At 47.7% G+C, this 121,067-nt stretch overlaps 7 protein-coding genes across 29 annotated transcripts; 1 reads left to right on the forward strand and 6 right to left on the reverse strand.

Annotated features, from left to right (window-relative positions):
• Window positions 1-2,568: 2,568 nt before the first annotated feature.
• On the reverse strand, window positions 2,569-15,253 carry LPAR5 (lysophosphatidic acid receptor 5). Of its 4 annotated transcripts, XM_041735496.1 has the most exons (3): window positions 12,268-12,374; window positions 7,376-7,471; window positions 2,569-6,158 (listed from the first exon to the last, which is right to left on the reverse strand). In XM_041735496.1, the coding sequence occupies exon 3, from the start codon at window positions 5,940-5,942 to the stop codon at window positions 4,842-4,844; it is 1,101 nt and encodes a 366-aa protein (XP_041591430.1). In that variant the 5' UTR covers window positions 5,943-6,158; window positions 7,376-7,471; window positions 12,268-12,374; the 3' UTR covers window positions 2,569-4,841. The 4 variants fall into 4 exon arrangements, with proteins under 4 accessions (XP_041591430.1, XP_041591429.1, XP_041591428.1 ...); XM_041735495.1 differs by lacking the exons at window positions 7,376-7,471; window positions 12,268-12,374 and adding an exon at window positions 15,034-15,253; XM_041735494.1 differs by lacking the exon at window positions 7,376-7,471 and having other exon boundaries at window positions 12,268-12,376.
• A 1,483-nt stretch (window positions 15,254-16,736) lies between these two features.
• On the reverse strand, window positions 16,737-24,897 carry LOC121480232 (acrosin binding protein). 2 transcript variants are annotated; one of them, XM_041736611.1, is made up of 10 exons: window positions 24,809-24,897; window positions 24,288-24,506; window positions 24,014-24,108; window positions 23,255-23,372; window positions 22,165-22,630; window positions 21,539-21,671; window positions 19,039-19,218; window positions 18,750-18,917; window positions 17,566-17,649; window positions 16,737-17,041 (listed from the first exon to the last, which is right to left on the reverse strand). In XM_041736611.1, exons 1-10 carry the CDS (start codon window positions 24,849-24,851, stop codon window positions 16,919-16,921), a joined length of 1,629 nt encoding a protein of 542 aa, XP_041592545.1. In that variant the 5' UTR covers window positions 24,852-24,897; the 3' UTR covers window positions 16,737-16,918. The 2 variants fall into 2 exon arrangements, with proteins under 2 accessions (XP_041592545.1, XP_041592544.1); XM_041736610.1 differs by lacking the exon at window positions 17,566-17,649.
• A 916-nt stretch (window positions 24,898-25,813) lies between these two features.
• On the reverse strand, window positions 25,814-33,132 carry ING4 (inhibitor of growth family member 4). Of its 3 annotated transcripts, none has more exons than XM_041736909.1 (8): window positions 33,010-33,132; window positions 29,805-29,876; window positions 27,884-28,050; window positions 27,600-27,705; window positions 27,315-27,420; window positions 26,899-27,046; window positions 26,579-26,640; window positions 25,814-26,468 (listed from the first exon to the last, which is right to left on the reverse strand). In XM_041736909.1, exons 1-8 carry the CDS (start codon window positions 33,044-33,046, stop codon window positions 26,429-26,431), a joined length of 738 nt encoding a protein of 245 aa, XP_041592843.1. In that variant the 5' UTR covers window positions 33,047-33,132; the 3' UTR covers window positions 25,814-26,428. The 3 variants fall into 3 exon arrangements, with proteins under 3 accessions (XP_041592843.1, XP_041592842.1, XP_041592840.1); XM_041736908.1 differs by having other exon boundaries at window positions 27,591-27,705; XM_041736906.1 differs by having other exon boundaries at window positions 27,315-27,423; window positions 27,591-27,705.
• Window positions 33,133-35,447: 2,315 nt separating this feature from the next.
• ZNF384 (zinc finger protein 384) lies at window positions 35,448-54,708 on the reverse strand. 12 transcript variants are annotated; one of them, XM_041736349.1, is made up of 13 exons: window positions 54,492-54,708; window positions 54,226-54,287; window positions 53,289-53,348; window positions 47,451-47,521; window positions 46,925-47,162; window positions 46,642-46,689; window positions 46,111-46,444; window positions 45,152-45,244; window positions 41,253-41,477; window positions 40,363-40,545; window positions 38,757-38,835; window positions 37,641-37,799; window positions 35,448-37,078 (listed from the first exon to the last, which is right to left on the reverse strand). In XM_041736349.1, exons 4-13 carry the CDS (start codon window positions 47,514-47,516, stop codon window positions 36,665-36,667), a joined length of 1,839 nt encoding a protein of 612 aa, XP_041592283.1. In that variant the 5' UTR covers window positions 47,517-47,521; window positions 53,289-53,348; window positions 54,226-54,287; window positions 54,492-54,708; the 3' UTR covers window positions 35,448-36,664. The 12 variants fall into 12 exon arrangements, with proteins under 12 accessions (XP_041592283.1, XP_041592286.1, XP_041592284.1 ...); XM_041736352.1 differs by having other exon boundaries at window positions 53,289-53,446; XM_041736350.1 differs by lacking the exon at window positions 54,226-54,287.
• Window positions 54,709-58,895: 4,187 nt separating this feature from the next.
• On the reverse strand, window positions 58,896-65,472 carry LOC121479745 (PILR alpha associated neural protein). Of its 3 annotated transcripts, none has more exons than XM_041735535.1 (6): window positions 65,405-65,472; window positions 63,160-63,219; window positions 62,386-62,897; window positions 61,553-61,634; window positions 60,507-60,728; window positions 58,896-60,179 (listed from the first exon to the last, which is right to left on the reverse strand). In XM_041735535.1, exons 2-6 carry the CDS (start codon window positions 63,174-63,176, stop codon window positions 60,158-60,160), a joined length of 855 nt encoding a protein of 284 aa, XP_041591469.1. In that variant the 5' UTR covers window positions 63,177-63,219; window positions 65,405-65,472; the 3' UTR covers window positions 58,896-60,157. The 3 variants fall into 3 exon arrangements, with proteins under 3 accessions (XP_041591469.1, XP_041591470.1, XP_041591471.1); XM_041735536.1 differs by lacking the exon at window positions 65,405-65,472 and adding an exon at window positions 64,920-65,120; XM_041735537.1 differs by lacking the exon at window positions 65,405-65,472 and adding an exon at window positions 64,709-64,783.
• A 24,542-nt stretch (window positions 65,473-90,014) lies between these two features.
• On the forward strand, window positions 90,015-103,427 carry COPS7A (COP9 signalosome subunit 7A). Of its 4 annotated transcripts, XR_005984922.1 has the most exons (9): window positions 90,018-90,174; window positions 90,631-90,835; window positions 92,501-92,576; window positions 92,799-92,887; window positions 94,488-94,690; window positions 95,323-95,428; window positions 95,610-95,761; window positions 100,581-100,700; window positions 102,456-103,427. XR_005984922.1 is itself a non-coding variant. In XM_041736713.1 (8 exons), the coding sequence occupies exons 2-8, from the start codon at window positions 90,674-90,676 to the stop codon at window positions 100,621-100,623; spliced, it is 831 nt and encodes a 276-aa protein (XP_041592647.1). In that variant the 5' UTR covers window positions 90,015-90,147; window positions 90,631-90,673; the 3' UTR covers window positions 100,624-102,285. The 4 variants fall into 4 exon arrangements, 3 of the variants coding, with proteins under 3 accessions (XP_041592647.1, XP_041592646.1, XP_041592648.1); XM_041736713.1 differs by lacking the exon at window positions 102,456-103,427 and having other exon boundaries at window positions 90,015-90,147; window positions 100,581-102,285; XM_041736712.1 differs by lacking the exon at window positions 102,456-103,427 and having other exon boundaries at window positions 100,581-102,285.
• A 10,556-nt stretch (window positions 103,428-113,983) lies between these two features.
• Window positions 113,984-118,605, reverse strand: MLF2 (myeloid leukemia factor 2). Its single transcript, XM_041736885.1, has 9 exons — window positions 118,465-118,605; window positions 117,829-117,906; window positions 117,450-117,576; window positions 117,150-117,185; window positions 116,458-116,511; window positions 115,940-116,068; window positions 115,613-115,772; window positions 114,807-115,019; window positions 113,984-114,585 (listed from the first exon to the last, which is right to left on the reverse strand). Exons 2-8 carry the CDS (start codon window positions 117,876-117,878, stop codon window positions 114,832-114,834), a joined length of 744 nt encoding a protein of 247 aa, XP_041592819.1. The 5' UTR covers window positions 117,879-117,906; window positions 118,465-118,605; the 3' UTR covers window positions 113,984-114,585; window positions 114,807-114,831.
• Between the last annotated feature and the right edge of the window lie 2,462 nt (window positions 118,606-121,067).

The following is a 121,067-nucleotide window of genomic DNA, read 5'->3' on the forward strand; positions in this document are numbered from 1 at the left end:
ACTGCCAGACGCCTGACCTGTGGGCCAAACCCCAGCCCGTTCCGCACATCGAGGCTGTGTCAGCGCCGCTGGTCTCCCTCCCTTCCCTCCCTCCTCCCTCCTCGGCGCTTTCCCTCCCAGGCTCTCTCCCGCCCTCCTGCCCTAGGCCCCTCTGCCGGCCCCACCCTGTGCCTGCCTGGGCCCTTACTTCCCCTCCAGCCTCCTCTCTTGCCCTTTCTCCTTTGCTTGGTTCTTCAACCCATGCCCCCTCTCCTCTCCCTTTCAGGCACTTTTCTACCCACTCCTCTGTCTGTGGGATGGATGTTAGGCCTAGTGGGGAGAGAGTGCCCCCAGAGGGCAACAGGCCGGTCACTGCCCCTGAAAGCAGTCTACTTGACCCAGCACCATGGAAACTTGCCCAGCCTGCCTTGCTCACCCATCCCCTGGCCCTGGTTCTGATTGCTGGCAGAGCTCTGTCTGCGTGAGGATTACCTTGGAGCCCTTGTTGTCTTCCAGAAACACTCCCCTTGGGCATCACAAACAGACTTTACCAATCCTACAGTCTCCTTTACGCCTCCCCATACTTGTGTTGAAAAGAGAGCTCCCCCTTACGGGATTTCTCTCAGGTGTCTTTCACAGGTGATCTCATTGACCTCACAGCAACCCAACAAATAAATACTATGATCCCCATTTCACAGAGCAGAAAACAGAGGTTCAGAGAGGTGAAGTAACTTTGCTAAAGTCACATTTTCAAGAAGTGACAGGGCTGCAATTACTACTGGCCCAGGTTGGTTCTGAGAGCCTTTGGGATTCCCCAAAGCCCAAGGGAGAAACTTCACTTTTTGGTGCTCCCTCCTCTGGAAGGGATATAGGGGGTAATATAAACCAGGAAGAGAGTTTTATAACTGGGTAGCCAGTTATAAATATATAAAATATAAACCAGGGCCATCTCCATCTCCAGGGCCTCCTGAAGGAATGAAGAAGGCAGGCCAGTGGTGTGAGAAAATTAACCTCCCTCTCCCCACTTCCTCCATGGGACCCCTGGTGGCAACCCCTCGGTTCAGGGCTAAGAAAGAAGCAACCCTGCCCCTCTGGGACCCCTTATCTTGACCCTGGTTCTCCTAAATTTGTTTAATTTCAAGACCAGTTATTGTTTATCTTCTTCCGGCTACTCTCACCATGTGGAGGGACCATTCTGCAGAGGAAGCAGACTCTGAGGAGACCTCCCCCTAGGTCTCCTCTTTGGCTTAGTTGGTGAACAAGCAAGAGGGCTGCCTTCCAGATGCTGGGTACCTCCTGGCTAAGGGTGGGGAGTCATGGCCAACTCCACCAAGGCTGAGCCATCCTGCTCTGATATGCCACCAACTAGCTATTCCCTTCTAAGGCCTCAATGGGGTGTGTTTTGGGGCTCAACACAACTGGAACGGTGAACAAGCCCAGTTCTCTCCAGGGGCACCGGTGCTCTGTGTGGGAGCCTGGGGCAGGTGTGCCGAAGGGTAAATGGGTTAGTAGCATGGAGGAAGTAGTAGGAAGAGGGAGCAGAGAGGTGCAGCAGATTCAGGGTGAGAGACATAGTTGAGAGAGGTGGCCTGTGTGAGGAGGATAAAGGAAGCCAGGAGAAAGGTGGATGGAACGGAGCCAGGATGAGAAGGTGGGAAGGCTCAGGAAGGAAAAGATACGGTAGCATGTCCTGCAAAGAATGGGAGTTTGGGAACCAAATAGATACCGTGCCTCTTCCTGTTTGTGTGACTTTCAGACCTCAGCTTCTCTTGGGTGCTTCATTTGGAAAATGGGGATAATGATCATCCCTAACTCATTGGCTTGTTATAATAACCAATCACTAAATAATATAATCAATAGTAATAAGCACCACATTGAGATCCTGGTATAGGGAATATTTTCAGAACTTGTTAAACGCTCTTCTTCCTCCATCTAGGATGCTCTCATTTCCCCCATTTGGATTTTCCTAAAACTGCAAATGCGGCCTCTCCAGGATGCTGGGTTAGGGCTCTGGACTTCCACACCCCCCCCGCCCCCCGCCATCTTGCATCTATCTTACTGTGCATCTGGTAATTGGAGAATCCTGTGAAAATGGCAGTGGCTGGCTACAGGTGTCCTTAGACTTCCACAGCTTGTTACTTGTAAAGTTCTTCTGTTCATGCCTCCTCTGCCTGCCACATCTCCTGAACCTATTCCTGCCTCTCTATTCTCGTGATCAGAACTCTTTGGATATACTGAGTGTAGGCCAACAGCCCACCAGAGCTTACACACCAGAGATTTCACACTGGAGATGACCCATTTCCATCCACCTCCACAGGCCATGGTCACACCTCTCCTTGGCAATTTTAACAGCACCCCAAACAGTCTTCCTTTCCCCCTTCCTTTCCTCACTTCCCTACAGCTGATGCCACATGGTATGTCAGAGTGAGCAGAGCCTCACTCAGAAACCTTTAGGAGCTTCCCAATGCCCACTAAATTAACTTCCACCACCTTACTCTGCCTTCTTGCATCCTGTCTTGAGTGGTAATTGTTGACTTGTTCTGTGGTCCCCCACGAGACAGTAAACTACTCCACACCAAAATTCAACAGTTCATCATTCAACAAATATTTATTAAGTGCTTCTTTTGTGCGAGGCGCTGTTCTAGATGCTGGAGATACAACAGAGAATCAAGCAAACAGAAATCCCCCCCCCCCCAGGGACCTTACATTCTACCTGAGGGGAAGGGGCAGAGGAACAGACAAGAAACTGTAAAAACTATAAAAATAAATAGTTATATAGTATGTTACTTTCTATGTGAGTTTTTATTACTTTGGAATTTGTTCACATACCAGAATATAAAAATACTCAAGTAATTTTTAAAAACTGTACTCAGTTCAGTTCAGTTTGGATAGGGCAAAGTTCTGAGACTTTGGACTACCACTACCTTTTATGCTCTCGGGGCATGCGACTTGAACCCTAACGATGAAGCAAGATGGGACAGGTGCTAACCATCAGGCCTCTAGGAGAGCCACAGGGGGGCCTGGCCCAGGACTCTATCTTCCCACCAGATGGTGTAAGGCTCTACTTGAAAGCTATCACGGAGGAATCTGGGTCAGTTCCCCGCTTTGGCCACCAGGGGTCATTTTACCCCTGTAAATCACCATCTGGAGCAATCTCTTGAAGACACACAAAAGGCTTGCTCCAAACTAAAATACATAGTCACACAGGGGAAGACCCTGACAGTCTCTCTATCTCTCTCTCTCTCTCTGTCTCTCTCTCTCTGACACACACACACGCACACGCACACACACATCATTGAGAGACCTAGAGACAGAAACAGAAATGCATACAGGACATACGCATGGCAGCAACTTCCTCACTTATGCAGAGCCTGAGATGCCAACTCTGCAACCCCTCCCAGCCCTACTTGATAAAGAGGGAAGAAGGAAACAGTAGGTGGCCCATTAACCAGTCTTCCATTTCCTTGCCTCCAGCTTGCTCAGAACAGACAGCCTATTCCTGTCCTCCCATTGCACTTATTTCCCTGGAAACTTCTTTCCTGGCTGTGGCAACAGTTCCCTTTTGTCTCTGCAGGAAGAGAAGGCCACCCCTCCTCTGAGTGTGTGTGTGTGTGTGTGTGTGTGTGACTAGTTCACCCCACCTCAGAGTTGCCCCCAGCACCAGGAAACCCAAGGTAGCACTGCACTGAATGTGCAGCTCCTACTTCTCCCCCTGCAAACCCTTAAGACTTTGGGACTCCAGTTAGCACTTAATTTATGGAGTATTGCCCCTTCCGGCAGTAATAAGCAACAATGTATATGTATGCCCTGAGAAGAAGTTACACATGAACTCTAATACTGACTCTTTGAGGATGTCCACAAGGTCAAGGTTATTTTCAGAATACTACTACTCCCACCATGTTGTTTGTCCCATGCAATCTCCTTGCTTACCGTGTTTTCTAGAAGCTTCATGAAGTGAGATGACATTATTGCTCTCACAGCTAATGGAGTGTGTTGCTTGTGTGTTTCTGTTGCTAAAACTTACGAGTTTTAATTTCTATTATGGTATCAAAAGCATAAGCAAAAACTCTTTGGAATCCTCGATTTTTAAGAGTTGTAAAAGGGTCAGGAACAGAGTCTGAGAATTGCTACTTTAGTACAAAGAATTTTCTCCTTAATTCTAGATGAAGCTGCAGAGGCAGAGAGAGAGAATTTAGGACCTAGAATGGAGGAGGTCCCAAAAGTGGGGTGGGGTGGGGTGGAAGGAGGAAGGATACCTAGAAAGGGCTAAAGGGACCAGAATCTTGAGAGGGGGGAACAGCCTCTAACTCACAGTTTTGTCCTGTCCCCAAACACCCCATGCTAGGTATCAGGTCTAAATTGTTACAAGTCACTAACCAAGAATGAAACCAATTCTGTCTGCATCCAGTAAACTCATGCCTCAGTGCTGGGCAGGGGAAGGCCAGGTGGAAATGAGAGTGGGTGGCATCCGAGGCACTAAGACTGCCGTGGTTGGTCTAAATTCAGGACACTCATTTTCTGCTCCAACTACTAGCTCCCCACAGTGTTTCATGCCCACACCGAGGCCGTGTCATCCGGTCCTAGTGGGCCGCTGCGCTGGGAAAGCTCACAGCAACTCTTCCTCGGGGCTGGGGAAGGGGTCTGCCCCGGCCCACCTCACCGTCACCACCAAAGTAAAGGCATTTCTACCGTCACTCGTCCCTGTGCCCCTGGATCCCCACACTTGGTTCTCTTGTGTATTTATGGGCAGCAGTGGCCACGCGGAAGTCCAAGTGCCCAATCCGCTTCCCTCATGTACACACCCTGCGAGTGTGCGTGTGCGTGGGAGGTGGGGGTGACCGAGCGGCAGCACATTGGGCACTTCAGAGGGCCGAGTCCTCCCGGCGCTGGGTCAAGGGCGTCCCCGGCGGGGAGGACCCGCGAGGCTCTCGGCTGGCGGGAGCCGGCCCGGCCATGCAGGTGGTCTCGGTGAGCCGTTCGGCCAGCGCCCCCTGCGCCCCGTTGGTGGCCAAGGTCCTGGCACGGTGCCAAGTGCCCAGGCCGCGCAGGGTGTTGCGGAAACCCTCGGCGCTGAAGTAGTACACCAGCGGGTCCAGCACGCAGTTGGCGCTGGCCAGCAGCACCATCACCATGAGCACCTGGCGCACCCGGTCGCAGGCCTCGCTGCCGGCCGCCACCAGGTTGCCCCGCAGCAGCCCGTAGACGGCCAGCGTGGCGTTGTAGGGCACGAAGCACAGCAGGAAGATGACGAGGTTGGCCAGCAGGAGGCGCACGGTCTTCCGCCGCCGCCGGCTCCGCGTGGCGTCGGGCCGCGCCAGGGTCCAGAAGACCCGGCCCGACGAGTAGAGCATGGCCGCGAGCGGCAGCAGGAAGCCCAGCGCCTCGGCCAGCAGCACGAGCGGCAGCAGCCCGCCCTTCCACAGCTTGTCGCCGAAGCTCTCGAAGCACAGTCGCGCCCGGCCGCCGTCGTGGCTGCAGGGCGAGGGCCGGTGCACCAGGACGGTGGGCACGGCGAACACCAGGATGAGCGCCCACACGCCCAGGCACAGCAGCCGCGCCACGCGGGGCCGCCGCAGGTGGCGCAGCCGCAGGGGGTGCACGATGGCCGCGTAGCGGTCCACGTTAATGAGCGTCAGGAAGATGCAGCTGCCGTACATGTTGGTCTGGAAGACGGCGCCGGCCGTCTGGCACAGGAGGTCGGAGAAGGGCCAGTGGTGCAGGGCGTAGTAGGAGATGCGCACGGGCAGCGAGAGCGTGAAGAGCAGGTCGCTGGCCGCCAGGTTGCACATGTACACGCTGACCACGGAGTGCACGCGCAGTGCGCGCAGGAAGACCCAGAGGGCCAGCGCGTTGAGCGGGAGCCCCGCGGCCAGCACCAGGCTGTAGGCCACCATGTGCAGGCGGTGGGTGACCCGGTAGTCGGGGCATGGCAGGACGGAGCTGTTGGCGGAGGCGGTCAGCATGGTACCGGAGCGTGACGAGGAGCTGGGCCCGGGGCATCAGCGGGCACGCCGGGGCCCCGGCCTGGTGTTAGTCTCCGGGGCGAGGCCCGGAGGCTGCGCAGAGCGCATCGCGGAGCAAGCAGCGCCTGGGAGTGTGGGCTATGGCTGTAGGGCTGCAGGGGGCACGGCCGTTAGCGCCGGGGTGCTCTGGGTCACCGCTTCCTCAGCCGCGGGGACCTGGAAGAGGAAGGCAAGCCAAAGTCAAGGTGATGCAAGGACAGGGTAGAAGCCTCAAACGTTCATCTAGCTAACCTGGCTGCCCTCTCCTTTCATATATTTGTTTAGTTATTCATTCATTCATTCTTGAGAGGCAGAGACATAGGCAGAGGGAAGCAGGCTTCCCGTGGGGACCCCGATGCAGGACTCGATCCCAGGATCCCAGGATCAACCCTTGGATCCCAGGATCATGCCCAGAGCCGAAGGCAGACACTCAACCACAGAGCCACCCAGGTGTCCCCCTCGGCTAGCCTCTTGAGTCTTTTCTCAGCCTCAGAAACACCCCCCTCCCCCTTCCATGCGGCCAGAATAGCTTTCCGCGGTGAGGCTAGATAGGGTAGTGTTAGAAGTCCAGGCTTTGGAGTCCGACTGCCTGGTTTATTTTTTTATTTTTAAAGATTTTATTTATTTATTCATGGGGGGGGGGCAGAGAAACAGGCAGAGGGAGAAGCAGGCTCCATGCAGGGAGCCCGATGTGGGACTCCATCCCGGGTCTCCAGGATCAGGACTTGAGTGGAAGGCAGATGCCACCCAGGGATCCCCAACTGCCTGGGTTTAAATCCTGGTTCTGCCAACTTGCTTACCTTTGTCCCCAGAAAAGTGACTTAATCTCTCTGAACCCCATTTTCCTTACCTGGGGAAAAAGGTGGTCATGTGTGTATGTATGTGTGTGGGGGGGTGTCTCCTACTTCATGAGGATGTTAAACGAGGTATGTGTAAAATGCACAAGTTGCTGCTAATACATAATACCTCTCTGTTTCTTTCTTCTACAGATGTTTACTGAACTTTTTAGAAGCTTTTCGAAGGTTCCAGGCATGTTCACAGCCCTGAACAAAAAACAAAGGGCTTGCCCCCATCTACTTTACTCCCATTGAAGGGAAACCTATAGTAAAATGCAAGTAAATAGGTATTGTGTCAGATGGTGAGAAATGATGGAGTACCTCCCCTGGAACTCCCCAGTTCTGCTGGCTCCCCATTATCTAGAGAATAAAGTTCAAACTCCCTAGTACCGTACAAAATCCAAGCCTCATTCATCACATCCACCATTGCTCCTGTGTGGGCTGGGTTTATGGTCAGAACAACCCAGGTTCAGCTCGATTGCTTGACCACTCTCCCCATTTCTTCATCTGTAAAATGGGGAGAATAACATAATGGGCTCTCATAGGCTGATCACATACCAGCACAGTCCTGCCAGGCAGGGGAAGGTGCTGTGGGTTGAGCATTTCCATGTGCTCTCCTGGAGGATCTACCTAGGGAGCTTCCCAGCTGGGGTTCTGTGATGGAGAGAGACAGTAGTTTTTTTAGTGAGGGCTCAGAGGGGACCCAAAGTCCAGAGAGTGTGGCAGTGAGGCAAGAAAGTACCGAGGGCACTGCCAAGGCCACAGGGAGAGCAGCCCACGGCAGCCACAGTGCTCAGGCAGCAGCTTCTCTCAGGCAGGATATGGCTAGGAGGTGAAAGGGCCCGAGGACAGGGCATGGTCTCAGGATCCCATCCTCCTTAATGCCCTAATGCCACAGAAGCTACTCTGCCATCTTAACCCACAAAGTCCATCTTGTGTGTAAAATATACACAACTTCATATTTACCATTTTAACCATCTTTAAATATACAATTCAGTGACATTAAGTACACTCACAATGTTGTATGACCATCACTACTATTTCCAGACTTTTTTATCGTCCCAAACAACTCTATACCCATTAAACACTAACTGCCCATTCCCTCCCCACACTCCCTCCAGCTCCTGGTAATGTCGATTCTACTTTCTGTCTCCAAGAATTTGCCTATTCTATTTGAATTAGTATTTTCATTTTCTTTAGGTAGATACCCAGTAGTGCAATTACTGGATCATATGCTGATTCTATTTTTAATTACTTGAGGAACCTTCATACTGCTTTCCACAGTCGTAGCACCAATTTACATTCCCACCAAAAGTCCACGAGGGTTCTATTTCTCCACATTCTTGCCAGTACTTGTTATTTCTTATCTCTGTTGGGGGAAGGGCAGAGGGAGAGAGAGAATCTTAAGTAGGCTCCACGCCCAGGTGGAGCTCCAACATGGAGCTCTATCCCACAACCCTGAGATCATGACCTGAGCTGAAATCAAGCCAGATGCTCAACAGACTGAACCACCCAGGTGCCTCTCTCGTGATTTTCAGTTGCATTTCCCTGATGATGAGTGACGTTGAGCATCCTTTCATGTGTCTGTTGGCCATCCGGATGTCTTCTTTGGAGAAACGTCTATTCAGGTCCTCTGCCCATTTTTAAAATAAGATTATTTGTGTTTTTTTCGGTGTTGTGTAAGTTGAATTTACCTATCCCAGAAATCTCGTATGAGTGGAATTATATAATATCTGTCCTGTTGTGTCTGGTTTATTTCACTTAACATAAAGTTGTCAATATTTATCCATGTTTTAGTATGTATCAGAACTGCAATCTTTTTTATAGCTGAATAATATATATTTTTATATTTTTTGTTTATCTATCTATCTGTCGATGGTTACTTGGGTTCTTCCACCTTTTGGCTATTGTGAATAATGCTGTGAACATGGGGTCCACATGCCATCTGAGGGAGCAAAGTCATCCAGAGGCCTTGAGCACTTATCCCAAGATACTGGATTTATTCCTTTTAAAAGGAATAAATCTTTTTTTTAAGACTTTATTTTTTAAAAAAGATTTATTTATTTTAGAGAGTGCACACACAAGCACGAATGGGGGGAGCAGAATTCACAAGCAGACTCCCCGCTGAGTAGGGAGTCCAACTCCAGCTTGTTTGCAAGGCTTGATCCGAGGACCCATGAAATCATGACCTGAACCAAAATCATGAGCCAGACACTTAACTAACTGAGCCACCCAGACATCCCTTAAGATTTTTTTTTAAGATTTTATTTATTTCAGAGAGAGAGCATGAAAGAGAGAGAGAGAGAGAGAGAGAGAGAGAGAGAGAGAGAATGAGTGGGGGAAGGGCAGAGGGAGAAGCAGACTTCCACTGAGTAGGGAGCCTGATACCGGGCTCTATCCCAGGACCCTGGAATCATGACCTGAGCCGAAGCCAGATGCTTAACTGCTTAACCAACTGAGCCACCCAGGTGCCCCAAGATTTTTTAAAAATTTTTTTAAAGGTTTTATTTGAGAGAGAGAAAGCATGAGCGGGTGAGGGAGGGGCAGAGGGAGAAGCAGAGCCCCCCACTGAGCAGGGATCCCAACAGGGGTACTGGATCCCAGGACCCTGAGATCATGACATGAACTAAAGGCAGACACTTAACTGGCTGAGCCACCCAGGCACCCCAAGATTTAATTTTAAGTAACCTCTACACCCAATGAGGAGCTTGAACTCATAATCCTGAGATCAAGAGTCACACTCTCTACTGACACCCAACAAGGCACCCCAGAACTGCTTAAATTCTTACATGCAACCAGGCTGTAAATCTGACTCTTAAGAAGTTTTCTTGTGGGTTTTCTGTTCATTTATTCTCCCTCCAACCATGACTACCAGCAGTTTAAAACTTGTATGAGGTTTAGTAGGTCAGTTAAAGGAAATAAACATTTCCTCTGCAAAACACCAATTTCAACAACGAAAATCAGACTAAGTGGGGCTGAAACACGCCAAAAAGCAAAAAAAACCCAGACTCTTTCCCTGATGCATGCCCCCATCTCCCATGCTGCTTTGCTCCAGTCACACCAAACTAATAATAATTTTGCACCAACCTTATGTTCTCAGGACTCTGCTTTTTTGCACGTGCGGGGCCAGCTCTTCAACCTGGAATGCCCTGCCTCCTCTCATTCTCCAACTGGCAAAGTCAATCATTTCTTAGGACTCTGTGAAGCCTTGCCTGCCTCCCTCCCTTCCCACAGGACAGATGTCGTTTCCTTTCCGGGGGATTCCACTTTGTGCACAGGTTTACCATAGGTGTTCCACCTCTACTGTAATTGTCCTTAGTCTGCCCTTCCTGTTAGACTGTGAGCTCTTAGAGGGAAGGGCTGTTGGACTGTGACTTAGTCATCTTTGTCTCCCCAGCCACTGCCTCAATAAATGTGGAGTGAAAAATACTAGTGATCATTTATGACCATTCAGTGCATGTCCCAGGGGTTTGTGTTTTTTTTTTAAGGTTTTATTTACTTACTCTGAGAGACAGAGACAGAGACATAGACAGAGGGAGAAGCCTGCTCCCTGTGGGGAGCCCAGATTCAGGATTCCATCCCTGGGATCACGCCCTGAGCCAAAGGCAACCACTGAGCCACCCAGGCGTCAGTCCCAGGGTATTTTATACGCATAGTCTTTAATCCTTCCAACAGCCCTTTGAGGGAGGTGTCTTCCCTCATTTTTACAGGAAAGGAAACAGAAATTCTAGAGCTCAGTCAGTATTCAGACTTGAGATTCAAACCCAGCTCCAAGCTGTCCTTGGGGAGCTGGTCAGATATGAGGATGCATGCTGCACAGAGCACCTGCCCATAAGGAGTCTGTGCCCACAGAAAAACTAGGTTACTTCCTTATTTGCCCAGATGAAATATACTTTTTTAACAGCCCACTTTTTCTCAAACTTCAAACACTGGTAACACAGACTCAACTCACTTTCACACACACACAAAACAGGAGTGTTCCTCCTTATGATGTCCTCTTACCTACTTAAGTGCTTACTTCGCTGCTTTGAACTCAGGTTGTTTTATGTATGTTTATTTGCTTCCATCAACCCCAGCTAGATGGTAAGGCTGTGAGGTGGGGCCCCATCTTCCATTGCCTTATTTCCAAGCACACTCACACTTCAGTAGCCCTCGTGACATTCATTGACCGCCTGGAAGAAAATCTGTCCCTTTCCCCTATGTTCATCCATCCTGTAATCTTGCTATAATATCTCTTGTATAGGTCCACCACCAGCTTCTTATCTCACTCCTGACTATCTTGTCCACATGTATCATTCACTTAGTAAAAGACTATGGCCCCTAAAAGGCCTGCTTGGAAACAGCTGGCATTAAAATTTCAAAAAAAACAGTTTACACTATAATTACAATAACACTTTATCGTTCTTAACCACTACCTAAAAAATCAACTGCTTCTTACAACCAGGGGGCACATAAAGACAATGAATGAGTGAATATTTATTTTCCAAGAATCTCAAGTATCTCTGTCAACAAAGTTACAACACTAAAGAAACCAAAAACATATTAGATGAGCTGCTACTTATAGGTAAAGTTAGGAAACCTTTAGTAAAGCATGATGGCAATGCATTTGTTACTGGATCCCAAAATGGAGAAGCCCTTTTTGTCAAAAAGTCATCCCTTTCTGACAGATACACACACAATGGCCCAAGCTGGGTGTTGAGAGCTGCCAGGCCCCTGCCCTGGTCCCCACCCCATCTGCCTGCTTCCCTGGGGCTCCTGTCAGTGGAGCTGAATGGGCACAGTGCCAGGCCAGATGGCAAAGATGGGGAAAACTGCCAAAAAGGAGGCAAACAGGAAATGGAAGGAGGGCACTAGCTTGGGGGGGGGGGGCGGTGAGGGGGAGGGACAGCCCAGGATCTCTCCCCAGTCCTGCCTTGAGAAAGGGGTCAGGTTGTAGAAAAGATGTTGGAAGAAAGAAACAGTAGCTGTCCCAGAAAAGAACCAACACCAGGGCTTCGTTTCACCAGAGAGGAGGGACATGGAGTTCCCATAATCTTTTTTTTTTTAGGTCCCCATAATCTTAGCAGCCTCCACCCCCATGTTTGTGGTAATGAGCACGCCACTACACACACATGCACGTGCAAAGACACACAGAGGTGTAGGTACACTGAGAGAAGTGCACACAAGATCCCTGGTAACGTACAATCACTATACATACACACCCACCAACGCACAAGTATGTGCACGCATGGAGGTGCGGACAGCTAAGGCCAGAGGAGGAAGAGAAGGCACAGCCCTTGCCTTAGGGACAATATTCTTGCACAGACAGAGTCATGCAGCCTCAGGAGCACATAGCCATACGGAGGGGTCGCACAAACACTCGGGAGCAAAGGAAGCACCCTGCTTAAGGGGACGGCCCTGGGGACTGCCCAGTTCACACTGCCCGCCCCACCACCACCACCACCACTCACACACAGAGCAGGGGGGACATCATTTTCCTCTCCTCCCTCGGGTCTCTTCCAGCTTTCCATGCTCACATCCGAGGCCCCGGTTCCTGACAGACTCAGGGCCTATCGGACCTGTCCCATTGCCCTCTGAGCTGGGCTGGGCACTGCTCTTTGCTGAGATAAGCCAGAGGGGCAGAGCTATTTTCTGCCAGGCAGGAAGTGAAAATTGAGTAAAAATGAGCAGGAGGCTAGGTCGTGGCCATCCCTCCCTCTCCTCCACACAACCTGCCCGTGATATCTACCCTTCTGGCGGCTGACCAGCAGTGCAGAGGGCTGGAGAGAAAGGAATAGGTGATTCAGGAGAATGGTGGGGACAGTGAGGGGATAGAAATAACTTTTGTCCACCCTCCTCCTGTCTGTCACACTCTCCATGAACACCACTGTCCCCCTTCCACCGGCCACTCTCGTGCGTCTACCAAATGCCTTGCTCTGTCTCCTCTCTTTAGTAATTCATATTCTCCAGGAGTTTGAAAAGGAGGAATCTCAGATTTCATCCTCCTTGCCCCAGAAAATCTGTTCTAGAACAGCCCCAAACTTCATTTTAGATTCTGGAGGCCTCAGCTGAGAGTCACGGCCAGTTAGCATGTCCCGCACTTACACGGTATGGATTCTAACCACCACGTTAGCTGAGCCCACTTCTGCTGCTGTGCGTGGGTGGCCATGGGAGGATACACCCTTGACCCCCAGACAGGCTTAATTCTCAATTATACCTCTTAATACATGTATGTTCAGACTCCCCAAACAGATCCAAACTAGGCTGGAGCATCCAGTGGAAGCTTAACGAAGTCTGAAGGCTTTGTGAAAAGCTCTTAGAGCTGCTCTGAGGACACGGATGAACCCACTCATTGGAGGGGTCTCGGCATGGAGATAGTACAATGTCACCATGGTGAGTGGATGGCCTCTTCTTAAGGGGGCCACAGTCCTCCCAAGGAGAGGAGCATCTGACACAGGCCCCTGGGGGTGTTGTGTCCTAACTCCCTGTCCCTCTTCCTGTCCCAGGCTTGCTCTGCTTCTCCAGCCAGAATTCCTGCTCCCAGCCTTTCTCCACCCTTCCCCACCTCAGCCTGTCTCTTCTTTCATTTCCAGTATCATCCTCAGCCATGTCTTCTCCCTCCCTGGGTATTCTGATCTCATCTCTCCCATTTTTTCCCCCAGGCAAAAGCAGAAAGTAAAGGTGGCCTACAGCTCAGTGATTCGTTTCCCCTATGTGTGGATGTCACCTTGCACCACCTGCCCATGTCCCTCCACCCTGATTTCAAAAGCTTGAAAAACAGGAAATAAAGTCACAATCCAGAGAAGTCGCTTGAGCTGGACCAGCCCTCTGCTGCAGCCCTGTACTCTGCGTAGTCTGTGTGCCTCTTACCCTTGCTTTGGGGCCTGGATGGGTCCTGCCCCCGCAGAGAAGCCTGGAGGCTTTTGGCCTCTTTGACCTTGCTCTGAACTCGGGCAGCACTTCTTGCACACCCTTGGCTTCACCCTCACCCTTTCTGCTGCCTCCTTTCTTGTGGGCCTGGGCACACAAGGGGTCTGTGCTGCTGGGGTATACTCCAGGGGCAGCAGGCTGTGGAAGGCCAAGAACATCAGCCAGACAAGGAGCTGGGCCTTAGGGTCTCTGAATGGCCAGGAGGTAAGGCTTACGGGTATAGGCAAGTTCCTATTTTTCCCTCACTCCTTGCCTCTGTCTCCCTCTGGGGCTACAATTTTCTTACCCTAAAAGAAGCTGGAGATACAACCTGGTGGGAATTCCCCTTCTTGTCACAGGGGCGACCCTAAACATAAGGGATGGGTAGGCAGCTGCCCTTAGTATTGTAATCTAAAGTTATCATAAGGCCTTGCTGACCCTCAAATATTTCCCCCACCTGCACTCAACATCGGAAATTTCATCCCCTTCATGCCACTCATGAGCCACATTCTATCAGAGTTATAGGGACATTAGAGACCATCTCGTCTAATCTCCTATAGAAGATGAATGCACTGCGTTTAGGCAGTATTTCTCAAAGACCCCATTAAAATACATCTTGGTTAGCTGGGAAGGATAACCGGAAGAACACATCTGTGCCACTAAACTCATTCGTGGAGTTTAATCAGGTTAGTTCATTGTATCTAGCAGAGGGTTTGGCCTGGGGAGAGAGGGTGAATGGGTCCAGGATTAAGTTTTATCTGAGAGTGGGAAAAGAGACACCATCCCCACAGAGCCCTCCTAAGTGGCTGTAGGAAGCCTAGGGTTCAGCATAACAGTGGGGGCCCAAGGGGTGAAGGGGAAGACACATCTCCCCAAGGTGGTCCAGTGTGGGGGCTTTGGGCTTCAGAGGGGCACTCCTGGGTGTGCCAAGTGTGGTGCCTCCCCTGGCTGGGTCTGAAAAGGTCTGTCTGCCGGAGGCAGCCCCTTACCGTTTTTTTCCCCTAAGATTTATGAAAGAAGAGAGAGCACACATGAGTAGGGGGAGGGGCAGAGGGAGAGAAACAAGCAGACCCCCAGCTGAGCAGGGAGCCCAATGTGGGAGTCATCCCAGGACTTGAGATCATGACCCAAGCCAAAGGCAGACGCTTAACCGACTGAGCCACCCAGGCACCTCCCACCCCCTTTAGCTTTTTACTCTATTCAAAAAGATTTTCCAGGGCCCATGGCCCTCCTCATCTCCATCCCCACCCACAGACCCCATTCTAAAAGAAGGCCACTGCCTCTTATGCCCCCTGCAAGGTTCAACCCCACCTGTGACAGCCCCATACCTGTGTTCTCTGTGGCTTCCGCTGCCTGCTCTGGGCTGGGCTAGGCTGGTAGGACCTGCTCCTGAGGTGGGTGGGGACACACTCTCCTGGCAGATCTCAGCGTGTCCCAGCTCCCTGCACTCACCCAACCCCACACAGGGCAGGGAGAGAGAGGAAGCAGTGCCCTCAGTGGCCTTCACCGCTGGCTAGGGAAGAAACCCCAGCAGAGAATGGCACTTAATCCAGCCCCAACTCTTGCCTACTAATGCCTGCTCCCACCCATGGCTCACACACTCCCCAGCTTCCGGGAAGTTCAACTGACACACCCACTCACCGATGCTAGATGACTAACCCACCCACCTCTAGCTGTACTATACCAGTTCCCCCTGGGTGTCTCTCTTTGGGTTCCAGCAGGTGGTTTCATTCCTGCCACTCATAGCCCCATGCCACACCCTGTCCAGAGCCGTTCCTCCTTGCTTCTGTCTGGCTCCCCTAGGCTGTGGGCTCTAGGGAACGGGGGACTCAGATGGTAGCCCCTCTGGCTGAGCCCGGCACCTCCTGCCTCAACAAGGCTAGGTGTAGGGATCCCTGGGTGGCGCAGCGGTTTGGCGCCTGCCTTTGGCCCGGGGCGCGATCCTGGAGACCCGGGATCGAATCCCACGTCGGGCTCCCGGGGCATGGAGCCTGCTTCTCCCTCTGCCTGTGTCTCTGCCTCTCTCTCTCTCTCTCACTGTGTGCCTATCATAAATAAATAAAAATTAAAAAAAAAAAAAAAGGCTAGGTGTATCATGCCCAATACACAAAAGCAACTTAAAGTTTTTTTTTTTTTTTTTTTTTTTTTTTTTTTTTTGCAACTTAAAGTTTTTGAGCATAGATGAAAAAGGATATTGTGGTCAAATAAGTCTGAGAAACACTAGGCTGAACAGGTTTCTCTATGACAGGGTTTCTCAGAGCGTTTACCCTGCCATTAGAAGATTGACCATGTGTTCATAATTGAAGCTGGGTGAACGGTGCATGGGGTGCATCATACTATTCTATTTTTGTGCATGTTTGAATTTTTCCATAATAAACAGGTTTTTTTTTTTTTAAATGCTGTTAACTACCATGCACCTGTAGAAGGAGAGACTACAGTTTCCCAAATATTTGTGTCCCTAGAACACATTTCAGGAGCTCCCAAGTTATTAAAGGCCAATGCTGGAGGCAGACCTGAATGTATGTTGTCAAGATAGGACCACCTCAACCTTCAGATCATCTGGCCCATCACTGGATGTTAAATCAAGGGTTTCCTGAGCTCTGGGTCCCAGCTTTCCCCTCCCTCCTGATAAAGTGTAAGTTTTGCCCTACTTTCCTGGGGTTGTTCCCCCTGGGACATAATCTCAGTCACATTCCAGCCTTGATCCTCCTGAGGGACAATCTTATACTTGTCTGAGGGCATAGGCTTTAGAAATGAAGACACACACCCTCATGACCCACACAATCCCTAAGACCCCAGCCATGGCTTCCTTCAATCCAACTTCCTGATTCCTTAGGTCTTTTCCTGGCAGGTGGCTACTTCCTTGAGTACAATTCATGAGGTTCTATCATCTTCAGATGGATCCATGAATCCCAGGGGTTGAAGTGTTGATTCCCATGGGGTAGGATGGCAGTGCTGAGGATGGGATCATCACCAAAGTAGGCCACACAGATTGAAAATAAACACTTTATGTAAAGACATCCTTTTTAAGGCGAGTGGAGTGCCCATCATGGACCTCTCTGGGACTACTGCTCCAACCCAAGGCAAATGTGAGTCAGGGCAAGGTGAGAGACCCACAAGTGGCAGCCAGGAAAGCAAACTGACAGATGGGGTCTAAAGGCAATGGAGAATGTGGGAAGGTAGGGCTGGGGTGGAGGTAGCATGGACCTGAGTTCATCCGGCTTGGCCTAGAGTCAAGGTGCTGAATTCCTGGCTCCATCGAAGTACAAGGTCCTCGCTTTTGGCCTGGCTCAAGACACTGTAAGTCTCGTTCTGCAGACATCTCATACGGGACACCTACACAGGGGTTGGGGACACGGAGTCTGCATCACAGAGCCCAAGAGGCAGAGGTGTGGCAGGAGGGAAGTGTCAGAAGTCCCGCAAGAACCAGATGTGAGCAGGGATGGGCACAGGGCAGTAGAAGGAAGGAGGAAACAGATGTAGGTTTTTAAGGTTGCGAGAGACGCCAAGTAGCCCAACCTCTCCTTCAAGAAGTGAGGAGGCTGAGGATGGAAGAGGAAGTAACTTATTCTAGACTATTGGGTGAGTAAGAGTAAGAGGCAAGAAGGACACTTCAATATCCAATGCCTAACCCAGCTAGGGAGTCTTGCTGTGGTGCCTCTTATTTGTAGCATGCCTCCTAGACTCCCCTTCGTCCCTGCCTGGGAGGGCCTCACTTACTCCAAGACAGGAGGAGTGGGAGAGGAGGCTTTGGTGGAAGCTTCTGCCCAGAGATAGAATTTGGGAACTCATTCTCACCCCAGTAGACCCCCTGTGGTGACCGAAGGGAGGAGGAGGAGGGGGCAGGGTGAGGGGCTCACCTTCCGGTCCCGGCTTCTCATCAGGCACTGTTGGCTTTTGAAGGCACAGTAGTTTGGATACTGTACATAGTCTGTGTCACAAATCTAAGCCAGGATCCAGGAATGGGGAGGTGGGGAGATATCAGAAGCCTTCTAAGACACCCATCCTCCAGAGAGCCCATGATGGCAGAACCAGGGCCAGGGGCAGATCCCTTGAGACCCAGCCCTTCCACACCTGGGGTGCTCCCTCTCTGAGGAATAGGCCTCTGTCGCCTCTGCCTTTCTTGCCCCACCCTCAGTCACAGCTTGGTGCTGAAAAGACACCAGGAGCCAGAGAATGAAGTGGCTGCCTTGCTGGTCAGCTTGCTGGGAAAGTAGCCAAGGAAGAGGGAATGGGGAAGGGGGCCCAATTAATGGCCCAATCTCAGGGAGTCTTCTAGTGATGTTTAAGTGAGGGAGAGGGTAGAAGAATCTCTAATGTGTGACCTTGGGTGCACCACTTCCCCCTCTGTGGATCTTGCCTCCCCATCTATAAATCCAGGGGAGAGGGAAGAATGACCTCTGAGACCCTTTTCAGGTCTAGGGGCCCGGGGATAAGAGCTAGGCAGGGGCCCTACCAGCCCTTTAAGCTGTCCTGGCTTTTCCTGGCCTTGATTTTTTCCTGTTAAACCACAGAAAAGAGGGATCTGGCTATCAGTGAACAACTGGTAGCTCCAGAAGGGAGGTAACTTTGGGCAGAGAGGGAGCAAAGTCGATCCCACTGAGCAGGGGAAGCCCTGGAACTATAGGGCAAGGAGCCCTGCCAGACTGAAGCAGGCCAGCACTGGGTCACAGGTCAGTGACACCTCAGGCATTACCTAGTCATCAGTTGTAGAGGTGAGTCTCACTTTGGGCCAGTGTGGGAAGTGACTTGACCAAAGCCCCACAGCAGGTAACAGGCAGAGCGGGGATCAGAACCTCAGTCTCCTGCCTCCCAGTCCCTGGCTCTCCCACCCCTCTGCCCCTCTGATTCCTCCTCCTTTGACCAACACAATCCTGCTCTTTTCTTTGAGATGGGGTGGCAGGGTATCTGTTGGAAAGAAGCAGGAGGGCTCAATGAGGGCCGGTTCCCTAGCCCCCTCGTACATCCTAGGGCTACTGGAGCAAGGAATTGGAAGGAACTGGAATAACTGGGGCAGGGTTGGGCTTTGGGGAAAGGCTCCAACCTTGGTGGGGAAATCCCCATCCTGGAAGCTAAGGAATTCTGTCTGGAGCCAGCCGGACACTCGAACATCTTCACAGCCCTTGGTGGCTAGTCGGGCACACCAGAAGTCCATGCGGAGCCCGCCATACATATCCAGCCCGTAGAAGCGGCCTGATGTTGGGGTCCCTACCTGTGGCACAAGGGACAGGGGAGAGGTGCACGCCCCTTTCCCCCCTACAGACCTCCCTTCCCACTGTCCAGTCCTGCCTGGAGCCTCAGGCCTCCCCACTGCAGGCTGCCCGGCTAGGTACCTGGGTACCGATGGACATGCTCTGGGCTATGAGCAAGGGGCTGATGAAGGGTGTTTTGTGGGAGCTGTCACACAGCTGCCGCTGCAGGATGGCCTCTGAGTGGCACTGTTCCAGCTTCAGGGAGCAGAAGTCACAGAGGTCACAGGTGGCTGAGTGTCGCCGCCCAAGGCTATCACAGACCTGGGGCAGGAGTGTGGTTGATAGAATGAGGCTGAGACACTTTGAGCCCCAGTAGAATGTCTTTGTGTTAAGGCTCCTCCCAAGGCTTCTCCAGCTTTCCTCCCCGCCCCCTCCCCAAAGGCTCCTCCAGGACCTTTCCTCAGGGCTCTAACTCTTCACCCTCTTCTTCAATGATGTGCCTACTCCCAGGTAACCTTCACTTTCCTGTGGGCCACACCCAAATCTTTATTAGCAGTTCCAATCTCTTTCCTGAGCTCCAAATCCTCATCGCCAAGTATCTGACAGACATCCTTAGCCTCTGACAAGGACTCATGCCAGTCCCTTTCTCTCTCTGTTAATGATAATACTAGTATTTACAGAGTCGACACACTGCTAGGCACCACGGCCACAAATGCTCGCAGTCCAGCTAGCCTTCACCAGAGCCCTGTACTAGAAACATCTAGGCTAGAAACATCTCCACTAGAAACATTTCCATTTGACTGATGAGGAAACGGGGCTCAGTTGAGGCTGAGTAATCCACTCAGAACAGGAGCCTGATAGATGGTGGAGCTCTCTCCCAGCTAACCCCCAAACCTACACTCTACCCAAGAACCTAAGTCTAAAACCTCCAAGTCCTCGGAAGATGTTCTTCAGAGTGGAGTTACCCATCTCCTAGCTGGGGTCCGTGCCCTGACTGGGCCTCCTCAGCATTCTCGGGTGGGTCTTGCTAACCAGCAAGTCCGGTCCACACCATTCTCCCCCTTGGTCACAGCACATGAAATCTCTTATGTCACCTGTTTACTCCTCACATGTAAGAGATCATCATCATGTCCCTGACTCAAAATCGTTATCGGATTAGCTTTTCCTACCAAGTTAAATACAAATACTTCAGACAGCTGATTGAGATTTTTCACCTTGTGATCCTTCCTATCTCTCTGACTCTATCTCCTGCCACCCTGCTCCCAGTAAAATGGGCTTCTGACTGTTCCCTTAACCAAACCCAGATATCCAGGGAGCTCTCCATGACTCCTGAACTTGCTACACTAGGGGGAAAAAAAGTCTCAGGGGCATCTGGGTGGCTCAGTCAGTTAGGCATCTGCCTTTGGCTCAGGTCATGATCCCAGGGTCCTGGATCAAGCCCCATTTTGGGTTTCCTGCTCAGCAGGGAGTCTACCTCTCCCTCTCCCTCTGGTCCCCCCTCTGTCCCCCACTCACACCCTCCCACATTCATGCTCTCTCTCTCCCAAATAAATAAAATCTCAAAACAAAACAAACAAAACAAACCCTTGGGATGCCTCGGTGGCTCAGCGGTTGAGTGTTTGCCTTTGGCTCAGGGAGTGATCCCAGAGTCCCAGGATCAAGTCCCATATCGGGTTTCCTGCAAGGAGCCTGCTTCTCCCTCTGCCTATGTCTCTGCCTCTCTCTGTGTGTCTCTCATCAATTAACAAATAAAATCTTTTTTTTTCAACAAATAAAATCTTAAAAAAGAATCTCTCTCCAATGCTTACCACACACTTCTTTTACAATGCTATTGAATCCTTCATGGCTCTTGGACCCCTTAAGGCCAGGAGCAGTATGTTCATTCTGGGTCCCCTACTATTCCCTCTAGCAGGAATCTCCACCAAGCCCCTTCTTTTGCCTGCTTAAATTCTTTTATTTTCAGGTCTCTGTTCCTTCCCAAACATGGACCATGGGGTCCCGCATCTGCTGCCTCTAGACTTTGTACTTATCCATGGCTGCAATTACCCATCATACTCTTCTGTCTCCTCATCTGTCTCTCCTACCAGACTCTAAGAAGATTTTACTCATCACCAACATCTCAAGTACCTAGCACAGAGTTGGTATGCTGTACTAAAAAAATCAATTATTTGTTGAGCAAATGGATGAATGGATGGCATGTTCACTCTTAACACATATTTGCTAACTTGTCTTATCTGGAAACCTATAGAGTACCTTCCTGGGAATAGGACTCACTGGGTTCTGAGGGCATATTGAGACTAGGATCTCTCTACAGATTGTTGGAATGGGTTCTGTGACCCCTTTGGAAAGGATCACTGCATCTAAGGCAATGCTAAGTATTGAAGATGGTGAACTAGATCAGGAGATAACTCAAGCCTAACAGCTTAGAGAAGTGAAGAATGAACTCTGGACTGGAATGGGTTCCAGACTAGGTCTTGAGCCTTCTTCCTTTAAGGTGAACTGGAGATGTCCTTCCAAAGAAGGGATTCTCACTCATTGGAGAGACCAGCCTTTCCCCATACTCTCAAATCCCAGTATAGCGCCAGGCCCAAAGGATAGCTATCATTGAGCATGTATCCATTAAACAGCATTGCAGTCGTACCGGCTTCCCAAAACCAAGGATCTCCTCCTCCACGTACTGCCAGGCCTTGGCTGTGGGGGTTATGGTGCAGGTGTTCTCCACAATCGAATAGCACAGCACCAGCAAAGCCTCTACATGGGGCATCTGCAGGAGGCTGCAAGAAGACAGCACTGGCTGGTGAGGATGGGCCAGAGGGCTGGGACAGAAAGCCACATCCACTCTTTGCCCCTCCTCTTGATGTCTGGATTTGGTCACACACATTCAGCATGCTGACGGGGCTTTAGAGGCCTCCAAACCAGCTGCCTCCTTTTACAAATGAGGAACTGAGGTCCAGAAAGGGGAAGTAATCTCCCCAAAGTTGCAATGCTAATCCGAGACAGAGACAAGAGCAGAAACCAAACCTGGTGGCTGCAGGTATAGGGCTCTTGCCACTACATCACACAGAGAATGAGCATCTAGGACAGTGCTTAAGCCAGCGATGGTGACAGAACAGCTGAGGCAGACAGTTGCTAGACACACATGAAGCCCAAGCAGGTCTGAGTGGGTCTGGGAAGCCAAAGCTGGGAAATGGAGCTTCTCCTTCCCATAAAAGGCAGCATCAGGGATAGGGCTGGTGGTGGCGGGAAGGGAGTCAGGACTGCCTGTACCTGTCACGGGTTGGCTTTCTCCAGACGGGTTCTTCATCATACAGATCATTCATTTCATCCATCTCCTGGGCTGATCGAATGAGCTCCTGGATGTTCTCTATCATCATAGGCGTGGACTCCACTTCCCGCACCCGGGGAGTGAAGGAGAAAGGGTTGGAAGACACAAATTCTGACTGGAACTTGAGCTCTGGGTCTGTCTGCAGCCCTGCCATTGACTCCAGTCCCTCCTCTGCCCCCTGTCCTTCCTCTTGCTTTCCCTCCTCCTCCAGCTCCTCTTGCTCTTCTTGCTCTTGCCCTTCCTCCTGCTTATGTTCTTGCCCTTGTTCTTGCTTGTGCTCTTGTCCTTGTTCCTGCTTGCGCTCTGAACCTTGCTCCTGGCCCCCCAGGGACAAGGACGATTGCAGCAGCTCCTCCACATTGTTGTTAAGCCTCTCAGGCCATGGCTGGAAGGCCTGTCGTTCTGTGGCTGCACAAGGGTTTGGGAAAGGATCAAGAAAGAAAATGGAAAGGAACAGTTAGGCTTCTGCTCCCTGAGCATCTCTGCAACAAGAGGGACATGCACAGAAACACAAAGGCACAGGAAAGCCGCCCAGACACTGATTCACACAGTCAAGCACAAAAAAGCATGGGGGATTAATACGACCATCAAAATAAAAGAAAAATTGCCAAGGCAATTGTGGTTCTTCTTTCCACCTCCCTTACATGTGCTCCTCTGCCCTAATTCCCACCTCAAATACTACCTGTTGGCCCTCTCACTTAGGAAACCCCTAAGATTCTGAATAGCTAGCAACTGATCGTTCCTAGAGTGAAGATGTTAAGAGGACTTCCAGATGCAGGAATGTTTTGGGGAGCTGGGAAAAGTGAATTTTTCCTAGCCTTGGAAGTAATGTCGGAAAAATACCCTGAAGCCCCAACTTGTATTCATAAAAAGCAGTCTCCTGCCTTATGTAAATAGCTGCCTGCTGCCAGCCACCCCCACCAACCCTGCTCAACATTCTTCCCCATTCCTTACACTGGTGCCTTAACTCCTGGGCTCTGGGATTTGTGCAACGGCTTGCAGGTAGCCTCCCAGGTACTGGGAGGGTCTCACCTGTGACGTGAGATGAGAGGGGGGAGGTCATCGTGGTGGGAGGGACATCGGAGGAAGCATCAATCTCCTTGAGAGTGTTAGGTGAGAGGATTGAGACTGGCTGGGAGCACCGGACCCTCTGCAAGAAGAGAAGGACAGTGGGCATGCCTTTCCCATGGGGCAGACTTTTACTCCAGTGCATGGCTCAGTCCTTTTCTGGCATGTCTCCTCTCTAACAGTTCCTGGGCAGGGATGAAGAGATATGGTCCCTGGTGGAACCCTCTAGACCTGAGAAAGGGTTCCCTTGTGAGATAAGACTCTGGGCCACACCTCTGCCCTCACTCTTGTGTTTGACTTGAAATCACTCGAGAGAGTTAGAGAAGAAATGGGAGGGCTTGTCCCTTTGCCCCTTCACTTCCCTCTGCCCTGATTTTCTTGTAGTAACAAGGTTGTTCCCGAAGGTCTGAATGCCCAAGGTGAGACTGACTCAGGTTACTCTAATCCCCGCATTGCAGATGACAAAACCAGGGCTTGGAGAGACAATCTAACCCAGGGGGTGGTGGCACCTTGGTGGGAACATTGGCCGGGTTCTGGGGCAGGCAGGGACGGAGTGGAGGAGCAAAGTTGGGGCCTACCTCATATGTAATCTCAGTAAACTGGCCAAGTGGCAGGCAGGGAGGGAGGATATCAGGGCAGCCTTACTGGAGCCCATCCTCATTTCCTCACCCCTTCCACCTCTGGTCCCGGGACACTGAATTCAACCTTTGTCTGGAGCCTCACCTTGGCATAGTAGACGTGGTTGGAGCAACGATACTGAGTAAACTGGCAGAAGGATTCAAACCAGGAGGCATAAGGGAGGTCTGAGCAGACAGCGCCTGAGAATGGGCAGGGGTGGAGAAGGTGAACACAGACAAGGGGGCGTCGTCCTCCCTGACTGGGAGGCCGGTGGGCTCCTCGGGTCTGCAGAGTGGAGACTCTGGCTTCAGGGTGAGGAGCAGGCCGTCCCCTCCGGTCTCAGGCGAGCACAGGCCCGCCCCCCTAGTCTGGCCCTCACCATCGGGCACCAAGCCGTGATTTTCGTACTGGTCCAGCTGCACGAGGGTGGGGTTCCGGCAGCCGTGCGTTGCACGGAGACGGCAGGTAGTCTCTGCTTTCCAGGTTGGGGTTAGCAGCGCGAAGAAGCGTTCATACTCGGTGGAAGACAGAGGGCTGCCTGGCGTGGAGGCCGAAATTGAATCCTGGGCTGGGGCGGGTGTCAGAAGTAGGAGCAGCACTGCGGGGCCAGGAGACACACGGATGGATGGATGGACCAAACCCCGAAACCCGCTCGGGGCGCTGGACTGACCGACTGGCAAGTGGCCCGGTGGAAGGCAGGAGCTGGGGGCGTATGCCGGGACCTCGGCTGTTGGAGTGACACACTCCGGGGACACAGGCTGAGGTCTGACCCCAGAAGCTAGGGAGCAAACCCAACGCGACCACCCAGGAAGGTGGTTCAGGACCACACAGCAAGGGCTTTGGGAGGCGGAGGACTGAACCCCGGGCCAGAGCCGGCTCCGGTAGGCGGGGGCAGCTCACCCTCGAGGAGTGAGACAAGGAAGCCAGCAGCTAGCTTCCTCATGGCCCCAGTGGATCTGCCCGCGTTTCCCGGACCGAAGCGGCCTCTAACGGGCCAAGCCAGAGAGCCGGAGGCGGGCGCGGGTCGCCCTCGGGGGAGTAGAAGGTGCGGCCTCCACGTCACAAAGGGCGGGGCGGGGCCTCGGGCACTGACGCGCGCTCAGAGTTCAACCCCCAGCCAAAACCCGGGGCGTAGGGGTCCCGCCTCTCGCGGATCAGAGGGCACGGACTCCGTACCTTCCATGGACTAGGCCCTGCGGTGTTCTGTGTATCAGAAAGGTACTCCCAGAGGTATTCCCAGAAAGGGGTTACTCTTATCCATGCATTGCAGATGACAAAACCGGGGCCTGGAGAAACAATCTAACCCACGGGGTGGTGGGGCCTTGGGAACGTGGGCTGGGCCCTGGGGCAGGCAGGGATGGAGCTGAGGAACAAAGTCAGGGCCTACCTGGGTAGGTACTAGAGGGAGCCTCCAGTAAGAAATGAGCCCAAAGGGCAAACAAGCAGGGTTCAGGTGAGGAGGTGCTCAGGTCTAAGGATGGTCCAATCTAAGGAAGTGGTTTCCAAGCAGGAGGTGAGCAAAACAATCCATCCAATTCGGAGAGAAATATTTTTGTTTTGTGTTTAAAATAAGAAATCAAGCTAATAGTATGATAGTACATGCAGAAAACACAAATACATGTTTATTGGAAGTTAAGTGAAAGATGTTTTATGGGGAAAAGATGCATGATCTTAAACGTTTTGGAAACCCCTGGTCTGAGGCCCATCCCCTAGCCGGCTCCATCCTTCCCAAGTTGAGAAGTTGTGAATTCTGGTGCAGGGGTACCAGTACCACGTCTGGTTCCAGGTCTCATTCTACTTTTGGCATGTTACCCTCCCACCTCTAATCCAACCCAGAGGATGCAAAAAAAAAAAAAAGTTTAGCACATGTACTAAAATACGGTCTGTACAATAAACACAGCAGGCCAACATGTATAGCTTTTATTCACCTACTCAAATTCCTTTACACGTGAGTTCTGTGCATTCCACCTTGCCCCCTCTCCCATTCACAAGGCCAGGATGAATCCTCTTGGCACAGAGGAAGGGGTGCCCTTCAAATAAGGCCACAGCCCAGATGCTGTGGGAGAGCCCCTACCAGGGACAAAATGGGAAGAGAACAAAGAGAGTTTATCACACCGTAGCCCACCCCCCTGCAGGGGGAGGGAGTCAGGAGGGCTGGGGAGCACCCCCATGCTACTGCCCTAGTCCTTAATACAGAGCGAGGGGGGGGTGAAGAGGACCATCCCTTGGAAATACAGCACCAACCTCAGCATGGAGGCAAAAGGACAGTGGGCAAGACCGCTTCCCTCTGAGGGGGGGCAGGCTGAATAAGAGCACAGCCAGTTAGCGGCTATGGCACCCCTCCTTCCTAGGGTTGGGGTGCAGCCTCAGCACCAGGAGCAGGAGGAGGGGAGGAGAAGAGATGACAGCAGTTGTGCCATCCACCCTCCCCGAGCCCCCAGGCCCCAGCACAGGCTCTCCTCTCCCCACTAGCCCGGGTCCAGGGATGTGGAAGAAACCGTGGGAATCCAAGGTCCCTATCTATTTCTTCTTGCGTTCCTGGGAGCAGCGTGGGCAGAACCTAGAGGGGGACGCGATAGAGAGGCGGGAGGGAGAATGTGAGTGAGAGGGAGTGCCCTCCTCCATGCAGCTCAGGGGCAGCCCGGCGCCTGCCGCAACTCTCTCACTCACCACTTCCCCCGAGGCTTGGTCGTCAGCCCCACACAGGCAAAGTGGAACCACTCAATGGAACACTGAAAAGGAGGAAGATGGAAGAAGCGGAAGTCAGGGGCCCGGATGGAGCAGAGGAAAGAAAAGAAGGGTCCTCCACAGATTCTTAGAAGAGTTCCTATATTCCGTCCCTTCGGAGAAATCTTGGGAGGTCCCAAGGTCAACCAACTCCACCTTCCTCTTATTCTGGAGTCCCGCTATTCAAGCATTTCTTCCCCTCTCGTACCCATACCCTCATGGCCCCCAGAACCCCATCTGGAGGCAAAACAGTTGGTTCTCACATCAGGGTTGTCACAGCCAATCATCTCTCCATAGGAGACCTGGTGACAAAGGCAATAGGTGGGTTCGTTGGGATCCACAGGCATATCCAACACATCAGAGGGGTGGACACTGCCAAAGGTCACTGAGGGCATCCCATACTCAGGACTTCTGCATGCCGAGAGGAAGAGAACGTGTCATCTGCAAAAAGGGAAGCTACAGAGGTGGTAGAAAGACATCCTGGTGGGGCAAGTGATTTGTGCCTTCTCTTCTCTATCCAGCAAAGACTGCAATGATAAGGAGAAGTTGCTGGCACAGAAGATGGAGAGGGTGGCAAGGGGCAGTGTGTGCAGTGTGTGTGTGTGTCTGTGTGTGTGTGTGGTAGGGTGCAGGGCAAGGGGAAAAACTAATTTGGCAAAATGCTCCCTTGTACACTCACGTGCGCACAAGCTTTAACTTCTTTTGGGTGGCTTTGGGAGCTTCTTCATCTGAGTTTTTCCCTTTGGAACGAGCACGGGCAGCTTTCTTCTCCTTTTGAGTCCGGCCTTCTAGGAAAGAGGGGGAAAGCCAGGAGGCAGGGAGACAGAAAGATATGGTTAAGTCTTCCTGCTTCCCCCTCCTTCCAAGCTGCTGCCCCTCCCTCTGGGCTGAAGAGCAGTAGCTGCTTCTCCCTTGGAGTCCTGGCCCACCTCTCAAGCCCCGCCCCCCTCCTCACTCTTTTTGCCTTTGCTGGACGAGCTGTCATAGTCACTTGATTCAATCTGCTTCTCCTTTAAATCAGCTTCAAAACGGGCCAGGTCTGTGTCCAGTCGCCGAATGTGTTTATCCACCTAGGGGCAAAGGAAGGAAAAGAGAGGTACACAGCTGGTTCCAGAAAAAGAAAATAAGGCTAAGGCATACTCTGTGTCTCTCCCAGACCCAGAACAGATCCCAACACAGCTGAAGGAGGGTTCTAGGACCCCGAGGATTAGACAGGAGGTAGGTGGGGAGCCATGAACAGGGCCATACCATCTCATAGGTCTGCATGGCAAGCTGCACCTTGTCGTCACCAAATTCCTTGCATTTGCCATAGGCTTCCTGGATCTGTTTGAGAAGAGCCAGTTTTTCCTCGGAGCTCAGGCTGCGGGCGCTACTCATATACTCAGTGGCCAACTTGTCAATTTCAGCCTTCAGGTCTACAACAGAGACAGAGGCCTGGTCACAAAGGCCCCGGAGTGGCTAGGTGAAACACACTTCTTCCTCTTGTTTCTTGGACCTTTGCCATTGACCATCATCATAACCTTCGAACCAAAACGCCCCGAGAGTTCACAGGTACTGTGCCTCTTACTCAAGAAACGCAACACATTGACAGTATTTGTTTTAGAGGTGCCTCCAGGTGCTGAAAACATTGCTATCAGAGTTGGAACTAAAATTCCTGAAAACCACGGAGGGGGTCTCTGCCCGTTGCACTAATCCGAAGGCTATTTTTGTTATGTCTGAGGATGCTTCTTCGCAGGGCTTGCTGCTTCTTGAACCATGAGTCTTGTCTAACAGGCTTCCTGATTTCTTGTCTCAAAAACATTCTGCGACAGCTCTGAGTGCGGCAAAGCTGGCTGGGTCATCTGCTGCTGCTGCTGCCTTCCAGGTCTGTACATCTGTGACTCATCGTTTAAAACTAGGCCCTAGTTCATTTATGTAACAGTTCTTCTACCCTATTTTGCTCATCGTCTGCAACCTGCTTGTATTTCCCATCACTTTTTTTCCCTGTTTGTTCATCTTAGATGTTGCTCCAAACATTTTAATAGCGGAAGGCTGGCGACGTCCCCAGACACTGAGGCTGTAGATGTCTACTGCCTCCTATTTGGTAGGACTCATAAAAAATGTTGATGAAAAGAGGCAAAAGAATGACTATAACAAGGTGCCATGACAGACAACCAGAAGGCTCTGTGTACACACTATATTTGTGTCTCGTTTCACGTGATGCCTTGGGAGGAAGCTGAAAATGCATGTAGTTCAATAATCTCCCAACTGGTCTTCCTATGCATGAACTCAAGAGTAGGGACTGTGTAATACAAAGGAAGCAAGCTGGTTCTCAGCATTCAGCAGGCAGTTCTCGGGGGTCTAGACCCAGGATTTTCCATGATGTTCACCTTTTCATGAGTAAACTTACCCAGAGTAGCTGAAATCACAGCTTTAGGTATTCTAACACCAGCCAGTCATATCCTTAAGCATGGCTACATAAGGACGGAAGATAAGACATAGGTCTTATATATAGATATCCTTTAGCAGGTATGGGGGATGGCTCCAAAAGATGATATCTTTGCCCCTGAAGAGACCAATCTGACACTGTAGTGTAGTCTTAGGCTCTAAGTGAATGCCTCAATGCAGCCAGATTTGCTCAACATCCAAGGAAGGCCACAGATGGTATCTAGTGCTTCTATAAGGTTGAAGAATACAGTGTAGAGATCCTGTTGTTAATTGCTACTTTTTCTTCGTTTTTTTCTTTCTCTCTTTCTTTCTTAAGAGCTTCTCTACCAACATGACTTGTGGTCTACAGCCACACTGAATTTTTTTTTTCCACACTGAATTTTTTGATAGTAACATTAACAATCCAGTGGGGTAGAAACATCCCAGTCTTCCTATAGATATATTGAATACAGAGAATAGAAATGATTCTAGAGTTGACTTCTTTTTTAATTCTTCTCGCAGATACAAAGAACATAGCATCCTTGAATTCTTGAGGCATCATCACAATACTCTACTTATTATGGAAAAGCTGATCTAGAAGTGCAAATCTTCACTGTTCTCCTTTTAAGAATATAAGAGAGTAAAAAAAAAAGAGAGGAGCCACAGTTCCCCAGTTCAGACCAGATGATACAGTAACATCAAAGAGAAAAAGAAGTGATTGTACAATCTCATTATACACTCAAAATCCCTACTCTATACGTACCCTCTGTTCTTTGGTCCAGGTCCCTCATGAGCTGAAAGTTTCTCTGCAGTTCGAAGGGAAGGTTTTCGATACCTAGGGAGAAGAAAAACTGAGAATCATGGCACTTCATAGGCCTGATAGCTGATTTTATTTTATTTTATTTTTAAAATATTTTATTTATTCATGAGAGACACAGAGAGAGGCAGAGACACAGGCAGAGGGAGAAGCAGGCTCCATGCAGGGAGCCTGACGTGGGGCTTGATCTGGGGACTCCAAGATCACACCCTGGGCCGAAGGCAGGCGCCAAACTGCTGAGCCACCCAGGGATCCCGTGATAGCTGCTTTTAAAGTACAGGTCCAGCAGGACTCAGTTTCCCCTCCTTGGAACAGCTGGATTTATCTGGAACAGCACCCATCATTGCTTTGTCAGTGGAGGCTGTGGTTGCATCTCTGCACAATTAACTCTGCCACCTCTTTACAGCTTTCCCATCACTTGCCCCTTCAGTGACCTTACTTTACCAATCAGTCCCTCCTTTCCTTGTACTCCTCCAAGCTCCTTGTCCTCAATCTTGTATTCCTCCAAGCTCCTTCCCCTCAATCCAGATACCTACCTGGTATCTGATGAGTGGAACCTTCCACTCATCACACACACATACTTCTAATCTCTTCTCTATATAGTAGAATGTTCTCCTAAAAAAAATGCAAATCTCATCAAGTCCCCCTCTTTGCTTTTATAACTGTCTAATAACTTCTATCACACAATTCCTGTTCCTATTTTGTACTTTCTGCCCCATGCTCACCTTACTCCAGCCTTGATTCAGGTCAATCCCCCTGTGTGCTGTCTGCTCTAATCAGACTGGCCTTCTCTGAGTGCCCTCAACCTGCCAGGGCTCATCCTGCTCCCCAGCTTTCCAAGCACTGCCTTCTCTGTCCAGAATGCACTGCTTGGTGTTCTTCATCCCACCTCCACCATACCTCTTTTCCTACTGAATTCTTGTTCATTCTTCAAAGTTCAGCTCAACTCTGACTTCTCCAGACTCCAAGTGCTCTGGATTATGCTGTCAAGTTATTCTAGCTCTACCCTTTTGGGCACTTATCCAGCTGTGGTTAAGGAATTAGTTGTGTAATCGGTTATTCGGTATCTATCTCCTTAACCCTCCAGAAGGACTGCTGGTTATTTGGTATCTATCTCCCTGACCCTCCAAAAGGACTGGACACATCTAGCTTCTCTCTCATTTTACTATGACTTGAGTACAGAGGGTCTTCAATAAATACCTGAATAAAGACATATATACTTAAGTCTCTCCATAAAAGAAAAAATCTCTTCCCATGACACCATTTCAAACTTCTAAAATAGCTCCAAAACAAATGATCTTTTATATGTCCTATCTTGTTTTTTTTTTAATATATATATATTTTTAATTTTATTTATTTATGATAGTCACACACACAGAGAGAGAGGCAGAGACACAGGCAGAGGGAGAAGCAGGCTCCATGCACCGGGAGCCCGACGTGGGATTCGATCCCGGGTCTCCAGGATCACGCCCTGGGCCAAAGGCAGGCGCTAAACCGCTGCACCACCCAGGGATCCCTATATGTCCTATCTTAAAAAATACATCTGCAGCAGTTGGCACCATCTTCTGTCCTTCAGTAACTTTCTTCCTCTTAGGATTCCAAATCTCATCCTATGTTTTCTGATAATTCCAACAGTGACGTTTTGCTAGCCTGTCCCTTAAATGCTAATGTTTTCTTGGGACTATACTTTAACCCTCTCGTTTCCCACTTTGCTTATATTCCCTGAATGATCTCGATCTCATTCACTCTCATACAATCGCCATGCCTGTGCTTAAGTTTAAATTGAGTTAGGTGTATTGCTGTTACTCCTGAATTCCCTATCTTGCTGAAGGTATCCTATCTACCTCACCTCCCAAGCAGGAAATCAAGGAGGCACTTTGTATTCTTCCTTCTCTCTCAACTACCCAGCCATTTCATCTGTCCCTTTAGCTCCTAAAGACTTCGGTCACTCTCTGAGACCTGAACTTACCATACATCAGTTATTTTCCTTTATTGAAACCTATTTTTTTTTGAAACCTATTTTTTAAATCTGTTGGTTCTTGACTATCTACAGTGTGCAAGCCTCTTAGCTTGGCTTAAAAGACCTTGCACAACCTAGCTCCCACCTCCTTCTCCAGGCTCACTTGCCAATCGTCCACCTTAAGAGTCCTATACATCAAGCACTCTGACTTCACTATTCCTAGACCTGCCACAAACCCACCACAATACCTTTGCTGATGCTTTCCCCAACCAGCAGTTTCCTTTCTTTCTTCACACTGGCAAATAAACACTCGATCTTCAAAACTCTATTCAAACATCACATCCTCTGGTAAAACTTTACCTATGTCCCCAAGTAATTTGCCCCTCTTTCTCCAGTGCTACCAACTGTCCTTGTAATGTATTTCTATTATTTCACTTGTCACAGTTTTATAATTATTTATTAGAATCTGTTTCCTCCTAAACTATAAGCACTGGAGGGCAGGGTCTGTGTCATCATTTTGGCATCTCCGCAGTACTTGTCATTATGTCTGGCCCAGAGCAAGGCCTCAATAAATGAATGAATGAATGAATGAATGACTCTCAACACGAATGTAAGCGCATAAGGGTGACAGGCTCTGTGAAGGGGTGGGTTACACAAATGGCATAAGCGTAGCACCAGATTTCCATTTGGTAGGAATTGGTGAATTCCAGTTTATCATCTGACAGTAGTCACTGACCACCCCCGATCCCCCCCGAAAAACCGTTTCTGAGAAAAAACAGAGCAGAGAAGCTGCGAGCAAGTCTTTGTCACTGCTCCAAATGGCAGTGGGTGATACACTAAAACGACCGATCCTGAAGGATTGGGGGGGGGGGGGCTATGGGGGATGGATATGAGGCTGGAGACCCTGGAGATGGGGTCGGCAAATACCTTCCCGGCTCTGCCCATTAGCCCCTCAAGAGACACCCCCCTCAGCCCTACCGCGCAGCCCCTCCCTCGTCTACACCCAAAAGCCAGGCCTCGACCCTGCTGCCCCGCCCCCTCTTTCTTCACACCCTTCAATATTTTCTTTCACCGAACCCCTTCACAATTGGGACTTTCTGACCACCGGGACTTCGGGGCCGTACAGCTCCTCAGCCCCGATCCCCCCCACCACTCTATGACCCCTGACCCCCTCCTCCAGCCTGCTCTTACTGTCCAGATAATGTTCCAAATACATCCCCGCAGCCATCTTGAAGCAAAACAAAGCAACTTCCGATCCGCCCCGGAAGTGACTGAAACGCAACAGGCGCTGAAGCTATTATCCGTGGGTTGGAGCCTTTCCGCCCTTAAAAGGAGAGCTTCCGCCCTCAGTCAATTATCCGCGGGGACACATCCGCCCGACGTTAAAAACTTTCCCTTTTGCGTAGGTAGCCGGGGCTGCGGGTGCCGAGGCTCCTTGAGGTGGCTCTAGCCCGTTTCCGCCCTTACTGAGTCCCCGGTACGCGACCGAGGCGGGCATGACGTCACTGCGGGTCGCCATTTTGCATTCCCTATCAAACTTTTTTTTTTTTTCCCTCCAAAACAGAGATGTGGGGTTATGATGGGCAAACCAACCCTCATCCCACCCCCCCACCTCCCCCACCCCCGTCTCTTTAGGATTGTGGTCCAGAAATACCGCTTTTCAGCGAATGGGGACTCTTTTCTCCTTTTTACAGGATATTAAATCTAATGACCACAGCAGGTCCTGGCTGAGCCAAGACTTCCTTCAAGGTAGCTAGTTTCTTAACGAAGTTGGGGAGGCCTAGCTGGTGCTGCGAGATTGAAACCATTCGCATTTCTGTTCACTCGCCTGAGCGTCAGCTCACCGGGATAATTTTTTTAACATGGAAAAAAAATAATTGTTTATAAAATCTACATACTAAGCCTTACACAATAAAGCTGTAATTCTCCAAGACTCTTGTCAGGGTTCCTGGCCTTTTATCTTGATTACATTCTCGTATAAAGTGACACAGTACTTCCAGCCTTGCCCTCTTCTTTTCTTATACTTCCACCACCACCACCCCCCCCACCCCCCGCCACCCTTCTGCTGATTTTGTTTTCCAGTTTATATCTGATGTTAACTAGAACCATGGCTGTCACAACCGGGCCAGCTCCCATCCTGGTCCACTAGGGTACAGTGAGGAGGTCTCTATATGGGGACAGAAACCAGTCCAGAGCCTGACAGGCTGCCACCACGCTGGAGAAGCAACTCAAAGCCCATAGCCTAATAGTGGTATTAGTAAGAAAGCTTTTGGAGGCTGTTGTCCTTCCTAACTCACATATTCGTGACTATTGTCAATGCCACAAGGCAGCGTTTTAATGAAAGTTTTTTCAGCCACCTGATTTGGGCCAAAAGTGTGAAGAAGGATAAGATGAAATCTCAGGTTTAGTGGTAGGATGCAGTAGTTGGATCTAGAAGACTTCACTCAAGTGTCTTGCCCCCGGATATGGTAAACTTCTGTGCTTATGTCCTGCTCTGTAAAATGGAGACTAGTAGTACCTACCTCATAGAGTTCTTGCAATGATTGTGAGTGAATCCTTTAGTAGATTCTGGTTCTAATACCTGTGGTGAAGACAGGGCTGTCAGGGCATTTTCAGTGATTGATGAAGAGCAGGGGGAAAAAAGTATTCAGAAGCTAACAGACATTGACAGATTTCGTCTCAGGTAACACATTCATTAGACTCACACTGCAGATTGAGAGGTATTGGATTGCCTCAATACCCAAGAGACCAGCTGAGCCCAAAACTTAAGTAGGCATGATTTCATGGACTATCCACATTCTTCTTGGTAATGAGCATGGTTGCCCAGCAGTATACAGAAGACAGCCATGTTAGTCAATGTTAGAGCTTTGTCAACCTTTTCAGTGCTTAAAGGCTTTTAATATCCCAAAATGAACCTTGGAGGCTATCTAGTCTTGGACGCCCCTCAGTGAACACTGGTTGGCAGTAGAGCCAGGGCTGAAAAGTTGAGGTTTCCTGACCACTTCTACTTCTCAGCACGACTGCATTGTTACTCAGTTCTGGTTATGGCTGCCACCATCGCAAACCTATGGATATGGGTAACAAATGTATGCACACACTGTGCCAGCTGGAATTAGCACTGAGCCTGGTGATGCTCAGGCAGGAGTATAGGCCCTTTCAAGAGAGCACGCTTCCATTTCTTTTAATGGTGAGCTAAGTGGTTTTATTAACACGATTGAAATCTTGCTCTCATAATATGTAAGCATTGCAGGCCACAAATAAGATTTTAGAAACCCTCATAAACTGGGAATTCCTGGGTGGCTCAGCGGTTTAGCGCCTGCATTCAGCCCAGGACATGATCCTGGAGTCCCACATCAGGCTCCCTGCATGGAGCCTGCTTCCCCCTCTGCCTGTGTCTCTGCCTCTCATGAATATATAAAATCTTAAAAAAGAAAGAAAGAAATCCTCATAAACCAAGATCTCACTTGGAAGTACCAAAGCTTTCCCTTCCACATTTGGGGATACACACATAGAGCCTCATCAAACAGCATTCATTCTTCACATACACACATTCTAGTGTAAATCCTTGAACATCTCCCCAGGTATCTTCTTCCCATGCTCACTCACATCAGCAGCTCCACTGCCTCTGATCCTTTTACACGAATTTATTTCTATACAAGGTTCTAAAAACACCCCTTGGTTTGTACATAAGTTTTTTTTTCTTCATTTTAAATTGCTTTATAACAACTGGTTTCCTGATTTTTTTTTCATTTTCTCTTTTCTCTGAAATCTGCCATGATTTAAAAATAAGGACAAAAGGAAATAAAAATGCTGTTGGCCAGAAGACAGGGTGGAGAAAAACAAAAAGGACAAAAAAAATAAAACATCAAATATGAAAATTCTCAGAGATAATGCATTTATAAACACAGAAATGGTTACAACAAAGATGGCCGTGATGAGTGGGTATATATATATATATTTATATATATATTTATATATAAATCCGTGTCCGGCAACTGACCGTGGCACCTAGGGAGCTAAGTCCAGTCCTTGTGTTTGCCCTGAACTCTCCCTTCTCTGCAACACCCCTTGTTTTGGGCTTTCATAAAGAACACAAAGCTCCCATAGCTCCTCTGGCTTTGGGATTGGGAGACTGAGTATAGGGTTTTGGCTGGCAGAGAAGGGGAGAGGCTCCAAGGAAAACGATAACCCACATTTCTAAGCCACCCTTGACCATTTTGGGGATCTCCGGCCCCTTGGGGACCACATCTCAGCCCTTGCCCCTTTACAAATAAAGGGGGTCTGACCCCCACCCCGATCTCCCTCTTCCAGCAGTAGGTAGGAAGTGAAGTGAGACCACAAGGGGAAGACAGCTCCCGGGGGTCGGAGCATTTGAAAAACCTCTGTTCTTTTGCAGGCAAGAATAGAATGGGAGGCCGGTTGCATCTAGGGCTCCCTTCTCTCAGAGATCAGGGACGTCGAGCCTCTACTCTTCCACCAGCTCCAACTTTGAGGATTATGAGGGTAACGAGAGGGTAAGTGCCCACACTGGAAAAGTTTCTATGAGGTCATAGCAAATCCCTCCCTTGAGCACCAACCCCCAATTTTGAAAAGCTATGCTTGGAAGGGGAGGCTGCTGGACTACACTAGCAGCTCATTATTCCTTTGCCAATCAGGAGGGCTGATATTCCTTTTGAAGAAGAGGTGAGAATAAGCATGGTATCCTGTGTAGGAAGGCCGTGCTTGAGGCCCAAGGAGATGGAGCCGAGGCCTGTCAAGGAAGAAGACTTTTCCCACCGAGAGAAGTTGGAGAAAGAAGGGACCAGAACTTCTTTCCCCTCTTCCCAGTGGGTGGCAGCACAGGTCTCTACGAGCTGGCCAGGTGCTCCACCTGGATGGTGCTGGTGGTGACAGTGAGGCAGATGTCCTTATGATGCTCCGCCGTCTTATAGGGTGTCAGGTCAAAGGAACACTGGGGTGGAGGGTTGGGGTTGCTGTCCCCGCCACCCCCACCCTGGGGGGCTGCCCCAGGGGACTGGAAGTGTGGTGGCTGTGGCTGTTGCTGCTGCTGCTGCTGTGATGCTTGGGAGGCCTGGGCCTGGGCCTGGGCCTGGGCCTGGGCCTGAGCCTGGGCCTGGGCCTGGGCCTGGGCCTGAGCCTGGGCCTGGGCCTGGGCCTGGGCCTGGGCCTGGGCCACTGCTGCCGCCGCTGCCGCTGCCTGCACTTGTTGCTGGAGATCGGGAGGGTTGTGTTTGCGCATATGTTTCATAAGGTACGTTTCCTGGGGGAGATGTTGAAAAAGAGTTGAAGGATGAAAGAGAAGCAGAGGTTACTTATAATACACCTTTAAATACAACCATACTCCTTTCTACAAGGACATTGCGGAGCCATGAGCAAGTTCTCCCCGGGGAGCCTCTATCAGTGCTCACTATCGGGCAGGAAGGCGAGGGAGACTGTTAGGGACACGGTGGGCATTCACCGGCATGGGGAAAGCGGTCAGTGCCTCAAAGATCTTTGAATAAGTGGTCTTACCACCTTTTCCTGGAGTCTAATGGAAAACTTCTAACTGAAATCCTTCTCCCCAAATTGCAAGTCACTCTATTTTACCTCATGTTTAAGTAAAATTAAGAATCCTTGCTTAGCAATCTTTCTCTGTGGGCTTGAGGGATCAGGCACCCCCTAAATTCCTCAGCTACAGATCTAGTAACTTCTTCATTGATGCTGGGAAGTTGGCGCAAGGGCGCTCGCATGTTCGAGGCAACAGCTCTTTATCTGAGATGACGGGGCAAAGACTGTAGTCTTACAGGCCCATGGGGAAGTAAAGGGAAGCACTGAGCACTCACCGACGTATATGCCCGACTACAGATAGTGCAGGTGTACACCTTGGCATGCTTCACCGTATGCGTAGACAGGTGCACCTCTAGGGAGGCTGCGTCCGTGTACGCCCGGTGACAGTTGTGGCACTTGAAGGGTTTATCTTTGTTGTGCTGCCGTCTGTGGGACTGGAAAAATGAGGAGAAATCAGGATGAGTGCATTGGATTCATCCTTCCTGCCTCTGTGGCCTTAATGCCAGAGCCCTGAACTGGGTGTCAGCCTCCCAGGTTCTCTTTCCATCCAGAGGCTTTCAATAAAACTGGAGGAGGTACAGGCTATCTCCTGCAGCACACTCCAGGATCATGAAAAGTGAGAAGGATGGACATGCTGGCCCCACTAGCCAGTGGTTCCCAAAGTAAAGCCTGGGGACACACTAGGGAATACCAAGACTTTTCCACAGGGCCCCCAAAGTTAAAATGGTTTCCCAAATGAGAATAAGACCATGTTTGCCTTTTTGCTCTCACTCTCTCACATCTCTACAGAGATTACATGACATGTAATGTCGCAAAGACTGAGCGCAGCAGGTAGGAGCATCTAGCTGTCTTCTCGTAGGCTAAACATTAAAAATGTGCAACATGTAAAATGATGCCAGGGCGCTGGGTGGCACAGTCTGCTGACCATCCGCCCTGATTTCAGCTCAGGTCATGATCTCAGGGTTGTGAGACAGAGTCCTGTGAAATTGAGCACTGCTTTGGGCTCCTCGCTGAGCATGGAGCCAGCTTAAGAGTTTCTCTTTGCCCCTCCTCAACCCTGCTTGTGCACACAGTCCCTTAAAAACAAAACAAAACAGCCATTCTTTCAATTTTTTAGCGGAGGAGTATATTAGGAAATATGTTATACACGTTAGTGTGCAATGGGTTTGTTATTTTTAATTGAATTACTAAATATTTTTTCAAGTTTTTCAGTTTCACGTTTTCTGTGTAGACAGACATTATACACATCAACAAAAACTCTCTGCGCTTCCCAGTAATTATTAAGAGTGTAAAAGGGTCCTGAAAAAGTTTGGGAACCACTGTGCTGGTCAAATGGCACTTTGACCCAAATCTTTGATACAAGGCCCCAGTGTGGAAGGTGAAACATTTACCTGCAGATTGGACAGCTGTGTGAAGGCTTTCTCACAGCCTGGATGTGCACATTTGTATGGTCTGTCACCGGTGTGGATTCTGCAGGGGATGAGAACAGAAGAAACGAAAAGGATGTCAGCAAGGCCACTCAGGGATTAGTTCCTTAACAGACCTCCTCCAGGTCATGCCTGCCCTCCTACAGGAGCACAAGCTGGCTTTCCAGGAGGTCCCAGCCTCAGCATCTTTCTCAAGAGGATCATGCCATGGGGCCTGATCCCTGCTCACTGCCTCCATCACTCAGCTCGAGCTGGGCTCCTCTGCTGGGGGAGGAGGGACTGGTGGCTTGGCAGCCAAGAGACAGGCAGTCCAAACTATGGCAGACAAGTCAACTCCTATAGTATCTGTCCTTAATGATGTTCAGAAACATTAGGTAAACACATGGGTAAGGAAAAAGAAACACAGAACACTTCTTCCTTGGCCCCCACCATACAGCCAAAACCTATTCCCTCAGCCTTGAACACCGCTCCCAGAAAAAGTTCTGGTATCAAAGAACAGAGTTATGCTAATTATGGAGAGTAGCAGTGATATTAATACTCATGGAAACTCCTTGGGGGATTTTCCCAGTCCAGCCTCCTAATGCCTAGTTTAGTACTAGTTTGACCTCTTTCCCAAACACGACAGGGCACTCCACTGAGATGAGCCAAGGACTTGAGGGTCTGCAGACACCTGTTCCTCATCAGGAACACTTCAGAACCATTTTTGCAACCAGGTGCTTTTCTGGACCTCCAGTATAAAATCTTGGAAACCTCACGGGATGCATCTCTTTGTGAGGAAAGCCCGACTTCTCCTCTTTGCAAAGCAAGATGTCTGGCCACTTTGAGGGGAATCACCACATCCAGAAGCAACCACGTGAGAAGGCTTCTGACCAGTAGTAAGTCTAGACTCCAGCTCAACTTGAGCAACCGTTGAAGGACATCATCAACTCTTCCAGTTGGCTGGTGCACTTCCTCCTAGTCACTCCAGATTCGTGGGACAAGCAGTGCGCATCCTTATGGAGCGTGAGCCTTTTCATTTTGTTTGCCAGTTCCCTGTGACCGTTTCAGATGTGTTTTGTTTTATTCTCTACTCCTGTCATCCTTGGAGCCTTGCTTGATCCTGTTGGTGTCACCAGGCCGGTACCCAGCTACAGTCTGATTGTATCTCCTATTTATAACTGGTGCCCTAAGGGCCAGAGGTATGGTCTTCTCCAATCAAATGCCCTTGCTTTGGCGTAAAGGAGAAACTCTTGCCAAGATGTGTGTGTTGGTATTTTCAGGGAGAGTAATGAAGGCAGAAGTTGCCTCTGCTCCAAGTGAGCTGAGTCTCTTCCTCCCATGGATCAGGGAATGTTCATACAGTCATTGTATCTCCCCTGTGCTGCTTATGCCCCAGAAAGGTTCTCTCTGAGCGTCCGCTTGTGTCTCCAGGGTGGTTGTTGCTTCTTCTTCTCCCAGATGCCAGTCGTATTCTCCTCCAGCCAGGTCTCTCCCCCGCCCCCCGCATGCGGGTTGTTGTGTATGTCCGGGGCGGGGGGTGGGGAGGGCATGCCAGCGGGGGCGGGGGCAGTAGCCCGCCACTCTCCCTTACCGTGTGTGCTGCTGGAGGTGGGAGAGCTGGCGGAAGGCCTTCTGGCAGTAGGAACAGTTGTAGGGCTTGGCCCCCGAGTGGATTCGGAGGTGCTGGGCCAGGTAGGAGGTGTTGGCGAAGGTCTTGGAGCAGTGCGGGCACTTGTGGGGCTTGATGGTCTCCGTGTGCATCTTGGAGTGGATCCTGCCGGAGAGGAGAGGAGAGGAGGGAAGGGGGGAGGAGGAAGCGGTTCGACACCATGGGCTCAGCTCTCTGCTGGGTGAAATGATGTTGCTTGACGGATGAGAGCACCCCCTCCTCCCTCCTCCCAAACACACTCCGGCCTGGAGAGGCTAATGACGAGGACACCCAGATCTAGGTTGCTGCTGCTCTTGTCGGTGGCTAGGATGGCAGTGAGATGGTGAAGAACTGCGATCCCTGGCTCCTGGTAACCTTAACGATTCCAGTCTTGTCAACCCTCGGCTTTGTCCTAAGGTCACACAAACTCACCACAGATACCCTGCTTCCAAATAGTAATTTGAACAAAGGCCAATACCGCCTGCTCCCCCATGGACCTGAGGTTGAATGCACACCTTGGCTCTGACCTGAAGCAGAGAGTATAAGCAGGGCCTGCTCTGCAGAAGATTTCCAAACACAGACACAGAGAGAAACCACAAAAACCGTTCCAGACCTTGGGATTGGAGACCACACTTTCCCAGGCCCCCGCAAGCTGCTAAAATACACACAGTTTATTTCTTACAGACAGTAACAAGAGTGGACTGAGGCTCCCCGAGGGCAAAGTCAAAAGGGAAAAAAGAAACCAGGAGGAGAGAAGAGTAGGCTCAGGCGACGTGGCCTCGGGGGCAGGGGCTCGCAGCTGGGTGGCAGGGCAAAACCAAGAGCAGCCTTACCGGGTGTGCTGCTGGAGGTGGGAGAGCTGGCGGAAGGATTTCTCACAGAAGTTACAGCTGTAGGGCTTGGCCCCTGAGTGGATTCGGATGTGCTGGGCCAGATAGGAGCTGTTGGCGAAGGTCTTGGAGCAGTGCGGGCACTTGTGGGGCTTGGTCTCGGTGTGTGACTTGGAGTGGATCTGCATCTCCGACTTTGAGTAGAATGTCAGGGAGCACATCCGGCACCTGGGCCAAGTGAGGGCAGCGGTTAGAACTTTCCCACTGGCAAGCAGCTGCTGCACCCGCCCCTCCACTTCCACAGAAGCCGCCTATCTGATCTCTTTCTTACTGCAACAATGCCGTAAGGCCCCTAACAGGAGCATCTGTTCTACTTCTCTTTATAGTCTAAGTGTCTAATATAGACCTACACAATGCAAATATTCAATACACATTTGAATGATCTGACTCCCTCAGTGTGTATAGAAACAAAACTCCAACCAGAAAAGACAGCTAAATCTTATTATCGGCTCTAGGCTCAGGCGGATTTTGTCAGGCCAGGAATATCAACTAACTTCTGCTTTCCTTCTGCCTAGAACTTGATTTCAGACTTTGAAAAGGCTCCTTTCCTCGACTTCCTGTGTATAAAGTACATCCCTTGGGTAGTTCTCAAGTTCCTGAGATGATAATGAAGACAAACTGACTATATTCCCCAGAAGAACTTCTCTCCTATCTTTCACGTAATTATCCTCTTAGATTCTCTCTTACTTCCTTTCTGCCAGTGATTTCTATGGGGGTACAGGATAGGAATTATTTGGAGGGCCTTTTCCAAATCATGTGTGTGTGGCCTCCACCCTGGATCTGGTGTTCCACCGACCACCTCCACCCTCGAGTCCCTTGGTAATCAACCACTACTGCAAAGAGCCGAGGTAAGTGTTGGGAGTGGGCCATAGCCCTCATTTAGAAGGAAAAGACTTGTGAAACACTGAGCTTCCATGCTGAACCTTTCCTCTTTCCTAGCACATGGAGCCAAAGGCAGTGCTCTGGGTTGACATCCATAGCAGCTGATACACTTTCACCCATCACCTGAGTGGGCAATCCTTCCTGTTCTGACATTGCCCAAGAATATCAAATAAGGAGGCCTCTGAGCGAGATAAGCCACAACTATTCAGACTTTATCAAGTAGGAGTTATCTGTGTTGAAGCTGGAATGCTCTCGTTCCTGAACAACTCTGCAGTGCACCGTGTGAGCTAGTAGGAAGGGCAACACCTGGAAGCCAGGCAACTGGGGAAAAAGTCCCTCTGCTTTGGTTCCTCCCCAGCTTCTTTCTAGAATCGAGGCTGGGGACAGTGGGGGGTGATGATTTCGGCTTTTTTCTGGTCCCAGGAGAATTTTTAGAGGATAACGGAGATTATCCTCTGGACTAAAAAGAACTCTGTGCTTCTCAAAGAAAGAAAAAAAGACTACATTATTCGGGGGTATGATCTCTATATTAATGTTGTCATGAAAATTCTAGTCATGGAGGTCAATTTCTATTTCTCTGGGTACTTGAAAACTCTGAAAGAAATCTGATTCCCAGTTACCAATTCCTGGCTGTTGTCTGGCATGCCCAACCATTATATGGGAGGTCAGAGGTTCTGTTTATAGTCAGTAAAGTCCAAAGGACACAGCCAATGGAAGTTCCGACACCTGGGCTCTACTCAGGGCTCAGTGGCAAGCTTGCTCCTCAATCTAGACCTCAATTTTCTGGTCTGTAAAATGGAGAGATAAATAAATATCTGCCCCTAGAAGGGACAACAAACACCCAGCACAGTCAAAGGGAAGCCAAATGTTCTCTAATAAGAAAACTGCACTAATATTAACAGTACCAGTGACAATGGATGAGCTCAGGCTACTATACGTCCCACTGAGGTTAGAAACTGGACACATTGTCACTAGGAGGGGAACATTATTAAAGTTACAAGATAATTTCCCTTGGTTGCTAAAATTTCTCCCACAAGTGGAACAACATTCATTTTAACTGGAACAAAAGCTCATAGTTTGTGTGTAAGTGTGGAACACACAACTGTACCTTTAACGTGAAATTAACAATACAAGAAAAAATAACTCTCTTTACCCAAGTTTTCAACTAGAGAAGAATCTGCAAAAAACTGAAATTCACAATGGACAGGAGCTGTCTCACAAGGCAGAAGATTTAGCAGTGATGATCATAAATAATGATAGTAATAGTTGCCATTTGTTGTGTGGATACTGCCAGCAGCACCCACACACCAGTTAGGTGCTTTAGACACATTGTTTCCACTCCTCACAACAACCTGGCAAGTATTATCCCTGGCTTACAGAAAGGAACCCCAAGGCTCAGAAAGGTTAAGTAATTTGCCAAAGGGCAAACACTTATTCACTACAAAGCTATGACTCTAACCTCATTTGAGATTCCTCACACTAGAGGTAGTCAAGGAGAGGCAGACTCATCTGTCGAATGTCCAGAAGACTAAAACTAAAGAGAAGGGGATAGCTTAGGTGACTATTAAAGTATTTCCAACTCTGAAATCCTATGAAGCCAGATAAAAGAGCAGAGGTCCTTTAATTTGAAGTGTTGGGTGGATGGAAAGAAATCTGATTTAGGAGCACTGTGGCAGTGAGCAGTTAGTTAGCAGGACACAGAAAAGCTACCACCCCATATCACTAGGTGCACAATGCCAGAGGGCCATTCACATCCAACACAAGAATACAGCCAGCCCCTTTGAGGGCACGCAATGCAATGGCCCTGTTTACAATAACAACCATTTTCCTGAAGATATTAAAAAATAATTTCAGATACTCTGATTTTCCCTCCAAAAAACATTTCCAAATGATAAATTGGGGCCATGACTGACCTTTCCATTTGAAAGATGGGATCAAAGAGCTAGAAATAAGTTACTTGTCTAGACTAATAGAACCCAAGTCCAACGATACCCAGTCAAATCCACTGACCACAGGAATGGATGTGGTTGACCCAAACGTGCAGAGAAATAGGTTTTGTTTTGTTTTTGTATGTGATTAAAAAGTATCCTTAAGAACTTCAGGGTTTTGAGTTTCTGAAGAAATTCCATTCACCAAGAATATAATGAGGTGCCCTTAATTTCAGAGTTCTCCTTAGTCACCTGGGGGCATGGGGCCAGTCAACAATCCCCAAAACACTGAAGGTATAGAAAATGCTATCAGGGCTTCCTTCCAATTGTATATTCACGTTTCTGCCCACAGACACAGTTTGGGAAGTCCAGAGATAGCTTTAATGTGGGTCCAAAAAATATACAACCAAAACAAAAACAAACCCTTGGCAGAATCAGAGGACCCTGATCCATGTGCAAAGCTCCATAGGGGTCAGAGAACTAGCCCATTACTCTTACAAGAAATTTTCTAGAGGAGGTGTATCTCTGTGTCACAATGACCTCACTGTAAGCAAATACATAAAAAATCCAAATTTCTACAAAGCAAAGGGATTTTCGTTTTATGAAGTGATACATAAAAGGTGCTTTTAAATGAAATAAAACTTGTCAGGTACCTTTATAAAATGGTATGATGTAAACATTTTCCAGAAACACTTTTATTGTATAAAATGGGATACACCTATAATAATAGAGCTGCAATGAACTTTCAGATTAGGAGCTGGAACTCTGTGGTGCTTGATACTTTCTGCATAGCAACACTCCCCTCGTTTTCACTTACAAGTAGGAATTTAAATACTCTGTGGTCTTGGCTACTCCCCACAGTAGAAGTGTATGACACAGAAATAAACGCTAAATGACGATGATTTCTTTTGCAGTTCCCAACATTTCAAATCTCAGCTGATAGGTACTCCTACCAAATGGGAGGCATAAACAGAATTCTCCCCATTTTACAGATGAGGAAACTGAGGCCCAGAGAGGGGGGAAAGGACTTGCCCAGGGTCACACAGCAAGTTGGTGGTGGAGCCGGGGACTGAATCCATGAGCCCAAGGCTCTGTCCATTTCCTGTGCCGCAGTTCCCTTCGCTCCTAAAATGGGAACAACATTGCCCATCTCGGTACACTAAGGACAGACCCAGTCTCCCAGCCATGCACCTCTGCCCCTGTCTGCATCACAGCTCTGACCGTGGTTATCCCACTCTCTAACCTGGCACCAGACTTCCCAATCCCACTAGGGCCCTTGATAGTTTTTCAAGGGGATTAAAAGACTTCCAACTTTCAAAGGGCAGGGAGTTTGCTTCTGCAATTCTTTCTGTATCGCACCACATGCAAATATAACACTTTTTGGCAATGGACAACTTAAAGGAAGTGGAGAAACGAAATGACTTTCATGAATTAGAAAGTGAGCAAACAGGAATTTATAAGCATACAGTCCAAGGTGGGGGGTGATATCCTATTCCTCCCATCTTTTTATATAGACCCCTCCCATCATACCAACCATGCAGGGTCAGGCAGTCTCACTGCTCAAATATGGCCCAAGACCAGTAGATGGCACACAGGTTAAGGTTAGGGGCTTATCAGAACAGTGTCTTAGAAAAAATAGCAATCGAAAATGTAGAAAGCACAAAGGAGCTGGAGACAGAGTCTAAAACCCAGTCTAAAGCCTTATCATAAGGAAGAAACTCCATTAGGTCATTCAAAAATTAGTCAATGGTGACAACCCCAGAAAGGAAGGTGTAAAATGGGTCTGTATCCTGGGGAAGAGTCATTAGAGAAGTGTTATTCCTACTAGGAATAAGCTCTACCTTCCTACCCCACAACAGAACACCTGACATGCAAGTGGATCTGAGGTGGGAAGCTGTCAGTATAGAGCCTGATTAGGGGTAAGACACAAAGGGGGTAGGTAAGCTGAGACAGTGATCCTCACCCCTTGCTGCCCTGGCTCTGATCCTTACCTATAGGTTTTGCCGTCTTTCTGATGGTCATCATCATCCTCAGGGGAGAGGACATAAGGATCATTCATCTCAGGCAGCCCTGATTCCAGCATCCGCTTCTTCTTCCGGCCCCGAGGGGGCTTAGGAGCCACATTGCCACCTCCACCACCACCTCCGCCTCCTTCCTCTGTTAGGGTTGATGCTACCTTCTTGGAGAGGTCAGGGACCACCTGCAGGGCTTGTGAGCCAGGGGGAAGAGCTGAGACAATCATGGGAGCCGAAATGGGGAAGGTCTGAGCTGATGAAGCTGTGGTCACAAGGGAGCCTGAGGGGGACGTGATTACCAAACCAGGACCTAGGATTGGGAGAAAAAGGAGATGGCGTCATGTTGTCTGGTCCTGATCCTATTTAATTTCCCCCAGATCATTGTCTAATTAACCCCTCACCACCGCTCCCCCAGCCCAGAGTATAGAGGAAACCCCAAACCCTGTAGAAAAATAATGGTCTCCTAACCCCTGTCCCCACCCCACCCCCAGTAACAGTGAGATTTACCCCTTGATTGACTCCCTTCTCTTCTCCACCTCTGAGAACAGGAGACTCCTTGATTCAGAGAAGGAAAGAATGTCACCTCCTCAAAGGCAGGGACCGCATCTTCTACTTCTTTGTATCCCCCACAATGCCTAGCGCATTGCTAGGCACACAGTAGGCACTTAATAAAAATGTGATTGAGTAATCAAACACATATCCCACTCCCCATGTCCTTGGAGCCCTCCAGCCTGGGGTACTGATCATGGAAGATCAACACCTCAGATTGGAGAAGAGCAGAGTGGCTCACCAGCAGTCATCAGTCCTGTAGACGGCACAGGGACCACGGTGATATTCTGGGTAACGGACGCCTGGCTATGTGGGGTCAGCTGGTCTGACTTGGACTCTGTGTCCATACTGATGCCTGAGGGCAGGGACACTGAGGCAGGCACTGTCAGCAGGGTGGGGTAGTGGGGTGGAGCCAGCCCACAGCCCTTCTCTGGCAGCAGCTGATCCTTCATCTTGTTGATGAACATCGTGTTCTCAATCTAAAAGAAATGGAAAGGGGAGGCGAGCGACCTCCTAAGAAAGTCTGATTCCCTCTGCTCCCTAAGCACTGTGCATTGTTGGTCCTTCTTGGCAGTCAAGGAGGGAATGGTTAGTATCTCTGTCTTCCAGAGAGAAGCCAAGAGAGAAATGCTATAATTCTCAGTGATGGGGGACCCTGGTGAAACGGCCAGTGATTTATCTTGCTTTAGTGTCCGCAGTAATAGAATTTACTACTCAGAATTGAAAAAAGCACATGATAGGGAGGAGCAAACACAAACACCACCTACCTGTCCTGAGACTGTGGGGATAGAAGGCCAGAAGTACGGGTTAGAATTGAAGTGAGATTCTTCCATTCTACCTGAAGAAAAAAAGACAGACCACATCATATTCAGGAAATCTGAAGCAGTGATGATCTCGGGATCTACCATATTAGTCCTGGAGAGCCACTCAGCCTGAAATCCAACAGAGCCTACTATGTAAGATGCTAGTGAAAGAACTTCTACACATCTCACTTACCCACAGAATGTCTCCTGTAACCCAAAGAAACAGACTTGGTACTGTTACTTTCCTTTGGTGACAAAAAGAGAAACTAGGGTCACGAACAGGGAAGGGATATACCCAAGGTCATACAAAGTAAATCACCAGCTGACTTAAAGACAGCCAGGGGACCTATTCTTGCTCTTTTCCTTTATCCTTCAAATCCATCTTCCTTGAAATAAAACATTTTAAGATTTCCAATGGACAAATGTACAGTTCTCGGCAGCAAAAAGGTTCTAGGCCAAGAACACAAAATGCCCAAGAGAACTGAAGAGTGAAATTGGCAGGAATCACAATCAAGGTATTTTTCTGAGTACAAGATGATACCTGGGGACCATGCCCCATCAATCCCATTAAGGTTTAAGAACATCTGGTCAGCCCTGGTGGCGCAGCGGTTTAGCGCCACCTGCAGCCCGGGGTGTGATCCTGGAGACCCGGGATCCGGTCCCACATTGGGCTCCCTGCATGGAGCCTGCTTCTCCGCCTCTCTGTCTCTATGAATAAATAAAATCTTAAAAAAAAAAAAAAAAAAAAAAAAGGTTTAAGAACATCCATGCTGCTACACTGGGTACTATACATGCTGAGCTGAGCAGTGAGAATCTGGAATTACCAGTTTAAAAAAGTGTTCTAGCTCCAGGAGTAGCAGCAGCACCCCAGATTTCTACTTACAGGGATTCCGAATAGGGACGAGAGCCGGCCAGAACACATACACAGTACTAGACTCTTGCTTTGTGATTCTCAAACACAATGCTTCTGAGAGTCCAAGTTCTCCTCTGTATGTAGATGATAATTAAGCTTACAACTTTGGGAGGGAGGAATAAGCAAGAAAAGTAATCCCTCAGAATCATGTTGTAAGCCACAGATGGGTACAGAATCTAGGCATCCCATCATTTTCCCACTCATTTCTCCTAGCAAGGTCGTATGTTAATTGCAGGTATTCAAGAGTAACGTCCCCAAATCCTGGATCCAGAGAAATCCAGCACAGCAGAAGGCAGGTAAAGAGGGAGCATGAGAGGGAGCAGTGAGGATGTGCTGGAGGCAGATACCAGAGCCACTAAGTACCAGAGGGTACCCTGGGCAGAGAAACCAGTTTCAAAATAGATTAAGGAAATTAGGAAAGATCTGTAGCAAAGGACAAACAGTAGGGCCATCACTCTAAATGTAACCCTATTCCTTCTTCTCAAGAAATCTCATCACATTTTTTGCTCTATTAAACAGCATTCTTAATTTTCATAAAGCCTATAAAGGCAAGGAGAACTGAATTGCAGCCTACTCTTTCCTAAAAAGTAACAAAGGGAAAGGAGAGGAATGCACCAAATCTGTGACTACAACGTCACACAAGACTCAACATTAACTGACTCGAGAATCAGCCATGGGCAAATCCTGCTCCCCAACTTATAAAAAACATCAGAACAGTCTCCAAGACAGGTACTAACCTTTTCCTTCCAGCACTAACTTTATAAAGGGGCCTCAGGTCCTTCTTAGGCAACAGAAATCAAGAGATGATCAGATCACAGTTTTTAAAGGGGATCCAAACTTGCCAAGCCTTCTGGGAAGCAGGGATCATATCCTGGACCTCCCTACCATCTCTAACACAGAGCTCCTCACCCAGAATGCAATTCCATATTTAATGAACAGAATGACAGTGGGCTGTCTACATGCAGATTTTAAGTACAATGCTAGAGGCTCAACCCATAATCTACAACCCCTATCTGTCTAACCTTCTAGTCAAGAGAAATGACACAGTGGTGGCCTATGGTGGGAATGAAGTAGAGAATTAGGCTGGAGAATAAAGAAAGGAGGGTCTAATTATAATTTCTCCCTAGAGTCAAGGAAGTAAACACATTAGGGATGTGAAAATTTAGGAGGGAGGAACTGAAAGCCTGAAAATAAGAATGTCTTCAGATAGGGTTCCTAAGCATGATGCCCCTCCCCACCAATAAAGATTAGATCCATTCATATCGTCCTACAAGTGGCTCAGGTGAAACACTTTCTGAAATAGCCCCCATGGGTTCTTACAAAGGAGGCACACAAAGTGATGTGGAGGACAGGACAATGTCCCCACCACCAACACCATTAACATCTATTAAGTCCTCATTGTGTTCAGGGCACTGTTCTAAGCCCTTCTAAGTATTTCACCACTATTCCATCATTTAATCCCCACAGCAACTCCATGAAGTAGGGACTGGGATCCTCATGATTCAAAGGAGGAAACTGAAATCCCAGAGTCAAACAGTAAATATCTGAGCATGGATCTGAATGCAGATACCAAAGAGCAAGTTAAGACCGGGGGTTCTACAAGAGACCAAAACCCTACAACTTAAGTATACACTCTCTGATACTGTGGCTTAATGCATCAATTAAAATTACAACATTTCCAGGAATGGACCATATGTTTCTGAGATAGTTCTCAATAAATGTTTCCAAAAAATGAAATTTTGTTAACAGCAAAAGTGCAGTTAAAGATGATATTCTCTGCCCACAACCTGGGAGACCTCACTTGGCCACCAGGTAATTGATTTTAGAACAACAGAATCGAAGTAAAAAGGCCAGATCATCCAAGGGGGTACACTTAGAATAAAAGGCCCCTCCATTTCCCTGTATATCCAGTTTATCACTCTGCTTTGGTTCTTTTCTTTTCTTTTTAAGATTTTATTTATTTATTCATGAGACACACACACAGAAAGAGGCAGAGACTTAGGCAGAGAGAGAAGCAGGTTCCATGCAGGGAGCCCGATGTGGGACTCAGTCCGGGGACTCCAGGATCGTGCCCTGGGCAGACGCTTAACCACTGAGCCACCCAGGCTCCCATTCTGCGCTGAAGATCAGAATCACAGCTGGTCCCAAGACACAGTAATAAATGCGCCTTGTGGGCGTCCAATAAATATGCCCACCCAAGAGAAGGGGGTACATGGAGAGTTCTGCTCACTCAACTAAAAGCAATTATTTGCCTGCAAAATGACACCTATATGCCAAACTACTGTTCTACAAAGGCTGACTTCAATCTCTATATCCCTGAAATGAGATCAAATGGAGAGTCAAGAAGGAAGGCTCCTGCCAGCATACAAGGTAAACAGTGCCCCCTGGAGTTGTGCAACAGGGTGCTTCTGGTGCCAGATCTCTCAATACCTCTTTACTGTCCATTAACCTTGTAACTTTCTATGTTTCATGGAGGGATTCTCCTCAAACCATCCTGATGTCCAAGTAGGCACATAACCAATATTCTTAAAACCTGAGCCCAATGACATTATGGGGAAACCTCATTTCTACAGAGTACCGGTTTTGATGATTATGCCAATAGATCAACGATAATAAAAAGAATTGGTTTACCCTGGATTGGGAAGGAAGTAGGTGGCTTTTATTACAGATTCAAAGAGCAGGAAAGATGGAAAAACATAGTAAGTAGAAAGAAGATTGCTGGCAGATTGAAAACCTGGGTTCTAATTTCAACTTTACCATCCCACAGCCATTCTGTTAATAAAAAGGAAAGTTTGCTATAATTAGGTTGAACAGTATTTTTCTCTCAAGAGGGTCAAAGCACTACATATTTCTTTCCCAGTCTCAAAAGAAATCTTGGAAGCACTGAGGAGGTGAAGAAAAAAGACAATATTAAGTAACACCCACAGAACATTTAGTAGGACTTGAACTCCTGCACCAAAGCTTTGTCCATCTGTCCATCCTTCCATACTGCTACCAGCCATCCAGGAACAAAGTTGTCAGTGCCTGCACCATGTGGTTTTCACAGACATGGCAAAAGACCACAATCTCTTTCCTGGTACTTATTGCATTTTTAAAAATTGTTATTTTTTCAGATAAAGCCCGACCTTTCCTCAGAAAAGCAATATTCTCTTAACGCAACAAGTCTTTAGAAAATCATGAAAGACTTGTGCCAACCAAGTGTAGTAGCTGGAGAATAAACCTAGAAATCAAGACTTCTGGAATCTAATTCTGGGTCCCACATCAGTGGTTGACTCTGAGTAATTTACTATTCTACTAAGTTTCTATTTGAGTAGAGAGAGAATGGAGGAGAATAAACTTCTTAAAACAAATTCATAAGGCATATGGTGATGGGAGGCAGCTCAAAAAAGAAAAAGAATAAAATGCTTCAAGTGCTCCCGAAATGAAGAGAGTTAGGGAAATACTTCCATGTGCCGAGGACTACTAGTGACAATTACTGACAATTATGTAAAGACCACATAATTACAAAGGTACTACCAAAAGTACCAGATCTATAGCCTCCAGCTTAGTAATCATCAACTGGAAGCACTAACAATAAGAGATTCAAAGAACAATCAAGTCAAACTCAACTACAGAAAAGAACTTGACCCACAGACTTCAGACACTCTACAGTGAAAAACTGCTCCAAAATGCACAACTGCAGAAAGGCTGTGATATTAGCTAAGGATTTGAAATGAAGAAACAGAGAGAACCTTTTTTTTTTTTTTCTCAGTAAGATAACAAAATCTTCTTCCTCAACTTCTAAGGGTATTCAGGAAGGGCCATCCCAATACAATCTGTGGCCTTCCTACCATCTGTGAACTCAGAAAAGGTTTATCCCAATCCTACTGGGAAAGATCATCACACCATGCCCAAACACACCCACAGGACCACTGTCACCACACAGTTTGCAATCTGAGCCAGCAACTTCTACCCTGGGTACTGCTGGACCATGGTACCCAGTACCTTGTGGGAAGAAGAGCATAGTGGTTCCCCTGTCCTGCCCATTCCACTACAAATGATGGATCTGGGAAATATAAGACCCCCCAAAAAAGTGGGCAGGGGAAAGGGGGTGGGGCAGTTACAGAAGAGGAAATGTGCACTTAATATTTAATTATCAACTTGGCTCAGAAATCGATGGGTAATAAGTTTTATAAACCAGACTGGAATCAGTTCTTACAAGACACCTCTAGGATTAGAGACTCTGAACTCAAACTCTGGTGGATCTCACACTGTCATTTCTAGACTACCTAAAATTGTACCACCATCAAACTTCATATTTTGAATTCTTCCAGACCTGCTTCTGAAGTTCACTCCATACAATTTTATCCACTTGCCTTCAAAGCACCCACAGATGAAATTTGTTTTGTATTCCTTTCCTGAAAACTTCACCCTGACACATCAAACTGAAATAACCCTTTGTCACAGATTTAACTAACTCAACAGGTCCACTTGATACTAAGAATATAAACCCCACTCTAAATTCAACTCTGCTTGTTCCAAACACAGGAAAGCAATTCCATAAGCTAGACCACAAAGACTATACTGGCCACTGGGGCCCATTTGTCCCCAGAGCAGAATAAATTCCTCCTTTGGACACACTGCAACTCTATTTAGTGACTTCACTTGGGCATTTCATAAATCATTTCTGAATACTAGTGGGAAGGGAAAGTGATGGGGGTACAGTGCTAACTTTATACACAAAAACTTCCTGGGTATCTTCAAGAATTAATCTTCTTCTCACAGCAAACACCAGTATTACAATTGCTATTACTAGAAGGACTCTGTCACATTGTCCCCCAAGAAGCCCATTTAATTATGACCCCTTCTCCTCCCAAACCAGAAAAGCCATTAACCCAAAATTGTCTTACCCTCTCTCTCTCTTCCTCCTGTCGTCTTATTCCTTCTCCTTTCCAGGGCTCCTGAACTTTCTGTAAACAAATCGTCTGGGTTACAGGGGCCAGTAAGGGTGCAGCCACCAGAGAACTGTGGAGAACCTCAGGAATTCTTTCCACTGTCAGCAGTCAGTCTGGAAGGCAGGCAGACCCCGAACCAACAATCCAAAGGTGCAATGGTATGGTAAGGAGTGCAGTGCCACCCACTATGCGGATACAAGAGAAATAAATCCGATTCCCAGGAACTAAGGTGAACTCTATCACCCGTGTTTGGGTTCCACTCCTGGGCTGAGATACTGGCTCTTCTTTCTTCCCCAGGGCCACAGGTCACCAGGGGTCAGAGAAGAGAAGAGGTGGAGGAAGAGATGGGCCCCTGCCCTCTGAGGACTGGCTCAGAAGGCAAAGCTGAAGGCCAGGGGGGATGCACAAGCCCTTGTGTCAGGCACAGTGCCAGTTCAGGCCCGGCCACTTCCTCTGGCCTCCCCCCACTTGTGCGAGGACTTCGCCCCTGCCTACCCAAGGCCTTGCGCCAAGAAGTACCTCCTTCAGCCTGCACAGGGGTCTATCTATTGGAGACCCCAGCTGTCCCCCCAAAACCTTCGCTCCCCCGAGACAGCCCCCGGGAGCCTTCCCCTGATGTCGCCCCCCACCCCTTCCTGAAAGACCCTTCTTTGGGACGTCCCTCCTTCCCCTCCAGGGAGCTAAACTCTGCCACCCACCAGACAGACACCCGCCCCCTAAGCCCCCCCATTCCTCCCCATCGCCCGCTCCTCCACAACCACTTCCGGTTCCGGGACGGACACACGTACAGTCACACCGTGGACCCCCCCTTCCACGCCCCCCCCAAGGAAAAGGGGAGGGGGGAGGAGCAGAGAGCTTGGCGCGCGCCGGCTTGCAGCGGCGCGAGACTCACCCGGCGGCGACGGCTGCGGCGGCGCCAGAGCCTGAGCCAGAGCGCGGGAGGGGCGGCGTTTGCTGGGAAAGGAGGGAGCCGAGTGGGGCGGGAGGACCAGCAGGGGGCGAGGGGAGGGGGGAGAGCGCGAGGCGGAGCGCGCGGGCACGCACTTTCGGCGCGAGACAGACCCACACACTCACACGCACGGAATGCGCGCGAGACACCCGCAGGGCGGGGGCGCGAGGCAGTGGGTGGCCCCCCTCCCTCCCTCCTCTAACACTCACCCGGAAGTGGTGCTGCAGCTCGTGCTCCCGAGAACCCCGATCCCTCCACGCCCCCTCCCTCCCTCCCTCCCCCCAACAGACTCGGAGTAGAGCTGCGGCGGAGAGAAGGCGGGAGCGCCGGAAACGAAAAGGGGGGGAGGGAGGGAAATGGCAATGCAGGGGGGGCGGTAATGGGGAAAGGGAGGGAGGGAATGCAAAGGTCGAGTCACTTCCGGGAGCGGCAGAGCACATCCGGCGCTGCCAGCGCTCTGGGAGTCTCAGGGCAGAAGTTACGAAAAGTAGGGGCGGAAGTGGCTTCTGCGGGGACGCGAGAGAGCCTTGTGTGGATGTGACGTCACAACGGAAGCGGAGGCGGGTTCCGCTAAGGGCAGAAGCTGAACCTTCAGAAGTGCTGTCCCGGGCTTCCGGAAGGGACTTCTGGGGAAGTGGGAGGGTGGAAGCCGACAGGTTTATGAATTATGCATCAGGTACGAGAGGCGATAGGGAGGTAGGGAGGTAGGGAGGTAGGGGTTCTTAAATGACGGTGGGCCCGCTTCCCTTCTCTCAGTGTAAAATAGACTGATGTAGGAAGTTGCCATTATTTTTCGTTTCGTTCTCAAGAATGTCTCAGTGCTTTGAATTGCGGGAAGGGATGAGGATGTGTCAGTTGTTTTCTGTGGTCCCTCAGTAGGGGCTTAGGCCCCCCAGAGTAACTGATGACCTCTCCCTGAGCTCACCAGTGCTCTTGGCCTTGGGTCTCTATGTTCTTGTTGCCCTCCACCCCCCAATCTCTATCTCCTCACCTTGCTCTACCTTTAAATACAGCGCTCATCACCCCCTGATAGATCGTTTGCTGTTCACCTCTTCCTGCTGGAATATCGGCTCCATGAGGGCAAGCGCTTTGAGTTGTTTACCCCAGTATCCTCAGAGCCTGGCATTTAGTAGGTGGTCAGGAAACGTTTGTTCCATAAATGAACACGATATGAAGCCTTTTCAGGAGCCTTACGAGATTGCTCGAACGCATGACGATTTCTTTCTCTGAATTTCCACAGCATTTAGTCTGTACCTTTTGTTGCTCTTTTAACTATTTCATATATTTGACTCCTCAGCAAACTTGTCAGTTCCTCAGGGAAGAAACAGCCTCGTACATGGCATCCTTCCCACTGCTTTGCTGAGTGCATAGTAGACGGTGCATAAATACATGCTTTTGAGTAAATGAATGCTGCCTTCACCGTGATCTGGCCAGGATCCCCTGAGCTGAGCTCTATTTTGGCTGAAGCAGAATTGAAGTCCCCCCCTGCTAACAGTAATAGCCCTTTACTTAGAAAAGAAAATAAGTCAAATAAAAATAAATTTATTTTTAATTACCTACTTTATGGATAATGAAAATTAGACTCTGAAGATTTAAATGGTCCCTTTTTTTTTTCCTCCAAAATCACAGCAAGGAAGTACCAAGGACGCCTAAAAATAGTTAAGTTAAATGTTTAAATAGAAGATAGGTACCTTTGGTTTGTCATTATAGTTTGTATCTTTTTTTTAGAAAGTGTCTACTGTCTCGATCACACTTTGGGGGCTCTGTACTCAGTCTGTGTTAACTGAGGAGCAACAGTTGGCAGGATAAGATCTTAAGGGCTCAGATGTGACCAGACCTAGTTGCTGCATGGGTTGGAGAATTGCTAATTCCAGAAACGTCAATTTTGGAGGCTGAGATAGAGAAGTGAGAGCAAAATCATAGTAATCACTCTTAAGTCCTGGTTCTCCTCTTGTTCTTTTCCTATTTTCATTAACAGGTACTCGCTGAGACTCCATGTCTCCAACTGTCAGCCTGGCTTCTGCCCTTGCTATAAGAAGCCAGATTTTAAAGTGCTTTGAACTCCTTAGAGAAGAGCTTTAGAGATAAATGTGGGGCGTAGGGGGAGGAGGGCTGTTAATTTTAGCCTGGGGTTTTCCAGCTGGCACACTGTTTCCATCTTGAATCACTTCCACACCCTGAGCTCTGCCTGGGAGATCCCTCCTCCTGGGGGCTTCCCCATTTCCTGGTTTGGTCTGAGCCATAATGGTAAGCGTTCCAGAAAAATGGGCTGAGTCATTTGATGCACAGCTCAGGAGGCAAAGAAAGCATAGTGATGAGAGATACTGGTCCCAGTGGTGCTTGTGATGTGTGGCTTCCAAGAACCAAAAAGGTCATATGGCCATTGTTTGTGTTCTTGGTCTGTCACTAAGCAGTGACTCTCTGCTCTACCACTTGCTACCTTCAAGGACCTCCAAAGGCCCCATAGTCTGTTTCAACTTCATGAAAGATAAAAGTTAGGATCTGTTCCCCAGGGCCTCCCAACTCATCCTGATTATCCTGACAATGTGATCTAGTTTGGGGTATTTCCTTTAGGACAGTTCAGGAGACTAGGACGTCTCCTTTCTCCTCTGTCTTTCCCTGCCATCTGACTTTCCATGGGGAAGGAGGGCATTTTGGAAGAAGGAACAGGTGAGGATTTCCCAGTGTCTTGCTGGTGTATTTTAATTTATTTAAATTTAGAGAAACAGCAGGCTAATCAGGCAATAATTAATTCCCTCTTCATTAGGGACCTTCATGCATGCCTTTTGCATATGGATGAGCCTCGGGGTCACACTGTCCCTCTGAAGAACACATTGCAGAGGGTGATAGAGCAGTGGTGTGCTCTCCAGGCACTTGAGCTCCTCCCCACCCCCCACCTGACAAGGACTAGATTCCTGGGGGGAAAGAAGGGAAAGGTTAGTGAGGCTTCTTCTCCCATCCACCTCAGATTCATCCCTCACTGCCCCCGACCCATGTCCTCAGCACCTTTTCCTGCACCCTCCCATTCCATCCAGCCCTCTCCCTTTGCCAGCTGCCGCTGGGCTCTCTTTAGGCCTCTCTGAGTTGACTCTGAGCCCTCCTCAGCAGTTTGTTGGCTTTACACCTCTGCTTTTGGTTGGCTCATCACTCCTTGCTCCTACTCTGGCTTTTTCTTCTGTAGCACTGTTTTTCTCAGGGAGTCTGATACCCCAAATGTGCTGCTCTGGTCTTGAGAAATATGCTCCCTCCTCCCCTCGCCATTGTATGCTATATGGATTCACACACACTTCCTTGAGTAGACAGGAAAGTTCCCCAACACCTAAAACATACACCTACCAACACCTATACACTCCTAATTCCAGCTGCAAAATGCTTGGAGGCATTCAGAGTCTGGGATAGCCCAGACTGCCCTTGGCTCATAACAGTATCCTCTCCTCCCAGGAGATCCTCATTTCCAGGGAGCAAGTGGGGCACAGATGGGGGTGGGGGGAAAAATGGGACCTGGGTGGTTACCATGGCAATGGAACTTAGCAACAGCTGAGAGGCTGATATGTGGGCTTTTGCAGGGCTTTCACTAGAGCCAAACCTAGAATGGGGGGCTCAGAGGTGACTGATCCCAGCTGGGCAGCCTGTTCCCTCCCCCAAACATACCCCTTGATCCTGCCCTTGTACCCTAGCAGTTCCTTTCTCTTAGGGCAGAGCGGAGGGGGAGAAAGCTAGTGAGAGTTAACCACAGGGGTTCTAACGCTGCACGGCTTTTGGAGGGCAGCTGTAGATGGGGACAAGTTCGGGAGCGAGGCTGAAAATACACCAAGAAGGGCAGCCTCCTTGTGGCCCCTCTCACCTCTTCCCCTTTACTCCATTTTTTCTCTTCCTTTCACCCTTTACCCTCCGTCTGGTTATCAGCTCACTCCTTTTCTTGCTGGCTTCATTGCCTGTTCCTTTTCTCTGTCTCTTTTTTTTTTTTTTAAGATTTTATTCATTTATTCATGAGAGACACAGAGAGAGAGAGGCAGAGACACAGGCAGAGGGAGAAGCAGGCTCCATGCAGGGAGCCTGATGTGGGACTCGGTCCCGGGACTCCGGGATCACGCCTTGAGCCAAAGGCAGACGCTCAACCGCTGAGCCATCCAGGTGTCCCACTCTCTGTCTCCTTTCTTATGGTCTGTCTTGACCTTTACTGGCAAGTAACAAGCAAGCCACTCTTCTAGTTTCTCTCGCTCTGGCTGTTCCCTTCAGTTTCTTCTTCCATTCTGTTCCAAGTCAAAGGCGCCACGGGGCGCCTGGATGGCTCAGTAGGTTAGGCATATGACTCTTGACTTCAGCTCAGGTCGGAATCTCAGAGTCATGAGATCAAGCCCCACATCAGGCTCCCTACTGGGCTGGAAGCCTGCTTAAAATTCTCTTTCTCCATTTCCCTCTGCCCCTCTCCCCCCTTAAAAACAAAACAAAACAAAAACCCAGGAACCCTAACTCCAGGTTGGAGCAGCCCATGTCACAGAGAGTCTTAAGGGGTTCCTTTCAAACCCCCATCCTTCTTTTCCTACCTTCTTGGCTGCCTGTTGCCTGCTCCCTCTCCTCTCTTCAGAGTTCATAAGCAGAACTAACTCCAGTATCTTGCAAAGGCTTTATTTGAAAATTTTGAAACTTACATCCCACAAGAATTCAAGATTATCACCACAAGAAGAAAGATAATACAAAAATATATATCACAGCATAGGAGCCAGGTAAGAGAGGAAGAAGGGAGGAAGGCGGAAAAATGGTGAGAAGTAGGGACAAATATGAGGAGAAGGGAGACAGGCAAAAAGAAGGAGAGTGGAAGAACCAAGGAGGGAGGAGAGGAGTGTGAGGGAGCCCAGGAAAAGGAGGGATAGATTGGGAGGCAGAGCTCCCGATGGCCTTGAACCAGTAGGCCCCAGTCCCTGGCAGCCTAGGTGGAGTTAGGGAGGCCCCCAGGGAGACTGGGAAGTAGAGGACTGGCTCAGGGACTCTGAATTCCAGTGACCCACACACAGACAGCCAGACAGATAAGACAAAAGGGTCTTAGGAGGAAGGGAAGGGCAGATGGGAGCCCCTTTCTTGTGTAGTGCAGCAGGTGACTCCCCAAAACCCATCTTCCAGACAACAGAATTTAGCAGTTGGTGGGGGGGAGAAGCTTGGGGCCTCACTACCCCCATTCCCATGGGGGAGCCCTCAGGGTAATGAGCACGCCCTTGGAGTGGGATGGGGGAGACAACAAAACACATGATATGGAATGGGATGGGACCATGACAGATACGGGCAGAGAAGCGCCCAGCTCACCTCCCACCCACCTCTGGGGCAGCATGCAGAGGCCACAGAAACGAGATCAGTGGGTGTTCATGAGGGAGAGTGTGAGCACAACACACAACACCACAACATGGGCCAGGAAATGCTTGTGAGAGGTAACAGGAAAGTCACCCACTGACCACTGAGCAACTGAGCTGAGCATGGAGTGTGAGAGGAAGAGAGAGTGAAAAGTGTGAAACGAAGGGAGAAATGTGAGGGATTGGAAGGGTGGTGTGGGTGGAGAGAGGGTGCAGAAGACTGGCTGTACAAGAGCACAAGTGTGTGCGATGGCCTGGGAGGGTGGAGGTGAGTGTGCAAGGCTTTCATGTGAGTGTGCAAGGGTAGGGATGGGGGACCAGAAGCCACAAATATGTGAGGCCCCCACCTAGAGGAGGGTGAGCAGCTAGGATCACCTATGGGGCCAGTGAGGGTTCCAGGGTGGTGTGCAAGGGCAGGAGCCAGGAGTACCCGTGGCCCCAGCTCCCACAGCTGTCCCACCCTCAGTGGGATGGGGGCTATGCTGGCCCCTCGGCCTCCTGCTTGGCGGCACCCCAACATTGAGGGGGCATCACAGATTCACCAGGGGGATCCTGAGAGGAAGAGGGAAAGGGCACAGTCAGGAACCACTGGGTAGGCCAGAATCGAAGGGAAGTCCAAGGCAAAGAAAGGGACTCAAGGAGAAGAGGGCAGAGTTGAGTTAAACGACAACGTGAGAACAGGACAGAGATCCACAGAGAGTGGGAGAAGGAAGGGTCCCCTAGAGAGGATCTAGTCCAGTCCTAGGGAGGGCCAGGAGTTGTGAGGGGATGTAGGTCTACCTTCTCCCCGCCCACCCAGGAGGGAGTTCTCCCAACCAAGGCTATGGACCAAAGTTGCCTTACCTCCCAGCCCTCCCAGCCCTTGGCCCCTGCCCTCACCGGTTCAATTGGAAGGCTGGAGCCCCCTTGGGCTGGGGCATCCCAGGCCGGGGTCCCCCTCGGGGCTCCTCATGGTCAGGGGTGGGGGTAGGCGAGTCCCCGAAGGCCCCCAGCACAGTGACCCCAGCTGGGGACAGGTCTGTCAGCGGCTGCTGGCTCTCTTCCTGCCTCAGGGCACCTTGCTGCCCAGAGGGCCTGCGCCGCTTCTGACTTCGGTCCCAGCTGGTACACGGGAAAGAAAGAGGTTCTCTCACACATTTAAGAAACCCCCATCCTGGGCCTGCAGTGCTGGCCACCCCCATCCTCCCTCAGACACCCCAATATCCTACAGCAGAGAAACTGGCCTCTTAACAGTTCCTTATAAGAAATATCTGGAGACTGAGTATTCATAAAGCTACTTTCTCTACCTCTAGGCGGCCAGGGGCATAAACAATCCTCCAGACCTGGTCCAGATCCACAGAATCAGTACCTCCTCCCCACCAACACAGTCTCCCAGAATTGCCCCCTCCCCCATGCATTCCCAGGAGAGCCATTTCTCTCCTTAGCAGGTGCCTGGAAGGTTTGGTTTAGTTCTAGTTCAAAATCAGCTAATGACCTGGACACCTGAGTCTAATGATTCTCAGTAAAGTGTGAAGGACTGAGTGACCCCCTTATTAAATGCATGCAAAGAAAGCTCCAGACTTTCTCCCTCCTCTCCAGGCGGCTCCAAAAAGGGGCTCTGCAGAATGGGTCCGTTTTCTCTGTCTTGGAGGAAATGGGGACAAGGGATGCCCACATAGGCATCCCTTTGCAAGCCCCCCAGTGCACATAATTCCCCTGCCTCTCCCATTATCCATGTGTTTCCCTGGGAAAAGGAATTTGCCCCAATTTCTGTCTCCCACATCCAAATCCTTACCACCTTTTCCCAAGGTCTTCCTTGCCTAAATCCACCACTTTCTCTCCCACCTCCAGCAAATATGTGGCCCCCTTGCTCCTGCCCTCCTTCCAACCAAACACTACCAAACATTCGATCCCCATCCGCCAGCACCCTCCTCCCCGCAGCTTACCAGAACTTGAAGATGATGCCAGTGGCCACAAGAACAATAATGATGGAGATGGTAATTGTGACATAGAGCTGGGGATCCACACCTGATTGGGGTGGGGAGAAAGTTTTAGGAGGCCTGAGGTGGTAGGAGCTGGGGGGTGGGGGGGAATTAAGCTTCAAGTTCAATAAACTTGCAGAGTTGCTATTCAAATCTACATTGCCCAACTCTTTCTGCTTTCTTGAACCCCACCTTCCCCCCTTTATTCTTAGCATCAGCTTTCACTGAAGTTTTTAGTTCTCCTCTATGTTCCTAAATCTTCTGTATACATGCGATGAGGAGGAGGCTCCAAGGTCAGAGAGAACCCCTGTATCTGCATAGAAACTAGGGGTAGGAATGTCCATCCCTGTACTAGCCCCACCCCCAAACTAGTGGTCCTATCTTGGCATTCCTTGAGCTGAGATGTCACCCTGAAGATCCCTTTCATTCATGGTGTTCTTCTGCATGGAATACTCCTACTCCATTTTCAAGGTCCAGCTCCAATGTCAGTTCTTGGAAGGTGTCCTGATCCCCAGGCACCAGTAATCTCTCCCTTACCTCTTTTGCTAAAAACATGCTGTGTGCCTCTATTAGAGCATTTATTATATTGACTCTTCCCTGAGCGTTTACACATCTGTCTTCTCCAGTGGACCTCAGTTCCTCCAGGGCTCAGAGGGCATTTCATCTCTGCCCCCCTGTGCCAGCACAGTGCCTGACACGTTTGTGGGAGGAACTAGCAGACAAGATCTCTGTCGTGGCCCTTCAGCCAGCCTCCCTACACCTCGTACCCTCCATCAGCCTCTCCTGCTCCCACTTACCTTCCCCATGGCTCCCGAAAAGGAAAGGCCTCAGGGTGGCAGGTGCTTCTCCAAGGATGAGCCCATCTCCATCACCCCGCATGGAATCTGAGTTGGGGTGTGGGGTTGCCAGCCCATGGGGGGCTGCAAAACCATAGTCCAGGGGCAGAAATCCAGGATTGGCAGAGTTGGGGTCCCCCCCATCCTCTCGAGACACTGTAGGGCCCCATACAATAGCCCAGGGGTACTGAGAGGAGGGTGGCCCCTCCTCAAAGCCAGATGGGGTGGCAGGGGGTGCAGTGCCTGGCAGGACTTGCCGACGTGATCTTGGGACCCGAGGGGATCGGCTCGGTGGGGGTGCCCGCTCCCACACGCACACATGGCGTGGGGCAGAGGGGCCTCCCCGGGCACAGGGGGGCCGGGCTGGGGCTGGTGGGGTTCGAGGGGAGGAGGAGGAACCTTGAGCAGGTGGTGGGAGGGGCAGCAAGAGCAGTGGCCAAAGAGGGAGGAGGTAGGACAGCAGCAGTGCAGGCCTGCAAGAAGGGAGAGAAAGGTGGTGAGACACAAGCCTGTCTCAGGCTAATATGTGGGGAGCACAGGCTCGTACCAGAGATCCCGCTGCCTCCCTCCAGCGTTCTCTGGAAAAGCAGGTGGGCCTTGGAAAGACTGGCCTCATTTCCTTCCCTCCTTGGGTCTGGTCCTCAGGAGGGAAGGCCCAGGGCAGACATAGGAGGGAAGGGGCCCCAGACCCCAGGAGCAGTGGCCTCCAGGTTCCATCTGCTGAGCCAGACTTACCACATTTTGGACTGCATGTCCAAGCTCTTCCTCAGCTGTGACCCAGATTTTCAGCCTTTACTGGGGGAGAGAGGGGGTCGTCACATCCCAACTCTGCCCTGAGTGCTTTCCCATTTCATTCAGCCACCAGTCCTACCCGGATCTGTCTCCCAGGCTGCCAGCTGCCACTTTTCATCCTTGGGTGGGTGGGTGGCTCCCAGAGTGTTTCTTATCTAGCCCCCAGCCCCTATCTACAACTGCCCAGAGATCCCTGCAACTTCCCCACCTCGGAGTGTACTCTTATTTCTCTGGCTTCCTTCCTTCTCACTTCCTCTGCCCACAGCTCCAAGCTCTTGTTGGAGCTTAATTTAGAGCCAAGAACCTTGTGATTCCTTGAGCACCTACCGCTAGGGAGGGAGCCTGAGGGTGGGGGAGGGAAGAGGAAGTCAATCAGAGTGTCTGTGAATGTGTGCGTGGCATGCACACAAGGGGAGCACCCCAGTCTGTCCAGCCTGCTTGGAGTCCCCAGCATTTCTCTTATGATGAGCCCTAGGGAATCTACCTCTTCAGCAGTAGGGGAGTAGGGGATGGAGGGATGGAAAGCAAGAGACAGAGAAAGACAGAGGTGGGTGGGAGAGAAACTACAGAGTATAATTTTTGCTCAATGTTAAATCATCCAATGCATAGGTGCTCTCTGAAGGGAAGTGGAGCTGGGGAGAGGTCACCCCCTCAAATGTAGCTCTCCTGGGTAGAGTCCTGGGAAAATCTGGATGGTCGGTTTTTGAAAGAGAAAGGAAATGTTCTCAGAGCTGAGGGGGTTAGACCCAGGGGGGCCAGACTCCTCAGAGTGGAGGAGGATAGGACACCCTGGATCCTCAAGATTCTGGTCTAAATCTGCACATTAAGTGCTCCCAGAGAAGATCAGGAGAATATGATGGGAAAATCTGGGGAAGGGCAAGGCTAAGAGGGCAGTGGGGAGAGGGGCGAGGGGTTGGAGGCTGAGAGAGGAAGGGCTGGTTAGGAGTGAGGAGAGAAGAAAGGTGAAGAAGTGGGTACAGAGCATGGGGTGAGGGAGAGGAGTCTGCCTGAAAGAGTGGACTGGGAAGGGGGTCGGTACAGAAGCCTGGAGGATGCTGCAGGGAGAATAAGAATACAGGTGAGAGAGGGAAGCGTCGAGGGCCAAGGGGTCGAGGGCCAAGGGGTCGCAGGATCAGGGGTAGATGGGGGAAGGGCAGGAGGACAAGAAAGGAAAGGTCTAGACAAGATGGCAAGTGGAGAGAGTGGAAGGGGAAGACAGAAAAGGAGTGAAGACCAGAGACCGGGAACAAGGGAATGGAAGAGGAGAGAACATCATGCTGAGGATAAAATGAGAAGAGGAAGGGACTGGGGATGACAGCTGAGCAGCAAAGATGGAGGAGTTGGAAAGTGCTTCTTCAGATGTAAAGGGATATGGAGCTCTGGAACGAGATAGGGGTGGGAGCCTGGTGGGCTAAGGGGGCGAGGGCCGGGAAGCTTAGGAAGCTGGAGGGAGGGAAGGAGGACGGGAGGGAAGGAGGAGGTTAGAGCGAACCAGTGAAGCGGAGAAGGGCTCACGGGGACATCTGTGGCCAGCTGACTCCAGGACTCACTTGCCTCTCAGCGTTGTGCATCACCCCCCACCACCACCACCCAACGTCAACTCCAGTCCCGGAGCCCCGCACCCCGTTTAGCCACCCCCTCCAGGAAGCCCGCAGTCCCCAGCCTGGCGCGCCACCCCCACCCTCTCCTCGCTTCTCACCGACCTGTTGTGCGCAGGAGACGAGCTGGGGGTGGGGCGGGAGCCTTGGGGTGGGGGAACCAGGCCCCATCCCCAGCGCGGCCCCGGGCCCACCCCTCCCACAGGCCCGGCTCCCCGGACAGGCTGGAGAGCGGCGGTGGGGGGGGCGGGGGGAGAAACGAGGACCAGGAGGTCAGCGAAGGGACTGCGAGGGAGGGAGCGTCGAGAGCAGAAAGGGAACCCGACACAGAAGGATGCCGGAGCCGAGGGCTGAGCCGAAGGCGGGATGGAGGCAGCCGCGGGGACGCGGACCGCTGCGCCAGGAGGGCAGGATGGAGTCGGGACCCGCGGAGGGATGGAGAGCACCGCGGGGAAGGCGCGCCGAGGGGCAGGCGGCTCGAGCCCGGGCGGGGGGCCGCGCCGGGAGGGGCGGGGGGCCGAGGGCGCGGAGTCGGAAGGGCAGGGCCGGGCTCCCGCGGGCGGGGGCGTGGGGGTCCGGCTCTCGCTCACCTGCATGCCTGGCGCGGCGGCACCACAGCTGCGGGCGCTCGGGGCTGCACGGGGCTGGGGGGTCGCGGGGGCTTGTGGGGCACGGGGCATGGTCGGGGGGCTTGGCCGGCAGCCGGGGCGCTGGAGAGGTTGGGGGGGGCGCCCGGGGCGCGGGGCGGCGGCGGCGGCGGCGGCGGCGGCGGGAGATGCTCGGCTCGGCTCGGCTCGGCTCGGCTCGGGCTGCGCTCGGCTCGGCTGGGCTCGGCGCGGCAGCTCAGAGCGCAAGGTCTCCGCCTCTCCCGCTCCCGCGGTGGGCCACGCACGGTTTAACCCTCCTACTGCCGCGCCGCAGGAGTTGCACTCGGCTGGGTCGCAGGTGGAGGGTTGGAGAGGGGAGCAGAGGATGACCGACAGTCTCATTCCCCGCGTTCTAATAGCAGCTTCTCCACCCCTTTGCCCCAACTCCATGGATACCCAAGGTCACTCCAGTCAGTTACCGAGATTCTGAGTCACCTAAGGCTCTGCATCCCCAACTCCGTTTCGCCCCTGGTGGACATTGCGGAGCGCCAGGGATCTAGGTGGGGCTGGGGCTGCGGCTGGGGGTGAATACCTCGAACCATCCTTGTATTATCCCAAAGGCTTGATATCCCCGTTCCATTCATTCCATGGCCCTGATACAGTGCATTCTCCCAGAAGCAACTCAAATGATCTTTAAAATAAGTAGATTAAGTTGCATTACTCAGCTTTTCTAGCCCTCAGAATATCCAAATTCCTTATTGTCTTACAAGGCCCTTTGTGACCTGTCCACGAGATTTCTTTCTGATATTCTCTCCTAACACTCTTCATGCCCCAGCCTCGTTGGACCTGATCTATGTTCCTAGAACTAGAGGACCTTAATCTGCCACTGGGCCTTGGCACTCACTGTTTCCTCTGCCTGGAATGCCTCCCTCCTTTGCACAATGACTCACTTTTTTTTCATTAAAATTTCCCTGAGATCCAATGTCACCTCCTCTGAGAGGCCTTCCCTAACCTCTATCAAAAGTAGTTCCCCAATCCCCACTCTCTATCCTACCCCAACCATTTCTACCATGTTTTATTTTGATTGCACTTCCAGGACACCACACTCGCCTAGTTTCCCTCCAATCTCACTGGCTTTCCCTCTCAGTCTTCTGCTCCACCTCTAAATGTTAGTGATTGCAAGGGCTCAGTCCCTGGCTCTCCTCTCTTTCCACATTCTCTCTCCAGTGATGTCATCCAGTCCCAGGGCTTAAATACTATGTAAATGTCAGCGAGTCCTAAATTTATATCCAAAGCTCCAGACTCATTTATCCAACAGCCTGCTTGACATCTCCACTTGGATGTCTAATGGCCATGTGAAGTTAATGTGGCTAAAATAAATGGCTTGAATTCTTCCCCCGCCAATCTATTTCTCTCCTTGTGTCCCATTCTGGGATATGACAACTACTTGTTCAGGCTGAAAACCTAGGAAACATCTTTTCCTCTTTTCCCTTTTCTCACTGGTTCTTGCCCTGTATCAACTTTGCCACCAAGTTCTGTGAGCTCTGCATGCAAAATGTATATTGAATCCATCCACTTCTCTCCACTTTTGTTACTTCCATCCTGGTTCAAGCCATCATCTGTCATCTGAAATAGCGCAATAGATTCTCAGGTGGTCGCTTCCTTCTGCTCTTGCTCTTTGCAAACTAGTCTTCACAATATCTAGTAATATTTTTATAATCTAAATCATATCATGCTCTTCCCTGTGTAAAATTTTGAGTGGCTTTTCATTGTGCTTGGAATAAATCTGAACTCATTGTTAGGAAAGGCCCTTCAACTTGTACTCCTCCCCCATGTTCAAACAATGCTCCTGCCAGGTCAGATCTCTTGATGTTCTAGAATATCTGAAATGATTCCCTTAGCACCCTGGTACTTTTGACTACCTCTTCCTGATACCCCTCACCCTCCTCTTCACCTGGTGGGCTCTCTCTTGTCATTCAGTCACCTACTTTGTTTCTTCAATGTTTCATTGTCTTTCCAACTCATCACTCTCTGAAATGATCTTATATTTGTTTACTGTTTATTGCCTCCCTTGCTTCATCCCCTGCTCCCCCATCCCTGCCACCATAACCTAGAGAACAAAGAGTATATTTGTCTTGTTCCCTTGTATCCTCAGAGCCTGGCACATAGTATATGTTCAATATTTATTGCTTAGTAAACTTCACCTGGGACCCCTGCCCATTCTCTTCTCTGCTCTCCACCTGCCTTTCCTCTCTATCTGCCTGCCTTCCCTAATCTCTGCCCTGTGCTGAATGCTTTAGGTTGAGTCTCTGCTCACACCCACGCCCCTCCAAACACTTGCCCTTCATCCTTTGCATTATTACTGTGATTAGCCTGGCACTCTTGCCTCCCGGAAGGAAGCCTGCTGTTCTGACCAGCATCTGCAGTGGTTGCCCTTCTGCTTGTCTGTCCCTGACAGCCCTTCATTCACATGTCAGATAGTAGTGAGTGAGCCACCCTCCTGGTGTTTCCCAGTGGCCGGGGAAAGACAGTATATGTTGAATCCAAAGGAGGCTATGTGAGGCAGAGTGTGCAAATCATGCCATATCCTGGGCCCTAGTAGGCCCCATATCCTAAGGATATGCTGTAAGAGGACTCATTATGTGATGGGTGTGGGTCAAATTTTCCAAGTAAATATTCACTACCTATGTGAGTGCCTTTTACGCAGAGGACTTTGGATCATTATCAATTATTTCTAGTATTCCTGATTCATTAATTCCTTTGACAACTCTTTTTGGAATGCCTCCTATGTCCCAGGCACTGTACTGCTGGCTGGGGATACAGCAGAGAGCAAGACCAAAGTCTTTACTGTCCTCGTGGAACTTAGAATCTAGTAAACGAGACAGTGAAATGCAGAGTGATAAATGTGTCTTCAGATGATTTGAGAACCTTCCCACACTCCACCATCTAGAAATTCTCTCCCTGTGTCTGGCTCCACTGGTATCTTTATCATTATCTTTGTGCTCATTGGGGTTTCCCAGCATTTGTCAGAGTAAATTTCTGTCTGTTTCCTGTCCTCAAATGTCCAACATCCTTCCAAACCCTTCTCACTCTCAGTTGATGATTTCGCTTGCTGCTTCTCTGAGGGAACAGCAGCAGACAGAAGAGAGCTCTCTCAATTCCCCACTACCACCACATCCCAGTCCACCTCTCCTTCTTCTTTTTTTTTTTTAAGATTTTATTTATTTATTCATGACAGACAGAGAGAGAGAAAGAGAGAGAGGCCACAGGCAGAGGGAGAAGCAGGCTCCATGCAGGGAGCCTGACGTGGGACTCAATCCCGGGACTCCAGGATCACACCCTGGGCTGAAGGCGGCACTAAACCGCTGGGCCACCAGGGCTGCCCTCCACCTCTCCTTCTGTGGAGGATCCCTGGTCTTCTCAGCCACGCCAAAGTCATCACTCTGGTAGCTGTCCTCCCTCTTCTGCAGCATCACTCTCCTCTCTACTTGATTATCCCAGCAGCATGTGAGCACACTGTAATTCCTTACAGCCTAAAACAAGCCTTCCTTAGCTTCACCTTCCACTCCGGTTATCTGCCCTTCTCTCCTTCCCTTTACAGTAAAGCATCTCAGAAAATGATTTCTACTCACCATCTCTTCCACTTCTCCTCCTATTCCTTCTCTTTCCCTTTTATTAAATTAAATTAGGGGATCCCTGGGTGGCGCAGCAGTTTGGCGCCTGCCTTTGGCCCAGGGCGCGATCCTGGAGACCCGGGATCAAATCCCACATCGGGCTCCCGGTGTATGGAGCCTGCTTCTCCCTCTGCCTATGTCTCTGCCTCTCTCTCTCTCTGTGACTATCATAAAAAAAATTTTTTTTAAAACTATTTTATTTTTGCAATTCATTAATGGGTTTTTTTTTTGAGGGGTGGGAGGGGCAGAGGGAGAGAGAGAGAGAGAATCTTAAGCAAGTTCCATGCCCAGTGCAGAGCCTGACGTGGAGCTTGATCTCAAGACCCTGAGATCATGCCCTCAGCCAAAATCAAGAGTCAGATGCTTAACTGACTGAGTCACCCTGGTGTCCCTGCAATTCATTGCTTTGAATTGGTAGTACATTCACATGTGCAAGAAAAGTTTCTAATATAAAAAGGTATATAGAGAAAGTTCCCATTCTTTCCCCTGTCCATCATCTTTCCCGTTCCCATCTCTACCCTTAGTGTGACTAATTTCTATGCATTCTTCCAGTTTATGCATGCACTAGCAAATAGTACTATAAATTCTTTTCCCCCGTGTATTTTCAATAAAAGTTGGCATACTGTGTATACTGTTTTACATCTTTCCTTTTTGACTTAACAATGTACCTTTGCTATTTTACAGTATCAATGAAGAGGGGTCTTCATCCTTTTTCATGCAGCCTCATCATATTCTGACATATAAATGTCCTCCTAACCTCCCAGCCAACTTCATTCAGGCTTTTGCCCCAGCCACCCTGCTGAAATTCCTCTTGTCAAGGCTACCTGTGACTTTTATGTTTCCAAATCCAAAGTTCAGTTGTCAGCTTCATTTTACTTGGTGATCAGCAGCCTTTGTTACGGTTGATTATGTCCCCTTCCAGAAACTTTCTTACCTGGCTTTTTTTTTTTTTTTTTTTTTTTAAAGATTTACCTACTTGTTTGAGAGAGAGAGAGCATGAACCAGGGAAGGAGCAGAGGGAGAGTGATAAACAGACTCCTCGCTGAGCCCCGAGTCTAATGCAGGGCTCTATCCCAACACCCTGAGACCATGACCTGAGCCAAAATGGAGAGTCAGGACACTTAACCAACTGAGTCACCTAGGAGCCCCCTTACCTGATTTTTTTTTTTTTCAAATCCCTTCCTTACCTGATTTTTAAGATACTACACTGTCCTGGTTTTTGTTGGACCACACTGATTCCTCCTTCTCGGCCTCCTTTCCTAGCTCATCTCCTGGACAGCTACACCTTGGCTCTCTTTTCTATCTATGGTCATACTCCAGGGGATATTCTATATCTGAGCTTTTAAATATCATTTTTAAATATGTAGATGGATATCATTTTTTTTCTGATGACTCCTAAATTTTTATCTCCAATTCAGACCCTTCCCTCTTTCCAGACTTTTCAACTGCAAATATGCCACTCCTTTAGCATTTCCTCTCTTTTAAATGGCACCTTTATTCTTCCAGTTGATCAGGACAAAAACCTTGGGGTTATCCTTTCTCTCTCTTTTTTTTTTTTTATTTATGATAGTCACAGAGAGAGAGAGAGAGAGGCAGAGAGAGAAGCAGGCTCCATGCACCGGGAGCCCGATGTGGGATTCGATCCCGGGTCTCCAGGATAGCGCCCTGGGCCAAAGGCAGGCGCCAAACCGCTGCGCCACCCAGGGATCCCCATCCTTTCTCTTTTTAAATGTCTATATAGCTGGCTAGTATTTTTTTTTAAGATTTTATTTATTTATTCATGAGAGACAGAGGGAGAGAGAGAGGTAAAGACATAGGCAGAGGGAGAAGCAGGCTCCATGCAGGAGCCCAACTTGGGACTCAATCCCAGGTCTCCAGGATCATATCCCTGAGCCAAAGGCAAGCGCTAAACTGCTGAGCCACCCAGAGATCCCCAGCTGGCTAGTATTTTATGTAACTTTTTAATCTTTAAGTATATAGATATACAATTATAATACATACTTATGTGGTGCCTGGGTAGCTCAGTTGGATAAGTATCTGTGTTCATCTCAGGTCATGATTTCAGGGTCCCGGGATCAAGTCCCTCATGGGGCTCCCTGCTTAGCTGGGAATCTACTTCTCCCTCTCCCTCTGCTCCTCCCCTGGATCATGCTCTCTCTCTCTCTCTCTCTCTCTTTCTCTCAAATAAAAATTTTAAAGTATTTATATTATATATATATATTTTTAAGATTTTATTTATTTATTTGACCCAGAAAGAGAGTAAGAGAGAGCACAAGTAGGCAGAGCAAGCAGCAGGCAGAGGGAGAGAAAGAAACAGACTCCTTGCTGAGCAGGGAGTCCCATGAGGGGCTTGATTATGACCTGTGATTATGACCTGAGCTGAAGGCAGATGCTTAACTGACTGAGCCACCCAGGTGCCCCTGTATTATATATAAATATAACTTTACATATATATAAAATTTGACACACAAGATATTATATGTATGATAATTATAAAGTAGGAAAATAAAATGAATATCTGTAAACCCACCGCCCACCCCAAGGACTAGAAAGTTGCCACTAACTTGTATCTATGGGATTCCCCTATCCTCCCATTGCTTTGTAATCACTACCTCTCCGGATTTTTGTTATTCCATTGTTTTTTAAATATACTTTTCTTACAAATGCAGATAAGCTTAAATATGCTTTTAGTCTTGCTTATTTTTTTTTTTTTTTTTTTTTTTTTTTTGCAATTAGCAAGAGGGTTTATTGGACGTTTGCGCAAACGGGCTCTCCGCCTCCGAAGAGGAAGAGAGCCCTGATTAGCAATTACAGGTATCTTTTAAAGGCAAAAGGGAAAAAAAAACCGCTTAAAGACTAGTCTTGCTTATTTTTAGGTTTGATTAAAAATAGTATTATATGTTGTCTTCTGGTACATGTTTGTTTTTCATTCAATATGGTGTTTCCAAGATTTATCCATATTGTTGCAGGTAGCTGGAGTTCATACACTTTCACTGGAATATAATGAGCCATTGTGTGAATATGTCAAATAAATCATTGTCTATTCTCCTGTTGATAGATTTATGAGTTCTTTCTTTCTTTTTCTTTTTCTTTTTCTTTTTCTTTTTCTTTCTTTCTTTCTTTCTCTTCTTTTCTTTTTTCTTTCCTTCTTTCTCTTTTTTAATAAAGATTTTATTTATTTATTTAACAGAGAGAGAGAAAGAGAGAGAGCCAGAGAGCACAAGAAGGGGGAACAGCAGAGGGAGAGGGAGAATCAGGCTCCTCAATGAACAGGGAGCCCAATGTAGGACTCCATCGCAGGACCCAGAGATCATGACTGGAGCTGAAGGCAGACACTCAGCTGACTGAGCTACCCAGGTGCCCCACTTTTTTCCTTTTATATAAACATTGTTGCTATGAGCATTACTGTATTTGTTTCTTGCATATGTGCAAGAGTTTCTCTGGAATGTATATCTAGTAGTGAGACTGCTAAGATGTAAGGCATAAGAATAATAATCTTTGAGAGAGAATGCCAAATTGTTTTTCAATTTACACTCCTACCATTAATTTTTGAGTTCCCATTGATTTACATTCTAACACTTGTATTTTTAGATTTCTTAATTTTTGCCAATGTAGTAGGTGTATAATAGTATCTCTTTGTGGTTTTATTTATTTATTTAGTAAAGATTTTATTTATTCATTCATGAGAGACACAGAGAGAAGGCAGAGACACCGGCAGAGGGAGAAGCAGGCTCCCCACATGGAACGGGATGTGGGACTCCATCCTAGAACTCCTGGGTCATGCCCCTAGCCAAAGGCAGACGCTCAACTGCGAAGCCACCCAGGCATCCCTCATTGTGGTTTTATTTGGCATTTCTATAATTACTAAGGCAATTGAGCATCTTTTCATATGCTTATTAGCCTTTTGAATTTCCTCTTCTGGGAAACGCCCAATCATTTGGGTTGTTTGTATTTTTCTTATTGATTTGTGGGAGTTCTTTTTTCTTTTTTTTAAAGATTTTGTTTATTTATTCATGAGAGACACAGAGATAGGCAGAGACACAGGCAGAGGGAGAAGCAGGCTCCACGCACAGAGCCCGACGTGGGACTTGATCCCGGGTCTCCAGAATCACACCCTGGGCTGAAGGCAGCGCTAAACCACTGAGCCACCCAGGCTGCGCAGTAGGAGTTCTTTATATATTCTGGATACTAATCTTTGTCAGCTTTATAGGTTGCAAATATTTTCTATTTTGTGACATATTTGTGACCTGTCCTTTACTTTTTTCATGATTGATTATCAGAAGTTCTTTATTTTAACATAGGCATATTTATCAACACTTCATTTATGATCATGCTTTTTGTATCTTGTATAAAAACATCACTCTCTACCCTCCTGGTCAGAAAAACATTTTCTTTTTTTTTTTTTTTTTTTTTAATTTTTTATTTATTTATGATAGTCAGAGAGAGAGAGAGAGAGGCAGAGACACAGGCGGAGGGAGAAGCAGGCTCCATGCACCGGGAGCCTGATGTGGGATTCGATCCCGGGTCTCCAGGATCGCGCCCTGGGCCAAAGGCAGGCGCCAAACCGCTGCGCCACCCAAGGATCCCAGAAAAACATTTTCTTACATATTTTTCAAAAGATTTCAAACTTTTGCTCATTATATTTAAGTCCGAAGGCTACCTAGAATTGATTTTTTGTGTGTAATGGTTTTTGATAGTCTATTTTACATTGTTTAATATGGAAAATTAATGATCTCAACCTCATTTATTAAATATTCCCTCCTCTCTGCTTGATCTGCTTGGCTGACTCAATTATGTATCGAAGTTCTGTATGTACATGGATCTGATTCTAGACACTTTCTCTTCCACTAGTCAACTTTTTAAAAACTGCACCAATAACACATTGTCCTATAGCTTTTTAAAAATTTTTATTTATTTGACAGAGAGAGAGAGAGAGAGCGCGCGCGCGCATAAGCAGGTGTAGGAGCAGGCGGAAGGAGAGAAGCAGGCAGAAGGAGAGGAAGGAGAAGAAGAAGCAGCCTCCCCCTGAGCAGAGAGCCCAACATGGGGCTCCATCCCAGGACCTTGGGATTGTGACCTGAGCCAAAGGCAGATGCTTAACTGACACCCAGACACCCCTGTCCTATACCTTTAAAATAAAACTAGATATCTCCAGAGCAAACACCACTTTGTCAATATACTTTTTCAGGAATATTTTGCCACTTCTTGGCCATTGCTGTATTTGAGAATCAACTTGTCAAGTTCCATGGGATTTTGAATTTTGGAATTGCATTGAATCCAAAGTCCAATTGGAGTCAAATTAACATCCTTTTTATATTGAAATTTCCACTGTGGGTGTTATACTGTATGTTGGCAAATTGAATTTAGATTTTAAAAATGTAGGGATCCCTGGGTGGCACAGCAGTTTAGCACCTGCCATTGGCCCAGGGCGGCATGATCCTGGAGACCCGGGATCAAATCCCACTTTGGGCTCCTGGTGCATGGAGCCTGCTTCTCCCTCTGCCTATGTGTCTGCCTCTCTCTCTCTCTCTCTCTCTCTCTCTCTCTCTGTGTGACTATCATAAAAAAAAAAAAATTAGATTTAAAAAATGTAAAGAAAAACAAAAGAAATAATATTGAAATCTCCTACCATGGACTTGGATATCTCTTCATTTATTTAGGTCTTTAATGCCTTTTGATGATGTAGTACTATTTTCTTCCTGCAGATTATGTATATCTTCTGTTATCTATTCCTAGGCACTTTATTGCTTTTCTGTTTATGGTAAATGGTATCCTTTTTGCCCCCCCCCCCCAAATGGTATACTTAAGATGACATTTCAAATTGGTTTTTGCTGGTACATAGAAACACAATCGATTTTCAATATCGGTTTTAGAGCCAACCACTTTGATAAGCCCTCTCTTCTGCATAGTTTTTCTATAGACCTCTTGAATTTTCTAAAAAAGACAATCATGTCATCTGCAAATGATGGCAGTTCGTTTTTTTCCTTTCCTTTTCTTAAAAATTTTATTTATTTATTCATGAGCCACACAGTGAGAGGGGAGGGGTGCAGAGACACAAGCAGAGGGAGAAGCAGGCTCCCTGCAGGGAGCCTGATGTGGGACTCAAACCCAGGACTGCAGGATCAGGCCCTGGGCTGAAGGTGGTGCTAAACCGCTGAGCCACCCGGGCTGCCCCATTTTTTTCCTTTCCAATACGATGCCTATAATTTCCTTTTCTTGTGCTGGCCAGGACCTTTAGTACAATGTTGAATACAAGCAGTGATAGCTGGCATCTTTCTTTTGTTCCCGGTTTTAAAAGAAATGCTCCCAATGTTTTCCTGGTAAGAATAGTATTTGCTGGGCAGCCCCGCTGGCTCAGCGGTTTAGCGCCGCCTTCAGTCCAGGGTGGGATCCTGGAGACCTGAGATCGAGTCCCGTGTCAGGCTACCTGCATGGAGTGGAGCCTGCTTCTTCCTCTGTCTGTGTCTGTGTCTCTGTCTCTCTCTCTCTCTCGCATAAATAAATAAAATCTTAAAAAAAAAAAAGAATATTATTTGCTGGGACAGCCCCGGTGGCGCAGCGGTTTGGTGCCTACTGCAGCCCAGGGCATGATCCTAGAGACCCGGGATCGAGTCCCACATCGGGCTCCCTGCATGGAGCCTGCTTCTCCCTCTGCCTCTCTCTCTCTCTCTCTCTCTGTCACTCATGAGTAAATAAATAAAATCTTAAAAAAAATAGAATACTATTTGCTGTGTTGGTTGTTTGTTTTTTTTTCTAATGACTTTTATCAAGTTAAGAAAAGTCCCTTTTATTCCTAGTTTGCTAAGAGATTGTCAAGTATGGATGTTGAATTAAATACTCTTTTAAGCTTATTTTTGTGGTACCTCAGTGGCTCAGTCAGTTGAACATCTGCCTTCAGCTCAGGTCCTCAGGTTGTGGTCTCAGGGTCCTGGGATTGAGCCCTGCATCAGGTTCCCTGCGCAGCGAGGAGCCTGCTTCTTCTCCCTCTCCCTCTGCTTGCTGCTCCCTGCTTGTGCGCTCTCTCTCTCTTTCTCTTCCTATCAGATAATCGATAAAATCTTTAAAAAAAAAAAAAAAAAAAGCTCATTTTTGGGCAGCCGAGGTGGCTCAGCGGTTTAGCGCTGCCTTCAGCTCAGGGCCTGATCCTGTAGTCCCGGAATCTAGTCCCACGTCAGGCTCCCTGCATGGAGCCTCCTTCTCTTTCTACCTGTGTCTCTGCCTCTTTCTCTCTCTCAATCTCTCTCGCTGTGTCTCTCATGAATAAAATCTTAAAAAAATAAAATAAAATAAAAAGCTCATTTTTATAGTGAAATACAACACACATAAAGACAAATGCAACAAAACATAAATGTAAAATGTATTGAATACTTATAAAGGGAATACTTACAGAGAGAATACTCATGTGACTACCAACCAGGCTAACTAAAAGACCCTTAACAGTATTTTTTTAAATGTATTATGCTTTTATTTTTGTTTAAGATTTTATTTATTTATTTATTCATGAGAGACACACACACACACAGAGAGAGAGAGAGAGAGAGAAGGCACAGACACAGGCAGAGAGAGAAGCAGGCTCCCTGCAGGGAGCCCGACATGGGACTCGATCCCGGGTCTCCAGGATCAGGCCCTGGACCCAAGGAGGCACTAAGCCACTAAGCCACCGGGCTGCCCCCCCCTTAACAGTATTTGAAAAGGACTTGTGTATCCCTGCTCGCTCATACATCATTCCCTCCTCACTATACATAAGCAATGTTCTGATTTTTATGATAATCACTTCTTTGCTTTTCTTAATAGTTTTCACATGTAAAAAAAATAGTTTTCAAATGTGTTTGTGCATTCCTTAACAATATAGTTTCTTTGGTCTGCTCTTGAAGATATACGCATAACAATGCTGTATGTATTTGCTATGTGTGTAGAAGTGGGATTAATGCATCATAGGGCATCTTCCACATTATTAGATAATAGCCCTTTTCCAAAGTGGTATAACCTCTTGTACTCTCACTAACTGTATATGAGAGTTGCTTTTACTCTGTATTCTTGTCAACACTTGCTATTTTCAGACTTTATTTTTTATTTTTTTAAAGATTTTATTTATTTATTTGTCAGAGAGAGAGAGAATGAGCAGGGAGAGGGGCAGGCAAAGGGAAAGGGAGAAGCAGGCTCCCGGAAGAGCAGGGAGCCAATGCAGGGCTCAATCCCAGAATCCCAGGATCATAACCTAAACTAAAGGCAGACACTTAATCAACTGAGCCACTCAGGCACTCCTATTTTCAGACTTTAATTTTAGCTATTCCGGTGCATACAGTGATATCTCATTATGGTATTAATTTGCATTGGTTTGATTACTAATGAAGTTGAGCACCTTTTCATATGTTTGTTGATCTTACGAATTTCCTCTTGTGCTAGTTTAAATCTTTTAATGCTTATAATGTTTATTGTTACGAGTTTTTTTTTTCCTACTAATTTGCAGGTGGACACATCCTTTGTTGGTTATATATGTTATAAACACCTCCTTCTATTCTGTGGCCTGTCTTGAGGAACAGATGTCCTTGATTTTAATGCAGTCACATTGATCAATCTTTTTATTTTTGATTTTTTTCTCATCTTTTTCTTTTTAGTTCGTATATTTGAGTCTTAAGAAATATTTCCTTACCCTGAAATCACAAATATATTCTATATTATCTTCCACACATTTTTTTAAAAAAATGATTTTTTAAAAAAAGATTTTATTTATTTATTCATGAAAGACAGAGAGAGAGAGGCAGAGACTTAGGCAGAGGGAGAAGCAGGCTCCATGGAGGAAGCCACATGTGGGACTCGATCCTGGGACTCCAGGATCACACCCTGAGCTGAAGGCAGGCATTTAACTGCTGAGCCACCACCCAGGTGTCCCTTCCACAAGGTTTTTAATATGCCTTTTACATTTAGCTTATAGTACAGTGGAGAATGATTTTTGTGTATGGCTTAAAGTAAGAGTTTGGTTTTCTTTTTTTTTTTTTTAAGATTTTGATTTTATTTATTTATTCATGAGAGACACAGCGAGAGAGGCAGAGACATAGGCAGAGGGAGAAGCAGGCTTCCCGCAGGGAGCCAGATGTGGGATTCAATCCCAGGGCTCCACGATCACGCCCCGGAGTTGAAGGCAGATGTTCAACTAGTGAGCCACCCATGCGTCTCTGGTTTTATTTTTTTATATAGATACCCAATTGTCACAGCAACATTGAAAAGTGTCCTTTTTCTCCTGCTCAAAAGTGCAAACTCTATCATGAATCAAATGTCTATATATGTGTGAATCTGTTTTGGCTTGTATCGTATCCCAGTGGTCAATTTATGCATCTTGTGTCAATACTACACTGTCTTAATTATTATGGCTTTGTAATTATGTCCTGGTATTTGGTAAGGCAAATCTTTCCACTCTGTTCATCTTAAAGAGGCTGTTCTTGGGCATTTGTTTGTTCATGTAAATTTTACAATCAGTTTGTCAGTTCCGTATATTCACAAAAAGCCTATTGGGATTTTGATTAGTGTTGCACTGAATTTGTAAATCACTTTATGGAGAATTGACACCCTCATGATACTGAAATTTCTAATCCACGAACATGGTAATATCTCTTCATTTATATTAGTCTTCTTCAATGTCCCACAATAAATTATTATTTCCTGCATACAAATCTTACACATATTTTGTTATGTTTATACCTTGGTGTTTGGTATTTTTAATACTATTACAAGTGGTAATTTAAAAAATTATTTATCATTTAACCGTTGTTCATATATGGATGGATATATATATATATATATATATATATATATATATACTTGTATATTTTTGGTCAAGCAAACTTGTTAAGCTTTTATGCTAATAATTTATTTGTGGATTCTCTTGAATTTTCTACATATGCTATCACATTTTTATATTTTCTGTGAATTATAACAGCTTTGTTTATTTTTTTATCTAACTCTTTTACCCTTTTTTTCTTGTCTTACTGCTGTGGATCCCCATTACAAGACTGAATAGGATTAGTGATACCAAGCATTCCTTTATCAGATTAACAAGTTCCCTTCTAGTTTTCTAAAATATTTTTATTTTTATTTTAAGATTTTATTTATTTATTCATGAGAGACACAGAGAGAGAGAGAGAAGCAGAGACACAGGCAGAGGGAGAAGCAGGCTCCATGCACCGGGAGCCCGACGTGGGATTCGATCCCGGGTCTCCAGGATCGTGCCCTGGGCCAAAGGCAGGCGCCAAACCCCTGCGCCACCCAGGGATCCCTGCCCTCTAAAATATTTTTAAACCACAAATGGATACTGATTTCATCACATACTTTTTTTTTTTTTTTTTTATGATAGTCACACAGAGAGAGAGAGAGAGGCAGAGACATAGGCAGAGGGAGAAGCAGGCTCCATGCACCGGGAGCCCGACGTGGGATTCCATCCCAGGTCTCCAGGATCGCGCCCTGGGCCAAAGGCAGGCGCCAAACCGCTGCGCCACCCAGGGTTCCCTCATCACACACTTTTTCTGAATTTATTGAGAAGATCATGTGATTTATACCTTTAATCTACCAATATGATGGATAAAATGAATGTATTTTCTAATATTAAGCTACCTTAAATTTCTTTAATAAATTCAAGTTAGTCTTGGTGTATTATTTTTTTGCACATTGCCTGATTCAATTTCCTAGTGTTTTACCGAAGATTTTTGCATCTCTGTTAAAAAGTGAGATTGTCCTATAATTTTCCTTCCTATCATTGCCCTTTTCTGGTTTGGTTACAAAAGCAATTCTGGCCCTATATGATGAGTTGAGGATAGTCCTTTCTTTTCCTATTTTCTGCAAAAGTTTATATAAAATTAAAATGATCTGCACTTTGGCAATTTGATGCAATTTACTTGTATAATGTTCTCAGCTCCTTCTTTTTCTTTCATATCTCACATCTAATCCATTTGCAAATTCTGTTTATTCTAGTTTTATTTTATTTTATTTTTAAAAAGACTTTATTTATTTATTCATGAGAGACACAGAGAGAGAGAGAGAGGGGGGCAGAGACACAGGCAGAGGGAGAAGCAGGCTCCATGCAGGGAACCTAATGTGGGACTCGATTCCGGGTCTCCAGGATCATGCCCTGGGCCAAAGGCAGGCGCTAACCCACTGAGCCACCCAGGAATCCCCTGTTTATTCTAGTTTTAAATTAAATTCCAAATCCAATTACTTCTCACTTCCACTGCTACCACCCTCATCTAAGCCACCACCATCTCTCACTTGGATAATTACCGTGACCTCCTAATTGGACTCATTGCTTTAGTCCATGCTGCCATCATATTAAAAAATTTTTTAGCTAATCTCTACACCCAATATAGGACTTGAGCTCACAACCCTGGGATCAAGAGTCACATGCTTTACTGACTGAGCCAGCTAGGTGCCCCGCAGTCCTACTATTTTAAAAATATGGGTCAGATCCTATTACTTGTCTACTCAAATCTTCCATTGGCTGCCCATCTCACTCACAGTAAGTACCAAAGTCTTACAATGGTTCATGAGGCCTGATAGGATTTGGCCACCTTGTTCTCTCTCTCTGACCTCATCCTTACATCTCTCCCCTTGCTCAATCTGCTCTAGCCACACCACCCCCCTTGATGTTCCTCAAACACATCAAGTATGCTCTCATCTCAGAGCCTTTGCATTTGTAGTTTTCTCTGCCTGGAACACTGCCCCCACAGAAATCCATATGACTTGCTCCTTTTTCTTTTTTCTTTTTAAAGATTTTACTTATTTATTTGAGAGAGAGAGAGAGCGTGAGAGAGAGCGCGCACAAGCGGTGGGGAAGGGCTAAAGGAGAGGGAGAGGCAGACTCCTTGCTGAGCAGGGAGGCTGAGCAGGTAGCCAGGACCTGGGGCTCAATCCCAGGACCTGAGCTGAAGGCAGATGCTTAATCAACTGAGCCAGCCAGGGGCCCCTACTCCTTTTTCTTTTTTTAACATTTCTGCTCCATTGTTCTCTTATCAGAGAGGTCTTTACTTACGACAATATATAAAATAGAAAATGTCTCCTGCAGTCTCACTCCTCTTCTCCTTGCTTTGTTTTTCTCCATAATATTTATTACCTCCTGACCATTAATGTGTGTATGTATGTATTTCCTGAGTCTCACCACAAGAATGCAAATACCAAGAAGGCAGGTATTTTATCTATGTGCCTAGTAGCTAGAATGATGCCTGGCAATAAGAGGTGCTCAATATATACCTTTTGAATCAACGGTAAATGTTTTATTATGTGTCTGACTCCTTGATGTCAGGCAGTCTCTCTAGCTTTATTTCCATACATTTTGTTTTCTATCCTTAGCATTTAGAACAGAGCACCTAGGGACACTTGGGTGGCTCAGTGGTTGAGCGTCTGCTTTTGGCTCAGGGCATGATCCTGGAGTCCCAGGATCGAGTCCCATATCAGGCTCCATACATGGAACCTGCTTCTCCCTCTGCCTGTGTCTCTGCCTCTCTCTCTCTCTCTCATGAACAAATAAAATCTTTTTTTTTTTAAATAAAATCTTAAAACAAAAACAAAAACAGACCATCTGGCACATGGCTTTGTATATAATTGTCACTTTGTAGCAAGTGAATGAATGAATGTCATATCCTAGGCTTTACTTAAGTTTTTAATGAGCTCCCATCCTCCTGTTGGAGAGCTTATTTTTCTGCACTTTCCCTCTTCTTTCCTCATCTCTATTCTTTTCTTTTCTTTTTCACATTTCCTTTTTTTAAAAGATTTATTAATTTATTTTTAGACAGAGTGAGGGGAGGGGCAGAGGGAGAGAATCTTCAAGCAGACTCTTCACTAAGCATGGAGACTAACTGGGAGCTCCGTCTCATGACCCTTAGATCATGATCTGAGCGGAAACCAAAAGTCTGCTCAACAGACAGAACCATTTGAGTGCTTTGCTCTTTCTTTCTTTCTTTTTTTTAAGATTATTTATTTATTTATTCATGAGAGATACAGAGAGAGAGAGGCAGAGACACAGGCAGAAGGAGAAGCAGGCCTCTCGCGGGGAGTCTGATACAGGACTCCATCCCAGGACCCCAGGATCATGCCCTGAGCCAAAGGAAGACACGCAACTGCTGAGTCACGGAGGCGTCCCATGCTTTGCTCTTTCTAATCTCACTTTTTTTAGTCCATCGTCCATCCCTTTTCCTTTATTTCTCCACATTTTCCTTTTCTACTTTTTTTATTGTTCTCTCATTTTCTCTCCTTATTCCTCCTTCTCTGTTTCATAAACATAAAAATCAAAATTGGCTTTAGAAAGTCTGTTGTTGGGACGCCTGAGTGGCTTAGGGGTTGAGCGTCTGCCTTTGGCTCAGAGCATGGTCCCGAAGTCCTGGGATCAGGTCCTGCATCGGGCTTCCTGCATGGAGCCTGCTCCTCCCTCTGCCTATGTCTGTCTGTCTCTCTCTCTCTGTGTCTCTGATGAATAAATAAATACAAATCTAAAAAGAAAGAAGAAAGAAAGAAAGAAAGAAAGAAAGAAAGAAAGAAAGAAAGAAAGTCTGTTGTCTAGGGGTGCCTGAGTGTCTCAGTTGGTTGGGCAACCAACTCTTGATTTTAGCTCAGGTCATGATCTTGGGATTGTGGGATGGAGCCCCCTGCGGGCTCTACACTGAGCATGGAGCCTGCTTGAGATTCTCTCTCTCTCTGTCCCTCCCCCCTCCCAATCACTCACACACTCTCCTTCTCTCTCTCTCTCAAAAAAAAAAACAAAAAACAAAAAACAAAACACTGTTGTCTAAGGGCACTTGGCTGGCTTAGCCTGTGGAGTGTGTGACTTTTGATTTTGGGATTGTGGGTTCAAGTCCCACGTGGATGTAGAGATCACTTTAAAAATAATAAAATCTTTTTAAAAAATTCTGTTGTCTATTCTCTCACTTTGAAGATACAGTAGAGGATGGCACAATCTGCTTTAAGCTGGTTTAAGGATGAATCAGGACTAGATCTCAAATTATCATTTCTCCCTCTTCTCTCTTTCCTTTCTGCTTTTCCTTCTCTCTCTCTCTCTCTCTCTAAGATTTTATTTTTTTAAATAACCTCTATATCCAATGTGGGACTCAAACCCTGAGATCAAGAGTCGCATGCCAGCCAAGCACCCTTTTTTCTTCTTTCTTTCTTTCTTTCTTTCTTTCTTTCTTTCTTTTAGGTTTTATTTATTTGAGAGAGAGCATGAGAGAGAGAGCACAAGCAGGGAGAGGAGCAGAGGGAGAGGGAGAAATAGATTCCCCGCTGAGCAGGAAGCCCAACAGGACCCTGGGATCATGACCTTAGCTAAAGGCAGATACTTAACTGACTGAGCCGCCCAGGTTCCCCTTTTCTTTTCTTTCTTTATTTTTTAATATTTTATTTATTTATTCATGAGAGACAGAGAGAGAGAGAGAGTGAGAGAGAGAGAGAGGCAGAGACACAGGAAGAGGGAGAAACAGGCTCCATGCCTCGTTTCCTGGTCTCCAGGATCAGGCCCTGAGCCAAAGGCAGGTGCTAAACCGCTGAGCCACCCGGGCTGCCCTTCTTTTCTTTCTTAACACAGTGTTAAAATCAGACAAACTTGCATCTGGATCTCAGCTCCATCACTTATATTGGCCATCAATAAATTATTTAACTTCTGTGATTCTCCGTGTCCTCACAGGTTAACTAAGATATTAATAAACATCTCAAAGGGTTGTTGTAAGGATTGAATATCAACAACAACAACACCCTACAGCTAACATCATACTTAATGGTAAGAAACTAGCATTCTCACTGAGATCAGGTACAAGGCAAGGGTTCAGGTACAAGGGGCACCTGAACCCCATTGTTTATAGCAGCAATGTCCACACTAGCTAAATTGTGGAAAGAGTTGAGATGTCCATCAACAGGTGAATAGATAAAGATGTGGCATATGTATACAATCGATCATTACTCAGCATAAAAAATTAAATCTTGCCATTGCAATGATGTGGATGGAACTAAAGAGTATTAGGCTAAGCAAAATAAGTCAACTAGAGAAAGACAATTATCCTATGACTTCACTCATATGTGGAATTTAAGAAACAAAACAGAGGAGCATAGAGGAAGGGAGGGAAAAATAAAACAAGATGAAATCAGTGAGGGAGACAAACCATAAGATAGTCATAGTAAACAAACTGAAGGTTGCTGGAGGAGAGGGAGGTAGGAGGATGGGATAATTGGGTGATAGGTATTAAGGAGGGTACATGATATAATGAGCACTGGGTATTATACACAACTTATGAATCACTGAACTCTACTTCTGAAACTAATAATACACTATATGTTAATTGAATTTAAATAAAATAAAATTTTATTTTTTTAAGATTTTATTTGTTTATTCATGAGAGACACACACACACAGAGAGAAAGAGGCAGAGACACAGGCAGAGGGAGAAGCAGGCTCCATGCAGGGAGCCTGATGTGGGACTCGATCCCGGGCCTCCAGGATCAGGCCCTGGGCCAAAGGCGGCGCTGAACCGCTGAGCCACCCGGGCTGCCCTAAAATAAAATAAAAATTTAAGAAGAAAATAAAACATTTACAGATTGGGAACAAAGACATCAAACTGTCTTTGTAGATGACATAATCATTTATGTGGGGAATCTGAAAGAATTGATCAAAAAAAAAACCTCCTGGAACTAATAAGCAAGTATAGTAAGGTTTGGGGAACCTGGCTGGTGTGGTAAGCAGTTCTTGATCTTGGGGTTGTAAGTTCGAGCCCCGAGATGGGTGTAGAGATTGCTTAAAAATAAAATCTTAAAACAAAAAACTCAAAAACTAAAAAAAATCAATTGCTTTTCTATACACCAATAGTGAACTAGTGGATTAGCACCCCCCAGAGTGAAATATTTAGGTATAAATCTTACAAAATAGGGATCCCTGGGTGGCACAGCGGTTTAGCGCCTGCCTTTGACCCAGGGCGCGATCCTGGAGACCTGGATCGAATCCCACATCGGGCTCCTGGTGCATGGGGCCTGCTTCTCCCTCTGCCTGTGTCTCTGCCTCTCTCTCTCTCTCTGTGACTATCATAAATAAATAAATAATTTTAAAAAAATCTTACAAAATATACATAAGAGCTATATGAAAAAAAAAACTGATGAACTGGACACCTGGATGGCTCATGTATGATCCTGGGGTCCTGAGATCAAGTCCCACATCAGGCTCCCCACAGGGAGCCTGCTTCTCCCCCTGCCTGTGTCTCTGCCTCTCTCTCTGTTCTCTCATGAGTAAATAAATAAAATCTTTTTTAAAAAGCTCTGATGAGTAAAATTAAAGAATTAAATAAATGGAGAGATAATTCATGTTTATAGCTATGAAGACCCAATATTATCAAGATATCAGTTCTTCCCAATTTGACCTATAGATTCAATGCAATCCCAATCTCACACTTAGCAAGTTATTTTATGGATATTAACAAAGTGATTCTAAATTTTATACGGAGAGGCAAAAGGCCTAGAATAGCTCATACAGTACTGAAAGGGGAAAACAAAGTTGGAAGACTGACACTATCTGATTTCAAGACTTACTATAAAGTTATAGTAATCAGGGTAGTGGAGTATTGGTGAAAGAACAGACAAAAAGATCAGTGGACCAGAATAGAGAGCCCAGAAATAGACCCCTATATATATAGTCAAGTAACTTCTGACAAAAGAGTAAAAGCAAAACAATGGATCAAAGATGAGTTCTTCATTTTCAATAACTGGGAAGCTGGGGAGATCCTGGCATAGCTGAGGATGTCGAATCTCACTGTGCTCCAACTTCTCTGACCTTTCTCTGAAGCCCTTCAATAAAATGGTGTGATCCCCCAAAGACAATCTCTTCAAAAAATGATGCTGGAACAACTGTATATTCACATGAAGAAAGAAAGAAAGAATTCAGGCACAGAGTTTATATTCTTCACAAAAATTAACTCAAAATGCATCAGAGACCTAAACCTAAAATGCAAAACTGTAAAACTCCTGGAAGATAGCATAGGAAACAACCTAGATGACCTTGACTATGGTGATGCCTTTTTAGATACAACATCAAAGACACAATCTATTGAAGAAATAATTGATAAGCTGGACTTAATTAATACAAAAAACTTCTGCTCTGCAATAGACCAATTAGAAGAAGAGAATTAGAACACAAGTCATAGACTGGTAGATAATATCTGCAAAATACACATCTGATAAAGGATTATTATCCAAAATAAACAAAGAAGTCTTAAAACTCAACAAATAAGAAAACAAACAACCCAATTAATCTTAACATATACTCTACCAAAGACACACAGATGGCAAGTAAGCACATGAAAAGATGTTCCACATCATGTCATCGGGGAAATGCAAATTAAAACAATAGTGAGATACCACTACACACTTGGTAGAATGGTCAAAATCTGGAACACTGACAATACCAAAAGCTAGCCAGGATGTGAAGCAATGGAAACTATAAGGGGTGCCTGGGTGGCTCAGTTGGTTAAGCATCCAACTCTTGATTTCTGCTCAGGTCATGATCTCAGAGTCGTCGGATCGAGTGGAGTCCAGTCTCCACACTGAGCACGAAGCTTGCTTGGGATTCTCTCTCTCCTTTCCCCCCTTCCTCTCCCCTCCCTGCTCATGCTGTCTCCCTCTTTCTCTCTCTAACAATGAAAAAAGCAAAAAAAAAAAAAAAGAAACTTTCATACATTGCTGATGAGTACAGCCACTTTTGAAAACAGTTTGGTGGTTTCTTACCAAACGAAACATACCCTTGCCATATGTTTCAGTGATGGTGCTCCTTGATGTTTACCCAGAGGAGCAGAAAATTTTGTCTACACAAAACCCTGCACATGAATGTTTACAGCAGTTTTATTCATAATTGCCAAAACTTGGGAGTAACCAAGATGTCCTTTAGTCAGTGAATAGATAAATAAACTGTGGTACATCCAGGCAATGGAAGACTAGTGCTGCTAAAATGAAATGAGCTATTAAGCCATGAAAAAACATGGAAGAGGGCAGCCCCCGTGGCGCAGCGGTTTAGCGCCGCCTGCAGCCTGAGGTATGATCCTGGAGACCCAGGATCAAGTCCCACGTCGGGCTCCCTGCATGGAGCCTGCTTCTCCCTCTGCCTGTGTCTCGGCCTCTCTCTCTCTCTCTCTGTGTCTCTATGAATAAATAAATAAAATTAAAAAAAAAAAAACATGGAAGAAAAAAAAAGAAAAGAAAAAACATGGAAGGGGATCCCTGGGTGGCGCAGCGGTTTGGCGCCTGCCTTTGGCCCAGGGCGCGATCCTGGAGACCCAGGATCAAATCCCACATCGGGCTCCCGGTGCATGGAGCCTGCTTCTCCCTCCGCCTGTGTCTCTGCCTCTCTCTCTCTATGACTATCATAAATAAATAAATAAATAAAATTTAAAAAAAAAAGAAAAAGAAAAAACATGGAAGAATCTTAAAGTGCAAAAAGCCAACATGAGAAGGCCACATATGGTGTGATTTCCACTCTATGACATTCTTGAAAAGGTAAAACTGTGGAGACAATGAAGAAAGATCAGTAGTTGCCAGGGGTTGTGGGTGGGGTGAGATGAACAGGTAGGGCACAGAGAATTTTTGGGGCAGTGAAAATACTCTGTATGATATTGTAATGATGGATATATGTCACTACACATTATCCAAACCCATTGAATGTACACTACCAAGACTGAAATCCTAGATAAATTATGGATTTCCGGTGATTATGATGTAGTCAATATTGGTTCATCTTTGGTACAAAAATGTACCATCCTGGTGAGTGATGTTGTTAATGGGGAGGTTATATATGTGTGGGAGCAGGAGTTAGTACGAGAAATCTTTGTACCTCACTGTCAATGTTATTATAAACCTAAAACTACTCTAAAAAAATTCTTAAAGAAAAGTTGAACAGATAAAAACATGGTACATAATAGAACATACGTGGGCTCTTGTTCTTTCCTTTCATTTTTTTCCCCTTCCCTCTTTAAATTGAGAAGATTGGGGCACCTGGTGGCTCAGGCGGTTAAGCACCTGTCTTCGGCTCTGGTCATGATCCCATCCTAAGAAGGATGGAGCCCAACATTGGGCTCTCTGCTCAGTGGGGAGCCTGCTTCTCCCTCTGCCTGCCACTCTGCCACTCTGCCTACTTGTGCTCTCTCTGTCAAATAAATACATAAAACCTTAAAATTAAAAAAATTAAATTGAGAAGTTTGGACTCATTAATTCTTTGGTTCTTTCAAATTTTGGATGTTTTATAATGCTTTTGATTCTTTCTCCTCACTTTCATGTATCATCTCTCCCATTCTTTTATTTTTTAAAAAAGATTTTATTTATTTGAGAGAGAGTGAGAGCCAGAGAGATCATAGAGGGAGAGGCAGAGGGAGAAACTGACCCATGCTGAGGAAAGAGCCTGATGCGGAGCTTGATGCCAGGACCCTGAGATCATGACCTGAGTGGAAGGCAGACGCCTAACCAATTGAGCCACCCAGGTGCCCCTCCCATTCTTTTCTTCTTTACTTTTTCCTCTACCTCTTCCTCTCCTTTTTTCCTCCTTCTCCTCTTTCCATCTCCTTTGTCTGATTCTGCTTCTCATTTGCTACCATAAAATTCAGCCATGTGGACCATAAACTTTGAATTTAAGGTCCCTTCCTCTTCAGCAGTCTACCAGTCCTGTGATACTCTCTTCATTTATGTTCTCTTTTTTCTCACTTTCTTTTCTTTCCATTGTTTATAAATTACTTAACTTCCCTGGGCCTTAGTTTTTCCATCTAGAAAATAAAAATAATAGATTGTTATAAGCATCAAATGAATTAACTAAACCTCTTCATTCAGCATCTAACACAAAGTCCTCCAAAATGTCATTAACTTTATTCTTATTTGACCTTCTGCAAGCCCGTATGACGTAAAATACTATAGAACTGTTAGTTATTTATTATTTTTCCTAAAGTATCATGGTAACGTGGAAAGATAGTTTCCAGCTTGAAGAGACCTGAGTTCCAGGCAAATCTCTAACTTTATTTTTTTTTTTTATTGGTGTTCAATTTGAAATCTCTAACTTTTTTTTTTTTTAAGATTTTATTTATTCATGAGAGACACAGAGATAGAGGCAGAGACACAGGCAGAGGGAGAAGCAGGCTCCATGCAGGGAGCCGGATATGGGACTCAATTCCGGGACTCTGGGATCACGCCCTGAGCCAAAGGCAGACGCTCAACCACTGAGCCACCCAGGCATCCCGAAATCTCTAAATTTTTATGAGCATCAATTTCCTTATCCATAAAGTTAAATTAATAACAGATACCTTCCTAACACCTAGGGGTTTTTCGTCTCGCAGGAATGAAAAGACTCGATGCACACGAAAGCCTCACTCTACAAGTACTCCCGGAGTCACACTGGGGATGCAGTATAGTTATGAGGATTCAACGGGTACAATTTTAAAAGATGCCTCACCAATAGTAAGCAATGTTCCTACAATGTCAGTGTTACCTATTATTACTTCCTTTACTTTTCCCACTACTTTCCTCTTGCTCCTCAAAAAAAAGGAGTGGTTAAAATAGCCAGGGGATCCCTGCTGCTAAACTTCTATTATTGATTCTTGTCTTCTTCCTGTCTCTCATTTCCCTCCCTCCCTTTTTTCCTTCTCCAGACCGCTCTTTCTCATTACAGCTTTCCTGCCGCCTCCGGCGCCCTGTGCAGCCCGGATCTCCAGATTTCAAGCAGCTTTGAACAGACACATAACCACCCGGTACCTGCTGCAGACCAGGGGGCTCCCTTTGCATCTACCATCTAGCGCTCATCGGACAATAAAGTTTTATTGAAACAGAGCAGGAAAAAAAAAAAGACGCCGTCCTTCTTCCTCAACAGCCAATCAGAGAGTAGAATGACTGGCGCTCGCCGGAGCTTCAGCCATCGGAAGGCGGGGGAGGGGCCTGGCCTCGCCAGAGCGGAAGTACGAGCCGGAAGCCCGCCATAGAGTGTAGTGGCCAGAGCGACTCTACAGGGAGGTGGCAGGAAAGGCTTGGAACAGCTGCCGGAGGTGACGGAGTGGCTGCCCCGCCCGGTGTGCTGGAAGACGAAGCTTCCAGGTAGCGGCCCGCAGAGTCTGACCCAGGGTACGACGGGGCAGTCGGCGTGAGCCCGTGGTCCCTGGGCGGCCTCTTTAAGGGAGGGGGCGGAGCCACGTGGAAGGATCGTGAGGGCGAGGTCACGTGGTTGGGGGTACTTGTGGGGCACCGTGGAAATCTGAGGGAGCGTTGTTGTTAGGGTGGACACCATGTGACACCCCTTCCCCCACGACATCCTATGCCTTGGGGTTCAGTGGGGTGCACGTGGTGGGCCTTGGGATCAGGCCCAGGGATGGGGGAGGAGGCCTGGCAACTCTGTCTCAGCCAGGCTTCCATCAAAGTGGCCGGTTTTCGGATTTCTAGAACCGAGTTTTAGACAGCTCCATCTCTCGTTCTTCATTTGTAGAAGTGACTCAGTGCCTCTGCAGTCCAGCCCTTGGCCCCTGTGCTTCCCGCCCTCCCAGGGTTCAGGGACTTCCAGCTTCACATTTTCTCTCCTTGCAGCTCCAGATATCCTGAGCCCAGGCCCTCCCAGCTCAGTGCAGCCATGAGTGCCGAGGTGAAGGTGACAGGGCAGAACCAGGAGCAATTTCTGCTCTTGGCCAAGTCGGCCAAGGGGGCAGCGCTGGCCACACTCATCCACCAGGTGCTGGAGGCTCCTGGTGTCTACGTGTTTGGGGAACTGCTGGATATGCCTAATGTTAGAGAGGTGGGTTCCTGGCCTAGAAGGCACACATGGAAGCTTGGGACTAAGTCTGAATTTGAGAATGGGTGGGCAGGGCTCATTTGCAACTGCATAACCATTCGGTTGAACAGGAATATGGTGATGATTAATTAGCAGCTGGCAAAATAAGTAGGCAACTAAACCTCTCACTTTCCTTTGCTGATGAATCATCTGTAAAACCCACTGTTTTTCATTTTTAGGCCAAAGAGTGATTCAGAAAAGGAGACCTAATTCCATCCTGTCTCCTCCAATGTAGTACCTTTAGTAAAATCATGTTGCCTTGATCAGGTCACTTTTACTTTAAGACCTCCCTTTAAAATTGAAACTGATACTGCCCCTCAGTGTCATTTACAGGAATCAGGTCAGATTATGGGAAGTGTGGAATCTGGTACAATTGGGAGGAATGAACATGAAATTGGCAGTCCCTCCTCTCCTCACTCTCCTCTTCTCCTCACTCCTTTGTTCATTCACTTAAGTTAGATAAGTGCCTAGAAGTGTTAGAAGGTGTCTTTCTCCCCGAGACATGTGGCAAGATGCTAGGGACACAGCAGAGAGAACTGTTCACATAGAGTTAAGAGTTTAAAGTCTAGAGGGTGCTGGATCACCGAGATGTGTGACATCAGCTCAAGTCCTGAGGTGCTATGGCATTGATATGCGGGCAAACTGTGTTAGCTTTTTGAGAGCCAGTAATTGATGGAGTCCATGGATTTAGCCTTCAGGAGCCACTGGTATATGGAGAAAACTCTGGCTGCCTTCTTTCCCTGCGCTTTCTTCTGCAGTGGAACTAAAGAGGGTCCGTTAAGGTGAAAAAAACAAGCATTTGTTGAGTGCTTGTTTATCTCTGCGGGTCATCTGGGAATACCAGAAAAGTGTAAGACACAGTGCTTATTATCCTCCCAAAACTTATATTCCAGTTGCAGAGATAAGATGAATGGATATGGCCATGTAAATTACTCATTTAGCAAGTATTTTCTGAGAGCCAAATAGCTCTGCAGACCTGAATAGCTCTGCAGACCTAACTGGGTGGGATACCAGGGCCTGTTATCATATTGGAAAGAAAGATATTCTTCGGTAACAGCCTAAGGATTTGATTAAGTGCCAGAATGAGTGATCAGTGATTGGAGAGGAGATCTGAGTGGGCTGGCCTGAATGATGAAAGCCTCCTGGGTGCTGCAGGTCTGACGTAGAGGCCATGCAGCTCTCAGAGATGAGTGAGGCTAACGCAGGAGTGTTTGGTGAATTGGGAGGTACGGCAGACTGCCTACTCAGATTCAGAAATATTAAACATGCTCTAAGGACCAAAATGCAGTTTACAATGTCTGAGTGTGTGTGTGTGTACATGCACGTGCGCTCACTACCAAACACTCTGAATGTGCTCAGGTCTGAATTTGGGGTAAGAATGAAGACGTACGGAGGAAGAGGGCATGGTGGATTGGGGGGAGTAGTGTAGACAAGGGCCTGGAGGTGGCAATGAGGCCTTCGTATAGGGAGAGCCATCAGAGAGGCAGAGAAGTCCTGGCGGGGGGGCAGGGCTGGGAGAGCCGATGGGAGAAGGGAGAGATGGGGCCAGAAAGTGGAATTGAGAACAGAATGAGGCTGGGGAACTGGAGAGAGGCCTGTCCTGTCACCTCTTCCTTCGTATTTTTGCAGCTGGCTGAGAGTGATTTCGCTTCCACATTCCGGCTGCTCACCGTGTTCGCTTACGGGACATATGCTGATTACTTAGGTAACCAGAGGGTTAGAGCTCTGGAGTCGTGGTGGGAGAAGGGCAGTTTCTGGAAGGACTTCAAAGAAATTCCTGGGAAACCCTCCTGGGGTACACAGGGTCAGGGTCAAGACCTGAATTGACATGGAAGACTAAAAAAATTTTTTTAAGTAGAGGGTAGGAAGCTAGGGCTTCCCACGAAAGTGTAATCAAGATTTCCTCTGCTTTGTCCTTTTATCCCAGCTGAAGCCCGGAATCTTCCCCCACTCACGGAGGCTCAGAAGAATAAGCTTCGCCACCTATCAGTTGTCACCTTGGCTGCTAAAGTCAAGGTGAGTGACAGTCCATCACCCCCCCCACACACACACACACACACATACACCCAGTCATGAGGCAAAGAGGAATGTCCCTTCACAAGGGATGGTCCAAAGGGAGTTTGCACTTAGACAGCCTTGGCCCACACTTAACCAACCGAGCCACCCAGGCATCCCTGAATATTCTTAATTTTCAGTTTTGTTTTGTGTTTCATTCAGCATTTTTTTGCATTTTGGGTCAAAATAGCAACCAGGATACCATTTACTTGTTTAGCAATCGCCTGCCTCCTCACAATTGGAAGTCCCACACAGGGGTGCCTGGGTGGCTCAGTCGGTTAAGTGTCTGCCTTTGTTCAGGTCATGGTCCTAGGATCCTGGGATCCTCTCATCGCTGCTCAGCAGGGAGCTTGCTTCTCCCTCTCCGCCCCTCCCCAGCTCATGCCCACTCATGCTCTCCTGCGTGTGCGCTTTGTCTCTCTCTCTCTCTCTCTCTCTCTCTCCCTCTCTCCCTGTCAAACAATTGAATAAAAATCCTAAAAAAAAATAAAGTCCCGTACGAATGCCCTCGGCTTTCAGATTTGGCAACAAAGCTCTTTTCTGGCGAAGTACTAGGCTTCTATATGCTAGAGTCAGAAGTATATGGCCCAAAAGTAGTTTCAGTTAGGTTCAGTTTTTTATTTTTTTTTATTTTTTTTTTATTTATTTATTTATTTATTTTTTTTTAAATTTTTATTTATTTATGATAGTCACAGAGAGAGAGAGAGAGAGAGAGAGAGAGAGGCAGAGACATAGGCAGAGGGAGAAACAGGCTCCATGCACTGGGAGCCCAATGTGGGATTCGATCCCGGGTCTCCAGGATCGCGCCCTGGGCCAAAGGCAGGCGCCAAACCGCTGCACCACCCAGGGATCCCAGGTTCAGTTTTTTATTAAATATTCTACCCCCCCACCTACGTTCTCTCAACTGTTACTTGATTCTCTTGTCATTCTCATGACTTTACCTAAATCAGGCTCCCTATCGTGAGATGCTGCTTTGGAAGGAAGTGGGAGATAAATGATAAACAGTAACACCAGAGCCCTCCCCACCTCTTCCCGTTAATGCTAGGCTTGTATGCTCCAAGGTCTGTGTGCTGTCTTGAGCTGTGGCTGGAGGATTGACATCCAGGCAGATGTCACTTTCTTCCTCGATGGTGTGGGAGGTAAAGGGTGGTAGGGGAACGTAAATCTTCTATTTTATTTGCAGTTTTCCTTCTTGGAATGTTTTCAGGTGGCAGTATTTTCCCTTATTTTGCCTTAGAACCAGACTCTTAGGGGCACCTGGGTGGCCCAGTGATTGAGTGTCTGCCTTTGGCTCAGGTCGTGATCCTGGGGTCCTGGGATCGAGTCCCACACCAGGCTCCCCACAGGGAGCCTGCTTTATCCTCTGCCTATGTCTCTATCTCTGTCTCTCATGAATAAATCAATAAAATCTTTAAAACAAACAAAAGAACCAGCCTCTAAGAGGAAATCATTTAGGAGTAGGAGTGGAGGATAGGCAGGGGGGATAAGGAGGGAAGAATCTTGGGAGCCCTTCTATGCTGCAGAACCTCACAAATCCCATCCTGACCTCCCTGGGCCCCAGTGTATCCCATATGCAGTGTTGCTGGAGGCCCTTGCCCTGCGTAATGTGCGGCAGCTGGAAGACCTCGTCATTGAGGCGGTGTACGCCGATGTGCTCCGCGGCTCTCTGGATCAGCGCAACCAGCGGCTGGAGGTTGACTACAGCATCGGGCGGGACATCCAGCGCCAGGACCTCAGTGCCATCACTCGGACCTTGCAGGAATGGTGAGAACTGGCTCCTGGCCCTGGCTCTTCTCTTCTCACTCTTGGGGGGTAGGGGGGAGGACTGGGCTGGGCTGCATAGGTGGAATCCCAGAGGAAGAAGGGAAGTGAGCTCATTCCTCCAAAAGCTTCCGAGGGCAGAAGGGAGCAGAGGAGGGCCTGAAGAGCAAGAGGCTGGATGCAGTGTCCTTGGCCTAGTAACTGGGGGATGGGAGAGGGAGCAGTACTCTGGAGAGGATCCTCACTGGGATGTTGGAGCCTCACTGTCTTCAGTTGGATTCATCCCACTGGTCTTTAAGCAACACTGTAGGCCATGGGTCTCTTCCACTTCTGTTTCTCTCTTTATATTCTTGTCTAACATGCTTTTTTGTTTTTCCCTTCAGCATCCACCTGTTGTTATATTTAGTTCCTCCTCACAACATTGCACATTATTCCAGGCACTTCCCCTACCTCTCTTGTCCAACAAGTGTCTTTGTGGCTTCTGAGACCCTTGTTGCCCGTGGTCTCCAGGTGCCCTGGCTAGGGTTCCTGAATCAGGACAAGGGTTTGGATGCAGGATATTCCAAGTCTGTTTTTTGTGAGTGTGTGATCACAGCCTCCCTTTGCTGATGCTTCTCCTTTCTTGATTCTTGCAGGTGTGTGGGCTGTGAGGTGGTGCTGTCAGGCATTGAGGAGCAGGTGAGCCGTGCCAACCAGCACAAAGAACAGCAGCTTGGCCTGAAGCAGCAGATCGAGAGTGAGGTGAGCAGACCAGGGATCCGGATGGACCCAAGTTCGTGCAGTCCAGGCCAGCTGTTCTGTGCGGGATGGGGGTGTGTGGTGGGGGATGTGGGACTGTGGCTATAGCAAAAAGACAAGGTAGGCAGGGATTGGCTGATTCTGGGTCCTCCGTCATCCTCCCCCATTTCTTTCATTCCGGTAGGTCGCCAACCTGAAAAAAACCATTAAAGTTACAACAGCCGCAGCTGCCGCGGCTACATCTCAGGACCCTGAGCAGCACCTGACTGAGCTGAGGGAACCTGCCCCTGGCACCAACCAGCGCCAGCCCAGCAAGAAAGCCTCAAAGGGCAAGGGGTGAGCCACTATGGCAGGAACTGCTTGCTTCCGGGGTACCCTGCTTTTATTTCAGTGACCTGGCTGTCCTCACCCTCTATAGTCATTTGCATGGGGGTAGACATGGTGGGAGTCCACAGGGGTCAAGGGATTCCCTGCAGCCTCTCTCTCTCTCTTCCCTTTGCCAGGCTCCGAGGGAGCGCCAAGATTTGGTCCAAGTCGAACTGAAGGGACTGTCGTTTCTTCCTTGGGGATGTGGGGTCCCAGCTGCCTGCCTGTCCTTTAGGAGTCCTCAGAGAGCCTTCCTGTGCCCCTGGCCAGCTGATAATCTTAGGTTCATGACCCTTAACCTTCCCCTTCTCTCCCGACCCTCCTCTAGGGAGGAGGCAAGTACAAGTCATGTTTTTGTTGGTACTTTTGCTTTATGTGACTTTCTTGTGTGTCCCATTGTCTCCCTCCCCCTCCCTGCTATGCTCTCTCCCTGTTTAAGGGGGGGGAGGGTGGCCAGCATCTGTCCCTGTTCGTTATACATCATGGAGTAGGTGGGGCTGCTGCTTCTGGAGCATAACCCACGTGTGTTTCTTCTCTTTCTAACCCCCATCCCTGCATGCCTGATCCCCAATTTGTACTCCTTACCCCCAGCCTTTTTTGGGCAGCATCTGAAGAGCCATAGGGCTTCCACCTTTATTCCCACCCAGAGAATTCTGGGAGCCAGTCTCCCATTCTAGGAGTCACTGGACACTTTCATCCTAGAATCCCATCACACTACAGTTGTTTCCTCTCCTCTCTCCTCCCCTTGGGTCCTGGGAATGCTGCTGCTTCAATGACCCCAGAGCCTAAGAACAGCAGCTGTCTCTTGAGACGTTGAGAGATGGTTCTTTCTTAGCCCTGGCTATCTTGGAAAGCCTGATGGCAATCCTGGAAGGATTTATACTTCCTTTTGTGAGTTTGGGGAAGGGAAGCGGATATAGATTGTATATAAAAAAAAAAAAAAAAAAAAAGTATATATACATATATCTATATATAACATGAAACAGAAATAAATCTATGAGAAGTCTATCTACAAACATGCCCTGAAATGGGTATCTTCTGTCTTTGTTATGTGTGGATGGGAAGAAGGCTCATTGTCCATTCTAAAGCAAAGTGCTGGAAAAAGAGGAGAACCAGATACTATGTGCTGAGTCCTGGCCTAGGAGCCAGGAGACCTAGATCTTGAGTCATATGACTGTAGACAAATTGCTCAGTGTCCCAGCACTCATTCAGAAGCAGCAGATGCTTTCTGAGCACCAATGTGCAAAAAGCACTGACATGGAAAATGACTGTCGCTGGCTCTGCTCTCAAGGAGCTGGAGTTCAGCCTGTTGTTTTCCTTCTTACAGAATTATAAGGGGGAGGAGTTCATAATAACCTTCAGTTTTTGCATCAGGACCACACAACTCTTGAGAGCTGCTGTAAGAAGCAGCAGGCTCCTATCCACTATCCAAGGCAGAGCTTCCCATGCTGGGAGAGTTGGTCTCAGTCTAGTGGACTGCTGCGTACTTTTTAGAATTGAGAAGCTCTAGTGTAAGGGATGGTTGACCGCCCCCCCGCCACCCAACTTGGACATGAAGCCATTGCCTCCCAAGGGTCCCAATGTTGACTGAGCTGCTTTCCAGAGATTGTGTTTTTCTCTAGGTAGAGATTTAGTACAGACTGCTCTACCAGTGCCAAAGGTCTCAGTCACAGAACTAGAAAGTGGGGTGAGATCCTGGATTTTGGTTAAAAGTGGGCTGGGTGAGCCTCTGGTTTTGAGAGGGCAGTGGGGACTTCCCAGGGCCAGTCTAGTGAGCCCTAATTGAGGAGTTGACACTCCTGAGTTCTCAGTTTAGCTTTGCTCTTGACAAGTTTGTTGAGCCTCTTTTGTCTTGGTTCTCAGTCTCTACCTCTTCAATAAAGCCCTTCCCTCCACACCCTCCATTGTGTAGAAGTTGCTAATTTCTGGCACTTTGAGCCTGTCCCCTTGCCCCTCCTCCCCCGCCACCCCAACTTTTCACTTGAACCTAGTATCTTGTTTTCTTGTAAGCTAGTTCCAGCCAGTGGCACGCCATAATTCTCTGAGCTCTCTAGTTCCAGCCTTCAGTGGATGGCTCTGAGTCCAACTGTGGGCTGAGTCGGGACTGCCTGGCTTAACACCCAGAGATGGAAGGGGACCATTCACATGTTCTGAAGACATGCAAATGCAATTTGTCTTTGACTTAGAAAGACAGGGCTCTTGGCTACCAAGGCATGAAGAAGGGGGAGCAGATTATTTTGGGACTCAGTTTTTGACCATGAAACTTGGTTCAGGATTTAGAGACTTCATGTTTGACCAAGCTCAGGGCACCAGAATATTTCTAATCAATCTTACCATCACTGGCACACACTGATCCCTAATGTACAGCAGTCTTAGGTAGTCTTACGGCTGGACCACTATGGTAGGAGGAGAAAGAGGACTTGCCTTCATGAGAATTCAGAGTTCATGCACATGAAACTAGTGACACTTAAAATACTAAGCCATAGTGTCTGAAGCTAAAAACAGCAACCAGACTGTGTACATCTTTATGCATAAGAAGAGCAAAGACAACGTCTACAGTCAGTATTCATGAAATCCTGTTGAGGAGAGATTGGAAATTCTCCGTGTAGATGTGTCTTCCAACATGGATGATAGAAGGGAGCTTTGGGCAGTCTAGGCAATGTATTACCTATCTGATACAGTGTAACAAATTACCCTAAAATTTAGTGGCTTAAAACAACACATTTATTGTCTGTTTCTGTGGCTTGGGAATGTGGGGCACACTTTTCTGTCTCAGAGTCTCTCACAAGGTTGCAATCAAAGTGTTAGCTGGAGCCATACCTCATTTCTGGGCTGGCTGTTCGTCAGAGGCAGCCCAGGTAGTTCTCCATCAGAGCAAAAGCCAGAGAGACTACATCAGGAAAGCAGAATTGGTCTTGTTATCTAGTCACAGCAGAGGTATCCCATTAGTTTTGCAAGTCCCCCATTCCAGCCTATTGACTGTCAGAAGGCAGGGGTCACTGTGGAAGTCATATTAGAAGTTTCTTACCACAGGCAGTGTTTCTGTGGGCCAGAAGCATATCATACCAGCATCTGATGCTGGTAGCCCACAGAAACACTAGGGGATCTTTTGAAAATGCATATTCCTGGACCCCACTCCCACCCCAGTTCCTACTGAATTAGAATCTCCAGGATGTGGACTAGAAATATGCCTTCACTGTCCTCATTGACTCAGCTGTGAGCTGAGAAGTCCCATTTATATAAGCAGACTTGCTCAGATTAGTGCCAACTTGGATCAGCTAAAAGGCAGTGCAGGGCCTTGAAGACAGGTAAGGAGGCCTAGGGTCACCATCTGGAACAGAAGGATGTGAAAAGGTGAAACTTTGAGTACAGGACAAGAGAGAGGACTTGTCTCATGCTTTGAGGTTCTTAAGTATATGGCTAAGTATTTAAAAGTGTGATAAGTACTAAGATGTACAGGGTGACATGAAAGCATTTAACATAGGGATCTATATCTTTTTTTTTTTTTTTAATTTTTTTTTATTATTATTTATTCATGATAGTCACAGAGAGAGAGAGAGGCAGAGACACAGGCAGAGGGAGAAGCAGGCTCCATGCACCGGGAGCCCGATGTGGGATTCGATCCCGGGTCTCCAGGATCGTGCCCTGGGCCAAAGGCAGGCGCCGAACCGCTGCGCCACCCAGGGATCCGCCTAGGGATCTATATCTTACCTGGGGTCAGAAAAGCCTTCTTCAAGGATGTGACCTTTCAACTGAAACTAGAAGCTAAAGTGGCAGTTAGCCTGATGGAGGATGAGCTTTTTTTTTTTTTTTTTTTAAGATTTTTTATTTATTTATTCATGACACAGAGAGAGAGAGAGAGGCAGAGACACAGGCAGAGGGAGAAGCAGGCACCAGGCAGGGAGCCTGATGCCGGACTTGATCTTGGGTCTCCAGGATCACACCCCAAGCTGAAGGTGGCGCTAAACTGCTGGGCCACTGGGGCTGCCCAGAGGATGAGCATTTTGGGTGGGAGGAAGAGTGTGATGAAAGGTTTTATTCTATAACCTACTGCCTCTACCCTAATAAATGCATAATTTGGGGAATGGGGCAGGGAATATAATTCTATACTTAGATATTCATTTGTCTATTCAATGAATTGTTAAATATATCTTGACTGAAAAATCGGAAATAATATAAACCATAATGTATATGTTTTATCTGTTGGCAATAGGGGTTTTGGGTGATTTTTGTCTTTTTTACCTATCTCTGTTGTCCCATCTTTTTTACGATAGTTTAATATTCATTAAGTGCTTACTATAGTCAAGCGTTCTTGTAAGCACTTTACATATATAAGTTCATTTAATCCACACAATAGCCTTTTGAGATTGATACCACTATTATCCTCTTCTAAAGATGACAGAAAAGGCACAGAGACGTTATGTAACTTGCTCAGGACTACACAGATTATAAATGGAACAGGCGCATCCCACTCCCATCACTCCCAATGCTCCTGGACAGAATGCATGGGGCAATTGTATGAGATCTCAGAGAAGTAAATGGTAACAGGGAGGAAGAAACCAGAATTTGAAGTTCCGTGAAACCAGTGGTGTTTGCCATTTCCCTCACCTCCATTATTGCCCAGAGTGGACTCAAAGGTGACCCGAAACCTGTATATCAGGTGTGAACTGAATGAACTCCTCTTGGAGCCATCTATTGCAAATCTGAGGAGCAGGAAAGGGACTCCTCAGGGTCATAGAATAGAGGAATCACCTGTTGTTTTTCTTTTTTCCTTCTCTTCCACCTCTAGCCCCAGGCGGTACCATGGTGGTGTAGGTACAGCAGCAAAATGACAGCAGTAGTGACTGGGCAGGCACTGAAAACTGAAGGAGGAGGATTCCCCTACTACAGGAGCTGTGGTCCCAAAAGTGTGAGGCCAATCTCTTTGCTTTTTTTCTTTGTTCTGTTGATGTTTAGCTCAGACACATAATGGGAAATACTCAGCAGAGTAGAGAAACTAAAGCCCCTCCCCCCTCTTTTGCCAGAGGATTGGGAAAGGAAGACCCAGAGAAGCAAAGTGTCAGGGAGATCACAGAGAGGAGGGAAACTGAGAGTCCTATAGAGTTGTGTGTGAACTCCTGGGCTCACTGCAAAGCTGCACAAGCATGCATCTGACCTTAAGCATCCTACCAAAGCTTTATGAATTGAGCTGCAATGTGGACTGCTATCCAGGTCTGATTAATCATTGGGCAGCACACATACAGGATTGATTTAAATGGCATCACAAACAAAGTTAAACTCACATTGGAACCACAAGGCGAAGAAGATAAATTCTTGCCTGAATCAAACTGGTCAATCATGTGCTAAAACGAAAAACATTCTCATTAGGATTTTAGTAAGATCCAGAGTCTCAAAACAATATTCAAAGTATCCAGAATTCAATCTAAAATTACTCAGCATACAAAGAACTCTCCAGGGAAAAGACAACCAACCCCAAGACGGAGATGTTGGAATTTAAAGCAAAGACTTCAAAGCAGTTAGTATAACTATACTGGAAGAAGAAAGGGAGGAGGCTTTTGAAACAAATGGTAAGATAGAAAGTTTTATCAAAGAAATAGAAGACCTAAGGAAAAGCCTAATGGAAATTTTAGAACTGCAAAGTAGGAGTAGCCAAAACAAAATGTTCACTGGATAGCAGAATGGAGATGGCAGAGGAGTGACTTTGATGATAGTTAATATGTAAGTTATAACAAACAAAAAAGATAAAACAGAATCTCAGAGACCTGTGGGACAAGACCAAAAGATCTGACATTTGTGTCAACAGAGTCCCAGAAGGTGCAGAGAAAAAGTATGAAATAGGAAAATTATTGGCAGTTCTTATGGCTAAAATGGTCCCAAATTTGGCAAAAGCCAAATACAGATTCAAGAAGCTTGGTGAAGAGCAAACAATATACTCAAATCTATGACCAGACACAATAAATTGCTGAAAATTAAAAACAAAAATATCCAAAGAACATCTAGAGAAAAACAACCAATTTCATTTAAGGGAACAATAACTCAGATGACTGCAGATTTCTCATCAAAACTATGGAAACCAGAGGGAACTGGAATCACTTAAGGTGCTGAAAGAAAACTGTCAATTCAAAATTCTATATCCAATGAAAGTGTCACTCAGAAGTTAATGTAAATGGGATGCCTGGGTGGCTCAGCCGCTGAGCAGCCGCCTTCACCTCAGGGCATGGTCCTGGAGTCCCAGGATCGAGTTCCACATCTGGCTCCCTGCGTGGAGCCTGTTTCTCCCTCTGGCTATGTCTCTCCCTCTCCCTCTCTGTGTCTCTCGTGAATAAATAAAATCTTAAAAAAAGAGAGAGAGAGAGAGAGAGAGATTCTTAGGTGAAAGAAAGTATAAGGATTTGCCATAGCAGAGCTGCTGTAGAAAAAATGCTAAAGGGAGTGCTTGGGCAGCTCAGCTGGTTAAGATATCAAGGTCAAGAAATGGAGCCCTGAGTCGGGCGGGGGGGGGGGGGGGGGGGGGGGGGGGGTGGGGGGGGGGGGGGGGGGTGGTGGTGGTGGTGTCCCATGCTCAGCAGGGAGTCTGCTTCAGGAATCTCTTCTCCCTCTACCCCTCCCCATGCTTGCTTGCTCACTCTCTCCCTAAAATAAATATTTTTTTAAAACGCTAAAGGAAGTTCTTCAGACAAAAGAAAAATAGTGACTGAGGAAACTTGGGACATCAGGAAGGAAGAGCAACATGAATGGTAAATATAGATTGTTCTCTCTCTCTCTTTTTTTTTTTTTTCAGGATCTTATTTATTCATTCATGAGAGACACAGAGAGAAAGAAAGAGGCAGAGATGCAGGCAGAGGGAGAAGCAGGCTCCATGCAGGGAGCCCGATGTGGGACTCGATCCAGGGTCTCCAGGATCACACCCTGGGCCGAATGCAGGCACTAAACCACTGAGCCACCCAGGCATCCCTAGATTGTTCTCTTAAGTCTTTAAAATGTCTGCAACAGTTGAAAGTAAAAATTATAAAACTATGATAGGTTTTCAGCATTTGTAGATGTAATACATATGACAATTATAAAGAAGAGGCAATAGGGATACCTAGGTGGCTCAGCAGTTGGGCAGCTGCCTTTGGCTGAGGTCCTGATCCCAGGATCCAGGATTGAGTCCTACATGAGGCTCTCCTCCTGGAGCCTGCTTCTCCCTCTGCCTGTGTCTCTGCCTCTCTCTCTCTGTGTGTCTCTCATAAATAAATAAATAAAATCTTAAAAAAAAAAAAAAGAGATAATAAAGCAATCTAACATGGTAATAAAGTCTACATTTAGAAGTGGTGATGTACAGATGTTTTTTTTTTTTCTTTTTATGTACAGATTCTGAGTGAACTATGATAAGTGTGTATTTTCGAATCCCTAGAGCAGGAATTAGTAAGACACACACCACAGGCCAGATCCAGCCCATTACCTGTCTTTGTAAATAATATGCTATGAGAACATAGTTATCACTTACTCATTTACATATTATCTGTGGCTGCTTTCCCATGATAGAACCACAGGCCCAGAGGTTTGCGTATGGATTCTTTGTTGTTTTTCTGGTCTTTGTTTTTTAATTCCATTATAGATGACCTATAGTGGTATATTAGTTTCAAGTGTAAAATATAGTGATTCAACAATTCTGTACATTACTCAGGGCTTATTATAAGTGCACTTCTTAATCCCCATCACCTATTTCACCCATCCCTCACTCACCTCCTCTCTGATAACCATCAGTTTGTTATTCGCAGTTAAGAGTCTGTTTCTCGGCCTGTCTTTCTCTTTGCTCATTTGTTTTGTTTCTTAAATCCACATATGAGTATTATCTTTCTCTGACTGACTTATATTGCTTAGGATAACATTCCCTCACTCCATCTTTGTCATTACAAATGGCAAGATTTCATTCTTTATGACCGAATAATATTCCTTTGTGTATATATGCCACATCTTCTTTTCCATTCATTTATCGATGGACATGGCCTGCTTCCATAATTTAGCTATTGTAAATAATGCTGCTATAAATATAGGGATGTGTGCATCCCATTGAATTAGTGTTTTTGTATTTTGGGGTAAATATCCAGTATTACAATTCCTGGGTCATAGGGTAGTTCTATTTTTAAATTTTGAGGAATTTCCATACTGTTTTTCCACAGTGGCTGCACCAGTTTACAGCACCAGAGTTGAGTGTTGCAACAGACATTGTGTGACCTGCAAAGACTAACATATTATCTGGTCCTTCACAGAAAAAGCTTGCCTTTCCTGCCCCAGAGCAACCACTTAAAAAAAAAAGAAAAGAAAAATTTAGTGAAAAAAAATAAAGTAGAATACTAAATAATATCCAAATAGGGGTGCCTGGGTGGCTCAGTTGGTTAAGTGTCTACCTTCAGTTTGGGTCATGATCTCGGGGTCCTGAGATCAAGCCCTATGTGAGGCTCCCTTCTTAGTGGGCTGTCTGCTTCTCTCTCTCCCTCTGCCACTCCCCCTTACTTGTGCAAGCATCTTCTCTCTCTCAAAAATCTTTAAAAATAGGAATGCCTGGGTGGCTCACCAGTTGAGTGCTTGCCTTTGGTCCAGCGTGTGATCCTGGAGTCCCGGGATCGAGTCCTACATTGGGCTCCCTGCATAGAACCTGCTTCTCTCTCTGCCTATATCTCTGCCTCTCTCTCTCTCTCTCTCTCTCTCATGAATAAATAAATAAAATCTTAAAAAAATAATATCCAAATCAACAACAAAAGGCTGAAAAGTGGAGATAGCTGAATTATAAACAGGACCAAACAATAATAAAATGATGAGAAGTAAATTCAAACATATTAATACTTATATTAAATGTAAGTAGCCTTTATACACCAACTAAATGACAGATTATCAAAATGGATTTTAAGTGACGCCTGGATGGCTCAGCAGTTGGGCTCTGCTTTTGGCTCAGGGTGTGATTCTGGAGTTCAGGGATCGAGTCCCACATCAGGCTCCTGAGGGGAGCCTGCTTCTCCCTCTGGCTGTGTCTCTCATTAATAAATAAATAAAATCTTTAAAAACAAAGCTGAAGTAGCTATAATCGTATCAGGCAAGTTAACTTCAGAACAAAGAAAATTACCAGGGATAAAGAAGAACATTACATTATGATAAAAAGTTTGGTTTTTCCAAGAAGATTTAATTCTAAATGTCTCTACATCTAATTGCAGAGCTTCAAAATGCATGATGCAAAAACTGACATATTAAAGGAAAAAAATGGACATATCCAAAATTGTAGTTGAAAATGCCAAAACTCTTTTCCCAGTAACCATCAGAACAAGTAAACAAAATTAGCAAATGTATAGAAATATGTAGAACTGAATAATGTCATCAACTGAAAGGATCTAACTGGGAGATCCGTGGGTGGCTCAGTGGTTTAGTGCCTGCCTTTGGCCCATGGTGTGATCCTGGAGTCCAGGGATCGAGTCCTGCATCGGGCTCCCTGCATGGAGCCTGCTTCTCCTTCTGCCTGTGTCTCTGCCTCTCTCTCTCTCTCTCTCTGTGTCTCTCATTAATAAATAAAATCTTAAAAAAAAAAAGAAAGGATCTAACTGAAATTTATAGAACACTTACCCAACACAGCAGAATGACAATTTCTTTTCAAATGCATATGGCACATTTACCAAGACAGATCATGTCCTGAGTCCTAAAACAAACCTCAACAAGTCTAAAAGGATTGAAGTCATACAAAGTATGCTTTCTGACCATAATGGAATTAAAACTAGAAATCAATAACAGAAAGATAACAGGGAAATCTCCAAACACACAGAAACTAAACAACCTACTTGTAAATAATCCAATGATCAAAAAGAAAGTCCCAAGAGGGGCACCTGGGTGGCTCAGTTGGTTAAGCATCTGCTTTTGGCTCAGGTCATGATCTCAGGATCCTAGGATTGAGCCTCATGTCAAGCTCTGCACTCAGTGGGGAGTCTGCTTGTTCCTCTCCCTCTGCCTCTCTCCTCTGCTCATGCTCTCTCTGCCTCCCTCTCAAATAAATACATAAACTCTTTTTAAAAAAGAAGGAAAATACAAAATATCAAAATACGTGGGATGCAGCTAAAGTAGTGATTAAAGAAAATGATCACATCAAATGTTTATATTAGGAAAGAAGAAAGGTCTCAATGTCAACAATCTCTACTTCTACCTTGAGAAGATACACGAACAGCAAAAATAAACACAAAGCAAGCAGAAGGAAAACATAATAAGAGCAGGAATTAGTGAAATTTATTTTTTAAAAAGACTTTATTTATTCATGAGAGACACAGAGAGGCAGAGACACAGGCAGAGGGAGGAGCAGGCTTCATGCAGGGAGCTGGATATGGGACTTGATCCTGGATCCTGAGGTCATGCCCTGAACCAAAAGCAGACACCCAATTGCTGAGCTACCCAGGCTTTCCAGGAATTAGTGAAATTTAGAGGTGCCTAGCTGGCTCAGTTGGTAGAATATACAACTCTTGATCTTGGAGTTGTGAGATTGAGGCCCATGCTAGGTGTAGAAATCACTTAAAAATAAAAAAATATTTTTTAAAAAAGAAATTCATGAAATTGAAAATAGAAAAAAATTAATGAAACCCAAAGTCAATTGTTTGAAATGATCAATAAAACTGATAAACCTCTAGCCATACTGACCCCCCAAAAATTTTAATTAAAAAAAAAGACGCCTGGCTGGCTCAGGTGGTAGAGCATATGACTGTTTTTTTTTTTAATAGCATGCAACTCTTGATCTCAGAATTGTGAGTTTGAGACTCCCATTGGATGTAGAGAGTACTTAAAGATAAAATCTTTTAAAAAAATTTTTAAAAAGAGAGACAACAAGAAATACCTATATCAGGAATAAAATAAAAATACCTATATCAGGATATCACTCAACTGCCCCCACAGACATTAAAAGGTGAGTAAGGAAATATGACAAATAATTCTACACATATAAATTCAACAATTTAGATAAAATGGACCAACACCTTGAAAGCCATAAGCTACTAAAACTCACCCAAGAAAAAGAAAGATGTAAATATCAAGTGCAGAACTATAAAGCTTTTAAGAAATAACATAGGAGAAAATCTTTTAATTACCCAGAGTTAGGCAAAATGTTCTTAGATATGATACCCAAAACATATTTTTAAAAGATTTTATTTATTTATTCATGAGAGACACACAGAGAGAGATGGAGACATAGGCAGAGGGAAAAGCAGGCTCCTCACAGGGAGCCTGATGCGGGACTCGATTCTTGGACCCCGGGATCACACCCTGAGCCAAAGCAGATGTTCAACCGCTGAGCCACCCAGGCATCCCAATGACACCCAAAATATGATACAAAAGAAAATGATGGTAAGTTGGACTTCATCTTAATTGCAACTTTTGCTTTGAAAAAGATGTTGGGACACCTGGGTGGCTCAGTGGTTGAGTGTCTGCCTTTGGCTCAGGTCCTGGGATCGAGTCCTGTATTGGGCTCCCCACAAGGAGCCTGCTTCTCCCTCTGCCTGTCTCTGCTTCTCTCTCTGTATCTCTTATGAATAAGTAGGTAAAATCTGAAAAAAATTTTTTGAGGTAAAAAAAAAGAAAAAGATGTCAAGAGGAGGAAAAGACAAGCTACAGAATGGGAGAGAATTGTTTGCAAATCCTATTAGCAAAGGACTTCTAACCAGAATTTGTAAAGAACACTCTTGGGGATCCCTGGGTGGCTCAGCAGTTTGGCACCTGCCTTCGGCCCAGGGCATGATCCTGGAGTCCCGGGATCGAGTCCCACATCGGGCTCCCTGCATGGAGCTTGCTTCTCCCTCTGCTTGTGTGTCTGCCCCTCTCTCTCTCTCTCTCTCTTTCTCTCTCTCTCTGTCTCTCTCATGAATAAATAAATAAAATCTTTAAAAAAAGGAGAATGCTCCAAACTCAACTGTAAGGAAATAAACAGCCCGATTTTGAAAAATGGCAGGAAGACTTACAGACACTTCATCAAAGAGGCTATAATGATGGCAAATAAGCACATGAAGAGATGTTCAACATCATTAGTCACTAGGGAAATACAAATTAAAACCATGACAAGGTATCTATTAGAATAAATAGAAGAACACCTACGCACTTAATAGAATGGGTAAAATAAAATAAAAACTGACAATACTAACTGCTGGCAAGGATGCAAAAAGCAGCCAGGATTCTCTTCCATTGCTGGTGAGAATGAAAAATGGTGTAGCTTCCCTGGAAAAGTTTGGCATTTTCTTGTAAATCTAAATATACACTTACCATATGACCTAGCAATCCCACTCCATTTCATTCCTAAAGAAGTTAAAACATGTTCACACAAAAGCCTGTACACAAATGTTTATAGCAACTCTGTTCATAATTGCCCCAAACTGGAAACTAGAATATCCTCAGATGGGCGAATGGATAAACAGACTATAAACACACAGTTAGAGGGACGCCTGGGTGGCTCAGCAGTTGAGCGTCTGCCTTGGGCTCAGGGCGTGATCCCGGGGTCCAGGATTGAGTCCCACATCAGGCTCCCTGCAGGGATCCTGCATCTCCCTCTGCCTGTGTCTCTGCCTCTCTCTCTCTCTGTGTGTCTCATGAATAAATAAATAAAATCTTTAAAAACAAAAACAACCCCACACAGAATACTACTCTGCAATAAAAAGGAATAAATTATGAATAACATGCAACAAACAGGGCAGCCCCGGTGGCGCAGCGGTTTAGCGCCGCCTGCAGCCCAGGGCGTGATCCTGGAGACCCTGGATTGCGTCCCACGTCGGGCTCTCTGTATGATGTCTGCTTCTCCCTCTGCCTGTGTCTCTGCCTCTCTCTGTCTCTGTCTCTATGAATAAATAAATAAAATTTAAAAAAAACATGCAACAAACAATATGAGTGAATCTCAAAGGCATTATGCTGAGTGAAATAGCTACTTTCATATATGATTTCATTATATGACATTCTTGAAACGGCAGAGTTACAGCAATGGAGAACAAATCAGTGGTTGTCAAGGGTTAGGATTAGAGGAAGGGTGTGACTACAAAGGAGCAGCAGGAGGGTGTTCAGGGTGATGGAACTGTTTTGATCCTGATGGCGGTACTTACACCAATCTGCGTGTGTTAACACAGAACTGTACACACACACATACACAGCAATTTTATTATATGTTTAAAAAATACAAGATTTAAAAAACAGATGTTCTGGGCTACTGGCATTCATCATTTTAAATATGATGTTATTACTGGAGTAAATTTTAATATGAATTAAAACTTTGAAAGGACTCCCATGGTGAATCTTTCTTTATAGCACATTGGTATCATTTGTGTCAATCTAGATTTTGAGTCCTAGCTCTTGCAGTGCTGCTAGGTAGCTAGCTGCCGGATGATGTTCAACAAGTCACCTCTGTTTCTTAAGCAATGACGCAAGGGAGTTTGGATATGTGTAATTGTTGCTAAGCTGCGTTGGAATCCTCTCTAACCTCGAGATTCTGCTTTAGTAAGTCTGGAGTGGTGATGCCCATCTACTGCCACATTTGGGAAGGTGCAGGGAAGGTGATCTGTGAGGTCTCTAACCCTAGAGATGTTATTTATATCATATACTGGGGTAGCTTAAACTAAGGGTCTATCTGAATTGGGAATCAGTGTCTGTCATTGCCTGGCATGTTCCCTGCCCCTGACACACACAAATCCAGGATATCTTAACTAAGCTCACCAGTAGTTTTCTAAGAACCTTGCCATCAAACCACTTCCCACCTCAGTGTGACCTTGACCTTTCCTAAGTGTATTTCTGCTTCTCCCTTTTAGAGACTCAATGCGATATCTAAGACCCTTTCCCACACCCTCTCTCTTATCCTCATTTCATGTGTCCCAATGTCCTAGGCCCGACCCTTCAGACACATGGTTGGCCTCTTGGCTGGAGAACACTTACGTCTTAGAGATGATTGTCCAGAACCTGCAAGCTCTCAGGTGGCAGGTGACAGCAGATGAAGAGGATGGGATGGATGCTGAGAAAAACTTGGGCCAGCACCCTATTCCTATGCAAAAAATACGGTCCTCAGGGAAGAAAAGAATCATAAAAGGCAGAAAAAGGGCAAGGAACTCTGAGTACTAACTTAGCTTGTCTCATCCCAGGGACAGTCTAGGGCTGAGAGGGAGAAGTACCACTTGCTTGTCCTGGTCTCCCTGGAGACCGTTTTTTATTTTATTTTATTTTATTTTATTTTATTTTATTTTATTTTATTTTATTTATTTTATTTTATTTTATTTTATTTATTTATTATTTTTTTTAGAGATTTTATTTATTCATGAGAGAGACAGAGAGGAAGGCAGAGACACAGGCAGAGGGAGAAGCAGGCTCCCCATGGGGAGCCCGATACGGGACTCGATCCCGGGACCCTGGGATCACAACCTGAGCTGAAGGCAGACGCTCAACCACTGAGCCACCCAGGTGCCCCTGGAGTTACCATTTAAGGGTGGACATTGAGGATAGGAGGCTCGGAGCTGTCGGCACTCTCTGCCCACCTTCCACAGCAGCTCTGCTGGCCTCCTGCATCCCGGGCCCCATACCATGCCAGCTCTGTGCCTTCCGTAGGCTCTCCCCAGGGACAGAGGCTAGTGGGGAGGCTGCTTAGGAGAACCATCTACCCTCCCCCCCTGCCCACAGTCCCCAGTTTTTTCTCTTGTCTCTTAGCATTTCCTTTTTTGAGATTTAAAAAAAATTTTTTTTAATTTATTTATGATAGTCACACAGAGAGAGAGAGAGAAAGAGAGAGACAGAGACATAGGCAGAGGGAGAAGCAGGATCCATGCACCGGGAGCCCGACGTGGGACTCGATCTCGGGTCTCCAGGATCGCGCCCTGGGCCAAAGGCAGGCGCCAAACCGCTGCGCCACCCAGGGATCCCCTCTCTTAGCATTTCCTATACCTAACTGTCCCCATTTTCACCTCCCCAGCTTCTAGCACAACCTTGCCTGGATCCACTGCTCCTATCTGAGGTCCCCGGTGATATCTAAGAGGTAGAGAGGTAGAGGCTACTTTTTTTTCTTATTCCTATCCCAACTGGAATGGTCTGGGAGAAGAGTCCTTGGTCCCTGCTGCTCCCTCAGCCCTCACAACGACCTGTGCCCAGGACTGGGAGCATCATGGCAGGGCAGATTTGTGGAGTATTTAAGTGGACTGGTTATATGTGGGTTGGGAGACTTGAATACTGGGTTTTTATTATGGATCAACTCCTGGTTCTCTGGGTAACCAGTTTGTGAGCTGGGTATTGGATTGCAGAATGGTGGAGAAAGGGGGCATCAGGTAAAGGGTGTTAGTAGGACCCAAGGCTCTTGGTTATCATAGGAAGGAAAACATTCCAAACTGCAAGCCGGGCTTGCAAGAGTGGCCCAAAACTCTGAACCAAACGTTTCTTACAAAACATTTGTTTCAACTTGTTAAGTCTCTAAAGCCGAGGCATGAAAAGTGTGAAAGATAATAACTGGTAGCTGGGAGAACAGAGGGCTGGAGGCCAGGATGATGATTTCCAAGTTATGTCTGGAAGTATTCTAGGACCCCTGAGGATGGACCCAGAGAGGAGGACCACCAGAGAACACTGAAGGAGCAAGACAATAATCAGGGAAAAATCAGTCATTTATATCTCATGTACTGTGTCACATGCTTTCTCTGTGCTCACGGATCTCTCGTCGTTCCAAAGTATGGACCCATGTTCCCACTGCCATCAGCGCCTAGAAAGTTCCATTTTATAAAATGGGAGACTGATGTTGAAAGATTAAGAATCTTTCCCAATCGTAGCTAAGTGGTGGAGCAGGTCTTGCTTATGGCAGGCTGTAGTCATCATTTCACTCCTCTGGGTAATTCAGTCTCCCACCAACTATCAGCCATGGGGGAAATAATGAGTCTGACATGTCCTCTGGACGTCAGGCCAAAGGCTTGAGGGGATGGCTATTGTGAATGAGGCCAGCCCAGTTGGAGAACTGACCAGACATAAAATGTCAGCTTTCTTCCTGAGAGTTCCTTTTCTGTCTCTATCCTCTGGCCCTCACCCTACTGACCTGGCAGACAGGTCAGTACATGCCAAGGGGCTGGTTCTTGAGCTCCTTACTCGGTGGCTGCCGCTAACTAATTGCCCACAACATCTCGCTGCTCACAACTAGTCACAGGCCCTAGGAAGGAGTGCTGGGTTGAAGGGTGGTCCTCACCCAAGAGCAGGGAGTAGGGGTGAGAATTAGTTCATGTGTCTGAAAGCCAGGACCTACATGGGAGATCTTATGCAACACTAGGGTGACTCACCTAGATTGAAATCAGGGCAACCCTTGCCCTGCTCTGGCCCCCACTCAGAGCCATACCCGCCAGTGTGGGCACTATGACTGAAATCCAGGTTGGCAGGTTCGGTGTGAACTGTAGCCTTAGATTTTATAGCTGGTAAGGCACTTCAAAGCTGAGGTCCAGGGAAGTGAATGACCTGCCCAAGACCACTTGGCTATAGTTGATGACAGAGCCAAGGACTAAACCTCTGGGCATCTTTTATACAAGTCTTGTGCTCTCTCTCCTGTGGGCTCCTCTGGAGATTGATGAAAGCTGCTTCCACTCCCAGAGGAAGGAAATATGAGTCTATTTGAACAGAGCTCAGGGGACACTTGAAACTGAGGGGAGCTGTGCTCAGAGTCCCATCATTTACAGTTCAACAACACAGGTGGAGATGAATTATCTATATAGGCACCCCACCCAACTCTACAAAAGTTCATGTTACGCCACTTCACATTTACAAAACACCAACGTTAATACCGGTTTTGGCCAACACAGAGAGATACAAAGAGATTTTTGCTTTTACGAGACAGGTGAAAATAGCTATCAGCATTTGTTTTGCAGGTTATAGAGGCGACACACACCGCAAGGGTGGCACCACCAAGCTCCTTCCCCCTGAGCTCTATGCAGCTTCTCTCCATCAAACCGAACTTTGGAACTGTCTGTGAGCTCTAGTTTGTGCATCCCTTAGCAAGATGGTTTCAGGAAAATCCAAGAGGTTCTATTTGGAGTCTGGGAACGCTTGAGAGCTTTTCCATGTAAGTTAATGGCAATTGGTTCACTTTCTGCCATTTCAGCTTATAAAAGATTTTGCAGGAATGCTCTGCTTTTGGAGAGAGGGAAACCTGTGCCTATTTGACTTCTGAGATTCCTGGATTCTCTTAGCCACTCGGTGGGTTCCCTTAACCCTGGTCATGCATCTTCACCAGGCCTATTTAACAAGATTTGGCACCTGCCCTAAAATAGAGTCAGCGCCTGGCTGTTAAACTCAACTTCATCTCTCTACTCATTCAGCAACTAGACAGATCTCTGGAATCTGTTCACAGAGGACATGGGAAAGATCCCCCCTTCCTTGAGAGGAGCCATTTTTGTGTATGTTATTTTTTAAGAAAGATCTACGTCCCACATGGGGCCTGACCTCACAACCCCAGGATTGAGGGTTGTGTGCTCTACTGACTGGGCCAGCCAGGCACCCGTTACTTTGTTTTTTGACTTCGATTTACCATAAACTACAAGGAACTGAAGATTTTCATAAAGAAGAAACCATCACCACTCTTTATAAGCATCTGCCATCATTAAATAAGTTCCCAGGAAGAATAGGGTGACCCCATTTGGCTGAGCCAGGTCAAGCAAGAGTGAACACCTTGAGAAATTTGAGCACCTCATGCCCTTCCAGTACCACTCCGGTTCCAGATTAGTTTTCTTCTCTGGTCTCCTTCCCTGGGCTCAAATTCTCAACCACTGAGGGTGGAAGAACATTGCTGAACTTGGGGTGCGTTCCCCTTGAAGGCCTGTGCCTTCCTGCTCAGTACAAGTGTTCCCACCCATAGTCCAGGGGAGACACTCACCCCAGGGGCAAGGGGCAACAAATTCCTCAGGTGCCTCTGAGATATGCCCTATATTCCCCCAGACGTGTGAGGTTGTAGCAAAAGCAGGGGAGACAGCCAGCAAGGCAGCTGCTAGTGTTTTCCCCCCCGCCAGCCTAGATGAGTGCTGCCACTGTTTCTCTTCTGCTGGGGCTCCGGCAGTCCCACTGTCGTTACCACGGAGGTACTGGGCTTGAGCTCAAGTTAGGAAGGCCACACATGGAGACAGAGGGAATGTAAGAAGGGGCCTGGGGGACAGCAGGCGAGGTGAAGCCGAACAGGGTAAAGATCAAAAGTAAAACAAGAATCCCACTTGGTCTTTTTTCCATTCTCCTTTATTCCATAAACACCTAGTTACAAGTTGCACGAATCAAAAAATAAAGGCAGAGAAGGGTGTGGGGAAGATTTCTGTGATGTGCAGGGGGTGGGTAGGGAGGAAGGGTGGGGAGCCAGTTCTCTCCCTCCACACAGCCCTGGATGAGGGCTATGGACCCTGCAGCAGGGGATCTGAGGTGGAGGTGGGCAAAGATCCAGGGTGGTTGAAGGATGGAGTAAGCCCCTAAACCCAGAGCTCACCCCCAAAGCCCCTCCAATGCATGGCAAGGGTAGAACGGGGCAGGTAAGGAGGTTCAAAGATGGAGCAGCAGAATGAAAAATCAAGTTAGCAGACACAGGAGGAATGGAGTCATCATGGTAGGGGATTAAAGAAGGAGTTAGCAGACACAGGAGAAATGGAGTCATCATGGTAGGGGATTAAAGAAGGAGAAAGTAGGTAAAGGGGGCAGTGAAAGGTCCTCCCTGAGACCCCCAGGGAGAGGTGGGGGCCAGCTTGCCTGTTAATTTAATATTAAACTGGGAGTGGGAGTTGGAAAGGAAAAAGTTATTTCAGGGGATGATTCTTCAGCCTCTCAGCCTGTACCTGGAAGAGGAAGAGAGAAGAGCACAAGTCAAAACAAAGACAAAGTATAAAAGCCGGGAGTTGGGTTTAATCCCCTGTTCCAGCGAGAGCATTCTTCCTTCCACACCAGTGAAAACTTGTACCACTAAAGGCAACACCTCCCTGCAGAGGAAGGTGCACAGGTCGGCTCCTCCACCCCCTTCCGTGCTCTACACCTTACAAGTCTCCCCCTTGGTACTTACAGGAGAGGCTGAAGGCCTAGGGCCCTCACCAGTCATAGCGGCGGGACTGTCGGGAGGGGGAATCCTCGGGGCCCTGGATAGCCAGGCGGGGTGGCCCCTCGGCCCTTCGTCCCCCACCACCTGAAGCCTCATGCCTCCGAAATTCCAGGGGGCGCTGCTGCCGGAATCGGGATGTCTCCCTCCGCCATTCATCATCGAATGCTGCGGCTTCACCTGAGGAGCACAGAGACCAGGCGTGACACTTACTAAAGGCCCAGGCTGGCTTCTGGAATCAAGTGCCAAGAGTGAGTCATGGCCTTCTTAGGTGAAGAAACAGGGCAAAGGCTGAAAGTGTTATGTTGTGGGGGGGATATGTTGAGGGGGAGCAGCATAAAGAAAAATTTCTTTTCTCCCTAATTCAGGGTTCAATATGGTTCTGCTAGCTGAGAGCCCATAGCTATCCTAATATGGAAGCCACCAACAAGCCCAAGGCAGGGCTACTGAAGAAGGAAATCAGGAAGGGGATATTATTAAGTTAAGGAGCATAGTCCCATGTACACATTTATCAAGTATTTGATAAATATTTGTTGACTTGGGAAAAAAAAGGGGGGAGGAGAAAGGAAAGAACTGACCCTGCCAGCATCTGACTTAGCCCCTGAAGATGACAAGGCTCAAGCGAGGTAAGAAGTGCCCCCCCCCCGATAACTTTGCCAAGAAATATCTACAGAGGTAGGGAACAAAAGTTTTTATCTCCTAGGCTCGCAGGAACTGGACCAGTGGCTACTGGTCCAGAGATCAGAAGGGTGATGCGCAGGAAGGAGGCTCACTCTCATCCAGGTTGATATAATCCTGCCGCTCCTCCTGGTCCCCCGTGCGGTGGTTTCGGGAGCGCTGGAGGATGTGAGCCCGGTCTCGGATGTGGTGCCCAATGGACATCTGCTCTAGCCCACTGTCTGAGTCCCGCACGGTCCTCCGAGTCTCCCGGATCTGGGATGGGGGAGAACACAGCCCTCAGCCACCCCTTCCGAAGCCCTGGCCACACCACGCCAGGACAGCAAACCACCCCCAGCCCAGTCCTGAGAAAGGAAGGCAGGGCTGCTGCCTGCAGCCTTCCGAGCTGCCTTCTCTGGGAGGTGAGAAGCTGCCCAACTCACCCCGCCTGGTGCCGAGCGCATCTCTGATGTCTCCTGGTAGACCTTGGGGGCGCCATCACCCGTATTGGAGTAGGAGATGACAGTGGAGGATGAAAAGGTCTGGCAATTGCCTCCTGCTGTCATATGTTCCTGAGGAGGAAAAGGTACCACAGGACTGAATGGTCCCTCTGGAGAAGGGATCCCACACTTCAGCTGCCTGTTCTTGTCCCTGTCTTTCTCACAGAACGGGGGAGCCAAGAAAATGTCAGGACTCATCAGTAACCCCCAAATTCCTTGGAGCCCAATAATAAATAAGACGGAGCCTTAATTGCACACTTCATGAGACTGCTGCTGCTGCTTCATACTCAGGCATGAGAGCAGATAAGGGAACCCAGTGCTCTCCGGGCTCCATGACTTTATCTAGCTCCAGCCCTTCCTTCACCAGCACACTCTTCCCTGTTCCTGCCTCAAAGGACTCAAGGTGTTGCCAGCTATCACCGAGAACAAGAGTACAAAAGCATATGGGGCAAGAGCCTCACCATGTTCCCAATCATGTCATTCATCATTCCAAACATGTCCATGAAGCCACCCGACTGCAGCAAAGAGATGGAAAACAGAGTCAGGAAGGCACAGTCAGAACTCAGATTATCTTTAGGTACCCGCTAGACAGACACGTGGCTACACATTTCCCTTTCTCTTCTTCACATGGAGCCACTGCTCTGTCTCTTCCTCAGCACACCAGAACAGGGGGTGTTCCCCTTCACATCTCCCTCCCTGCACATGCTGCCTTCCTCCTCAGTCTCTACAGCTTCTCTGATCCAATCTGCTTTCTCCCAACTGTCCTATTTCCTCCTATCTTTAGGAAGCACACCCAAGTAAATAGATTCTAACCCATAAAAGGGTTGGGCATAAAACCATAAAAACAGCAACAGCAAACTTCTAAAAGCCATCTTGGTTGGCTCTTCGACTCCATCTCCATCCTCAGAACAACAAACTTTGCTAGACAATTACATTTTCCTAATAGGTGTGGCTCTTAGAATGGAGGAATCAGTAAGTTAGCATCTTTAACCCACAGGACTCAGCACACAACAGACCCAGAGCTTTATGAACACTATAAAAAGATTTTAGGGTTACCCATAAGGCTGTTCCAGAGAGCCACATTTGGAAATAACATCTAAGGATAGAGAGAGTGTGTCTGAGAATGGAAGGACACGAGGACATTAGGACTCACCATTCCCAGCATCCCAAAGGGGGAGACAGCCCCAGCCTACAGGAAAACATAAAGAACAAATTAAAGACCACGTCCTATCTCACTACAGTCCCAAACCAAATGCATGGTCTCAGCTTTTTTTTTTTTCTTCCATCCTCCTCTCAAAAGGGGATCACAAAGCCCTTTTGCCAGACCCCTTCCCCAACTCCTAAAAATGATCATTCCACTTGCTAAGTTGGCTGAAGTGCAAGAGAAATCAAGGACTTTATTAGCCACCCTTCAGCATTTCCTTGGGTGTTGGGTATGTCTCGGCATCATTACCTGCATCCTACGGCTGGCAGGCCTGGCCCCGGGCATGTTGCCATCTGTGATGCTGAGGAAGGGGCTGTATCCAAAGCCACCTGACAACATTCGGTTCATATGCTGACGGTGAATAGCAAAGGGGTCCCTGTGGAAGTGAGTATACAGTGTAGATGGCAGAAGGGACAGTCTACACCTTCCTCCCCCACAAAAAAGAAAAGTCCAAGGGAGAAGGTGGCACAGATGCCTATTTCCTCCCCTAAGCTGGAGCTGAAGCAGAGTATCCAGCTAGTTCCAACCAATGCCAACAACGGGAACCCAGATGTCTGTCTGAACTACTTAGAGACCCGAAGTGGAGTAGGATGAGCGCTCTAGAACAGGAGGGGGAGGGAATACTCACATCAGGAACATGGGATCCTCCGGCTCCACGTCCCTCATGAAGCGGAACATCCTGATTTTAGCTCCAGGGGGCTCCACACTGTAAAGATGTGGAGGCTCAGATACTCGGAGGCAGCCAGGCTTTTGCACACCCGGCTCAGTGTAGGGACTCTCAGAACACTGTCCCTTGCAAATGCTGTAACCGACCCCCACAAACTCCAGTGAGCCCCTTCTCCAGGCGGCGATGGACACCACCCTCAAGGGAGATTAGGGCTCTTCAAACCTCTCGAGGAGGGCTGTGGAAAATTTTTCCCAGCCTCGCAGTTTTCTGCCTCCCCCACTCAGCCATCCTCTCCCCGAAGCCCCGGCCAGAAGCACACCCCCTTCCCCCGACGCCACCGTTTCGGATGCGAATCTCGAGGGCCGGCCCTCGCCCCAGCAATGACCCCGGCCACCTCGCCCCCTCCTCACCCCCAGCCGCAGCCAGGCCTCCCCCCGGCGGGCCTCACTAGCCCCACCGCTGCCCCCGGCCCCCGCCTCCCCCCGGCGAGCAGGAGCGGCAGGCCCGGCCCCCTCCCCTCCCCGCCTCCCAGGCTCCCAGACCCCGCAGCCCGCGGGCCCGCTCCTGCCGCGGCTGCCCGCGCCGCTCGAGCCTCACCGGTCCCCGATCCGGGCTCAGCGGCCCATCCGGCCGGTCTCGCCTCTCTGTGCGCTGCAGGATCGGGGGTTGCGGCCCGGGACGCGGGATTGGTCCGGGCTGGCTCTCCTCGGCCTCCCGCGCCGCCTCCTCCCACGGCTGCCACCTCCGTACCCCCCCGCGGCCCACGGAGCCCGAACCGCGGCCAGGCCCGGGCGGAAGTGACGTCACGATGGGCCGGCCCGCCCCGGGGCCGGGCCCGCGGAGCTCCGCCCACCGGCGAGCGAGGGGCTGGGGCTGGGGCTGGGGCTGGGGCGGCTCCGGCGGCGGGGTCCTCCGGGGGCGAGGGGAGGGGGGCCTCATCCCCAGCTGGACTCGGGCCCTGTGGCCAGGAGGAGGCGCCCCGCGGGGCTGCGGGGGAAGAGCGGGGCGCCCCGCCTCGTGAGGCTCGGGGCGGGACGGGGCGGTGCGGCACGTTCCCTCCGGGGAAGGAAGAGCCCGGGGGGCAGGCGCCCGGGGGGAGGGGCGGGCTCCCCGTGGGCGACGGCGTGGGGCGGACCCTGGGGGGAATATTAAGCGGATTTTCTCCCCCAGCGGCGTTCGGCCCGAGAGGGAGGCAGGGCAGCCGCCTCGCGGGGGAGGCGCCGGGGCCAGTCCCGTCGGGAGGAGGCGAGTTCCAAGCAGGGGCGGGGCCCTCGGACTGACGTCGCAGGGGAGGTGGCCGTTCGGCCCCCGTCTGGCTCCGGCTTCCAGAACTCCGGCGGGGCGGGAGAGAATCCGGGGTGGGCGGGCCGGCCGCCAGGTGGCGCTCCTCGGCCGGTCTGGAACGGCGGGGCTTCGGGAGCTGCGGTTGGCCGGGCTCCCGGACCCTCGGCTGCTCCGTGCGCTGGGTCGGTCTGGGCAAAGGTTGTCGTTCTGAAATCATTTCGTGGAATGCCAGTCTCTCCCCTTTCTTTTCTCTCACTGCTGTGTTCTCAAGAGCTCCCAGTCCCGCTCTGATCTTTCTTGCCTCTAGTCAGGTAGGTAGGTCGAGGGTCTAAAGTTTGGGAGAAGGAAGGGGTGGAGAGCTCCAGTAACCAGGATCACCCAGGGGCGGAGCTGGAATCAGACCCAGAAGGCCAGGGCCAAAGACTGAAACTTTGACATACTAAATGTCTTGCATAAAATCTGGCCCAACTGGAGAGAAGGGCCCTCCCCCAGGGTGTCAGGAGAATTTGGACGGTCTACGATGGACTTTAAACCAGACTCATCCAAACTCTAGCTCTCCCTGGTTCTTTACTCTGGCTGCTAGCCATGTTAGCGCTCTGTGGAGCCCAACAATGCCAAAGACTTGTTCCCAGTACTTCCCTAGGGGTGAAGGAGGAGGGGGGTCCCAGGTGACTCAGGAAAAGGTACCCGGAGCAGGGCTTCTCAGGTTTCTTTGGACACGATCATTATTAGTGAGGGAAAAACAATAGTGGAGACAGAGGGGAACAGTGATAATTTAGAAGCTGCCAGGCTGGCAAAACCAAAGAAATATAAAGACAGGATAAAAGAAAATTTGCTTTTCATTGATATTTCTGGGGGAAGAGACTTAGTCAAGTCTTTTAAATTTATTCTCCAGATCCTTTTCCTCTGGACATTCCACTCTGCATCTGCCCCTTTTCCTTTTGCCTCTAAGGCAGTTGACATGTGATCAGGTTTTCTCTCAGAGTTCTGTGGCCCAGACTCAACTAAGTGTGATTCCTCACCTTCCAGCTTCTTCCTTCTCATTCCATTATGTCCAACCTTCACCAAATTGGGTAGGAGATAAAACTCAGCTTCTGGCCTCCTCCTTTTTTCTTTTTCCATTACCTGGTGCTGTCTACCTACTGCTTTTAGGGACCTAGAAACCTTTATTTTATTTTATTTTTTTAGAGATTTTATTTATTATTTATTCATGATAGACAGAGAGAGAGAGAGAGAGAGAGGCAGAGACACAGGCAGAGGGAGAAGCAGGCTCCATGCAGGGAGCCCGATGCAGGACTCAATTCTGGGTCTCCAGGATCACGCCCTCCGCTGAAGGCACCGCTAAATCGCTGAGCCATCTGGGCTGCCCCCTAGAAGCCTTTCTTCTCTTCCTTGGAAAACCAAAGAATCCGATACCAGTCATATTTACCTTTGCCTGATTTTAAATCAGCGTATTACCTCTTCTAGGAGAATTTACAAATTACAGCTTAGCTTCTAACTAGAAGGGAAAGCTCCAAACCTGGGCTTTGTCTGAGGTTAGAAAGAAATTCTTGACTGGGTGGGGATGAAGAAGGAAGTGCAAGAGCTCATTTTCAGAGTCCCCAGAGACATAGCACAAAGTCAACCATCCACTCCAAAAATGGAAGGAATATAATTTTACGAGTAACCTTTATGTCCCTCACAACCAGAGTTTGTGTCTGTCTCCTTTCTCTCTTGCCTTCCTTCCCTTCCATTTCCTGTCTCTCTCTCCCTTTCTTCCTTCTTTCCTTCCTTGTCCAGTGAACTCTGAAGAACAAAAATTTCTCAGTCACTGGAGTGTCCTGTATATGATAAGATGTAGGATGGCGAGTGAGCCCTGCCAGGAGTGAGGTTTAACACAAGGAGGATAGAATTTGGGGAAGGAAGAGGAACAATGT

The sequence above is a fragment of the Vulpes lagopus genome, chromosome 21 (genome assembly GCF_018345385.1).
Source record: "Vulpes lagopus strain Blue_001 chromosome 21, ASM1834538v1, whole genome shotgun sequence".
Classification (NCBI taxonomy): domain Eukaryota; kingdom Metazoa; phylum Chordata; class Mammalia; order Carnivora; family Canidae; genus Vulpes; species Vulpes lagopus.

Coding starts and splice junctions, on each gene's coding strand:
- LPAR5 (XM_041735495.1), bottom strand. CDS start 5,942: ATGCTGACCGCCTCCGCCAACAGCTCCGTCCTGCCATGCCCCGACTAC.
- LOC121480232 (XM_041736611.1), bottom strand. CDS start 24,851: ATGAGGAAGCTAGCTGCTGGCTTCCTTGTCTCACTCCTCGAGG. Junction 22,631..23,254: donor CCTCTCATCTCACGTCACAG/GTGAGACCCTCC, acceptor ACCCTTGTGCAG/CCACAGAACGACAGGCCTTC. Junction 19,219..21,538: donor TCCTTGGTTTTGGGAAGCCG/GTACGACTGCAA, acceptor CTCCTGCCCCAG/GTCTGTGATAGCCTTGGGCG.
- ING4 (XM_041736906.1), bottom strand. CDS start 33,046: ATGGCTGCGGGGATGTATTTGGAACATTATCTGGACA. Junction 27,706..27,883: donor CCATGCAGACCTATGAGATG/GTATGGCCCTGT, acceptor CTTTGCCCCTAG/GTGGATAAACACATTCGGCG. Junction 27,047..27,314: donor AAGTTAAAGCTTGTGCGCAC/GTGAGTGTACAA, acceptor CTCGGCATGCAG/AAGTCCTGAGTATGGGATGC.
- ZNF384 (XM_041736350.1), bottom strand. CDS start 47,516: ATGGAAGAATCTCACTTCAATTCTAACCCGTACTTCTGGCCTTCTATC. Junction 47,163..47,450: donor TCCCCACAGTCTCAGGACAG/GTAGGTGGTGTT, acceptor CATTTCTTTTAG/ATTGAGAACACGATGTTCAT. Junction 46,445..46,641: donor AGAAGGGAGTCAATCAAGGG/GTAAATCTCACT, acceptor TCCCAATCCTAG/GTCCTGGTTTGGTAATCACG.
- LOC121479745 (XM_041735535.1), bottom strand. Junction 61,635..62,385: donor TTTCGGGAGCCATGGGGAAG/GTAAGTGGGAGC, acceptor CACCCCAATCAG/GTGTGGATCCCCAGCTCTAT. Junction 60,180..60,506: donor CCAGCCTTCCAATTGAACCG/GTGAGGGCAGGG, acceptor TCTTCCTCTCAG/GATCCCCCTGGTGAATCTGT.
- COPS7A (XM_041736713.1), top strand. CDS start 90,674: ATGAGTGCCGAGGTGAAGGTGACAGGGCAGAACCAGGAGCAATTTCTG. Junction 95,429..95,609: donor AGCAGCAGATCGAGAGTGAG/GTGAGCAGACCA, acceptor TCATTCCGGTAG/GTCGCCAACCTGAAAAAAAC. Junction 95,762..100,580: donor AAAGCCTCAAAGGGCAAGGG/GTGAGCCACTAT, acceptor TTCCACCTCTAG/CCCCAGGCGGTACCATGGTG.
- MLF2 (XM_041736885.1), bottom strand. CDS start 117,878: ATGTTCCGCTTCATGAGGGACGTGGAGCCGGAGGATCCCATGTTCCTG. Junction 117,186..117,449: donor CTGCCAGCCGTAGGATGCAG/GTAATGATGCCG, acceptor GTTTTCCTGTAG/GCTGGGGCTGTCTCCCCCTT. Junction 115,773..115,939: donor TGCGCTCGGCACCAGGCGGG/GTGAGTTGGGCA, acceptor CCCCCATCCCAG/ATCCGGGAGACTCGGAGGAC.